At 53.8% G+C, this 141,684-nt stretch overlaps 7 protein-coding genes and 2 long non-coding RNA genes across 24 annotated transcripts; 5 read left to right on the top strand and 4 right to left on the bottom strand.

Annotated features, from left to right (window-relative positions):
* The first annotated feature begins 8,896 nt into the window (after positions 1–8,896).
* LOC144717504 (ras-related protein Rab-28-like) lies at positions 8,897–40,604 on the top strand. 2 transcript variants are annotated; one of them, XM_078592888.1, is made up of 7 exons: positions 8,897–9,345; positions 12,744–12,840; positions 16,451–16,539; positions 18,735–18,864; positions 33,665–33,768; positions 34,334–34,411; positions 37,667–38,206. In XM_078592888.1, the coding sequence occupies exons 1-7, from the start codon at positions 9,268–9,270 to the stop codon at positions 37,775–37,777; spliced, it is 687 nt and encodes a 228-aa protein (XP_078449014.1). In that variant the 5' UTR covers positions 8,897–9,267; the 3' UTR covers positions 37,778–38,206. The 2 variants fall into 2 exon arrangements, with proteins under 2 accessions (XP_078449014.1, XP_078449015.1); XM_078592889.1 differs by lacking the exon at positions 37,667–38,206 and adding an exon at positions 38,220–40,604 and having other exon boundaries at positions 8,911–9,345.
* On the bottom strand, positions 40,573–42,362 carry LOC144717505 (uncharacterized). Its single transcript, XR_013585119.1, has 2 exons — positions 41,587–42,362; positions 40,573–41,536 (listed from the first exon to the last, which is right to left on the bottom strand). It is a non-coding gene; the product is annotated as an uncharacterized LOC144717505 (long non-coding RNA).
* Positions 42,363–45,436: 3,074 nt separating this feature from the next.
* LOC144717503 (mitoferrin-1-like) lies at positions 45,437–67,467 on the bottom strand. Of its 6 annotated transcripts, none has more exons than XM_078592882.1 (5): positions 67,195–67,467; positions 55,672–55,888; positions 54,194–54,250; positions 51,664–51,831; positions 45,437–49,550 (listed from the first exon to the last, which is right to left on the bottom strand). In XM_078592882.1, exons 1-5 carry the CDS (start codon positions 67,348–67,350, stop codon positions 48,601–48,603), a joined length of 1,548 nt encoding a protein of 515 aa, XP_078449008.1. In that variant the 5' UTR covers positions 67,351–67,467; the 3' UTR covers positions 45,437–48,600. The 6 variants fall into 6 exon arrangements, with proteins under 6 accessions (XP_078449008.1, XP_078449007.1, XP_078449012.1 ...); XM_078592881.1 differs by lacking the exon at positions 67,195–67,467 and adding an exon at positions 60,550–65,125; XM_078592886.1 differs by lacking the exon at positions 67,195–67,467 and adding an exon at positions 59,398–60,493.
* Positions 67,468–67,636: 169 nt separating this feature from the next.
* On the top strand, positions 67,637–73,355 carry LOC144717506 (uncharacterized). The gene is made up of 2 exons (XR_013585120.1): positions 67,637–70,667; positions 70,824–73,355. It is a non-coding gene; the product is annotated as an uncharacterized LOC144717506 (long non-coding RNA).
* Positions 73,356–79,442: 6,087 nt separating this feature from the next.
* ENTPD4 (ectonucleoside triphosphate diphosphohydrolase 4) lies at positions 79,443–92,185 on the top strand. 4 transcript variants are annotated; one of them, XM_078592875.1, is made up of 13 exons: positions 79,443–79,531; positions 83,831–83,941; positions 84,252–84,527; positions 85,278–85,483; positions 85,670–85,820; positions 86,281–86,384; positions 86,484–86,552; positions 87,245–87,399; positions 88,246–88,439; positions 89,274–89,637; positions 90,020–90,105; positions 90,539–90,700; positions 90,859–92,185. In XM_078592875.1, exons 2-13 carry the CDS (start codon positions 83,928–83,930, stop codon positions 91,097–91,099), a joined length of 2,022 nt encoding a protein of 673 aa, XP_078449001.1. In that variant the 5' UTR covers positions 79,443–79,531; positions 83,831–83,927; the 3' UTR covers positions 91,100–92,185. The 4 variants fall into 4 exon arrangements, with proteins under 4 accessions (XP_078449001.1, XP_078449002.1, XP_078449000.1 ...); XM_078592876.1 differs by lacking the exon at positions 79,443–79,531 and adding an exon at positions 79,669–80,065 and having other exon boundaries at positions 83,831–83,935; XM_078592874.1 differs by lacking the exon at positions 79,443–79,531 and adding an exon at positions 79,669–80,065.
* Positions 92,186–92,936: 751 nt separating this feature from the next.
* On the bottom strand, positions 92,937–100,227 carry LOC144717501 (V-type proton ATPase subunit e 1). Its single transcript, XM_078592880.1, has 4 exons — positions 100,032–100,227; positions 98,509–98,556; positions 94,146–94,254; positions 92,937–93,750 (listed from the first exon to the last, which is right to left on the bottom strand). The coding sequence occupies exons 1-3, from the start codon at positions 100,133–100,135 to the stop codon at positions 94,161–94,163; spliced, it is 246 nt and encodes an 81-aa protein (XP_078449006.1). The 5' UTR covers positions 100,136–100,227; the 3' UTR covers positions 92,937–93,750; positions 94,146–94,160.
* A 1,845-nt stretch (positions 100,228–102,072) lies between these two features.
* On the bottom strand, positions 102,073–106,616 carry LOC144717500 (large ribosomal subunit protein uL24-like). 2 transcript variants are annotated; one of them, XM_078592878.1, is made up of 4 exons: positions 106,482–106,616; positions 104,676–104,860; positions 103,402–103,542; positions 102,073–102,282 (listed from the first exon to the last, which is right to left on the bottom strand). In XM_078592878.1, the coding sequence occupies exons 2-4, from the start codon at positions 104,841–104,843 to the stop codon at positions 102,154–102,156; spliced, it is 438 nt and encodes a 145-aa protein (XP_078449004.1). In that variant the 5' UTR covers positions 104,844–104,860; positions 106,482–106,616; the 3' UTR covers positions 102,073–102,153. The 2 variants fall into 2 exon arrangements, with proteins under 2 accessions (XP_078449004.1, XP_078449005.1); XM_078592879.1 differs by having other exon boundaries at positions 104,676–104,857; positions 106,482–106,592.
* A 1,010-nt stretch (positions 106,617–107,626) lies between these two features.
* On the top strand, positions 107,627–119,608 carry ACADSB (acyl-CoA dehydrogenase short/branched chain). Of its 6 annotated transcripts, none has more exons than XM_078592872.1 (12): positions 107,627–107,723; positions 109,214–109,388; positions 109,578–109,678; positions 109,871–110,077; positions 110,187–110,357; positions 110,735–110,860; positions 111,138–111,230; positions 111,327–111,416; positions 111,839–111,976; positions 112,494–112,593; positions 112,780–112,846; positions 116,134–119,608. In XM_078592872.1, the coding sequence occupies exons 1-11, from the start codon at positions 107,688–107,690 to the stop codon at positions 112,842–112,844; spliced, it is 1,302 nt and encodes a 433-aa protein (XP_078448998.1). In that variant the 5' UTR covers positions 107,627–107,687; the 3' UTR covers positions 112,845–112,846; positions 116,134–119,608. The 6 variants fall into 6 exon arrangements, with proteins under 6 accessions (XP_078448998.1, XP_078448996.1, XP_078448997.1 ...); XM_078592870.1 differs by having other exon boundaries at positions 116,125–119,608; XM_078592871.1 differs by lacking the exon at positions 116,134–119,608 and adding an exon at positions 113,989–115,795.
* A 9,786-nt stretch (positions 119,609–129,394) lies between these two features.
* Positions 129,395–134,576, top strand: LOC144717993 (neuronal vesicle trafficking-associated protein 1-like). The gene is made up of 4 exons (XM_078593850.1): positions 129,395–129,578; positions 129,724–129,831; positions 130,663–130,773; positions 134,011–134,576. Exons 1-4 carry the CDS (start codon positions 129,429–129,431, stop codon positions 134,188–134,190), a joined length of 549 nt encoding a protein of 182 aa, XP_078449976.1. The 5' UTR covers positions 129,395–129,428; the 3' UTR covers positions 134,191–134,576.
* The last annotated feature ends 7,108 nt before the right edge of the window (positions 134,577–141,684 follow it).

The raw sequence follows: 141,684 nt of genomic DNA, 5'->3' as shown, positions 1-141,684 counted from the left end.
CCGCTTGGTGCAGAGCTTCGCGGTTCGACTCCGGGCAGGAGTATTCATCAGGCCGCCCTGATTAATACTGCGGTCTATGTACTAACAATAAAATACGCTTAACTGTACAAAAACTCAACACACACACATATATATGCAATAGGCGACGTTTCGGACAGTAGACCCTCTTCATCGCACGTAAGATGATGGCTTCACAATTTAACATTTAAGATCCAGTGACGAAACGGCGTCACGGTCCAAGTAGTGAAACATGACACTGTAAATTAATCACTCAATCGGGATCAGTACACACAGCAATACACGCAGCAGTACTCACAGCATTAGCACACACAGCATTAGCACACACAGCATTAGCACACACAGCATTAGCACACACAGCAGTGCACACACAGCAATACACACAGCATTAGCACACACAGCATTAGCACACACAGCATTAGCACACACAGCAGTGCACACACAGCATTAGCACACACAGCATTAGCACACACAGCATTAGCACACACAGCATTAGCACACACAGCATTAGCACACACAGCAGTGCACACACAGCATTAGCACACACAGCATTAGCACACACAGCATTAGCACACACAGCATTAGCACACACAGCAGTGCACACACAGCAATACACACAGCAATACACACAGCAGTACACACAGCAGTACACACAGCAGTACACACAGCAGTACACACAGTATCAGTACACACAGTATCAGCACACACAGTATCAGTGCATACCGCACATACAGCAGCATACGCAGTAGTACAGAACTGCACACACATAAGCACACAACAGCTACAGAAACGATAGCGCCCACACCACGGATGCTCATGATGTGATGTTATTTATCTTGATCATAAATTAACGATGCTGTTAGTCGATGCTGTTAGTCGATGCTGTTAGTCGATGCTGTTAGTCGATGCTGTTAGTCGATGCTGTTAGTCGATGCGTGATTTCACCCAGAGCGCCCGATAAACGTGGTGGAGCGTTGGTGCGAAATAATCTGAAAACCAAATAAATAACTCCACCTCGGGCTTTCTTACAGATAAATAAAAATACATTTATATTTAGCACTTCAACCTATCGGGCTTCCACACGCAACACTGGGTTTCGCCTGCCTGGGCGCATCAGAAGAGCCGGGTCTATTATATATTTATATATATATGTGCGTGTGTCTAGGGCGGAGCGGTGGCGCGGTGATTAGCGCGCTGCACTACGAACCCGGCGATCCGAGTTCGATTCCCACTCACGACCAGTAATTGGTCCGAGGGATCCGCGAGGTCGACTCAACCTGTAATGAGTATAGTACCTGATGCGGTGTGTGAACATTCCCACTGGGGAGAGAAAGGCGGCCGCGCGTAGCGACACCAACCCAGAGTGTGCACCCTATTCAGGCCGTGCGGGGTGCACGTTGCTAAATAACTAAACAATCGCTACGGTGCATACACATTCCGAACCGGTAATATATTCTGGAAACGGTTACCAGTTTAACCGGTTATCGTTTAAAACCCGAACATTTTTCACCGTAGCGTCCCGATGATAACATTTCGTCATATGATGAAATCGTTCACGTGTGTATGAATATTTTCGAGGGCAGCCCGTCCTACAAAGGGGGTGAATTTCCCTTTGAAAATTCCACTTAAAACTCAATCGCTGCGTCCTGGAAGCGACTTACGATTTTGTGTTTAAATCTCATTTCTGAATTGGGCAGTGAGCGTTGTTCCCCGACTCGAGTGAGCGGAGAATGCTCGGCCAGTCGTTACACCGCTCGCACAACGCGCGTGCTGTGTCGGGTGGTGCAGGGTCTTGACGACACAAACGTGGCCAGATCGTGACGTGGCCTTACCCGAAAATCACGTGTGCATCAAGGATTGACAAGCTGATTTTGATTTGTCCTGTCCGAGAGAAGGAATCGTTGTAAGGATGGACGAATACCCCTGATCGATCCCATCACGGTCAGTCAGAACGAACGGCACTTACTCCAACCACATGATCATTGGACAACTAACGCTTGTATAATATATATGCAGTGTACGAACGTGTATGTGTGCCTAGTAAATATGTCTGTGTACACCCTGTGTATATATAGAGTGTGTGTGTATGTGTGCCTAGTAAATATGTCTGTGTACACCCTGTGTATATATAGAGTGTGTGTGTATGTGTGCCTAGTAAATATGTCTATGTGTACACCCTGTGTATATATAGAGTGTGTGTGTAGTATATGTCTGTGTGTGTGTGTATACCCTGTATATATAGTGTTTGTGTGTGTAGTAAATGTCTATGTGTGTGTGTACTGTAGTGTATGTCTATGTGGGGAGAGAGGGAGCGGTGGCGCAGCGGTTAGCGCATTGCACTACGAATCGGGCGAACTAGGTTCGATTCAGCACCAACTAGGTCGACTCAGCCTTAAATTAGTGTTGTGGTGTGTCGAGAGACAAAGGCGGCCGGGAGTGGTTCTGACGAAAACTCGTGCCAGCCTTAATAGGTGCTCACAAATAGCACTTGCCCCCAACCGTCTGCCAAGGCTATACGGGGGTCTTTGTGTGCAGTACTTTTACATGCAAATTAGTCCTTCCAAACTCGGCGTGGTTGTGCGGTTAATTTATTACAATCATACCGGATTGTAAGACGCACTTCGTTCCCCCGCTGCGTTATGATGCGACCAGGGGTGCGTCTTATCCTCCGGTGGGTGTGTGGCCTGATTCGCGAACGTTGAGTGACGCCGGGAACAAGTTTGGGGTGCGTCTTACTTTCCGGAGCGTCTTATACTCCGGAGAAGGCGGTAAATAACCACGTGTCGGTACAACGTCTGACCCCTCAGGGAAATCCGTCTTGTGAAATGCGTGCGATGTTCAATGACAATGCGGCATATACAGTATATAGACACGCGCGTTCGTGACGGCTGCCGATACTCTTGCTGCTGCTCATTATAACTCTGCGATCATTGAGACAACCACTCTATTTTACACTCAACACATAGAGCAACACAACATCAACACATACAGCAACACAACATCGTATACAACATCGCAAGTACTCTTTGTTTTTTTCTTTCGGTAAAGTCACGTAGGTAAAAAACTAAATAAAATACATTAAAATGAAAACAACTAAATTAAAACAAATCACGGCGTTTCGAAGGCAACACAAGCCTCCGTCATCAGGTGGCTGCTCCAGCAAAATTGCTGTCGCGTATGAAGAGAGCTACTTCTGAGACGCAAGTGCCATCGTGAACAATCTAAATGATCACCAAACAGACTCCACGCCTCCTCCTCCTCCGCATATAACCGTGATTATTGTATACATCCCATCAGCCGTATGGCCCTTCCTTCTGGACGTGCGTCTCAGCAGCAGCAGCAGCAGCATTGGTTCAACACAAACAACAACTCCGACATCCAGTGTCTCCTCATCAGCAGTGCTCAGGCTTGCTTCAAATGCATGCGTCGTTTCTGTAATCATTGTTGCATTTTGAGTGCTAAGATTACATATATACACAGACACAGTGTGAAAGCTAACGTGTATTTATTTGTTTTGTAAATATAAATACTTTAAAGGTGCGAGTCGGTGTAACTGTATCTGACATACAGAGCTGGGTGAGTGACCGGCGTGAATTCTCATGATGTTCTAAATGAAATATTTTTTTTAAAACATTTCACCAGGTAAGGCCCACTGAGCTACAAATGATATGTCAACGAAGTGGCTTATGATATGTAAGTGTATAGCAGTGGTGTTGAGTCTCGAGGGGCGAGGGCGCCTCGTGGGTGATGAGAATCCTCGCGGTGTTGGAGACGCGCGAGGGCGCGGAGTGGATTCTTTGCTCTTCGCGCTAAACACACAAACACACACCACACGCATTGGTGAACCAAGTGCATCGCCTCCCGTGGAGTGTGAGGCTACAGCCGATAGAAAGCTAGCGAGACCACACGTGTACACACACACACACACGTGTACACACACACACACACGTGTACACCCACACACACACGTGTACACACACACACGTGTACACACACACACGTGTACACACACACACACGTGTACACACACACACATGTAATGTGCGCCAGAGCGGTGGAGCACTGGCTAGCGAGCTGGTGCTGTGTACCCGGTGCACGGAGTTCAACTCCCCGCCACTGATGGCGACATCCGTGGTGAGTGCGATGAAAAGCGGCCCTGCTGGGCACCCACCTGGTGGAGTTTGGTCAAAACCCTCCCTGCCGCGAGCCACGCGGCGTGGGGAGCCCTCCATGCAGCAGTGGATTGGGGGACTGTGACGCCCGACTACTGCACGCACGTGTGTTTGTGGGTGTACGCGCACGTACACACCAGTACACACACACTCTGGATGTGTGTGTGTACGTGTGTGTGATGGCACTACAAGGCAGGTTATTGTGACAAACTGTCAGCTTTACATAAACCCGTTTGGCGTTCCGTCATGTTAATAGCGCAGACACACACACATATATATATACACACACACGCCGATATATCTATATACGAAGGCAAAGGTCCCCCCTATTATCGCCTTACCAGACTCTAGGGACAAGTGCTGATAGCGAGTACCTATGAAGGCCGGCACGGCACACGAGGGGGTTGGTGGCCAACACCACGACCGGCTGCCATGTCTCTCTAGTGGCGATGTTTACACATCGCGCCAGGTACTCATTTGAGGCTGAGTCGACCTAGGAGAGGCCCAGAACGGGTTCAGATACTTGTCACGGGGTCTCCGTGCGTCGCGAATCGAACTCGGTTCGGAGGTGCTTAGCGCGCTAACCGCTGCACTACCGCTACACAGACACACAGACACACACACAGACACACACAGACACCCAGACACACAGACACCCAGACACACAGACCCACACATACACACAGACACACACAGACACCCAGACACACAGACACCCAAACACAGACACACACAGACACACAGACACACACATACACACGCACACATACACACAGACAAAGATAAAAGATCTTTGTCTGTGTGTGAAGCGCTACCAACCAGTCGTGGGCCTCCCCTAGGTCGACTCAGCCTCAAATGAGTACCTGGTGTGGTACGTTCACGTTGCCACTAGGGAGACAAAGGCGGTAGGGCGTGATACTGGCCACCCACCTCCGTCGTGTGCCGTGCCGGCCCTCATAGCTACTCGCTATCAGCACTAGCCCCAGGTGTATGATCAGGATATACGGGGATCTTTGTATTTGTTATGACTGTATGTTCTCCCCCAATAACAACATACAATCTACACATAATGTAACGGGCGTTGGCCAACACATCCCAATGCTGAAAACTTAACTGCAAAACGTCACACGCAGCAGCAGCAGCATCGCCTCCCTCCTGTGGGAACGTGGCAGAACCCTCCCCAATGATAATACGTCTTGGGACTCAGGGAGGCTTTCCTGGATGAACAATCGCGATTCTACGACACGGGTGTGATCCCATTGATAGCCGAATGGACTTCGCAAAGGAGATGCAAATACAAAGGATGTACAAATAATCACAGGAATGTGTATACTGCATTGCACACGTGATTTGTAAACCATCGGCAGTAAACCGGTAAATGTCTTCAGAATCGATGGTCAGGAGCCGATTGTCGTGTCCAGGGCACCGATCGGGACGAGACTTCGTGCCCGCGATTCGGAGTTGCGTTTATTGCGCTCGGTGTTTCTCCATGGGCGGCAAATCGGTAACCGGTTTTTCTCACCGGTATTTAATGCGAATACCGGTAATGCAAAAAGACAGTTGTAACCACACCACTAATTGAACACTGGGTTTATTTTTCATCGTCAACCATAATTCAGTGCTGAATTGATCAAACTCGATCCGTCGCATGGGTGTCCTCGTGGAGCCATCAGCCACAATGCGACGTCGCCCGGCCAATGCGCAGCACACCTCGCTAAGTGGAGAAGTAGAGACACAAGGGGCAGACAGAATCTCACATTGACATCGAAAACAATCCACAGACTGTAGCCACGTACGCCAGACCATGGCCACACGGTAACCCACTGAGGACTGCGCTCCTGCGACGAAGCGACACGAACTCTGTGCAGAAGGATTCTCGCGGTGGCCACGAGCAGACCTCGACATCGGTGCTGAGCTCGTGACCCACACTGCCGTGCGCAGGGATAGAAGAGCCACATGCAGGCAGACTCACGCACACAGCACGCACATGCAGGCAGACACACACACACACAGCACGCACATACACATGCAGGCAGACTCACGCACACAGCACGCACATGCAGGCAGACACACACACACACAGCACGCACATACACATGCAGGCAGACTCACGCACACAGCACGCACATGCAGGCAGACACACACACACACAGCACGCACATACACATGCAGGCAGACTCACGCACACAGCACGCACATACACATGCAGGCAGACTCACACACACAGCACGCACATACACATGCAGGCAGACACACACACAGCACGCACATACACATGCAGGCAGACTCACGCACACAGCACGCACATGCAGGCAGACACACACACACAGCACGCACATACACATGCAGGCAGACACACACACAGCACGCACATACACATGCAGGCAGACACACACAGCACGCACATGCAGGCAGACACACACACACACAGCACGCACATACACATGCAGGCAGACTCACGCACACAGCACGCACATGCAGGCAGACACACACACACACAGCACGCACATACACATGCAGGCAGACACACACACAGCACGCACATACACATGCAGGCAGACTCACGCACACAGCACGCACATGCAGGCAGACACACACACACACAGCACGCACATACACATGCAGGCAGACACACACACAGCACGCACATACACATGCAGGCAGACACACACACACAGCACGCACATACACATGCAGGCAGACTCACGCACACAGCACGCACATGCAGGCAGACACACACACACAGCACGCACATACACATGCAGGCAGACACACACAGCACGCACATACACATGCAGGCAGACACACACACAGCACGCACATACACATGCAGGCAGACTCACGCACACAGCACGCACATGCAGGCAGACACACACACAGCACGCACATACACATGCAGGCAGACTCCCGCACACAGCACGCACATGCAGGCAGACACACACACAGCACGCACATACACATGCAGGCAGACTCACGCACACAGCACGCACATGCAGGCAGACACACACACAGTCTGCCTGCACGCACACACGCATGCAGGCAGACACACGCTCACGCACACAGCACGCACAGGCAGGCAAGCACACACGCAGGCGGGCTCGCAGGCAGGGAGCACGCACACACGTCCGCAGCACGCACGCAGGCACGTGTCCACACAAAGCAGCTATTATCTAGGAAAATAAACAACTCGGTGAGATTATTTATCTTCCAGCAAAACCAGTTAACGACGTCGTTACGAGCGTGCAAGGTAATTACCCCGCGGCGCCTCGCTGTGTAACCAAGAGGGACTATGTCAATGTGTCTGTGTGAAGTATCTGTGTTCTGCCCCTGTTCTGCACGGGTTTATTCCAGGTTCTCCGGTCTAAACAAATGAACGCACACACAATGTAAGTGGCTTTGTCCAAAAACATCCCGAAAATCGTAGCCAAAGCATCTTATACCACGAGCACCATACATCCACGCCACCATCGTCTTTCACCTCGGTCAGATCCGGCAAATGCTGCACGGGAGACACACAGCGGCCTTCACGAGCTGCCCTGCACCGTCTCCCACCATCCTTATAAAGGGAGGATCGCAGAGCGTGGATGCTGCCGCCTTCCCGCTCGTCTGTGGTTCCTCCTCCTCCCGTGACGGCACGTTACGAGTTGACAGCATCACTATTCATATCACTAACTGCTCTTAGACTCACGTGGAGTTCCATAGAATCATAGAGACCCATGGACTCACACAGACCTACATTCCATCTTTATAGAGGATGCAATGCAGTGTACAGATATATAATTGCGTAACGTTTTCATGGGGAAAGTATGTTAAAGACTGAAATCGCATGATACATAAATAAAATATTATGTTGATATCAGTTAAGATAATTTGTTGTGTTTTGAAAAGTAACCATAGTTATAGGACGGCGTTAACACATCACTTGGGTGTTAACACCGCACTTTACATAAACACAGCAATTTCAACACAACCACAGCAACTTTAACACAACAACTTTAGCACAACACACAGAATCTGCAATACAAAATACACCAACTGGAACACAAACATCCACCCGAAACACGCCTCCGATTAGCACGGTTGGCTACGTACGGCGCGAAAGAAGTTCAACAGGACAAATAAACCACGGCCACAGCTAACATTCTTTATTGTTACTTCGTAAAAACATTGACAACTTAGCAGCCCAACGCACATGATTGTTATCTTACCCCCCCCCCCGACTACCGCCTCTGTCCTCCCAGCAGCAGCATACATAAGAACGCGTCTCATGTGCGACCCTCTCCTTCCTATTATGTCGCATATGTGTGTTGAACTTCCTTCGCACCGTACGTAGCCAACTGCGCTGATCGGACGTGCGGGGAAGGACAACAAACTAAACAAAACAAAGCAGTTCTCAAGAAATCACCCGCGACTCTCGGCGCACTCCCCACGAGTCCTCGTGGGACGGCACCCGATCATCGCGCGTCAAGTTCGATCGGCAATCCGCGGGTCACCTGCGAGTTGACCCCGCGGGTGACGGAGTCCGCGAGCCGCACGTCACCGCGGATAAGAGGAGCTCGTCCCGACACTGGCTCACGACTACAGCCGGGAGCCGGCCGGTGGGGGCGGGTCGCGTTGTGGTGGGGGGAAGTGTGGGCACTCCCCGCCGGTCACAACACGCCGAGGCCAGCGGTGAAGAGTAGGCCAAGGTACCCCGAGTCGAGAGAGGAGCTCCGGAGGGGAGGCCCGCGGGCTTCCTGAGCGCCGCCGTCGCCTGGCGACCGCCATCAAAGCCGAGCGCCCTCGAAATCTGTTGCCATGGCGACCCGGGCAGAGGCAGCGGCTCCCGTCGCGCCGCACGCCCCGGCAACAGCCGCGCCACGCGCCGAGCGGCCCGCGCCCTCAACAGAAACACACAACCAGCAACAACGACGACGACGACCACACAGACACAGAGACACAGAGACTCGAGAGAGAGAGATTCACGAGTTCCGCGCACTGTAAAGCGTCCCCGTCGTGTCCGTGAGGCCGCTCGCGGTCGGAGTCGCCCCAGCGCCGCGGTTGCTAAGGGCCCGACTCTCGCGACTCGACCCGAGCCATGTCCGACTCGGAGGAGGAGGCGCAGCAGGACAAGCAGCTCAAGATCGTCATCTTGGGAGACGGCGCCTCTGGAAAGGTGAAGTATGACCCCCCCCCCCCCCCCACGGCTCTCACTCGCCACTCGATCCTGACCGAGGGAACGCCTTCCCCGGGCTCTTACGGGATAGGCTCTCCTAGGATAGAAGGCTTCCCGGGGAGGGTGCGAGTCGCCCGGCGAATAATCTAGCCGAGCGCTCCCAAGTGCGCTACGGCCTACGCGTGGTCAAATGTGTTTGTTTGTTGTATCATTAATGTTAGCTTTGTGACGAATTAATATACTGCAGATATCGTGGTAATAGATGAGCTTGAGGTGAATACGACGATTGTATTCGCTTCACAGAGTCAATTACAAAATCGCGACACTTTGCTACGTATGGTTGAGTCTGTGCGTTCGCAGCCCTTCACAGGCGGACTTTAACGCTCATCATCATCATCACTCTTATTGAACTTAACACCAAACTATCATCAGCCATGGCCAATGCACTGCTGGATGAAGGCCTCCCACAGACGCTGCCTCTCACGATCCTGCGACTTAACAATCCAACCAGCAGCTGCGCACGATCTGAGTTCTTCGTTCCATCTCCTCGCAAGGACCACCATCGTGAATCTAACACCGTGGTGAAGTATGGCTAAACAACTGCCGCCCCCATGCTGGATGCACCTAAGCAACCAATGTGTCAACAAACAATACTTAGTGTTTGCTCGTGCACCGCTGCCAACGCGGTATCACCAATACATGTGTTTAAGTATCCGTTATGTAAGTCTCGTGGGTGTAGCTCACTACAGTAGGATACGGGATGAGAGTACAGTATAATCAAGGGCTCATATCGGAGCAGAAATTCACATTTGTCAATAACATCGTGGCCCGAACAGTAAATTCACAGGACGCGACGTTTCGGGCAATTGCCCTTCATGGTCAAAATTAAAATGACGAGAAACCCTATTATAACAGAGTAATTGTGCAGGCCGCAAAACCAGAAGTCCCAAACAACACATAAATATGTAAGGAATATTTTGCACAGAAGCAGTGTGCTGTCTGTGTGTTGGTTGAACCTCACGGCCCTTCAGAGTGCAGACACGTGCAACGAAGAAAGGTTGTTGCCCGCGTGTGTTGAGTTGTTTTTTTAATGACTGGCCTTGTGCGCATGCAGCACTGCCAGCGCAGTATCGCAGCAACGTGTTTAATTTATCATAGCAGACACTCGTCTATTCTTGTTCATGATGGCTGTGTGTCCAGGAGCTCGATGCCAATGTGGAGGTGTGCGTGCCACGACGAGAGGGATTCAGCAGAGAGAGAGTTCGTGTCGTTTTGCTGTTCCTCCTCCGTTGAAGGAGCGCAGACGAAAGTGGTTTACTATGTGGTCCATAGTCTGGCTTGCATGGCCACAATCGCACTCCTGTGGTTTGTCTTTAACATAGCAGAACATGATATGCATAAATGTGCTTGATGGCGACACGACCAGTGGTAGTGCGTTCACTGCTTGTTGCAGAGGTTCGCAGTTCGAATCCGACAGGCAGCCCTGGTTATCACTGTGGCGGTGTATTAACAATGACATAATATTCACCGTCTGCTTCCCAGCGGACGTTAAACATCCAGTGAAGTCATTTGAAGAGAGGAGACCGTTACGTGTCCGCGCCACGGTCCAAATTTGCCAAATTAGAAAAATGACATCGCAAATAACTGAATTGGGCTCAGCAACATCGCCCCCTACTGTGAAACTACTGCAGACTGTGCCTGTGCAACACAGCGCCTTTGTGATAGCATTGTGCTATGAGAATACTGCGAATGTCAAATGTATACAATAATAATTTGTTCACAGTCTAAAGCACTAATGTTGCCTTCTGGGCTCAGATAAAAGTTTCAGGCACTGTTATATAAACAGGAGCCGCTTTATAATAGAAATCCGAGGCACAAAGGAGTTGGAATAGAGACATTGGGGATTGTTGCCTCAGCACTGCAGATATTGTGTCAGAATAAAAGTCCCACATGAAAAGTTGAGTGAAAAAATTTAAGTGAATTTCCCCTTGCGTCCCATCTCAGTCACTATACCCTAAAGTAAGGCAATCTTTCACTTAAGCTGTTTTATACAACTGTCCAAGGCTTTTGGGGTCCAATAATATTGAAAGCAGCGTTGCGGAGTTACACAAGACCTTGGGTGTGTGGCCAGATTCATACCACACCACGAGTAAAGCTGTGGAGTTGATGGTGTGAAGTTGGTGAAGTTAATGTGTGTGATGTTGATGGTATTCATTTGATGTTCTGAAGTTGATGGCATGAAGTTGAGTGTGAATATGTCACTGTGAAGTTGATGTTATGAAGCTGACTATCTGAAGCAGATAGTGTGCAGCTGATTAGACAGCCAAAGCTCCCATCAGCCACCCCACCCACGAGCACCCCCTCCACCGCCACCGTTCGCCCGTCAGCAAAGCCTAATTGAGTTCTGGGTGAGTAGCTCTAACGAGGAGGGACTTTGTAGTTTCTCGGTTGTGGCTTAATTGGCACTGGCGATGAGTGGCGGCGGTGGCGGTAGGGAACCCTGCTGCCCAGCTGTGCCAAACCACATGTGAAGAGACGCAGTTATTGATCTTGATCCACTTTGCGTACGATCAAATGAAATCGGGAGCAATTCACTTAAGCGCACGACGGTTACTGGAATTAAGGGTGGAATTTGACTGAAGATGAGCTCTGGGATTGAGCTGCAGTGTCCCTGGCAGGTGCAGACGGAAACGTGTTTAATAAAACTCGGACAGAGTAAATTTTGCGCATGAATTAAACACAGGTAAAGGTGCAACCCTGAAATTGCCTGCTCTTGTCACTGCTGGCAGTAGCGCCTCCACTAGTGGGAGCTCTAGAGAGCGCCCTTTAGAAGAGGTTATTAGTCCTTGGCTTCTAAGCTGGCCAACACGTCTCGGGAAAGGTGGGAGTACCCACACTTTGCCCCACCCCACGCGCCCTGCCGAGCAGAGACGAACCGCAGTGGTACTCGGACTTTGTGCCACTGGGTGGACAGAGGCGGTGGCGAAGGATTTACGAATTTTCCCGCATTGGTTCAATTGGCACGCTGGGAGGTGGAGGGATGAGGTGTAGTGAAACGGCATCAGATTTGAATGTGTTGTGGTATTTTTATTTTTAGTAAGTGCTGTTAGCGACTACCTATTCGGGTCACCACGGCACACGGGGGGCGGGGGGGGTTGGCAACCACACGCCCAGCCGCTTTTGTCTCCCCAATGCTGATGTTTATACACTGTGCCAGCTACTGATTTAAGGCTGAGTCGACTAAGGGGAGGCCCTGGAGCATCACTCATGTTGACCGTGAGGCGAAATTGAACTTCGGGTCGCCGGGTTCCCAGTGCGGTGCGCTAACCGGGTCGCCGGGTTCCCAGTGCGGTGCGCTAACCACTGCGCCACCGCTCCCCCCCACCGTGCACTCGCAGACGTCTCTGGCGACGCGCTTCGCCCAGGAGGCGTTTGGCAAGCAGTACAAGCAGACGGTGGGGCTCGACTTCTTCCTGAAGCGCATCACCCTGCCTGGTGAGGCCAGGACCCTGCCCTGCACCACACGCCGCCAACGCCACCCCGACCCTCTTGCTGGGCGTCTCCGTCTAAACTCGCGGGCGTCGTGGACACGGCGCACACACCGCGGCGGCCTGCCAGGTGCGGCCAGTGCCGTGCCGTGCGTGGCCGGTGGTCTCGGTGGTCTCGGTGGGGAGGAGGGCTGGGGTGGGGGAGGAGGTTCTGTAATTGGAACGTAACAGCATACAATGGCAGCACTGTTCTGTTTTACCGCGCGCAACAATGGGTGAGCGTGAAAGATACAGAGCCAAACACTTGGCGCGGGCTGAGTGAAGGAGGTGGGAGTTGAGGTGGTAGGAGTAGGGCTTGAGCTTGGTGGTGGTGGTGGGGGGGGAGGTTTGTTTTGGTTTGTTTAATATTGTAAGAAAATATTTCTTTAGTGCCTGAAGTGGACAGGTGCTTCACAATGCGGCCGCGAGAGAGGGAGAGAGAGACGCACAAAACGCGATATTTGCCAGGGCATTCCGTGCGTCGAGTGCCGTCTGTAACAATGCTTACGATCGCAAGTGGATTACGATTGCAATCGTGAAACTGATACTCGCACACGCACCCGCTCGCTCACGCTGCCTGAAGGGCACAAGGCAGTCGGAGAATACCCTGCAGGGCCGCGGGGGGCGGCGCAGCGGTGACACGCGGGCCGCCTCCCAGCACGAAGAACCAGGGTTCGACTCCCGACTCGGACGCCCCTCCCTTTGGGGAGTTTGCATGTTCTCCTCCTCTTCTGCAAGTGCGAGTGAGTGTATGTGTGTGCCGTGTCAGCCTCTAAAAGGCGCTCGCCAACAGCACTTGCCCCAACAGTCTTGTTAAGGCTATACAGGGGACCTTTGACTTTGTGTTTTGCAGACCTAATCTCCCAGTCGATTCACAGTTGGGGTAGATGCTGCTCTGTGTAATTCCCATTCAGTAATTTGCAGGTCATTTTCACATTTGGACCGCGAAGCCAGCCACACAATGGCCTGCTCTTGAGCCTTTTGGCGTCATCTGGTCCAACCCATATGAGACTAGGCTCTAAGGAAAGCTGTCTCGGGTGTGGACCAATCAACTTCAAGGACAGTGCACATTATCAGAGTTATGTTCTTTTGTTTGTATTATGACTGCAGGTATTGCGGTCTTTGCAAACATGACTCCTTGTAAAAAGGTGTCAGTTTTGTTGCCAGATAGAAGGGTAAAGAACCAATTATCGGCACGGGATGTTTAATATCCGCCGTGAATCAGACAGCGCATTGTATCTTACGGCCACCGAGTCAGTGTTGGTGAGGCGTGTGGAGGTTGTTGTAGGAAGTTTCAAGTTGATTTTGTGTGACCAGGGTGAGAACTCAAGGGACCGGCGTAGAGTCTCGTTTGCAAGAGTGACCTGGGTCACCAACACGACAGAATAAAAAAACAAAGTGTACAGCAATGCAGTACAGCAATAGGAACAAAAACACTGTCAAACGAGGAATACAATTTTTTGCAAAACATGAATCAAAGTTCAATCAACAGTAAATATGATATTTCCTGCAGTGCAAATCGACTCGGGAAGATCAGGTCCAGGTTCATCACTGCGCAAATCACAAAACATAGAAACATTAAACAGATATGGGTGACTTGTACTAACATATACACAAACAAGGATATATGATGTTAAAAGCAATTGCAAGTGAAGTAATTATAAATAATCGACAGCCTAGCATCAAGTTGTGATTGAGGTGGGAGAGGAATCCACGACATTCATGAAGCAGAGGAAGTTCCTCGACAGCAGTGTCCCTCGCCCTTCCCACCGGCCTCGGCAGCAAGCAACTCACCTGTAACTAGGCGACGCAGATTCCCCCGATCGCCTTAACAGGCTGTGAGTGCTGTTAGCGAGCACAAAGGGGTGTCCTGGGCAGCGCCACGCCCGGTCGCCTTTGTCTCCCCAATGCCGATGCTTGCATACCACAACAGGCACTTATTTTAGACTGAGTCTACCTAGGGGAAGGCCCAGGACTGGTTCAGATATTTGCCATTGCAGTGTGCTAACCACCGCACCACCGCTCCCCACACATATACAGACACATGGTAACCTTCAATCAACAGTGCAGATTTGAGAGAAGCCTTTTTGTCAGAACTCAATGGAGGAGAAGGTGGTGGTGGCAGAGGAGAAGAAGAAGGCGGAGGTCGAGGAGAGGGAGAATGAGGTAGACGATGAGGGAGACTCAGAAAGGAGGAAGATGAGGAGGTTGATGATGAAGGGGAGGAGGTAGAGAAGGAGGCAGTGCTGTAAACATGTTTGCTAAAGGAACACCTCCGAATGTATTTCCCATGAATTTAATCGCGTGCTCATCTGTAGCGGGTTCCACTCAGATGGAGATGCTCAGCGAAGCGGCCAGGCAGGAATGTAAACTCAGCGCCTTGCCGTGCCGCTTCAGACGCATTCCACGGCGACAGGTCCCAGTGCGACGGCGCTCCTCATATCCGCCGGCAAGTTTGCGGCGCTAAAACGGCAAATCCCTTTATCTGAGAATTTCCGTGATAATTTCGTTAGCGAGATGGCGTTGTTTCTGATAGTCGCCCTCCTCCTCCACGCCGGGGCGTCTCGGGGCGCTTCAAGCACGAGAAGCGACTCACGTCGTCGCATCTCGTCTCCTAAATCAGATAGGGCACCCCCAGTGGCAGCTGTCCCTGTATGGCGTCATGTGAGTCGGTCACCAGCCTGCGAGCGGACATTAGTCTGCCAGCAGGGGGCAATGATTGCTACTGAGTGTGTAATCACAATTGAGTACTCTGCAATATAATTTGAGAAAGTTGATTTGTTTGAGTTCGATGGGAAAGTGCGAGGCTCAGTGGGGAGCGGCATTGCGTGGCACCCGGTGCCGTCACGCTCGTTGGGTCGGAGACGCATTCCACTGCTTCGTGATGCTAATGACTTTAAGATCTGAAAAATATTAGAAAATGTCCTGAGAAATCGCGCATCTGAAAATGTTTAATCCAATGTACATCCCTGGTAAACTCGGATAATCAAATTCATTTGCCGCAGTCCTGCGAGGCGACTTCATCCTAGCCATGAACACGTGCGGATAACAGTAACTGCTCCCAGTGGCAGACAACACAGATCATGGGGTGATTCTCCTTGCGGCACAATTCATCTCATTATCCACACTAAACCACGGACAATTTAGCTCCTGCGATGACCACTTCCACGAATTGTCATCATCAGCCATGGTCTATCCACTGCACACTTTTTGTTCCATCGTCTCTTTGTCGCTGTCCAGGTGTCCGATCCGTACGTCATAGCGAGCGACACAGACCCATTGAAAACCCACTTCTTCGAGCACTTTGCTGTGTTGCTTTTTATTTTCAAGTTCGGTTTTTCTGCAGCCGAATGCGGAAAATATTCCCACATTCCCAACGCGACTCCCATAACTCGTCAAAAGTGACGGACATCAAAGATGTTGTGGATTGAATAGAAGTTGCGCTTAACTTGAGTAGTGGAAAGGAGGATTTCACTGTGATGCGTGGAAGCACTGCTCCTTGCTCACACTTGTCTTCCCTTCGACTCCCACCCCTTTCTTGCCCCCCCCCAACCCCGCACCACCCTGGGCTCCCCTAGGGAACGTGAGCGTCACGCTGCAGGTGTGGGACATCGGGGGGCAGACTCTGGGGGGCAAGATGCTCGACAAGTACATCTACGGAGCGCACGTACGTACAGCAGAGACAAATATCCCCCGTGTAGCCTGAACGCACTGTTGGAGCGAGGGCTGTTAGCGAGCACCTATGAAGGCCAGCACCACGCTGTACCATGCCCGGCCGCCTTTGTCTCCCCAGTGCTGATGTGTACACACTTCACCAGGAACTCATTTAAGACTGAGTCCACCTAGGGGAGGCGCAGGACCAATTCAAATGTTTTCCACTATTATTGGTCGTGAGCAGGAATCGAACTCGGGTGGCCGGGTTCATTGCACAGCATGCTCACCACTACCACACCCATGTTGTACACATGTACACATGCGTGGGTACACATACGCACATATACACGTGCAAACACAGCTACACACACAAATGTACGCACAAACACCTAGATGTGCAAAGACAAAGAGACCCCGCCGCTGGGGTGAGTGATAGTCCTCTGCTGGTAGTTGTCATCGCGCGTGTGACTACGGGACGCGCCACGCGTCAACGTCCCGACACCTCCGCTGGCAGCGGTGTCGTGGCAGAGAGGGGGGCAGAGCACAGGGAGGGGGGTGGGGGCGTGCGTGTGCCAGAGTGTATGCGCGTGCGAGAGAGTGTGTCTTTGTTTGAGCATGTGAGCGAGAGAGCGCGTGTGTGTGAGCGTGTGTAGGTTTGCGTTTGATTGGGTGTGTGTTTGTTTCTGTGTGTGAGGAGCTTTGTGAGTGCGTGTGAGTGTGCGATTGAGAGTGAATGTGAGTCGGTGTTTGTGATTGTGTGAATAGGAGTGAATGTGAGAATAGGTGAGGGAGGGGTTGTGAGAGTGTCAGTGTGTCAGGGTGTAAGAGTGTGTAAGCGTGTGTAAGCATGTTTGTGTGGTGGGGAACGGTGGAAAAGTAGTTCAGCACATTGTGCTACAAAGCCAGCGGCCCGAGTTTGATTCCTGCTCTCACGGCCAACATTCATGACCAGTATTGAAATCGGTCCTGGGTCTTCCGTAGTTCAACAGCCTTAAATGAGTACTTGGTTTGGTGTGTAAACATCAACACTGGGAAGACAAAGGCGCCCTGGTGTGGTGTCGAACACCCACCCCCTCTCGTCTGCCACGCCAGCTTTCCAAGGTGCTCATTAAGAGCACTTGTCCCAACGGCCTGTTAAGGCTACATTGGGGGATCTTTGTCTTTGTGTGAGTGGTAACCGCGCAGCGACCCGGGTTTGGCGGTGGCAGACCAGAACGGGTTGTTGTATGCTGGCTGGGGCCCATGTGGGTGTGTGTGAGTAGGTGTGGAGGCGAGGGTGCGTGCATTTATGTGTGCAAGAGTATGTGTTTGAGAGAGTGTGTGCAAGAATGTGTATGCGAGTAAGTGTGTGTGTGTGCACGTATGAAAGGTGAGTTTGTGACAGGGTGCGTGTTTGAGTGTGTGCGCACACGTGAGCGTGTGCCAGTGTGTATGCGTATGTGTGAGTGTCTGAGTGTGTGCATAAACGAGTGTGTCTGTGCATAATGGCATAGTTATTCCCACTCTGCACTAAGAATCCATCCGCCTGGGTTAGATTCCCGAACCTGGATAACATCCAAACCTGCCCTGGGCCTCCCTTAGGCCAACCCAGCCCGAAATACTGACAGTGTAACATGTACGGCCCTTTTGTCTATCTCTTGAGGCCATGTGAGTCACGGGAATTATTTCATCATACTTCACCAGGCTGGTCAATGCGGGTCGGTGGAGTGTGTCGATGTCAGAATTTCGATGTGACGCCAGCATCCCCGTCGTTCCCTCGCTGACCATTGCAGCCGTCAGGGCGGCAGGGGGCTGGTAACACCCGCGCTTCACAGCAAGAGGGGCCTGGGTTCAATTCCTGACACAGGTGCCACTTTTTGAGTGGAGTTTGAATGTTTTCCTCCTGTTCTGCCGAGTGTGAATGCGTGAGTGAGTGTGTGGATTTTGTATGTTCTCCCCTTGTTCTGCATGGGTTTCCTCTGGATTCTCTGGTTTCCTCCTGTCGCAAAAAAATACACATATCCCATTGCTAAGAAGTTAACTGCTAAAAATAAAAAAATTGGGATCACACACAGCACACGGCAGCAACAACATCACCACCTAACTACGGAAGCTTGGCAGGACCCTCCTGAAAGTCCTGAGACTCGGTGAGACTTTCCAGGGTAAATCGCTACGAAACAACAACTTGAATAGTAATAACATTCGCCTGCCAACACGGCTGTGTCACAGGGCGTGCTGCTCGTGTACGACATCACCAACTACCAGAGCTTCGAGGACCTGGAGGACTGGCTGGGCATGGTGCGCAAGGTGAACGAGGAGGCTGAGCGGCAGCCTAACGTCGCCCTGGTCGCCAACAAGAGTGAGGACGCGGTCGCCTACCCGCAAGGGGCGGGAGGTTGGGGGGGATGGGGGGGCCTGGCTAGCCTGGGCTCCAGGGTCGCGTGTTTGTTATCAAGACCACGCTGGTGGAGGAGAGGGGGAGAGGAGAGAGGGACAGAAGGATGAGTGGAGAGAGGAGATGAGGGAAATGGAGATGAGAGAGGGCATGTGGAGTAGAGAGAGGGTGAGCGGATGTAGATCGAGGGGTTGCGTGGGAGTTGCGTTGGGTTTGCGTTGGGGTTTTGTGCGGGTTGGATTGGGATTGAGAGAGGGTTGCATTGGGGTCGGTCACATTGGGGTTGGTTGCGTGGGGTTACGCGGGATTGCGTGGGGTCACGTGAGAGTTGCGTGGGGTTCCGTGCCTCCTGTCAGAGCGTGCCATCTCCTGGGCCGTCTCCCAGGCCCCGCTGTGGCCACCGGCCGTGTGGCCCCTGGGCAGGAGCCGTGCCGCCTGACGGGCCTCGTTGGGCCGATGACCCCGTTGGCTTCTTGTCCCGACTTAGAACGGCGTGAGTGACGCTGCCGCCGTTGACTTGGTGCTCGGGTTGGGGAGCCGAGCGGACAGCTGGGAGCCCCGTGGTCGGGGAGGGGCAAGAGGGGGAGGAGGAGCTGGGGTGGGGGTGGCCCTTGCGTTGGCTCCAAACGCCCCCCCCCCCCCCACGAACGTGGCACCATGATAGTGACATTGGCTCACAGGATGCCAGACTCGCAGCATTCGTATCTGTTGCCTTGTGTTTTAATTAAATTCCTATGCACGTGTGTGTGTGTGTGAAGAACACCGGACGTGTGTAGGCAAGGGTTGGTGGATCACGTGGGGAGCGGTGACGCAGTGGTTAGTGCACTGTGCTACGGAACCCGCTGACTATAGTTCGATTTCCGCTCACGGCCTACATTGGTGACGAATCATCCGAGCTTCATGTATCCTTGAATGAGTACCTGGCGTGGTGTGTGAGCATTAGCACCTGGAAGACAAAGGCAGCAGGGCTGACGTGATGATAGCCACACCACCTCATTGTGTGCCATGTCGGCTTTAATAGGTGCTTGCTAACAGCACTGACCCCTGCAGTCTGTTAAGGAAATAGGGTGAATCTTTGTCCGTTGTGTTTGTGTATAAAGAGGATGGCAGAGCTCCCAGTAGTGACATGAGTTCTAATTCTGCTCAAGGTCAAGTTACTCCTATCTGTGTAGATCACCTCTGCACCATTGCTTCCCACATCCGTACACGCAGCACACACGCAGATTCCCAATGCAGCCTTGACGAGATGAGCGTTGTAGCGAGCGCCTGTGAAGGCCGGCACACGAGAGTGTGGCGTGGCCAACACCACGTCCAGCCAATCTTTGTCTCCTCTGCGCCGATGTCTATAGACCGCACCGGATACTTATTTAAGGCTGAGTTGACCTAGGGGAGGTCCCAATTCTAAGCGCGCATAAGAGGAGCATTACGCTCAGTCTCTGTCCAGTTGGAAACCGAGGGAAATGTCCCCACCTGCTCTACTGCCTTATGTGGGACACACAAAGGTGTGCAGGCGCGGTGCCGGCCACACTAGCTCCTCACGCCTCGTACCGGCCTCAACAGCTGCTCGCTAACAGCACTTACCACCACATCATATGTAGGCTACACAGGCGAGCTTTGTATTTGTGTGTGAGCGTGAATCGTGCGTAACAGTTTGGTAGTGGTGAGAGCTCTGCGCTATGAACCCAACCACGGCTCACGTCAGCGGCGATTATCTTAACCAACCCCGGTTTGGGAGTTTCACAAACGTCTTGGCGATCCACCAACCCTCACCTTACATAGTGCCCGGTTGCAGGTGTGCGGCATAGCCACCAGCGCCACCACAATCCCACGCCTCCCCAGGGGATCGGCCTCGCGGCGTGGCCGTGCTGGCCGTGCCAGGTGCAGGCTGGCGGGCGAGCCAGCAGCTACATTGTCCCGCACGCCGAGGTCGTGCCGCGTGTGGGGAGGGCGTGGGAAGCCGCGCGGAGGTCGCAACACCCCCAACGCCCTCGGATGTTCCACTCCTGCTCCTCCATCGTCACGGTCACTACCGCCCCCAACGCCACCGCTTAGTCATTTGCGGTGCTAATTTTCTAGAATTTGGCCATTTTTAGCCCACGGTGCCGGCACACGACGGCCCACTCATTTCAATTGACGTCACGGGATCTTTACTGGCCACCGTGAGAGAAATGGATGGCGCGTACATCGTGTTTTATGGTCAATAGGCACTGCAGTATTAATTAAGGCAGCCTGCCGGATTCGAACTGCGAACCTCTGCAATTGGGGCGGCGATGCGGTCCAACGGTGGTGCGCTCGCCGCTTATCGCAGAGGTTCTGCAGGCCGCCCTGGTTACTTTGGCAGTGTGTACTAACTGTACAGTGCAGCACTTTACAGTGGACAATTAGAGGTCCCGTGATGTTGTGAGCAAGAGCAGGTCATTGTGTCCCAGCATCACTGTTCAAGTTCGCCAGATTGTAAACTTACACCGCAAATCACTCAATTGGGATCGCACGCAAGGCAGCAACATCGCCCCCGACTGTGAAACTTCTGCAGACCACGTCGATGGCTCGCGCTATGAGCACGATAGCGCCTGCACCGAGTGAACACCTTAGTTACCGTCACGATCGTCTTCACTACCGCTGGGCCGTGTCACCGCCCCGGTTAGCGGGAGAGGTTGCCTCGTGGCCGACAGGGCTGTTAGCGGGCCGCGTCGGACGGAGCGTGGTGAGGCCGTGCCCAAGGGCCAGGCTCGACATCCCTTAATGAGATTTCTCAAATCCACGGCAGACAGACAGCGAGGGAGAGCGAGTTATGCACACAAGCTGTTCCATATGGATCGGAGATCAGGGGGAAAAATTCAACCGGAGAACATGGAAAACATGGAAAATGAGACGTGTGGTTATGATTGTTCACACGTTTGTCTGGCCAGACCCTCCCGAGATCTGTTCAAATAATGGCCACTGATGTTAGCCATGACCGGGAACTGAACTCAAGTGGCCAGGTGCATTTCTCAGTGAGATAACCTACTTGCGCAACTGCTGTCCCCACGATGCACTGTGATCTGACGCATTGGAGGCGAGGGTTGGTGCATCGCGCAAAGATTTGCGAAACTCCCAAACCAGCTTCAGTTAAAATAATCGCCACTGATGTTGGCCGTGAGGAGGAATTGAACTCAGGCTGCCGATGTCCTCATACAGTGCGCTAACCACTATATACAGTCCTCAACACGAAGATAAAAACACCCCCTATAGCCTTAACACACGATTGGGGCAAGTGCTATAAGCAAACACCTACTAAGGCCAGCACTTTGCACAAGGGGTTACTGCTCGCAGGAGCGGCTCGGAGGACAGGACTAGGTGCACCCAGCTCAGCTGTCAGGACAACGAGGAGTCAAGGAGAGGGAGGGGGGGGCCTTACAGCTCCTCTGAGCTGGGGCAGGCAAGGGAGGGGGGCCTGTTGGGGGTGGGGGGCTCTTCTCGCTTGGCGACGGCCCAGGAGGGCGTTGAGGATGTCTGTTTTGTGTCACGTGCACAGACGTGCGCACCTGTGGAGGCCTGGGACCACGGGGACTCATCCCGCCTGCCTTTGCAGCAGGGACGCTGTTTCCCCCGCGCAGCAGGAGTGGCGATTCCTTTGTAGTCTCAAACTAATGAGTGCTGTTTTGGCCGGGATTTGAGTCGCTAGGAAGGCAGAGATTATCTGTTTACTTTTAATATGGCAGCATCATTCTAGCAGATTATAGATTTTCGATCAAAACGCTGTCGACATCGTAACGCGTGCAGAGGAGTCCGCAGGCACGCGGGAGGCTGGCTAGGACCAGAGCCAACAAATGTCCAAGCTCTGTGGTTCTATATTGGGATGTTTGGGCAACTTTGTCGAAGAACAGCCGAGTAACGAGATGGAGATTAACCCACTTGCTGTACCTCTATCGTACTCTGAGCATAATCCAGAAGATTGTGACTTCGATGCCCACGAGCGGGGAGGGAGTCTTGAGGTCGTGTGCGTGATCCACCAACTCTCGCTGCCTCCAGACTTCCGGGTTCAGGCCACCAGCGCCTGCCCTTTGCTGCTGGTGGCTGGCTGATAAGTCATTGCCAGCGTACAGCCGCCCCGCAGAGGATGACATATCCAGTGGAGATTACAATACAGCAAGGAGGTCCCACGCCTGTGTTCATGGCAAAGAGGCGCATTGTCTGCTGATTTATCTTGTTGCGTTTGTTCTCGCCACCAAGCTACTGATGAGTTTGCGTTGTGTTGTAGAGAGGTTTGCGTAAACCAGGCACCCATATCAAACAGAGAGAGGGTCCTTGCCTACAAACATCTGGCAGTTCACCAGCGTTGGTTCAAGTCTGCCTGCTGATGAGACGATGGAAGTCGACGTATTTAACTTGTGTCGATAAAGGTCCACAGGTTTGCTTGCGTTGAACCAATGCTGCTGTAATTATTTACACCCAGAATGTAGGCCGAGTGGCTCATGGGATGCGTAAATAAATACTTTAATTTTTATATGCAGAGACTGATATGGGGGCGGATTTTCTGCTTGTTTCGTTATCTGTTTAATGCGTGAGTGTTCAACAACAGAACATTAAGGCTGTGCGTTGCTGTTCATAATATATTCACTGCCTACAATCACCCAGAATATTGCCAGATGTCTGATCTTGGGAGCTCAGCAGGGTTCAGTCTGGTGAGTACTAGGATGGGATACCAGGTGTTGTAGGCTTGAGCTCCGAGGTGGCTAGAGATTAGTACAGGACTAGATTATTGAATCCATCTGTACGGAGAATTGAATAGTTCCTTGTAAGCATGTTGCATTTTCTCAGGGTTCTTCAGTTTCCTCCCACACGAAGCTGATTCTTAGAGTGGAACTTATCATCCCAGTGTAGCAGCACCCTCCTGAAAAAGAAGCGTCTTGAGACTCGGTGAGGCTTTCTTGGGTAATTAGGTGATGAGGCTTTGAATGGTACAGCAGTCACGCATGCTACAGCGATGTCACTAGAATACTCTTAAAAGTACATTTAAAGTTATTTGCCTAAACTTCAAACGTGTGTTGGACAGAGCTTGGTATGTGTATCTAGGTATGTATATCTAGATATGTGTATCTAGGTATGTATCAGTGCATGAATATGTGACATGATAAGAGCTGTGGAGTTATTTATTTTGGTAATTAGTTAATGAGAGGGATTTCCAGTAAGGACTGGCGGCGCGTTGGGTGTGAATTCTCGACTGCTCGGTGGAGACGGCCACTGTAACCCAACCCACGCGCGCTCGCGCTCATTCCACACGCCCAGCTGTTAGCAAGCGACCGACATCGTCGACCGTTCGCTCGCCCACCCGCTTGCCCGCTTCATGGTTTCCCCGCCCGTTCGCTTGCCCGTTTGCTCGCCCCCCCATCCACTCGCCCCTCCACTCGCCCACCTGCCCGTTCCATCGCTCGTTCGCTCGCCCGCATGTGCCTTCGCCAGCTCATTCGCTCACCCGCTCGTTCACTCGCGTGCCCGTTCCCTCACCCGCTCACTTGCCCACCCGCCTGCCACTCGCTCACTCATTTACAAGCGCTGGGAGCCCATGTCGAGACACGTTTGTGGCACCCGTATTTTTTGCTTTCCGCTAAAGCGCTGAGCTAATTTAGCGGTGGTCATCGCGGCCCAATTAAGCGCAGCCTGGCCACTCGAGGCTTCGTGCCGAATGAAGGCCTCAACGGAATACCAGTCAGACGGTGGTCTCGGCAAACAGTGGCCATTTAGGGGGGACCCACGTCCCCCATAATGATGTGACTGACTGTAACTAACACCCGCACGCTCTCGTCTATACCACAGTACGCGGGATAGAGACGGACGGCTGAGCGGTAGAGTGAGTGGCTCACAATCGGAAGGTTGCGAGTTCACATCCTGGTTGGGGGAGCAGTTGAATTCAGCTCATTGTCCTTTCGGGGTCGATAAATTGAGTACCACTTTGTGGGGAAACCAATATTGCCTGTCCTATTCCATGTTCCGATGTCCCTGTCATATAAACATGGAATTTCCACCTCTGGCTCTGCAGAGTTGTATACAGGAGATGAGCACCAATGCCTCGATGCTCATTTGAGCTTCTGGTTAAATTGATTAAAACTTTGTTTTAATCAATTTAACCAGAAATTTAACCAGAAGCGTTTCTCTCAGAGGACCACCTTGGTCCCACGAGCCAAGTGAGCGTTTGTCAACATGGCGTGATTGGCCGATTGAGACGTGGACTCGTCAATTAACAACGCAGCGGAGCGCAGCGGCGGGCGTCACTGTCGCGCCGACACTGCGGCTGCCAATCCCCTGCGGCAAAACGTTACCTCCGTGCGGGTCACGATAACCGCCGTCCCCCCTCCCCTCGAGCATCGCGCGTGTAAGTCGAGCCGCACGCGTACGAAAAAAACAAACGAGAGAGGCGGCGTGGACAACATAATCACAATAACGAATAAAAACGACACCAGAATGGGACAATGGCGCCACGGGTTTGCGTTTGCGTCTTCCGTGCCGTGCCGAGTGCCGCACGCGCAGCGCAAACACGGCGAGCGGCCCGCCGCGGCAATTAGGAGGATCTCAAGTGAGGCTCAAGTGAGGCTCGCCAACAATGGAGGGTAAACTTTAATTACGTGCGCGGCACGAACGCGATCGCCGTAACACTTAGACAGGTGCTGCCCCCGCCGCCTCTCCTGTGGATGTGTCCCTCACCCCGGGGCGGGGAGAGGGAGCGGTCGCAACGGGACCTACGAGCGCACGGAAGCGATTCCCGACGGGCGCCTCTCAGCGTGCGGCTTGTAATGATCTGCCCTGTTCTGCTTTGGTTCCTCCGGCCCTCCTCCCATAGCTAAACAAGCACCATGCAATGTAGCCGGCATTGGCCAAGCCACGTCCTGTTAATGATGAAAAATTCCCTGCAAATTACACAATTGAGATGACACACAGCAGCAACTTCACACTCGATAGCAAATATTTGGCAGGGCCCTCCTGAACAAGAGTGTTGAGACTCAGTGAGGCTCTCCTCGGTGACTACTCGCAACAAGAGTAATCATTGAGAGGACGAGTCACGATCAACAAGACGGTGCTGGTCACAATGAGCCCTACAAAATAAAGACAAAGATCTCCCTATAGCCTGTACAGACTGGAGGGACAAGTGCTGTTGTCCATCACTTATTAAGGTCAGCACGGCGCACCTAGAACAGTGCAGCGTGGCCAGCACCAAGCCCGGCCACCTTCATCTCCCCATTACTCATGTTCACAATCCGCACCTGGTACTCATTTAAGGCTGAGTCGACCTAGGGGAGCCTCTGGACGGATTCAGATATAATGCTGGCCATGAACGGGAATTAAGCTCGGGTCGCCAGTTGCACAGCGCAGTGTGCTAGCCTTTGTGCCACCGCCCCCCCCCCCCCCCATTGGTTTCCCAGGTCCCGTCGTGTCCCCGGCGGTGGTACCGGCCAGGCGTCATTATGGCCACATTGGGGCCATCCAACTCCATTATTCCTTAAGCCATTGGTCCCAAAATGTTATTGTTCGGTACCACCCAGGGGGACAAATGCTATCAGTGATTTTCTTGAAGCATTCAACCTCCAGGTGACGAATATGTACGATAGCAAAGTCGGCGTAATAGCTGTTTGTAAAATAAACACGTCAATTAATTAGGGTATCGTGGTATGTTTAATATAGAATTTCGGTTTGGAAAATACAAGCTTTTTGCTCACAGTGAGCGACACTGCCCGTGGTGGACACTGCCCGTGGTGGACACTGCCCGTGGTGGACACTGCCCGTGGTGGATAGCAACAGCATCCTACCGCCTGTGCTACAACCCCGGGCAGGCGTCTCCATGGCCATGCGTTTGTAGACGATTAATTGGGACGGCACGCGGCATTTTCCCGTAAACTTCGCGCCGCCGCCGCCACCCATCATTTCCCGTCCTCTCCTCTCTCCCTACCACCCCCCCCCCCCCTTCGAGTCCCTGACACTCTCCAGAATCCCACCCATCCCCAGGGGGCGGAGGGGGGGGTGCTGTAAGGGGGCCGCGCGGGGTCACGTCGGGATGGGGGAGTTTGCTTCCTCCACTCCCTCCCGTCCTCCCACCACCGACCACGCCGAGGCGTTAACTCTCCCTGGAAGGTTTTCTGGGAAAGCGGCCGTTGCGGTGCTGGTGGTGAAACAACCAGTGGTGGTAATGGTGGTGGAGGAGAGAGTTTGAGAGGTGGATGGTGGTGGTGGTGCTGATGGTGGTGGTGCTGATGGTGGTGGTGCGTGTTACGGTGGTGGTGGTGGTGGTGTCGGGATATTGGTGATTGTGATGGGGGTTATGGTGGTGCTGATAGTGTGGAATTTGGTGGTGCTGGTAGGAATGGTAGTGGTTGGTGGTGGAGTCGAGACAGGAAGAGGAGGTGGGTTGTGTTTGTGCAATACGGATCGGGCGATGACGCGATCAAAGGGACGACAACGACGATGACGATGATGACAGCGGTGGTGAGATCCCGGCTCGTGTGCCGCCGCCGGTGAGAGACGGGTGGCCTTGGGGAGCCGGAGTTTCGCGGCACGATTGCCGATTTAGAGCGCGTCCACTTAGGCCCGGCGCCCTGCTCATCGTCACAGCGAGAGGGCGCGCAGAGCCGTGGCTTTAGCTCCGTTTAGCGTCACCTCCACTTAGCGTCTCGCCACCGCGCTCTCCCTCGCTCTCCCTCGCTCTCCCTCGCTCTCTCCAGCTCGTTTATTTATATTCCCCCCTCCCACTCTCTCTCCATCTGAATTGCCGCCGTGCTAATTTGGTAGCGGGCCAAGTTGAAATATTTGTTTTATTTCAACGCCTCAATCGTTCACGACTTAATCATCATCATCGCAGAAAGAGTAACAATATCGTTTATACGAACGTGAGACCTTGCAACGAGAGTAAAATATTAAATGTATGAGAAGGATTATCGCTCCGTTCATTCTCAATCTGCTGCTAACGAGAGGGAGTTGTTTCTGCCGCCCTCCTCCTCACGCCGGGGTGCCTCGGAGCGCTCTTTAAACGTGACGAGCGTCTTACATTGTCGCATCTAATCTCCAACATCACAAAGAGCACCCCCAGTGGTAGCTGCCCCTGTGCGGCATAAGGTGAGTCAACAATCCCAGTTGGGTCGTGTGCGGTGTAATGGGACCGTGCAGTTACTCACTCTGAGCACAGTGGACGGCGCACAGTATTTTACAGTTAACACCACCACAGTAATAACTAGGGCGGCCTGCCGGATATGAACCTCGAAACCTCTGCATCGAGCGTCGAGCGCGCTCCGGCCGGGACATCGGGACGCCCCACCACCCCCGTGCCACCTCGTCGTCGTCACATCGCACCTCACGTGCGGCGCGTCGGTGCGTGATCCACCAACCCTCAAACCCCCCCCCCCACCTTCCTCTTCATCCCTGTCCAGACACGCGCCCCAAATAGTACAGGTGTGGGTACTTGTTGGGGTGATCCCTTAAAGCACCTTCAAACAATCGCCGATGCCACAGACGCAGCCGCGTCTTTAATCGCCTGCGGCGGGGGGACCGCTGTGGGGGAGGGTGGGATGGGGTGGCTGGAGTGGATATGAAATAACTTTAATAAGAGGAGAGAAAAAAAATATACAAGAAACATTTGGCTTTGATCGTCGGACGAGGAGAGAAAGAAACCGGAGTTTCTCTGTCTTCACTGCTTCCCCCACCGCCTCCGCCACTCACGGCTTCCTCCACCGCCTCCTCCTCCGACGCCGCTGCCGCCACTTTGGCAAAGAGGTTCTGATCCAAATTGTAACAAGCTGTTGCAGGGTGTGCGATGGGTGACTTGTTCGCTTGCCTGCTCGCTCACTAATAGCTCACCCCCCATAACCCACTCTCGCCCACCCTCTCCAACAGGTCACTCACCTTCACCGACAGCTCACCCACCCACCCCAGATTACGCACTTACGTTTCTGGCTCTTGAATTGGCTTGTCTGTTTCTAAACCTCTACTCGTGGATCGCTGGGAGCGAGTGTCAGTTTAAGAGCGTTCACCTGGGAGGCAGCGTCGTTAAGGTGCCTTGTTTGCCTGGCCCCACGCTGCATGTGTGCGTCTTTGTGCACGCGGTGGCCCGGTTAAGCGGAAACCATGGCAATCTTCTCTCCTGGCATTTGCGACATGATTACAGCTGTCCCTTGCCCGACGGGCCGCGTCTCTCCGCGTAATCCCTTAATGTAAAATTTTTGCGCAAAAAATATCCCACGTGGCAATTTTACGAAATGCGCGAGTGCTCTGCCTCTCCCGTGCAGAGACGCCCACAGAAAACAGACGCGGCACGGATTTGACAACGTTTCCACGAGCACTTTGCGCGTGTTTAGTCGACGTTGTATTCGGTATTATTGTCACGACGCTGGAGCGCTCAGTCCTGATCTCGCTTCTGCACCGGGTAGAACGTGGAGTGAAGCAGCAGTCGTGGTGATTCACGATCCTGCACTCACCGATTCACTCGAGTCACTCGCTCACCTTCCGCGGTCAGTCGCCCCCTCATCGTTCTACTATCGCGGCTACTACTACTACTACTACCATGCTTACCGCTTCCTGTGAACGTCGCTCGTTCATTCCTCCACCCATGCTGAGGACTCGGTCGACCAGACACTGACTGTTTAACCTCATCCACTCTGTGTCCAACCACCACACTGCAGGTCACAATAACACACCAACCCCCCACTCACTCACTCAGTCATTCACTAACTTACTCTGACACTCACCCACCCGCCTGCTCACCCACTCACCCACCCACTCACCACACTGCAGGTCACAATAACACACCAACCCCCCACTCACTCACTCAGTCATTCACTAATTTACTCTGACACTCACCAACCCGCCTGCTCACCCACTCACCCACCCACTCACCACACTGCAGGTCACCTCACTTCTCTTTGTGCTTCTTCCCTCGCACCGCTCCACTTTGCAGTTCCCTCCTCCCACCGTCTCCTCTCCTGAGCTCTCATAATAACCTCGCTCTGTTCAAGGAATGTGTTCACTCTGTTCCATTACAACTTTGACCATGCTGTTTGCTGCTGGCCGCTTGATGTGTTTGGCCTGTGCTCAGTAAATGCGTTTAAAATATTTAAAAACACTTCTCATGAATTGGTCGATAACACCTTAATATACAGAGGATCACAGAACTCAGGGAGATATGAATTTGGTACCGGCTCGCCGCTTGGTCGCCGACTTTCCCACTCGTCTGTGGTTCCTCCTCGAATGCTGTGCGGCGGCGTTTTATCAGTCGAGGTCATCGTTTTATTATTAAAATATAATAATTTACAAACACATTGGCACAGATCCCCTTTGCCCCAATCAAAGGGATTGGGCCTAACTATTTCCCCAGCACGAGCGCTGTCCCGCACACACGGCGCTGTATGCTACCGGAGCTCCGCGGTGTACGTGCTGGTGAATAGTGCAGCCTACTCAGTCCATGTCTGTCGGGCGGGCGGTCTCGGAACGGCTGTTGAGCAATTTGCCAGAACAAGGGCGATTTGGCGATTTGTGCCAAAGAGGAAAATCGTGCGGCTCAACACAGCCCGGCCGTTGCGCCTGTTTTACCCAAAACGCATTCCCCGTGCGCATGGGGTGGAGGCGGCGGCGGCGGCGGCGGCGGCGGCGTTGGCGGCGAGGGAGAAATTAAAATTCTTGCCGGGGCCACCTGGACGGCGCGGCGGCACGCGTGAGCTCTGTTCTGCGGCGCGCCGCCCGTAATTTGCCCACGGGCGAGGGGAGCGTTACCCGCAGCCCCGCACCGAGGGGAGCGTTACCCGCAGCCCCGCACCGAGGGGAGCGTTACCCGCAGCCCCGCACCGAGGGGAGCGTTACCCGCAGCCCCGCACCGAGGGGAGCGTTACCCGCAGCCCCGCACCGAGGGGAGCGTTACCCGCAGCCCCGCACCGAGGGGAGCGTTACCCGCAGCCCCGCACCGAGGGGAGCGTTACCCGCAGCCCCGCACCGAGGGGAGCGAGCGCCCGTGGGGAGCGGCGCGCCGAGCCACGAACCCGTCGACCTGAGTTCGATTTCCGCTCGTGACCAACGCAGTGGTGATTATCCGAACTGATCCTCGGCCTCCCCGAGGTTGATTCGGCCTCGCAACTGAGGGCACGGTGGCGTGTGTACACATCGCCACTGGGGACACAACAGTGGCTGGGCGCTGCGCCGGCCACGCCACCGCCTCGTGTCGCCGTGCCGGCTTGCCCGCTAAGAGGGTTACAGAAGGGACAGTAGTGTACACTGAGAATGATACCAGAAGCATTGTCTGTCTTCCTACGCAACACCTTACTAACCTGTCTAGTCGGAGGTGATAACGCTCGGGATGGTCTGTAACTCTTTTACTAAAGACACTCTGTCTTCCACTCCGCCACGTGGCCCACACGGGCTCAGAAACGTGGGAAACATAACCACACCCCCTATTAACGCGATTCGTACGAGTAAGATGCCTCCAGGCATACACGTCTCGGTACACCGAGACCACCGACTCGGCACATCTGTGAACCCCGTTTAATCAGCTACAACCCAGGTAGATCCTCACCCATGGATATCAGCGGTGGCGGCTCAGTGTCTCTGAAACGACCATTATGAACCCCTCGATAGAGACAGACAGACGCGCCGACCCAGGGGGGGGGCTTGAACCCCCCACGACCTTGGCGCTGCCGGCTCAGTGCTGGCTCAGTGCTGGCTCAGTGCTGGCTCGGCGGCTCTGACCCCTAAGCCACGAGGCCACTCTGACATGGCGTAGCCCCGGGGCCACCCTGACACGGCGTAGCCCCGGGGCCACCCTGACGCGGCGTAGCCACGGGGCCACCCTGACGCGGCGTAGCCCCGGGGCCACCCTGACGCGGCGTAGCCCCGGGGCCACCCTGACGCGGCGTAGCCCCGGGGCCACCCTGACGCGGCGTAGCCACGGGGCCACCCTGACGCGGCGTAGCCCCGGGGCCACCCTGACGCGGCGTAGCCACGGGGCCACCCTGACGCGGCGTAGCCCCGGGGCCACCCTGACGCGGCGTAGCCCCGGGGCCACCCTGACGCGGCGTAGCCCCGGGGCCACCCTGACGCGGCGTAGCCACGGCGCCACCCTGACGCGGCGTAGCCCCGGGGTCACCCTGACGCGGCGTAGCCGCGGGGCCACCCTGACGCGGCTTAGCCCCGGGGCCACCCTGACGCGGCGTAGCCCCGGGGCCACCCTGACGCGGCGTAGCCCCGGGGCCACCCTGACGCGGCGTAGCCCCGGGGCCACCCTGACGCGGCGTAGCCCCGGGGCCACCCTGACGCGGCGTAGCCCCGGGGCCACCCTGACGCGGCGTAGCCACGGGGCCACCCTGACGCGGCGTAGCCACGGGGCCACCCTGACACGGCGTAGCCACGGGGCAGGGTGCTAAGCTGTGTCCGGGCGGTGGGCGGCGCTCGGGTTAGCGGTGAGCCGTGGGGATGAGAAAGGTTTATCGGACGCAGGGGGGACGGATGTCTGGAGGGGACCCCCACGACCCCTGTTCAACCCCCGACGACTGTCAGGGCACCCACTCCCCTCCCCGCTAAACCCCCCACCCGCCTGCCCCGCCCCGGAGAGATTATCCTTAAACTTGCCGGGGTTCGGAGTTCACGTAAACAGTCGCACTTATTTATTTATGTCACCCACTTAGCACCACCCTGAGCTCAAGGGTTTAGAGAACACGCACGCATGCACGGGTGTGCACCCACATTAACACTCGCAGGCACATGCACACATGGGCAAATACTCACATATTCACACACACAGATGATAGGCAGACACATGCAGGCTGGCGGACATAACGGCAAATACACACACATACACTGCACAAGAACACACATGCACAGGTACATCGCATTATCATCATCACCACCACCACCACCATTGTGACCGCCGTCATGAGTCTCCATGTGAGTCTCTCATGGGGACCAGCCTGGGCCCGTCCACTCGGCACTCCAAGGGAGTCCAACTTTTCTTCAATTATGTTTCTCTCTCAACCGCAGAAGTTTTACCACAGTGATCAATATTGTCATCATCACCATCATCATGGGCGACATCCGATGAATAATCGCTGCCTTGCTCATCCCTCGCTGGGCTATTAACGCCAACCTCGACGAACGAGCAGAGGCCTAACCAGTGGCAGCTTGGCAGGCAGTGGCACCCACCCTCTCCTCCCATCCTCACTGTGAACCCTTCCATAGGAATAACATCTTATAACTTCATCGTCATCAGCAGCCATGGTCAGTCCACTGCTGGATTAAGGCCTCCCCACACCGCCGCCATCGCTCGCAATTGTGCGATGCGACGTCCCAGCTCGCCGTCTGCACGTGAGCCCACGTCACCGGCATCGCTCCATGGACCGGAACGTCGTCAAAACGTTCTTTGTACTACTTTGGGGAGAAATCAAAAGTGGTTACCCTATGGATAGGCTTGCCCATGCTATAGGTTGGCTGCGTATGGTGCGAAAGAAGTTAAACGTCCATTACATTTACTCCTCTGGCTCTGAAGGGCTGTGAACAGGAGATGAGCACCAATGTCTCGATGCTCATTTGAGCAGCAGAAACTCACTCTGACTTTGTTTTAATCAATTTAACCAGAAGTGTTTCTCCCAGTAGACCCCTTCATTGAGACGATCACCTCAGTCCCACGAAGGAGCGTCTGTCAACATCGCATGAGAGACGCACTCATCAATTAACAACTCGTCAGAGCGCAGACGACAATTAACATCATGACGCAACGCCACTCATGCCCTGTCCTCCCACCCCGTGCCCCCGCCCCCCCCCCCAGTCGACCTGGAGCACATGCGCACGGTGAAGGCTGACAAACACTCGCGCTTCTGCCAGGAGAACGGCCTCAGTAGCCACTTCGTGTCAGCCAAAACCGGGGACTCGGTGAGTCTCGCTCGCTTGCTCGTGTGTGTGTACGTGCGTGTGTGTGTACGTGCGTGTGTGCGTATACGCGCATGTGTGTGTGTGCATTCCGTGGGAAGTGGCTCGTGAAGGATGCTGCTGGGCAGCTGGAGACAGTCGCCCTCCAACAACAATGGAGAGCGGAGGAGCGACGCTCACAACAACGAGCGACGTGACGGGCAGATAAACTAGAGTGAGGTAACACAGTGAGGAGCACAGGTGGTGCATCTGCCAGATGTCTCAGTCAGTCAGCCCACGACATCTGGGTCTGTCCTATGAGCTCCTGTCCGTGAGCCTTCACGTGGCCTCAAGGTGCACCGAGCCTGGCACAAGCGCAGCAGTGAAGTCATCACCACTCAGTGGTGCACGGCAGTGGCTGTTGTGTTCCGTGGGGCAGTGAGGCGGCTTTGGTGGTGTGAAGCGGTCGCCTGGTGTGGTTAAGATGCTGTGATTGTGGTGGTTGTGGTGGTGCGAGTGTAAGTGGTTGTGGTGTTTTGGTTGTACCAGTGCAGTTGATGCATCGTGGTCGATGTGGTTGTGGTTGCAGGTGGCCGTGTGTTTCCAGAGAGTAGCGGCCGACACTCTCGGCATCAAACTCAACAAAGCGGAGATGGAACAATCTCAGGTGACCCCGTCCGACCCCATACGACCCTGTGTGACCCCGACCATTTGACTTAGCCCGCCCTTCAGACTGCCTTGTGAACTCACGCGCCCTTAATCGAGCCGGTCACCGATCGCTACGCGCCCATTACTGTGTGCGTGGCGACCAATCATTGCCAGCGATTGTAAAAATCGCACTCATTATATTTTAAGTTATGCAAATTACATTACAATTATATGCGACATTGCGTTTGAATGAAACTATACGAATTAGACAGCAAATGAGAAACAATGCAAGTAAAATAAAATCCTGGATTGAATCATGACCTTGAATCGCGATGGTTCATCGCACCACTGAGCAACGAGGAAGGGAAGTCACATAATCATCATAGTCGGGACTGCCACACTCGCTAACGCACTTACACACTCACACACTTACACACTCACACACTTACACACTCACACACTTACACACTCACACACACACTCACACTCGCTAACGCACTTACACACTCACCCGCTCACTCACCCGCTCACTCACCCACTCACACACTCACTCACACACTCACTCACCCACTCACACACTCACCCACTCACACACTCACTCACCCACTCGCACACTCACACGCACACTCACACACTCACTCACACACTCACTCACACACTCACTCACACACTCACACACTCACACACTCACTCACACACTCACCCACTCACTCACTCACCCGCTCACTCACACACTCGCTAACGCACTCACCCACTCACACACTCACTCACACACTCACCCACTCACCCGCTCACTCACACACTTGCTAACGCACTCACCCACTCACTCACCCACACACACACTCGCTAACGCACTTACCCACTCACACACTCACCCACTCACACACTCACCCACTCACACACTCACACACTCACACACTCACCCGCTCACACATTCACCCGCTCACACACTCGCTAACGCACTCACCCACTCACACACTCACCCGCTGAAGCACTCACCCACTCACGCACTCACACACGCACTCACCCGCTCACTCACCCACACACACACTCACCCGCTCACTCACCCACTCACACACTCACCCGCTAAAGCACTCACCCGCTCACACACTCACTCGCTAACGCACTTACCCACTCACACACTCGCTAACGCACTCACCCACTCACACACACTCACCCACTCACACACTCGCTAACGCACTTACCCACTCACACATTCACCCGCTCACTCACGCACTCACACACTCACTCGCTAACGCACTCACCCACTCACACACGCACCCGCTGAAGCACTCACCCGCTCACGCACTCACACACGCACTCACCCGCTCACTCACCCACTCACACACTCACCCGCTAAAGCACTCACCCGGTCACACACTCACTCGCTAACGCACTTACCCACTCACACACTCGCTAACGCACTTACCCACTCACACATTCACCCGCTCACTCACGCACTCACACACTCACTCGCTAACGCACTCACCCACTCACACACGCACCCGCTGAAGCACTCACCCGCTCACGCACTCACACACGCACTCACCCGCTCACTCACCCACACACACTCACCCGCTCACTCACGCACTCACCCGCTCACACACTCACCCGCTCACTCACCCACTGACGCACTCACCCACTCACCCGCTCATGCACTTACCCACTCACTCACCCGCTCACTCACCCACACATGCACTCACCCGCTCACTCACCCACTCACGCACTTACCCACTCACGCACTCACCCGCTCACTCACCCACTCACACACTTACCCACTCACGCACTCACCCGCTCACTCACCCACTCACACACTTACCCACTCACGCACTCACCCGCTCACTCACCCACTCACACACTTACCCACTCACGCACTCACCCGCTCACTCACCCACTCACGCACTTACCCACTCACGCACTCACCCGCTCACTCACCCACTCACACACTTACCCACTCACGCACTCACCCGCTCACTCACCCACTCACACACTTACCCACTCACCCGCTCAAGCACTCACCCGCTCATGCACTCACTCATGCACTCACTCACTCACCCACTCATGCACTTACCGGCTCACGCACTCAACTACTCACTCACACACTCGCTCGTGTACTTAAGCGCCCAATCATTCACGCACTCCCCACTCACTCACACACTTACCCACTCACTCGCTCACCCACTCGCAAACCCTCTCACCCGCTCACTTACCCACTCACGCACTTACCCACTCACGCACTCACCCGCTCACTCACCCACTCACACACTTACCCACTCACTCGCTCACCCACTCGCAAACCCTCTCACCCGCTCACTTACCCACTCACGCACTTACCCACTCACGCACTCACCCGCTCACTCACCCACTCACACACTTACCCACTCACTCGCTCACCCACTCGCAAACCCTCTCACCCGCTCACTTACCCACTCACGCACTTACCCACTCACGCACTCACCCGCTCACTCACCCACTCACACACTTACCCACTCACTCGCTCACCCACTCGCAAACCCTCTCACCCGCTCACTTACCCACTCACGCACTTACCCACTCACGCACTCACCCGCTCACTCACCCACTCACACACTTACCCACTCACTCGCTCACCCACTCGCAAACCCTCTCACCCACTCACGCATTAAACGGCTCGCTTTGCTTTGCGAGCCGTTTTGTTCGCCCGCTGTGATGCTCGTCGTTTTGTTCTTGAGATTAAATGTCTCAACTCTTTCCTGGCCGCCCCTCCCCGTCTGTCTCTGCTGCCCTCTTTCATTTCGACCTCCTCTCTCTCCTCGTTCCATCGCAACCCTGCCACCCTTCACCTCTGCTCCCTGCCACACGCGCTTGCTGCTCGTGACGACGCGCTTCCCTCCTCGCGGCGTGGATCCTGCACCCATTCCCCATTCCACTGCTCGAGCCGCAGCGGGTCGACCACCTGAATCCCCCTCCACTCCACCAAACTCCTCCACCTGCTCCTCTCATTCACACGCTGCCGCCTGCTGCTCACCTCGCCAACGCAACCGCTATTCCGCGTCTGTCGATCTCACCCTCGCCATAACCCTCACCGTGACCTTCGCCGTGACCCTCACTGTAACTCTCTCCCTTACCGTGACCCCAACCCGAACGCATGGCGCCTGGCTTGACAACTGCCACTCCCATCCCGACCGCGCCTCACCCCCCCGCTCGTCACCATCCACCACATTAACCACCCGGCACCACGCCCGCCACATCCCATCGTCCTCCCCGGCCCCTGCCGGCCCCCCCGGCCCCCCAGGGTGTACTGAAAGCCGAATTGGTCGACTACCGGGAGGCGTCGGGGCTGCGCGAGTACCGCGCGGCGGCGGCGGCGCGCTGCGACAAGAGCTCCGTGTGCAGTGTGCAGTGACGAACAAACTCGCTCGCTCGCTCGCTCACGTATGGGCCACACACCCACACGCGCACACCACAGCCGCTGCTATTGCAGCAACGATGATGTGTGTGTGTAGTGTGTGTATGTATGTATGTTGAACTTCATTCGCACCGTATGTAGCCAACCGTGCTAGTCGTATGATGGTGGTGGTAGTGACGATGACAGTGATGGTGGTAGTGACGATGATTGTGATGATAATGACAATGTCCGTGGTTATGATGAAGATTAGGCGACGGTGACATTGATGATGATGGGGGTGACGATTGTGATAATGATGACAACAGTAATGAAGACTGGTGATTTAGATGATGTCATGAAAATGATTTTACGGCAATGATTATGACGATGTTCAAAATTGTGACAATGATGACTTATGACGGTGAATCATTCTCAACGCTGTTTCTCTGTTTGTTCACAGCGAGTGGTGAAAGCCGACATCATCAAAAGCGCCCCGGACTCCCCCGTGCGGGCCGTGAGCCAGCCCAAGAGCTCTGTGTGCGCCATCCACTAGACTCCACTCGGGGGGGGGGGGGGGGGGGGGGGGGCATCGGTAGGATTGGTGGGAGTAGAGTTGGGTTACGACCAGCTTCATCTCATGGCTAATAAAACCCATGCAGTGTAATCGGCATTGGCCAAACACCCCAATGCTGAAGAACTGCCGGCAAATTACTCAATTGGGATCACACACAGTAGCAACATCGCCCTCCTACTTTAGAAATTTGGCAGGGCCTTCCTGAGCCCGAGTCGTCTCGGTGAGGCTCCCTCGCTGGCCGTGTGGCTGCGGTGACTGAGATTGCGAGAGCCAAATCTAGAACTAGAGCCAGTCCGTTGAGCTGGTTTTCTACGGGCGCCATCGTTCTCATGGCGCGCGCCGATCGTAGCGCAGCAAGGCGCCGCTGTGTTCCACGCGAGGCGCAGCCTGCGCTGGCTCCACAGCAGGGGGGTGATGCTGCTGCTGCTGTGTTATCCTGATTGAGTAATTTGTAAATGTAGTCCATGACGCAGGCAAACAATAGCCCACTCTTACCAACGACGTCACGGGATCTGTAAATGTCGTCTGTAAAGCAGACGGCGCGTAGTATTGTATGGTTAAAGCGCACCACCACCACCAGCACCACCAGCACCAGCAGCAGCACAGCAGTAATAGCTGGGGCAGCCGGAGCCGCGACTAAGACATGGCCACAGCGCCGCTCCTCCCCCCACCAATCTCCGCGGGTGAAGAGAGAGAGATTCTGTCGTCGCCGCAGCGTATTCTCCGGATGGTAACGCATCTCACATTCCCCCCTCGCACTTCAAAGGTTGGAGGTCCATCTTATACCCCAGTAGGTGGGCTGTGCGTGCGCATCAGCATCGGGGAGACAAAGGCGGCTGGGCGTAGTGCAGACCACGCCCCGCACCCTCTTGCGCTGTGCCGGCCTTCGTAGGCGCTCGGTGAAGGCACTTGCCCCAACAGTCTTTGTCACCAGCTCTGTGTAACTTTATTGGCACCCGGCACAAATGTGGTGGGGGTCTCAGCCGGCGCCTTCCAGGTGGTGGCACCGTGAGACCATTCGGGATTCTGACCGCGCGTGGTTATTAATTTGATTGTTCCACATTGACGGTGTTTTAGTGACGTTGTCGGCATGCGGTCAGGGTTCTTGATTCTGTCACCGCGCCGAGTTGGGCGTCGGGTTCCTGGTCGTGAGATTTACCGTGCGAGGCAACTGACCGCCCGGCACCAGCAGTCGACGCATCTAAAATAGTCGCCGCACAACCACGGCCTCTCCACTGCTGGACGAAGGCCTCCCCACGCCGCTCTCGCCCACCTCGTCACGCCGCCGAGGGGTCACTCGGCCTGGCTGGGCCAGGCACCCCGAGCCCCCCCCCCCCCTCCCGGCGTGTCGCCGCAGTCCATGGGCTAGGACCAAAAATTAGAAGCTCTGGGGTCATAAACCCAGTCCTCTCTTCTCATCTCTTGGCGGAAATTCCACATTCCCATGGTGAGGACCAGTATAATCCACGGGACCGTCACTGCTGGAGCTCTGGCAATGTAGTAGGAGGTTTACAGACCCTGAGCGAGTGTGATGGGCTGAGTGGGGCGTTGGCAGGGAGGACGCGGCTTGGCAGCGCACGAGGGACCCCGTCGCTCCCGAGGTCGCCTGCAACTGCTTGCGGTGACGTCGACACACTCGGTTTCCAGCATCCGAGTTGCGGGTGACTACTCTTAACGGGCTGTGCAACTGGTCGCATAGACGTCAACGTACAGTGCGCACGGTTCGGTTGCGTGCAACCGAATTGCATATCGGACCCCTCTGGTGCGACACCGTGGTGACACCACCACGACACCGTGGTGACACCACCACGACACCGTGGTGGTGGTGGTACCACGGTCGTCGCGCCCCGAGTGTCTGTCGAGGTCGCGTGGCACGCAGTGTGCGGCTGCCTGGAGAGAGCAGTCGATGGGAACTCGCGCGGTTCCACGGGGGAGTTGTGGGTGGGCGTGAGAATCTCCACGGAACGGCGAAGAATCGGATCGCTGACTGGGAAGAGTCGCGTGCACACACGCGTCTGTGTGTGTGTGTACACACGCGTGTCTGTGTCTGTACACACACACACGTGTGTCTGTGTGTGTGTGCACACACGCGTCTGTGTGTGTGGTACACACGCGTGTCTGTGTCTGTACACACACACACGTGTGTCTGTGTGTGTGTGCACACGCGTGTGTCTGTGTACTCGAGTTCATGTCAACAGGTAACACGCAAGTGTATATATCTTATAGTTTCGCATTCAAATAAAAGACAATGGACTTGTTTTATTCATGAAACGAAATGCCCAAGGGATTTAATGTCCACTCGGACAATCACAGATACACAATTACACAGCTACACAATTACATAAACAATCACACAGATACACAATTACAAGAACAATTACCCACCCCCATAAGAGTTTTTTTTGGGTTAGATCGCGTAAAAAAACCCAAAAATCCTGCATTATGGACATTTCCACTCGCAGACCAATCTACAGTCCAAGCGTATAGAGAAGAAGTGTTGTGGATTCTCGTGATGGTGCGGGGAGTGGGTCGATGTGGCGGGGGGGGCGTGTGGGGGGGGTTATCGTCTCGCTGGAGTCTCAATCTCCACGCGGACTTGAAAGGCGCTTCCACACAGCGGGTGGTGATGCGGATGCATGGAGTGGACGGACGTTAAACGCCTCGCGGTGATGGGGCAAGTGCTGTGAGCGAATAGCACCTGAATTTGCCAGAACGACGGCCGGGCCGCCTTTAACTCCCGAGCGCTGAAGTATTACACACCGCACCAGGTACTTATTTATGGCTGAGTCGACCTAGGGGAGGCCCAAGACCGGTCACTAATATTGGCCGTGAGCGGGAATCTAACTTGGGTTGCCGGGTTAGTAGCGCAGTTCTTATTAACCACTGCACCAACGCTCCCCACACTCTCTCACACGCACCTGTACACACCTGTACACACACCCATACACCTGTGCACACCCTCTTCACACCTGTACATACCCTCTCGTCACACCTGTGCACACCTTCGTCACACCTGTGTACACACACCCTTTCGTCACACCTGTGCACACCCATACACCTGTACACACCTCTTGTCACACCTGTAGACACACCCTCGTCACACCTGTGCTCACACCCTGTTGTCACACCTGTCTACACACCCCCTCGTCACACCTGTGTACACACACTCTCTTCACACCTGTACACACACACCCTCGTCACACCTGTCTACACACACACTCTCTTCACACCTCTACACACACCCTCGTCACACCTGTACACACACCCTCGTCACACCTGTACACACACACCCTGTTACACCTGTGCTCACACCCCGTCACACCTGTGCTCACACCCTGTCGTCACACCTGTGCTCTCCCAGGTAAATCCATTCGGCCTCGTGAGGCTCGTGGAGGCGAGGGGTTTCTCCGCAAAGGCGCTGCTGAGACGGTCTTTGTCTGTGTTTCTGTCTTTGCGTGTGGGCGGCAGCGTAGTGATGAGCTCGCTGGATGCTCGCGGCCAACACCGGTGACGAGTATCGGTCCTGGGCCTCCCCTAGGTCGATTCAGTCTCAAATGAGTACCTGGTGCGGTGTGTAAACATCACCACGCGGGAGACAAAGGCGGCCGGGCGTGGTACTAGCCCCCCACCCCCTCGTGTGCCGTGCCGGCACTCATCGGTGCTGCTCGCTAACAGCACTTGTCCCAACAGCCTGTTCAGGCTACACGGGGGATCTTTGTCTTGCGGTGTGTTTGCTTTGCCGAATTCGGAGGCAGGTTCTTGACTAAGCGGCGGAGACTCGGAGAGCCGCGGTCACCCCACGTGACCGCAGCGATCACCCCGCCTCCTCGTGCTGCCACAGCTGCCTCTCCACTCGGAACAATGCGCGGACACGACGAGCATTGACTGTCTCACTCATCCCGCCAGCCACGACGCCTCCTCGGAGTGCATCGTATCCGCAGTGTATGTATGTGTGTAGTGTGTGTATGTGTCTGTATATGTGTGTGTGCGTCGTGGTGACGTCACCGCCACTTAGTGGCGAATGGCAATTGTTGTTGTGTGTGTATGTATGTGTGTGTATGTATGTGTGTATGTGTGTATGTATGTGTGTGTATGTGTGTGTATGTGTGTGTATGTGGCCAATTGTCTCGAGACAAAAGAACCAAAGAATAATCAGTGGAATCCATGCTGGGGAACTGCCAGATGTTTGTTTCATGTTCAATTGTCAATGTGGGGTTAACATCCAACACATAGGCAGTGTGCTGGATTACTAACGAACTGGCACGTTTACGTGACAAACTTTACTAATTGGCCGTGTCAGGTGGTGGCGGTGATAACGACACATTCATATTGACGCTCTCGAACCCAAAAACCTCCGAAGTGTCCCAGATATTATTCGGGCCTTTCGGTAAAGCCACGTAGATTTGTTTTCTATCGACGTGCCTTTGCCGAAAGACCCAAATCATATGAATTCCTGCAGTCACGAAAGCTTCAAGTCAAGATGTGTATCCGGAGAGGAGGCCGAGGCCACCGTGTTGTGTAACCCTGCGACGACGACGGCGTCCACGCGCGCGCAGACTTCGTGGCATCGCCTCGACCGCCGGGAGGAGTCGGCGGGCGCGAGCGGCACGACGGCCGAGCCCAGCCACGGAGCGGCAGCCAAGGGGCGGAGCGCGTCCAGGAGGCAGAACCCTTCACGTGGGGAGGGGGGTGTGGGCCTCCCAGCGCCTTCAAACTAAAACGGAAGTATGACATCAAACGCCTCGACGCTGAAGCGCCCCCCCCCCCCGCCTCGAAGGAGCGGGGCCCGGGGCGCCCGTCCCGATTCGCCATCTCCCGGGGACAGGGCATCGTCGCGTCGCAAGGTCGGGAGAGGCGGCGGCGGTTTTGGGGGGCGGCCTTCATCCGGCTGCGGGCTGACCAGTACTGCTGGATGATGAATATTATCACCACAAAGGGGAATCATCAGAACGGTTTTATTTTCCCGGGACAGCCTCTTTGTGGTGAGGGCGCTGCCACTTTGGGATGCTGGGCTCCATGGGAATCGGTCACGAACCAACCCGGCGAGGCGCGCGGTGAATCGAGCTGCGTTCATCCCCCAAGCCCCCACCCCCGGGGAGGGGCTGCTCCCAAAATTGGGCCCCAATCTTCAGACGTCGCGGCTGAGCGCGGCGCGAGGCTTCATCCATCGGGATACCTTCAGACTCAACATCACTACCATCACCAACATCACTACCATCGCCAACATCACTACCACCACGATCAACACATCAGCATAATCACTATCACCGTCATCAGGACCACCAGCCACATCACCACCATTTGCCCGGATTGTTTGTTAAAGGCGACACGGGGGGTGGGGATCGTTGTGTTTGTTCGAGCGCGAGCGAGTGAGTGACGCGAGTGAGTGATGCGAGTGTTTAGGCTGAAGGCGTCAGCGCGAGACGAGAGCGAGTGACGAGGCCTGCATCAACAACAGCAGCAGCAGCATCAGCACGTGGCGATCAGCCAAATACACAGACTCGTACACACACACACGCACACACACTCACGCACACACACTCACGTACACACACTCACGCACAGACACGCACACACACTCACGCACACACACTCACGCACAGACACACACGCACAGACACACTCACGCACACACACTCACGCACACTCACGCACAGACACACACGCACAGACACACACGCACACACACTCACGTACACACACTCACGCACAAAGATCCCCCGTGTAGCCTTAACAGACTGTAGGGGCAAGTGCTGTTAGCGAGCACCTATGAAGGCCAGAACGGTACACGAGGGGGTGGGTGGCCAGCACCACGCCCGACCGCCTTTGTCTCCCCAGTGGCGATGTTTGCACACCGCACCGGGTACTCATTTAAGGCTGAGTCGACCTAGGGGAGGCCCAGGACCCGGTTCAGATAATCGTCACTGGTGTTAGCCGTGTGCGGGAATCGAACCCGGGTCGCCAGGTTCATAGCGCAGCGCGCTAACCGCTACACTACCGCTCCCCATACTCACGCACAGACACACACGCACACACACTCACGTACACTCACGCACAGACACACACGCACACACACTCACGTACACACACTCACGCACAGACACACACACTCACGTACACACACTCACGCACACACACTCACGTACACACACTCACGCACAGACACACACGCACAGACACACACGCACACACACTCACGTACACACACTCACGCACAGACACACACGCACAGACACACACGCACACACACTCACGCACAGACACACACGCACAGACACACACGCACACACACTCACGTACACACACTCACGCACAGACACACTCACGCACAGACTCACTCACGCACAGACACACACACTCACGTACACATACTCACGTACAGACACACGCACAAACACACGTACACACACTCACGTACACACACTCACGCACAGACACACACGCACACACACTCACGTACACACACTCACGCACAGACACACTCACGCACAGACTCACTCACGCACAGACTCACTCACGCACAGAAACACACACTCACGTACACATACTCACGTACAGACACACGCACAAACACACGTACACACACTCACGCAGACACACACGCACAGACGTGAACACAAGTGCACCACCGCAGCCGCCAAGTGGTGGTGACGTCACCACGGCGCTGGTGCCATGCTCGGTGCACTCGGAGGCCACGCGAAGCGTCGGAAGCTCCCTGGCAGTTCACGGGACAGACCCAGGTGCCATTGGCTGAACGCGATGGCTGGCAGGTGCACCACCTGGGTCCCCTCCCGTGCCAACTTGCTGCATTCAGCCGCCCGCTCGATCCGCTGCTGGACGAAGCCGCCGCCACCACCGCCGAGACTTCATCGCAGACCAAGTTCGGGTCCAGCGGCCACCGCGCCCGCCCCCGGCGAGCCGCGCTCCTCCTGAGCAGCATCGCGACGCGACACGCGCCGAGTCCCAGTGACGCCTTGCTGGTGACAGCCGAGCAATGCGGAACTCGCCCTGCGGACTTCACGAACTCAAAGCGCTCCACCGAGCCGGGCGACGCCGCAAGGCGCCTCTCTCCGATGAGCGCACAGCCAGTCGCACGATCACCCTCCGGGTCTCAATCCGTTTATTGGGCCGGGCCACGTCTCTGCCGCAGGTCCCTCCACCACCCGGCACGGCCACACGAACCGAATTGCCGCTCGCAAGGGACGCTCCGCGCGGGGATCCCGGAACTATTCTCACGACCGGCCTCTCCCTCTAAAACCCATTACCACTTCGTCAATACAACGAGCAACGTGGTAAGAGCATCGCTCTGCCAAAACTCAGGTGAGGAGTCCTTTGTAAGTCGTCTCAGCACCCCTGATGAGGAGGGCCACGTCTGCTCGTTGATATTTGGTTTCGAATTTTTTTATTTTAAGTCGCGGGCGGCAGTCGGAGCGTGCCCGGAGCCCGCGAGGAGTCGTCGGGGGCGGGGGGGCGGGGGGGGCACAGCTCGGGACAGCGGCCGCTCCGAGCCGAGCGGCGGCGGCCACGGCAACATCCGCGGCACCCCGCGTCCCCTCGCAGCCCCGCGTCTCTCCAGACGCAATCACCAGACAAGGCCACCATGAAGACTCCGCCAATACAAAGATCCCCCATGTAGCCTTAACAGGCTGTTGGGGCAAGTGCTGTTAGCGAGCAGCGCCTGTGAAGGATGGCACTGCGCACTCGGGGTGGGTGACGACAGCACCACGCCCGGCCGCCTTTGTCTCTCCAGTGCTGATGTTGACACACCGCACCAGATACTACTAATTTAAGGCCGAGTCTACCTGGGGAGGCCCAGAACCAGTTCAGACAATTGCCACTGGTGTTGGACGTGAGCAGGATTCGAACTCGGGTTGTTGGGTTTGTAGCACAGCGTGCTAACCGCCAGACGAGCACTCCCCACACAAAGGCCGTACACAGAGAGACGCACAGAGACACACGCACAGAGACACACACAGAGACACACACAGAGACACACACTGGCACACACACAGAGACACACACACACACTGGCGCACACACAGAGACACACACACTGGCACACACACTGGCACACACACACACTGGCACACACACAGACACACACTGGCACACACACAGAGACACACACAGAGAGACACGCACAGAGACACACACAGAGACACGCACAGAGACACGCACAGAGACACACACAGAGAGACACGCACAGAGACACGCACAGAGACACACACAGAGACACGCACAGAGACACGCACAGAGACACGCACAGAGAGACACGCACAGAGACACGCACAGAGACACACACAGAGAGACACGCACAGAGACACACACAGAGACACACACAGAGACACGCACAGAGACACACACAGAGACACACACAGAGACACACACTGGCACACACACACAGACACACACACACTGGCACACACACAGAGACACACACAGAGACACACACACTGGCTAAGGTGTCAAATCTTACATATTCAAACAAAATGCTCCGAAAACATCGACTTAAAACGCCGAGTGTGTCGTTAAACGCCCTCGCGGTTGTGCGCGTCACAGCTCAGCTCAGCAAACTGAGAGCCCCCCCCTCCCTCTACATTTGTGGTTCTGCGTCCCCGACCCCAGCAGGGTTAGAGGTCAGGGCCAGGGTTAGAGGTCAGGGCCAGGGTTAGAGGTCAGGGCCAGGGTTAGAGGTCAGGGCCAGGGTTAGAGGTCAGGGCCAGGGTTAGAGGTCAGGGCCAGGGTTAGAGGTCAGGGCCAGGGTTAAAGGTCAGGGCCAGGGTTAAAGTCATGATACGGGTCGACCCATGGTTAAAGCTTGGGTCGGCCTCAGTCAGGGGTCAGGGCGTGGAGTCAGGGTCAGGTTTGACTCGTGGCTGTAATCAGAGTCCATGTGCAGGCTACAGTCGGCGTGAGCAGTAGGGCTACTCTGGGGGTTGGGCGAGGGCGAGAGTTCGGGGTGAGGGTGAAGTTTTGATGAGGGTTGGGGTTCGGGTCAGGCCTGCTCCTGTCCGAGCAGGATTTAGGATAACATTTCTGGTGAGGCTCAATTTGTGCGTTGTTGTGTACATTGTGGTTGTTGTGTTTGTTGTGTACGTTGGGTACATTGTTGTGGTTGTTGTTTGTTGTGTACGTTGTTGTGGTTGTTGTGTTTGTTGAGTACATTGTTCCTTGTCGTGTCTGTTGCTGTGTACTTTGTGTACGTTGTGTAAGTTGTGTACGTTATGTGTTATGTAAGTTGTTGTGTACTTTGTATGTTGTGTCCACCATGTGCGCTCATTAAATGAGTTTAGGAAATCACCCCAAACAATAACGACATCATCCTTGAGTACAGCTCCATGACTATCATCATCACTACGGGGTTATAGTAGTGGTAGTTAAGTAGTAGTAGTACATGTGTTTCATTGTGAATAAACATACGAGTCATAGTTGATGTTGGGTTAGGCTACCACTTAATTATCTGGTCACATTTGTGTCATAAGACGCTCCACCACCCGACAGCCAAACAAATGGGAGTGCCGCGTGCCCGAGCGTTGTCACGGCGTGCCGGCCACGTGAACGCTCGCGCACCAAGCAGCTTTGCTTATCAGGGTCAGGCGATCAAGGGTCTCACCACACAAATCTGGCCAGATAGTTGCGTGGCCTCAGCCAAAACTCAATTACGATTTGTAACATTGGCTGAGGAAACCCACGAATTTAGATATTTGGGCTTTTTCAACTTACGCAAAACAAATAATAAAAAGCAGTCTTAAAGTTGTAAGTTTTGGAGGCACGAGCCGACAGCAGCCAGCTCTTCTCTCTTGCAGCGACGCACCCAGGAGGCGCCCCACGGCAGATCCACGAGCACAGCGAGCGGTGCACAGGGCCCCTCGGTCGCAGTCCACTGCCGGGCTAGAGCCGTACTTCACCAGGTTGGTCGGCGTGGGCTGGTGAAGGAGCGGGAGGGAGGTTCATGTAAACCAGTCGCCACTGTCGGGAGCCGTGGGCTGGGAATCGAACTCTGGTCGCCGGGCTCGTAGCGCTACACGCTAACCGCTGTGCCACCGCTCCACCAGGAGACGGTGACAAACATCGCGCACCCGTCACAGCCACCAGAACCACCGCTACCACAGCCACAACCACCAGAACCACCGCTACCACAGCCACAACCGCCCACAAAGTCACCCAGACCCGGCCACGCGCGACGCCGCGATCGCAGCCTCCGGCAGCGACCGCAGGCGGCACGGAGAACCGGTCTGGCCCGGCGACTCCTCGTCGCCCGCGCCGCTCAGTGCTCGCTGAGGGAGTGCTTGAAGAACTCGTAGACCGACCACGCGATGGCGGTGGACGGCATCTGGTAGAGCACGCGCGCCTGCGTGCCGCGGAAGAACGCCGGCAGCCCCCCGTGCCGGTACACGGTGCGAAACGCCATGGCCAGCCCGGTGAGGTAGCGCGGCGGGCGGCAGTGCTGCTGCTGCTGCTGCTGCCGCGCCGCGCTCCCGGCGCGCAACGTCGCGCCCCCCGCGGCGCCGGGAGCTCTCGTCGGCTGCGGCGCCGGGCGCTCCCCGGAGCGGTAGGCGCGGAGCGGCGTCGCTTGCGTCGCCTGCTGCTGCAGGTGTCCGGCGCCTACGCCCAGCAGGGCGCTCAGCCCGGTGCCTCCCGGCGGCGCCGCCGGGACGGCCGGCGCCGGACCTCCGGCCGGGACGGCGGCGGCCGCGGCGGCCGCGGCGGCCGCAGTCCTCGCCGCCAGCGTCGCGAGCGGCTGGCGGGTCGGCCCGGCGGCCGCCGACGGCGCCGGCTGCTGCTGCTGCTGCCGCTTCCCGGCCGCGGCCGCCGCGCCGTAGGCGGCGGCGCGGCAGCCCTCGGCGGCGCTGGCGGCCGACGAGAGGCCGGCGCAGGCCCCGGCTCCGGCCACGCCCATCTCCACGAGCGCCATCTCCTGCGTGTTGAGCAGCGTCTTGCAGACGTCGAGCGGCGTGGTGAGCGCCGCGGCCAGGCCGCCCGCCACGGCCCCCGACGCGACGTGCGAGCCGGGGCTGTAGGCACGCCGCGGGTTCAGGCGCTCCTGGCATGCCTCGTAGGCCACGAAGTGCAGGCTTTGGAAGGGCAGGTTGAGCGCCAGCTGCGTGGGGTAGCTGCGGTAGAAGGCCGCCAGGCCCTCGGAGCGCAGTATGCGGCGCGCGCACTCCAGGGCGCCGCCGTAGGGGGAGTTGTACATCTGCAGACGCTGCTTCACCACTGGGGGGGGGGGGGGTTGGCACGCGGCGTTATGGGAGCCGAGGTCGAGGTGGTTACGTAGTCGCATTTCGAAACGACGTCCACGCCAGGCTTGGTCATGAATACCATGGAGTTGAATTCACGAGTCAACATTTCATTGAGTGCAGAGGGCACGGAGAGGAGTCAAGCCAGGCCTGCCAGGCAGTGGAGGCAGTCACCTGACACATTCTCCCACAAAGACAAAGATCCACTGTGTAGCCTTAACAGACTGTTGGGGCAAGTGCTGTGAGCGAGCAACCTATGAAGGCCGGCACGGCACATGAGGGGATGGGTGGCCAGTACTATGCCCGGCCGCCTTTGTCTCTCCAGTGGCGATGTTTACACACCGCACCAGGATCGGTTCCGATATTCATCAGCGATATTGGCCATAAGCGGGAATCAAACGTTAGGTTGGTAGCTGAGTGCACTAACCACTGCGCCACCAATCTCGACTGACACATTCTCCCACAGATACACACGGAGACGTGCACACACAGATAGGCACGCACAAGTACTCGCACAGACACACAAACAGTTGCTTTCATATATTCTCTCTCTGACATGGGAACACACTGACGCGCTTCCACACTCGCACACAAAGACCACCCGAAAAGCCTCAACAGACATTGGGGCAGGTGCTGTTAGCAAGCACGAGGGGGTGGCCTGCACCAAACCAGCCGCCTTTGTCTCCCCAGTGTGGATGTTTAAACACTGCACCAGGTACTCATTTGAGGCAGAGTCGACCTATGACACAATGACACGCACACTCGCGCACCTCTGCACGATAGCGTGCGGCGTGGCCACGGCACAAAGGGGCGTGAGGAGGAGGTGGGGACGGCAGCAGCAGCCGCCCCACACAAAGCCACGGCCGGCAGGCACACAATGGGCAATGCCGGCACAGCCCCCGCCACTCCGTGTGACCCCGGTGCCCTCTCCCACACCTCGGCACGGGCACCTGGTGGTCCCCTCCCCCCCCTCCGCTAACGAGCTGGGCAAGCGAGAGAGAGAGCGAGCGAGCGGGTGCACTGTGAGGCATCGTCCGAGCGTTTCAAAACACTCGCTCACGGAGCATTCACCAGCACCGCTCAGAGACGAGGAGGGGGCCACGGGGGGGGGGGGGGGGCCCGGGGTGGGGGCGGGGCGGGGGGCAGATGTGTGCGGCTGTGGGCGAGTTAAACAGACGGGAGAGAGAGGGAGAGAGAGGGAGAGAGAGGGTGGGGAAGAGAGGATGGGAATTTGTGGGATGGTGGGAGGTGGGCGATGGGGGGCGACAACGATGATTGTGTTTTTGTGACGCGCGATGAAATCTGGAGAGAGGAGCGAAGAGGAGGAGGAAGTGAGAAGCAAAACAACGGACGAGAGACGCATCCGCCGACGCACGCACACACGCGTAGTTGTGATTGTGCCCACAGACGTGTGTACGTACAGACACATGAAGAACAGCCCGGAGCCCTGGCCTGCTGATGGAATGATAGGCCTTGACCAGGTCAATAAAGCAGAGATGTAGGTTCTGTTAGAATTCCCTACACCTCTGGTGTAGCATACAGACACAGAATATGGTCTAAAACCACATCGGGCGTTCTGAAAGCCTCCACTCAGCGTGCCTGGCAAGGAGATGTTGAATAATCCTGAACAGGACCTCAGACTGAGAAGGAGTTGTTGCAATCAGAGACGACCCCTTCTTAAAAATGGGGACCCACAATGGCATCCTTTCAATCCTGTCGACCAGCCGATTGTAATTCTGTCATGTAGGGCAGCCTGCACACAATCACCATCCTCTGTTAGCAGTCCGCTTGAGAGGTCATCTCTGCCTGGCGCATCGCCTTTTGCACTTTCTAAACAGATGGCACATCAACCAACCACTCACTGGGAGCGGCTACTTCCTTCAGTGATAGCTGTGGTGCTGTCAGTTTTTTGATAGAATTAAAGAGTAATTTGTGATTGCGTGCGACCGAGGCAGTTTCCATCTCTTCAGAAACCCGCGACCACCACTCATCCTTGCAGCACCGCATCGTTCTACCGAACCTCTAAGCAAAGGCTACAACAATCCTCCCTCATTCTCGGACGTGGGATGCTGTAGAGGGTGAGAGCGGACCTGCCACTTTCTCCCAGCTCGCCTGAACACCTCCTCCATCAGCCACGGTCTCTGGGGAGGTCTGGACTGCGCACCCAAAGCAGCCCTTGCAGCTGCAGGAGTCGCGGTCCTGGACATGGCCCATTTCCCTTCGGCATCGGGAGGAGAGGGAGGCGATGCCAAACCCAGCTGCAAACGATGATGACATTCTCGCTTGCAACTTCCATTAGCTAACCGAGACCAGGCGCTTTTTGGGCTTGAATGGGGTCTGAGGTGGACGCTCATCACCGCAGGGGAAAAATGGCAGGCGCGTCTTGCAGATGACAAGCCGATGGTGAGTGGGCAGACCGGTTGCACAAATACGTACACGTGCACATACACATGCGCAACCCCAGACCCATACAAGACACAAACACGGGCAGCGCAAACACAAACAACCAACTCGGACAAATACCCGCACACGCACCACGCACGTGTGCACGCATTCACGCTCAAACACGCGCGCAACAACATACGCCAAACACTTCACTCCACCAGCGAGGGGTGACAAACCCACCCACCCACCCCCTCACCCACCGACCCTCTTAGTGACTCATTCAATAGCTCACCCACTCCCTCACTCAGCTACTCAATCACCCTCTACCTAACTCATCCAACTCACCCCCCCCCCTCACTACTTTAATCCATCTCTTCAATCGCTCCCTCAAATGAGTTCTCTTCATACGAGTAATTGTTTCGCAGATAATTGGTTCCATGAATGGAGATGGTCCTCCCCTCCCCGCAAGCTGGGCAGACGCATGTGGACTTTATTTTAAATAAGCCACACGTGACAGATTCTATCCAATCACAGACGGCTGTGAACAGCAAGTTACCAACTCAAAACTGATGTTTGGGTCTGGCCATGTAATGATGTGGCCACATTTGTGTCATGTAACCCTCCACCACCCGACACAGCCAAACAAACGACGATGTCACGGGGTGTTGTCACGCCGACTGTTGCAGCTCACTTACCGGTAGAGTTGAGGAATAATTCTCACCAACAGATTTAGCGACGAGAATCCAGAAATACCAACAATCAATTACGCATCGTAACAATGGTCACTAAAACTGACGTGTACAGTTAGGAAGTCACTGTCAATAAGACACACGTGACAGATTCCGTCCAATCGCAGGCAGGTATAACCGGCGCGCTACCGTAACAACGCGTTCCACAACGCGCAACGGCAGCGACGGTTTCTCGGCCGCACGGCAATGCCGTTCCTCCCCACCCCGCAAGGACACCGCACGGAGACAAATCACGGCGGACGGCAGTGACGGCGGTGACGAAGATTCAAAGATGACGAGGCCAGACGGAGCCTAACGACCGGCGCGGCCTTGACCTTGCCAGCGGGTCACGCTAACGAGCTCGCCACTCAGCTGCCTGACCTCCCCCCCCCCCGCCCCACGACACGAGCGCTACTTAACGCGTCGCTATTTTGCTTCTCGGCTGTTTGATGAACTCTCTGCCGCGCCGGCGGCCAGCTGTCTCCGCTGCCGATGGGGAAGATGAAAGAATGGTGAAGGAGCGGAAACGTTCCGTCTCTCGACGGCGCCGCCCGCCAGCACCGAGCGCGATGCTGGCGGGCGGCGATCGCGGAGTCCCAGAACTTCACTCACGGAGTCCGAGAACTTCACTCACGGACTCCTCCTCCACTGGAGCCGACGACTTGGCCGACCGGACTCGTGCACGCTCATCAACCACCAGCGCCACCACCAGCGCCACCACATTGCAGGGCACAACAACTCACCCGCTCACTCACCACATTGCAGATCACCTCCCTTCTCTCTCTGATTATTCTCTCGCACTGTTCCACTCCCATCATCATCATCATCGCCGTCTCTTTTCCTCCCAAGCTCTTGTAACAACAACCTTGCTCAATGTAATCGACGCGTTGACTATTATACCATCAACACCTTTGACAGTGCTGTTTGTTGCTGGCCACTTGCCGTTGTCGCCCAATGCCTGGCGACCGTGTTTACTTAAATAAGGAATCTGATGAGAGGGAGGGAGGGAGGAGGAGGAAGCTGGGGAGGCCGTGTTGTGAAACGAGAGCGGAGCGACAGCGTGAGACGTGATGACTCAATGACCGCGGCGGTAGCGGTGGGGGTGGGGTGGTGAATGCGGCAGTGGTGGTGGTGACGGTGGTGGTGACGGTGGTGGTGACGGTGGTGGTGACGGTGGTGGTGACGGTGGTGTTGATGGTAATGGTGGTGGTGACGGTGGTGGTGATGGTAATGGTGGTCGTGACGGTGGTGGTGGTGGTGATGTTGACGTTGGTGGTGGCGGTGAAGGTGGTGGCGACGGTGGTGAAGGTGACCATAGCAGGGCTCGCGGGGGTCCTGTCGATCGTGGAGCTCGGACGCTCGGACAAGAAAACCAACAAAGCCCGCCGATGGTAACGTCAACGTGCGAAAGCGGTGAGGTGCACGCCGGCAGAGATAACTCAGTGGGTCTCTATGCAAGTCGATGTGTCTCTATGCAAGTCAATGAATCTCTGTGCGGCTGCTTTACCTTCGGCTGGGTTCATGGTGGCATCGTGCAGCAGCGTCGCGGCACAGCCTGCAAGACCTGCCAGGGTCAAGGGTCAAGGGGCAGAGGGCACCGGGTTAAATTGCCAGCGTGCAGCAGAAACGAACACAAACACACACACAGAGGCACAGACGTGGATCGACACACGAACACAAAGAGAAACATTCACAGGCAAAATACAGCCACACAAACACAACAACAAAGATCCCCCGTGTAGCCTTAACAGACTTTTGGGGCAAGTGCTGTTAGCGGAGTAGCACCTATGAAGGCCGGTACGGCACGCGAGGAGGTGGGTGGCCAGGCACCACGCCCGGCCGCCCTTGTCTCCCAAGTGGTGATGTTTACTCACCGCACCAGGTACTCATTTGAGGCCGAGTTGACCTAGGGGAGGCCCAGGACCAGTTCAGATAATTGTCACCGGTCTTGACCGTGAGCGGAAATCGAACTCGGTTTGCCAAGTTCGTAGTGCGGCGTGCTAACCGCTGCACTACACACACCCACCCACACACCCACCCACACACCCACCCACATAGCCACACACCCACACACCCACCCACACACCCACCCACCCACACGTTGTATATCGCACACAGCACACGCCTCGAGAGTGAACACCGCAGCCCAACACAGGCGCCGCCGACACGGGGAGGCGAGGCGCGGCCCGGAGCGCGGGGCCACAGCGACCCCTGGTGGCCACTCCCCGCGCCGCCACTCCCCCCCCACCGCCCTCACCTCCTCCGGCGACGCTCTTGGTGCCGCCTGCAACTTGTCCGCGGGGGCTCATTGCTACTGCGCCACCGCTCCGCAATGTCCAGCGCAGTCGGCGGTGTTGGTGCACGAGCACAGCCAACGACTCAACGCGACCCGTGTCAGTAGCAACACCGCTGTGTGTGGGGGGGCTTATAAGCAAAACGAATAAAAGGGCAGCGTTGTGGGCAAGGCCCCCTGCCACTAACGTCGCCTATCACTGCATTGCGTTGAAGGCCACGCACGCGGTGCTGATATTGACACGGAGCGCAGTCGTAACTTGTCTCGAGTGTCTCCATAACCAGAGAGAGCGCCGTGGGCACCACCCCGGCGCAGCGGCGAACTTCAACCCCGAGTGCACAACCGGCCACCGATTCTCAACACCGTTACCGCTTCGCACCAGCTCACACCGGTTTGGCGGTATACACTGGTTAGTAGTTTAGAGCGGTTACCGGTTTACCAGTAAACCAGTTTGAAGCATTTAGCAGTTAACCAGTTAACCATTGACAACCGATTTTTGGCGGGAATGAATGGGCACGGTGGGGCGCCACCTCCCGATGGAGCGGCCTCCTCCTCCTCCCCCTCCTGCTTCTCCTCCTCATCCTGCGTCTCCTCCTCCTCCCCCCTCCCCCTCCTACTTCTCCTCCCCCTCCCGCTCTTCCTCGTGCTCTTCCCCCTTCTCCCCCTTCTCCCTCCCCCCTCCCCCCCCTCACCGTTGGCGAGGTGTGAGTTGCGCCCCCCGCTGAGCGAGGCCTTGACGTGCTCGTAGCAGGCGAAGTAGAGGGCGTGGGCCGGGCCCGCTCCCGCCGCCATGGCGTTGACGCCGCGCACGGGGCGCCACGCGCCCTCGGTGCGCACGATGGTGCGCAGCGCGTGGAACACGTTCCGGTAGGCGGCGCGCGGGTCCGGGAACAGGGACTGCATGCGCGTCTGCACGCTCGCGGAGACGACACGGGGAGACGTGAGGCACGGGGAGACATGAGGCACGGGGAGACGTGAGGCACGGGGAGACGCGGGTTCCTGGAATCATGGCGCAGTGCTCAAACTGCCACTCGCACACGAAGATCCCCCCCCCCCCCGTGTTGCCCGCTCATCAGTCGCACTATTGACAAATCTACAGCAGCTCCTTTTCTGGAATTCCAGGAATTATGATCACCTGAATCCAAGCAACCAATCCTCAGCATGCATCCTTACAAAAAACGGACAGGCAGATTTGAACCGTGAGTCTGTGAACCGAGCGGCGAGGATGCCACGGCTGCACCACGTCGCTGTGGATGGACGACGTCTGGACTTGACCCCGGGGTGGATTCGAACCCAGACGCTCATGACTGGGAGGTTGCCGGCTTAACGGTGGGGAGCAGGGAGGCCAGAGCAGGGGAAAATAAGCGAGCAGGAGGAAGAGGTGGGGGGTGTGAAGCTTCCTTCCTCCACTCATCTCTCAGGGGTCCCGGGTGCAATGGGGAGATTCTCCGAAGTTCCCAGTCACAGGCGCGACAGGCCGAGCGACCATCGCCCACAAACCAGCCTCACCGATTTATCCTGAAAAGTGGTGTTTGTCGGATCCACATTGGAGCGGATCTACAGTGGAGTGGATCTACAGCAGAACGGGTCTATAGTGGAGTGGATCTACAGCAGAACGGGTCTAGAGTGGAGTGGATCTACAGCAGAACGGGTCTAGAGTGGAGTGGGTCTACAGCAGAACGGGTCTATAGTGGAACGGGTCTATAGTGGAGTGGGTCTACAGCAGAACGGGTCTAGAGTGGAGTGGATCTACAGCAGAACGGGTCTAGAGTGGAGTGGATCTACAGCAGAACGGGTCTAGAGTGGAGTGGATCTACAGCAGAACGGGTCTATAGTGGAGTGGGTCTACAGCAGAACGGGTCTAGAGTGGAGTGGATCTACAGCAGAACGGGTCTATAGTGGAACGGGTCTATAGTGGAGTGGATCTACAGCAGAACGGGTCTATAGTGGAACAGGTCTACAGCACAACGGGTCTATAGTGGAACGGGTCTATAGTCGAGTGGATCTGCAGCAGAACGGGTCTATAGTGGAACGAGTCTACAGTGGAGTGGATCTCTGGACCGAGCAGGTTCTCAGGGGAGCGATCATCATCCATGACGCGGCGCATTCCGCACACGCACCCCGCGTGACTCGGCACTGCAAAGTGGACACGACGAGAAGCGGCCCCCCCACTCTGCTCCACACAGCCACTTACACGGGGGGGGGGGGGTACAGGCGAGTTTAACAAGTAGCTGCCTCGTCAGTGGAACCAGCAGCTGCGTCGTCAGTATGAACGGCAGCTAGAAATGTCCCTCATGTTGAGACAATGCGTCTGGTTTTGGTCACTGTATAAACACAAACCGTGCATGTATCACAGTGTTTGTTCTGAGTGCGAGTCTGTCACGCTGGCCACACCACCCCCGTTAGGGTGCAGTTCCGGCTTTCATGTGTTACTCGCTAACAGCACTTGCCTCAACATTCTGTCAAGGCTATACGTGTGATCTTTGTATTTGTATATGCATGTATGTGTGTGTGTGGGTGAGTGGTTGGGTGAGTGGTTGGGTGAGTGGTTGGGTGGGTGTGTGAGTGGTTGGGTGAGTGTGTGAGTGGTTGGGTGAGTGGTGGTGGGTGTCGGTGGTGGTGTGTGTGGGTGTGTGGGTGTGTGTGTGGTTGGGTGAGTGGTGGTGGGTGTCGGTGGGTGTGTGAGTGGTTGGGTGAGTGGTTGGGTGGGTGTCGGTGGGTGTGTGTGTGGTTGGGTGAGTGGTGGTGGGTGTGTGAGTGGTTGGGTGAGTGGTTGGGTGAGTGGTGGTGGGTGTGTGTGTGGTTGGGTGAGTGGTGGTGGGTGTCGGTGGGTGTGTGAGTGGTTGGGTGAGTGGTTGGGTGAGTGGTGGTGGGTGTGTGAGTGGTTGGGTGAGTGGTGGTGGGTGTCGGTGGGTGTGTGAGTGGTTGGGTGAGTGGTGGTGGGTGTGTGAGTGGTTGGGTGAGTGGTTGGGTGAGTGGTGGTGGGTGTGTGAGTGGTTGGGTGAGTGGTTGGGTGGGTGTCGGTGGGTGTGTGAGTGGTTGGGTGAGTGGTGGTGGGTGTCGGTGGGTGTGTGTGTGGTTGGGTGAGTGGTGGTGGGTGTCGGTGGGTGTGTGAGTGGTTGGGTGAGTGGTGGTGGGTGTCGGTGGGTGTGTGAGTGGTTGGGTGAGTGGTGGTGGGTGTCGGTGGTTGTGTGTGTGGTTGGGTGAGTGGTGGTGGGTGTCGGTGGGTGTGTGAGTGCTTGGGTGAGTGGTGGTGGGTGTGTGTGCGTGAGACACTCCAGTAGTGAATGGACCCACTCTGTTCACACCTCCCGTCTCCCGTCTCCCGGCAGATCAAAGAGAGGCCCCTGGGCCATGACGGCACGATTCCAGTCAACTCGCATCGCTCCAGCAGGAACACCAAGGCAAAGATTCTCCCTGTAGCCTTAACAGCACTTGCCCCAAGTGCTGTTAACGAGCTCCTATGAAGGCAGGCACGGTGCACCCAAGAGGGGGAGCGTGGTCAGGACCACGCTCGGCCGCCTTTGTCTCTCCAGGAGTGATGTTTACACACTGCACCAGGTACTCATTAAGGCCTAGGGGAGGCCCAGGACCAGTTCAGAAAATCGTCACCAGCGTTGGCCGTGAGCAAGAATCGAACGTGGATTGCCGGGGGGTTCGTGACGCGGCGTGCTCACCGCTGCGCCCCTGCTCAGGGTGTGCGTACGGTGAGAACAAAGTTCAACATATGCGGGTGCGATGGCGGAACGAGGATGAAGGCATCGCCTCCACAGATAGAAGTGGTCGTGGAGCCCATGGCCAACAATCCGTGGTTTCCTGTGGCTCTTACGAGCATTGAGGCATTGGTGTTATCTCCCGTTCACAGGCCTGCAGAGCCAGTGATGAAAATTCCACATTCCCATGACGGGGGCAAGTCTATCCATAAAACAACCGCTGTGGACTTCCCACTCATTCATTTTACCGACATGCTGAAGATAGAGCACAAGCGTGCGAATGAGATCATCCACATGACGAGGAGTGCGGCTGGGGGTGCAGGACGCTTCAATGCCACAAGGGACAGCGATAGGCGCTGTACATTTGTGTGCTGAACTTCTTTCGCACCATACATTGCCAATCGCGCTATTCGGAGGTGCGAGGGAAGGACAGAAAGATGCCCCGAGATGAGACGATGGATACCGCGGAGATGGAGCGATAACAAAATAAGCTCGTGCGTAGGGCAACTGCTGGGTGGATTGCGTGCGTTCGTGGGAATTGAATTTCACATCGGTGTCGTGTCGTAAGGAGTGGCCCCAACGGTTCAGCGTTGCGCGCACATCGAAGGTTATGGCGCAACACGTCACGCACGCAGCCAGCAGAACGCACCGTCATCATCATCAGCAGCCATGGTCAATCCACTGGTGGACAAAGGCTTCCCCCACCTCTCACGATCCTGCGATGTCACAATCCACCCAGTTCTTGCACACCAACTGATTTCATCGCTCCATCTCCACCACGGTGGCTGTTCCGTATTTTAAACGCGATCCGTTCCTCGGCCGCTGCTCCGTCTTGAGTCTCGCTCGTCGGCCATCATCGTCCCTTGCGGCCGCGATGCATCCCGCTGCCCGAGTCCTACTCGCGTCTCCCAGCGGGAGGATGATAGTTACGTCTCTGCCACGAGTGTGTCCTCTAGTCCACGTGGCCCCTTCTTGCCTCTCAGATGGACTCCGCCCCCTCCCCCGACTAGGATCCGATGCTCCGACCGCGAGCCGCGGCACCGAGTGGACGGGGGAGCGCGAGGCCGCGGCAACGGTAATGCGTCGGCGCGCCGGAGGGCCCTCTCACCAAATCGACGCTCGCAGCAAAAACAACCGGGAGTGCCGCGCCACTCTGCGCGAGGCAGCGGCCGTGACCGCGCTTGTGTTGCCAGTGATTTTAACCGCGTCGCGTGGGATGACGGAGTGAGCGCTCCGGCGGCGTGCGGTGAAACGGCGCCGCCGTAGCGTCTCGCTAACGAGCGACGCCAATCGTCGACACTCTCGCTCGCCACCAACCACACTCGCCACCAATCACACTCACCACTAATCACACTCAAGAGCCATGATGAGGGCGGCAGGGCGGAGTAGTGGACACGCCCGTGCCGCCTCACGGCAAGCAGCGGCGCTGGGATTCAATCCCAACTCGGGTGTTCTCCCCTTTTTCTGCTCAGGTTTTCTCCGGGTTCTCCCGTTGCCCCCCATAGCTAAAAGACACCACACAAGTCAACCCGTATTGGCCAAAGATCTCCAGTGCTGAGAAACTCATGGCAGCAGGGCCCCTGCGTGCGGCCCCTCCACGCGCTTGCGAGAGACGTAATTTTCACGGACGACGCCGACGCCGGCGCCGCGATGTAGCGACTCAACACGGCGAATGAGCCCGTCGTGTGAACGGGGCCCGTCGTGTGAACGGGGCCCGTCCTGTGAACGGGGCCCGTCCTGTGAACGGGGCCCGTCCTGTGAACGGGGCCCGTCGTGTGAACGGGGCCCCTCAGTCGCCGTTCTACGTGGGTGAAGTCGGGCGGAGGCACTCCGGGGCCTCCGCCCGACTTCACCCACGTGGAGCGGCGTCGTTACTCGGGTCGAGGACGCGTCCCGGCAAGTGGGGCCCACAGCGGAGCGGCGCCAGGGAACGGGAACGCGGCTGTGCGGTGCGACGACGGCCACCGCGGAGAGGGAGCCGCTGGGGCGATCGTCACGTCGCAGGGACGCGAGGAGGAATGACGGATTGGGGAGGGAGGAGGCCTTCATCCAGAGTTCAAGAGAAGCCCACGTATTGCGACTCTAAGCATTGTGCAAAGATGCCGGGAGATGTGCAAACGCCAGGGCGCTGCTGCGCGATGCTTATCCTGCCATCTCCGGGCAGGCTGACCGGGCAGGGCGCCCGCACTCGCCGTGCTCGCTCCGCATTGCATGCGGCGGTGGAACAAAATCAGTTAAAGCGCGGAAAGATGCCTCTAGAGGAGAGGAGGGCCACCGCGGAGACGAGCGGGGAAATCATGCTCATGGCGTGTAGAGCAAGAGCTCGGAGCATTGTTGACCATGAATCACGGCGTTGATGATAATGATGAAAGTAAGGGTTGACCCAACAAAGCTCAATGGTGAATCATGTAAAGGGCAGTACCGATCTTCACTGCTGACCCTCAGCCAGTGGTGGAAAATCCACATTCCCAGTACGGAAGCAAGCCCATCCGTACGACTAAAAACTACCGACTTCAAACAAAGCGGTGGTGGGTTTAGAGCCGTCATTTGGCAGAGCGAGCACCGCCATCCACGGCGGTCGCACCAACGCAGTCCAGTGCTGTTAACCGCGTGACCCCGAGGTTCGCTTCCTGGGCACGGCTGTCATCAGTGGCGGGCGATATCGGAGCCGGCCCTGGCTGTGCTGAACGTATTCACGACGCTACTGCTGGGTGGACAAGGCGGTGGGGGTGGGGGAGAGTCCAGTGCGCTGCTGACCGCCACACCACAGGGGCAGTTCAAAAGTAAATTATTATTTTTATTACTTTTGCACGGAAGACTTGAGACGGATGTTCAAGAGGCTCCTGGCTCCATTGGAATGCTGCCGTGGCATACAACAACAAAATGCCCAGTGCCTGCGCACGAGGAGCCAATCTCATCGCTCTATCTCCTCCGCGGTGGACGTCCCGTGTCTCGGACGCGTTCTGTTCCTCGCTCCGCCATTAGTCTAGCCCGTCGCCCATCGTCGTCCCTTCCGGCCGTGACGTCCCCCCCGCAGCCCAATCGTGGCACGGCCTACATGTGTTCTCTAACCCACGCGTGCGCCTCTTTCTGTCCGTACGTACAGGTTAGCCGCCAACAGACACATGGGAGACTGTATCTCAGAGTGTTCCTGAGATACAATCTCACACCCGTCCGGGCGGTTCAGCGGCAGAGCGAGTGGCTCACAATCGGAAGGTTGCAAGTTCACATCCTGATCATGGGTGGGGGTCGACTCCGCTCATCGTTCCTCCTTCTAGGGCCAATAAAACAACTGCCGCTTTCTCGGTAAAGTCAGCAGCCACCGTTCTATGGATAGACTTGCCACCTGCGTGCCAGAGGAATGTGGAATTTCCACCACGGACTCACAGCCGTAAAAGGGTGGGCAACAATTCCTCCCCCCCCCCCCCCCAATGCTTGCGCGAGAGATAAATCACTCGAGACGTTTTCAGCGCTTGTGCTTTCGCTACGTTGTCCCCACCTGAAGAAGGACGCTTGTGTTACGCCCGAAACGTCGTGATGTAATTTTGTTGTTTTCATTTATTTTATTTTTTACCTACGTGACTTTACCAGAAAAACAAAAAAACCACAGAGTATGAAAAGTTTAATAATTCCATGAAAGTTCACGCCTCGGGCATCGAGTCCCACTTCAACACCTCGCTCGTTCGCTCGCTCGCAAAAAGCAATTAGAGGCTCAGCCCGAGTGAAGTTGGCGCCGCCGCAGGGATGGAACGCGGATCTGGGAGCGCGTTTGGGCGACGAGCGTTCCACCGCAGTGTCGCACGAACACGCGGGCGCAGTCGGGGCGGTTTGGTTTCTCCAGGAGGGCGTTCGCATTCGTTGAGGAATGGCAGAGAACACATGTTCTGGAGGGTTGCAGAGAAGCGTGCTGGGACGCACGCGAGGAGAGAGAGGAGCAAGTGGAGAACACGCGCAGGCTGGAGACATCGTCAGGCTGATATTTATCCAGCAGTGGATAGGCCATGATGACGATGATGAAAGCATGGAGAGGTGCACGCGCCGAGTGACATTAACAGACACAAAGTGTCATATGTGGATTGGAGAACACGCGTAGGACATTGAGCAAATACGGTCACTGCATCGCGCGCTTTCAGATGCGCTTATGTGGCCGTCTGGAACGCTCCTCTTTCCGATATTTTAAATCAACTAGATTGACAAACTAATTTCTTTAGAATGACGATAGAGAGAACAATATAGAGGAGCATCATTCGCAAGAGTGACCTGGGTTACCAAAATTGCAACAACAAAAATACAACTCACCAATGAAGCAAAAAATTACCAGAGCAAAAACAACTGTGGATGGTAAAAAGAGACCTTGATTCAGTGAGCTGTGGACCAGAGCGGTGAGTGAAGCAGCGGCGAAGAGCAGAGTCGGGACGATGGAGCTCGGCACGCGGTGGAGACGCGGACACGGACAGAAGGGACAGAGGGAAACGGCTGGAAGCGCTCGGGACGGGGATATGGAGGAGGTGGAGCGCAAGCTGGACAGAGCAGACCGATGAAGAAATCTTGAATGACATCAACAAAAGAAGGAATGGCAGTCGAAGTCACCAGGAGAAGACGAGAAAGTGGACTGGACGCGCTCTGCGAGGACACAGGTTGATGAACGAGGACGTTACGGACGAACGGAAGGGATGAGAACGTGAGGGAGGCCGAGGATTGGGTGGTGGCGGAGCTGAAGGAAGGAGTGTTTGTTGACATTAAGAGGAGGGCAAAGACCAGAGATGGATGGAGAATGCAAGAACTTGTGCATTGCACTCTATTACATAACAAAATGGCTCAGATCTCCCGCTGGAAACTCATGCACAACAGGGGGAAAACATACTAAGTGCACACGCTCACTCACAAAACTCCACACAGAACAGGGCCTAAGTCGGAAATTGAACTCAGGCTCTTCTTGCTGTGAGGCCCGAGCCCCCCCGACAAGCGAGAGGCGCCGTGCACGAGCTGGCACCGTCGCCGGTCCCCCCCGTGGGGGTCCCGTCACGAGCCGTGGCCCGGATGGCTCGCGGAGCCACAGAGGCCTGGCGTAGCGTCCCCACTCACGGTGAATCAGTGTTAGGTTTTGTGTTGTTAAACGCATTTGCTGAGCACAGACCCAACGGCCCCAATCTCTTTGCTGATGACACTGTCATGCTAGTGTCGGATAAAAATACAAAGTTAAACAGATCTCCACAATGATTCAATATCAATTCAAAATCTATTTTCATCACTAAAATTGCTCTTTAATCTCCCAAAAACCCAGATCATGCTCTTTTCTTTAAAAAAAATCCAGTTTCATTTCCTTCACTTATTACAGATATCAGAAACAATATCATTGACCAAACGAAGTGCTTCAAATTCTTGGGATTACTGATTGATTCAAAACTTACGACTTCACATTGATTGCATCTCAAAAGAAAATCTAATCAAGAATAGTTTTTATACAGAAACTAACAATGTTTTCAGATTTGATTGCACCTGCAAGTTGTTGAAACTATCATTCTACCACTTTATGAGTATTGTGAAGCTGCTTACAGCACTGGATAAACCATACAAGACCCAGAATTGTGACATCCACTTAAAATCCAAAATCACATCATTTGATGCTATAATAAATCTACATTGGGCCCTTTTTATCCATAACACCCTCATTAGTAAATCTTCCCTATATCTATCCAATGCATTCACTCCACTGTCAATCCCATTTAACCCAAAACATCCATCTATTTGGCTTTTGATTATCCCTCGAACAAGAACTGGGAAAGGCAACAAGGCCGTTGCCATTGCAAACAGGACAAACGTTTTGGAACAACCTTGTTTCCTCAATTAACATCGTAAACCTTCCTAAAAAATATTCTGGAGCAGAAGATTAGTGCCGGATACAGCCTCAGTTTAAAATGCGATTTGTAACTTTGACCTTACCCGTGTATCCACAGTTCAATTCTTCCGTGCAATGTAAATGAAGGCCTGTGTGTTTGTCTTGGTGTGGTCTGGGACTGTTGTTGTTTGCTGCCTTGCCCCAAGCTTGCATTTGGTGTTAACAAATTAGCAGGAATGTTTGTAGTTATGCAATTTGTACTTCTATACTTTATTTTATTGACTTATATAGTGACTTGGTGACATTTTCTCTATTTTGCAGTCGTATCATCTTTTGTACTGTTTGTTGGGGTATTTCGTTGAACAGCCCCCACTGGACATCTGTGAAAAAGGGCTTCATAGCTCATCGGATTCCTCTTCAAGTATTAAGAAAAATTCGCATTCTGAAATGTTAAGCGACCGGCAACAAATGTCCCTGTTAAAGTTAAAATGGATGGGAGGGTAACGCGTCTCTTGAGCCGAGCCGGGTTATTCTTGAACGAGCTTGGGGGAAAGAGCCGACGATGGGGCGGGATTCCAGAGTGGAGGGCAGAAGCAGAGAAGCAGAGAGACCCGTGGTGCGGCGAGTGGCTTCGCGATTGGGTGAGCGTGTCTTTGTCCACCTAGCCTGGCACAAGCACCGTCATGACGTGACCGCCACTTATGGTCACAGTCGCTGTGGTGGCAATTTAGTTTGCTGAGTCGGTGTTATGCGTGGATTGTTCGTACGTTAGAATTATCTTTGATAATAATTTTAAAAAATCTACTTTGATCATCTTGTACGGCGTGTATTTGCATAATATTCATCGCCACCAACAACAACAACCGGTCACGTGGCTCTGTGGTAGAGCTTGGAGGGGTTGACTCAGCCCATCACCCCCCTCCCTCCGAGGTCTGTAAATGAGCATCACTTTGTCAACGGTGGTTCTTGCCCTTTGGATAGACTCACCCCCGTCATAGAAACGTGGAATTGTTGCCACTGGCTCAGGGCTGTAAAGAGGAGATGATCACGGCCGCAATGCTCATTTGAGGAGATCATCGTTTAGTTTTTTTATACGGCGAGAGGGTGCAACCACCACAACCACCGCAACCACCACAACCACCACCTTCACAGCAACCACCACAACCACCGCAACCACCGCAACCACCACAACCACCACAACCACCACCTTCACAGCAACCACCACAACCACCGCAACCACCGCAATCACCACAACCACCGCAACCACCACAACCACCGCAACCACCGCAACCACCACAACCACCGCAAGCACCGCAACCACCACAACCACCACAACCACCACCTTCACAGCAACCACCACAACCACCACCTTCACAGCAACCACCACAACCACCACCTTCACAGCGACCACCACAAGCGCCACAACCACCACAGCAACCACCACAACCACCACCTTCACAGCAACCACCACAAGCACTACTAAAACGATCGCAACCACCACCACCACTCCCCACCTTCCCCCACAGGCACACCCATATTGACAAGGTCCACTGATCGTCACCTTTGACCACCCTAGCCGAACAGCACAGCTACACAATGCCTACAGCAGCAGCAGCACAGCTACACACACACAGGAGCCTTTGCCTCCATGTGGGCGATGTTTACATATCGCTCCAGGTACTCATTTGAGGCCGAGTCACTCTCGGGGAGGCCGAGGACCGGTTCAGGTAATTGCCACTGGTGTGGACCGTGAGCGGGAATCGAACTCAGACCACTGGGTCCGTAGCGCAGCGCGCTAACCACGACGCTACCGCTCCACTCACAAAGACACATGCATACACTAACACAGACAGAGCTTTCCACACAGCAAAGGATATCACACAAGGACAGATACACACACACACAGGGGCACACGCACAAGGACGGCTACACACAGTGGTAACTGTACAGTGACACACACACAGTGACACACACACAGTGACACACACACAGTGACAGACACACACAGTGACAGACACACACAGTGACATACACACAGTGACACACACACAGTGACACACGCAGTGACACACACACAGTGACACACACACAGTGACAGATACACACACAGTGACAGATACACACAGTGACAGATACACAGTGACACACACACACAGTGATACACAGTGACACACACAGTGAGAGGCACACATAGCTGTACAGTACTGATACACTGTACTCACTGTCTGTCCCCACGTGGGAGACGTCGCGCACGTGACCCCTCCGCTCCGTGACCCCTGGCAATCCCATCCCACGTGACCCCTCCTGACCATCGCCCCCCCCCAACCTCGACCCCCCTCCCCTCACTCATAAGTCCTATCCCAGAACCTCTTTTATATTTCCAAACACGGTTGCGCTATCAGCCAATAGCGTGTCCGCCTCGCAACAGCACGTGAACACGCTCCGCCAATCAACACCACGCTAGGGGGGGCTCGCCTGTTTATCTGAGCTGGGAATTGTAAGAGCGCTCCGCGGCTCCCAAGGCGACCCAAGGTGAACTCCGAGTCGTCCCCAGAGACGCGTGGACTCGCAGTTACCCTGCCTCCCTGCAGTTACCCCGGACTCGGGGTAACTCTTGAGTTGATAGCCGGAGTTTGCGAGTTCGCCGAGTGAGTGCCTCACACCTTGACGCAGTCCACGGGGTACATCACGCAGTGCTCCATCACCCCGGCCAGCGCGCCCGCCACCATGTGCGTGCCCATGGACACGGTCGGCGGCAGCGCCTCGTACTCGATCTCGCCATCCGCGGCGACGGCGGCGGAGTCCTTTTCTTCCTCCATCGTTCCTCGTCCGTCGTCCTCTGCCCGCCTCCCTCCCTCCCCCCGGTGCCGCTGTCGCTCCGCGCGGCGCTCACGCGGGATGCGCTCGCGTCTCTCCTGCTGCTGCGCGGCGCAGACTCCCACTCGCCCCGCCCCCTCCCACGCGCCCCGCCCCCTCCCACGCGCCCCGCCCCCTCCCACGCGCCCCGCCCCCTCCCACGCGCCCCGCCCCCTCCCACGCGCCCCGCCCCCTCCCACGCGCCCCGCCCCCTCCCACGCGCCCCGCCCCCTCCCACGCGCTGGGGGTTCCGCCCACTCGAGGCAACCCTCTGGGGGCTCAGGCCACGCCTGACGCCTTGGCCACGCCCACTTCAGCTCACGTACGAACTTTAAACCCCCCGCCAACTTGGCTTGGCCCAACCCAATGTTCGGTAATACCACTTTTTTCAAATTTTCTTGCTTGGTTTTCACACCTGATGACGATTGCTTGTGTTGGAATCGAAACGTCGTGAGAATTTTATTGTTTTATTATTTATTATTTCCCTTCTACGTGACTTTACCGAAAGAACCAAGAATATGAATACTAGTGTCGCGTATTTCATTGCAAGAATCCCCCCCCAGTGGTCACGTTTACTTCGTTTCGCCCACTCGAGAGTGGTCACCCACGCTTGGCTCCTTTCAATCTTCGATTTCAGAATCACCCGCCCCGCCATGGGGGCACGTCCGGAATGGGACGAGGTCGGGGCTGACACGGGAATAGCAGCTACGTCAGGGAACGATCCTGAGGGGACGTTCACGCAGAGATGGAGCGACTGAATCGGCTCGTGTGCAGGAGCCAAGCGGATCGTTGTATCGCAAATCCGTGAGAGATGGCGACAGCTTGAGTGGGCCTTCATCCAGCAGTGGATTGATCGTCTCGTTTGCCGATATAAAACAATCGATTCGTGAATAAAGTCATGAACACGACAGTAATGGTGGCAGACGCGACACCTAAATCGCTCAGAATCTCAGTGCTGATGACACTCATGTTAAGTCTTGGGTAAATATCCAAACGATGTCAAACAGAATCTCCGAACAAGATCTAAATTCAAATAAATATAAATTGTCATCACTAAAATTGCTCATAAATCCCCAAAAAAAACCAAGATCATGTGGTTTTCTTCAAACAAAAATCCAGTTTCATTCCCTTCATCTATTACGGATATCAGAAACAACATCGTTAAACAAGCGAAGTGCTTCAAATTACTGGGTTTACTGATTGATTCAAAACTTACATTCCAACCCCGTACGGGGCAAATAAGTTCAACATACATGCATACATACTGATCACATTTTAAAGCAAATCAAATAAAAAATAGGCAGTTTATATAGAAACAAACACTGTTTGAATGATCTATTACGCCTGCAAATCGTTGAAACTATCATTCTACAACTGTTTGACTACGGTGATGCTGCTTACAGATCAGCTACTAATGAATCACTAAACAGACTAAACCCGCTTTATCATTCTGCACTTAGATTTGCACTGGATGTACCACACAGAACCCACCATTGTGACCTCTACTTAAAATGCAATCTGACATCAAGAAGAAATTGACATTGGGCCCTGTTCATCCAGAAAGTTACTTTGGAAAATCTTCCCGATACTTCGCTCACTGATTAACCACATTGTCAAATCCAAGAAACCTAGGACGTCAATCTAATTTCCCTTTAAATATTCACAGAACCAAGTTTTGAAACAACTTGTTTCTTCCCTTAACATCGTAAATCTTCCTTCAAAAATATTCTGAAACAGATTAGTGCAGATACAGCCACATTTTAAAATGTGATTGGCAATTTTGACCTTACCCGTGTATCGATAGTTCAATTTCAATGCGCAATGTAATCGAGGGACTACAGTGAGGGAAAAAAGTATTTGATCCCCTGCTGATTTTGTACGTTTGCCCACTGACAAAGAAATGATCAGTCTATAATTTTAATGGTAGGTTTATTTGAACAGTGAGAGACAGAACAACAAAACAATCCAGAGTAATCCAGAAAAACGCATGTCAAAAATGTTATAAATTGATTTGCATTTTAATGAGGAGAATAAGTATTTGACCCGCTCTCAATCAGAAAGATTTCTGGCTCCCAGGTGTCTTTTATACAGGTAACGAGCTGAGATTAGGACCACACTCTTATAGGTATTTTTTTCAAAATTTTCGAAAAAAATTATGCAAGAGCCACAATGCATGTGAATACGAAACGGCGGTCCTTCATAAATAACGCCACGAAGCAGTCCTTCAAGCGCCGCATGCGGCTCCGGAGCTGCGGTGTGAAGCAGGATGATGATGGGGTGGAGGGGGCAGGGAGGGATACGCGGCGGCGGAGGTAGTTGCGGTGGGGATGACGACATCAGGCAGCGTGCGAGACGTCACGTGGTGGGTTTGATCTGGTGAGCAGGGCCGTGTCGAGGCGGGTTTTTGCACGAGCACCTTGTACAAGCACCTTGTCCTGTTTTCTTCAAATGATTTATTTATGGAACTGTAATCTGCTTGCGGGGCTCCAATAAGGCCACACTACTAAAGCGTTCAAAATACAAGGCAACCATTGGCGCCAATAGTGGACATTGTAATTCATAAATAATCAGACAACATGCCACCTCCTTTACATATCTGCCTCTCCACATAAACAAATACAACGTATTCTTTTACACATCCCAATGCGTCTCATTAGCAGCATTGGATTGATACAAACAAAAATCCCACCCGGTTTCTGCTGATGAGACACTGCATGTCAAAACCAGTCCAGCATTTGCTAGTATTAAACCAATACAGTACTACTGAAATGTTGTTTACTCCCAGAAGGCCATCCGATAGAGGCAAAATAAGCAGATTATTATCTGTGTAACAATTTTTTTGCCTGGGTAGTAAGTGTTATTTGTGACCAGTACAGTGATATTTTGAAATTTACCTATTTTCCAGAACATTCCAGATAGATTCAGTGCTGAGTAAATTTGGAGTAACTTCTAGAACATTCAAGAACTTTCCAGTACTATAAATTGTAGTATAAATACAGGGGCCTTTAAGCCCACCAGTTCAGTTTAGTTCCAGCTGTCTAAGTGGATACATATCTGCATTTTTTCTGAGATGGCATCAAGAGGCTACAAGCATCCGGCAGACGCATTTTGCTCTGTCTGCGGCCAATTTATCAAGACAAGAGCAAAAAAAGTACTCTGTGGTAGCATCTTGCTAAGATGTGTGAAGCCTACAAGGCATATTTCGGCATGCCTGTCGGAGATCAAGACAAACCCAGGGCACCTCATTTCACCTGCGAGCAATGCAAAAAAACTCTGGAAGGTAAGATGGACAATTTGTTCAAAATTTTAAAATTGTAAAAGTTTTCAATTCTTAAATGTTTTACAGTTTTAATTATTGAAAAAATATATCATATTTGAAAAATGTTGCGAGAATCGCTTACACATTATCATGGGGGAAATAAATTTATTTTTGTAGGATGGTAGAGGGGAAAAGAGAGCCATGAAGTTCGCTATCCCAAGAATTTGGCGGGAACCCACTAACTACTCAAGCAACTACTTCTGCAAGGTGGACCCTTCCAAACGTCGGACTGGCAAGAATGCACCTGCTATCACGTATCCGGACCTTCCTTCATCCATCGCCCCGGTGCCACACTGTCATTAGCTCCCCGTACCCACTCCTCCGGAGCGAGAGCAGTCGTCTTTAGAAGAGAGCAGCAAGTCAGAGAGCGAGGAAGACGTTGCAGATCCAGATGACAATTTCAGAGGTGGAGCTGAGGAGAGAAACTCATACTACCCCAACCAAAAAGACCTCAACGACTTGATCAGAGATCTTGGTCTCACCAAGTCCAATGCCGCTTTTGACATCTCGGCTCAAGCAGTGGAACTTGTTGGATGAAAGTGTGCAAGTCGCAGATCAGAGGAAGCGTCACCAACCTTTTTGCACTTAATTCTAGATTTGAAGCTTTCGTGACTGCAATGATTCATATTCTTAGTTTTTTTCGGTAAAGTCACGTAGGTAAAAACATTAAAAAGTAAAATAAAATAACATCAATTATAGACACCCATCCATCAGATTCACCATGGAAGTGGAGAAAGACGGTAAACTACCATTCTTGGATATTCTGTTTGAGAGGAGGCCTGACGGATCCTTGGGACATTCTATCTACAGGAAAGCCACCCACATAGATTCCTACTTGAAACCGGATTCCCACCACCACCCATCTCAAAAGAATTCTCTCATCAAAACGCTATACCACAGAGCCCATGGCATTGCTGACCAACACCACCTGGCCGGTGAATTAAGACATGTACATCGGGCCCTCAGGATGAACGGATACTCTGACCGCACTATCCGCCAAGCTGTCTCTCCCACCATACAGAAACAGCCACATGAAACTCCGACCAAAACTATCACGTTGCCATACATAGCAGGCGTGACCAAAAAGATCTCCAAAATTCTAAACAAACATAAGATCCAAGTCCGATTCAGTACAGTGCATAAAATACGTGATTTGATTCCATCTGTGAAGGATGTCGTTCCTGACTTACAGTATCCTGGAGTCTACAAATTGAGTTGCATTTGTGGTGATTGCTACATTGGAGAAACGAAACGTCATGTTTCTGATCGTGTCCGCGAGCACAAGTCAGATCTGAAACACGGCAGAACTGATTCTTCGGCCGTTGCCGATCATTGCTACAACTCGGTGGGCTCTCATGAAATTGTATTTTCCGAGACCAAGGTTCTCTGCAAACCTCCTGGCTACCATCAAAGGTTTGTACACGAAGCCATACAAATATACAAACACAGACATAATTTCAACCGTGATGACGGTTACAAACTGAGTAATCATTGGAAAGATGTGATTAACCATGCAAAAAAGATTTAACTACACTTATTTGCCAATCTTATTTGACAGACAACCATTACTGTTTTACCATGTTTAGTGGTGGCCTTCTTGTTACAGGTTGAGTCACAAACCGCACCTCTCCATAACAAAGGCTCAGCCTTTGTTACGCAGTCTATTCTTAGTCTCAAACCTCACCTTACCATATTAATAAGTATGCGGCCCTTGCCCCACCACCTTCTCCAACCATTATATAAACGCAGTGGTAACTCCTGCAATCTCTCATTTACTTGATACAGCTGTCGTGGCTGTGACGGTACCACCTGAAGACGGAAGCTTGTGTTGCCTCCGAAACGTCGTGATCTTTTTGCACTTCTTCACCTGTTAAGATAGGTTCTGCTTCTGCAAGGTGGTTTTACCAAGTTTCCCTGCTCTCTTTGCCTTTGGGACAGCAGGGACACCAAGGTGCACTACCACAGGCTGGACTGGCCACAGCGGACCGAGTTCTCCGTGGGTAGGAACAACGTCAAGTGGGAGCCACTGGTGGACCCCTGGAAGGTGCTGATGCCACCACTGCACATCAAATTGGGCCTCATGAAACAATTTGTCAGAGCTGTAGATAAGGAGTCGGCAGCCTTCAAGTGCCTTCAAGACTTCTTCCCGAAGCTGTCTGAGGCATAGGTCATGGGACCACAGATAAAGAAGATCCTGGAGTGCAATGAATTCCCCAAGAAGCTCACTAATAAGGAGAAAGCGGCTTGGGACAGCTTTGTCGCAGTGGTTCGTGGCTTCCTGGGCAATCACAAGGTCGAAAACTACGTGGAGCTGGTTGAGACTCTGGTGAAGAACTACGGCACAATGCGCTGTAGGATGTCCCTCAAAGTCCATATCCTTGATGCTCATCTTGATAAATTCAAGGAAAACATGGGAGCGTACTCGGAGGAGCAAGGCGAGCGCTTCCATCAGTATATACTGGACTTTGAACGCCACTACCAAGGACAGTATAACGAGAACGTGATGGGAGACCACATTTGGTGGCTGATTCGTGAAAGTGTACAATATAATCACAGTATAATCGTAAATCTCGAAAAACTACTTACTTCTAAATCTTTTGTAGTCATTTTTGTATTACTTTAGTGTAAATACATGTTAATTTTGATTCATATGTTTTGTTTTCTGACTTTATGTGAACGAAAAGACACAAATTCGCCCTTTTTCTCATTGCAAATAGATCAATATCAAAATATCACTGTCCTGGTCACAAAAGCAAAGTTTGTGGGGAATAATAGCCATTCTCTATACTTTTTAGGCATAAGCAATTACGAAATAACACTTACTACCCAGGAACAAAAATTATGTTATATAGTGTTGAATTCGCCTCCTTTGCATATCCATCTTTCTTCATAACAAAACAAAGCACAACTCTTTTATCACACATCATATTAGCCACACGGCCTTCTGAGAATACATGTCTGAGAATGCATGTCTGAGAATGCATGCCATTCGCAGCATTATTGGTGCAACACAAGCAAAGCTCTGGACCTGTTTCGACATACGGCGCCTCAATGGCAGAGTGCGACGGCTTGGCTCCAGAGCTGCCGCTCGGCCGGGCTCGGCAGACAGCGCGCCCTGGCTGCCGCTGCCCTGGCTGCCGCTGCCCTGGCTGCCGCTGCCCTGGCTGCCGCTGCCCTGGCTGCCGCTGCCCTGGCTGCCGCTGCCCTGGCTGCCGCTGCCCTGGCTGCCGCTGCCCTGGCTGCCGCTGCCCTGGCTGCCGCTGCCCTGGCTGCCGCTGCCCTGGCTGCCGCTGCCCTGGCTGCCGCTGCCCTGGCTGCCGCTGCCCTGGCTGCCGCTGCCTTGGCTGCCGCTGCCCTGGCTGCCGCTGCCCTGGCTGCCGCTGCCCTGGCTGCCGCTGCCCTGGCTGCCGCTGCCCTGGCTGCCGCTGCCCTGGCTGCCGCTGCCCTGGCTGCTGCTGCGCGTTCTAGAGCCGCCTCGCGCGGCCCCCCGCCCGGGAGTCGAGGCGAGGCTCGCCGATGGAGAGGACGGGAGCGGTTGCGTCGGTGGGGTTTAGTTCGTGACGAACCGCTGTCAGAATACGACGGCGATGCGCGTTGAAGAGGCAAAGCAGACGCGTCCGTGTCCCACCTCTGGACCTCCATGTAACCTACAGACGACCATGTTGTTTACACATCTCATCAGCCACACGGCTTCTACTCTGCGAGTGCATCTTATCAGCAGCATTGGTTCGAAACTCCAGACCGGTTTCGCCATTCAGTATTTCATCAGCAGAGTGAGGCTTGTTTGAAGTAATGATGGTGAACTTCTAGATGTTAATTGGCACGGACCCTCTCTGCGAGATATTGATCCGAGTGCGACGAGAAACTCGATCCAACACACAACACAGAATCGTCAGTCGCGTGGTTGTAGAGAATGAGCAACACAATGACGAAGCGGACAATTCGACTCCTTGCCATATTGAACCAACGCTGCTGACATTCTGCACTCCCAGAACGATGGGACGTGTAAAATATGAACATAACACAGCACACAATAAATACCCTGATTCCATTATCTGTCCCCCCGTGGTGTGTGGAGTTGCCGGGTTGGTGGCTCGCGGAGGGATGGGGGAATTGTGCAAGGACGTGAACTGTATGTGTCGGCGATTTGTGCCCCCAGATCTCCTCTCTCGTGATGGAGACACCGAGATGCGGAGTGGCGCCACGCTTAGGCAAGGTGGCGATGCCTTATCCGCGATAAGCAGAGCAGAGAGCAGTTTGAAAACTAATCTCTTAGATTGAAAACTCATTTATTTCAAATTGCGTTTTGTGTTGTTTGTTGTCGTTGGCTACGTACGGCGCGAAAGAAGTTAATTAGCACCAGCGGCACGTGGTTCCTTCTCGACCGCTAAAGAGACACGGCCGAGAGGGTGACAGAGACATTGGCGAGAGACAGAGAGACGGGGATTGGCGATAGAGACACACGGACATGGAAAGAGAGAGGTGTGTGGAAACAGGGACAGAGACACAGAGACATGGAGACACAGAGACATGGGGACACAGAGACACCGAGACATGGAGACACAGAGACACGGAGACACAGCCACTTGAACAGAGAGATGGAGAGACGGGACACGGGTAGAGACAGACACAGAGAAGACGCAATGCAGGACACAGAAACACAAACACCATACACGGATAAAACAAGAACTCTTTTTTAGGGGGGCTCTCCATACGTGTGTGGGGGGGGGGCAGGGTTAGTTCTCAATCGGCTCCCCCGTGACTTCACCCCCAAAATCGGACCTGCACAGAACTAGGCTGTTAAATGTGACGTTGCGTAACCGGTCGCCGATTGAAAAATATCCGGACAAATCGGTTATCATGGCACGACTCTTGGTCACGATGCCAGGAGACTTTCCTCTCGCACCACTGTGGCGCATGATCGTCATCAGCCGTGGTCTATGTACTTCTGGATGAGGGCTCCCCAAGCCGCTGCCACCTCTCATGACCCTGCGACGTAACAATCCACCCAGCGACGCCTCTCCAATTGAATCGCTCCATCTCCACCAGGGTGGCCGTCCCGTATCTCGAACGCGATCCGATCCTCCACCGCCGCTCCGTCGTTAGTCTCGCCCGGCAGCCATCGCCGTGGCCCTGACGAGTTGCTGCTGCTGCTGATGCCCGGGCCCCGCTCGCGTCTCCCGGCGGGCGCGATGATCGTGAGACTGCCCTGCTGCGTGAGTCCTCGAGTCGTCCTCGAGTCCCCACTCCGCTTCCGTCGCTCGAGTTCTGCTCACAAACCGCGTGGTGCGCTCCTCAACTGCGCCGCCTAGCGACGCCACAGGCACACAACAACAACCGCCATTCATCACTCAGTGGCGGTGACGTCACCACGACGCTTGTGCCAGGCCATGTGCACCTTGAGGCCACGTGAAGTGTCGAACGCCCGCTGGCAGGAGGTGACGGGGCAGACCCAGCAGGTGCCACGGGTCGACTGACCGAGATGACCGAGACGACTGGCTGATGCACCACCTGTGCCCCCTACTGTGCCAACTTGCTGTGCTTTAGCCACCCGGCGCTCCGCTCGTTGTTGTGAGCGTCGCTCCTCCGCCCTCCGTTGTTGTTGGAGGGCGACTGCCTCCAACTGCCCAGTAGCGTCCTTCACGAGCCTCCTCCACTGAGGCCGATCTTGACACCGCTGGTACCAGTCATCGGCAAGTCCACTCAGCTCCACGTCCTCCTGTACCACATCACTCCATCTCTTCTCTAGCCCGTGCCGCGCCCGTTTAGCCCCCTCGATCCGGCCGAACAAAAGCTGTTTAGCATGCGGTGGCTGGGCATGCGGGCTACATGACCCAGCCAACGCAGCCTTGCCTGCCGGAGGAGCTCACCGATGGGACTTTGCCCAGATCTTTCAAGGACTTGTGAGCTCCTCACACAATCCAGCCTGGTTAAACCCAGGATGGATCGTAGGCAGGCCAGCCTAAATGTTTCTAACCGGCGAAGATGCTCCATTAGGGGGGTCCACGTTTCGCAAGCGTAGGGAAGGGAGGGAATGACCGTGGCCGAGAAGACCTGAAGCTTCGTGCGGAGCGACAGACCAGGTAGCTTCCACACAGCGTTACGCAACCGATGAAAATATATTGCCGCTCGACTGATTCGGAGTGAGACTTCTGCTGTTAAACTGGAACCGGTCATAAGCACACTGCCCAGGTATGGGAAACTCTCCACTCTCTCCACAACTGCCCCATCACCGATTGGGAGTTGTGTGGGTGCAGTGTCCGATGGTACATCGGACACTCACCATCGGACACTCTGGAGCTGATGGTCAGGCCCCACCACGGACACGCTCACACATCCGTTGAGGCGAGTGTCGTGAGCCAGCACGCACACAACGCACAAGGCGGCCCGTCTTTATCTCCCCAGCGCTGATGTTTACCCACCGCACCGGGTGTGACCGAGAGACAGACGCACAAGGCGAATGGCAGACACACACAAGCGCACACAAATACATATTACGGAAACAAAGATACACACATAGACACAAACAAAGAAAAGAGACAAACACACCACACGTATATACAGACACACAGAGACACAAAGAAACTGACAGACACACACGGACAGAAAAAACAAGGATTCCGACACAAAGATACACAAAGCATGGTACACAGAGAGACGCACACACTCATCATGAATTTGCATGTAGGAGAAGCGAAGAACCCAGAGGTGACGCACACACTCAGAGCTCCACACAGATATATTTAACATTCATTGCTGCACCGCCATAATCTCTGGCCATCTCACAGCACAAGCCTATAACACCTGGTGTTCCCATACATCCTCCCATCCAAGCTGAGCTGCCCAGATCAGACGAGACCGGGCGCATTCGGGGCGAATGGCAACTGCACCTGACTTGAACACACCACACAATGCACTTTCCACAGCTGTCCCTCTACAAACACGTATAAATGTATGTTTAACACATCCCATCAGCACCACGGCCTTCCTTCTGGGAGTGCATTACCCCCAGCAGTATTGCGTCAACACAGGGCAGTGGGTCATCGCCTTTATAAACATCTGGGAGGGCCCCACCATTGGTTCAACACTGATTTAAAACAAATATTCACATCCAAACGGAAAGCCGCGTGCTCGGTGGGATGTGTAAATCATAATTTCGTTCATAATAGAGGGTTTTTGGGTGAAATCGCGTAAATATATAAATGTGTCGTTAAAACCCGCCACAGCCAACTAGTAAGGGTTGTCACGTAAACAGAACGTGGGCAATTCGTCACTAGTACAGCACTAACCGGTGTGTTGGAGAGCCAAGCCACGACATTCACAATCTGAGTACGACGTTTCGCCAGTAATTACAACCAGCTTCATCAGGCGACAGCCCGATTTGTGGAGAAGTCCTCCACCTGTTTCACTCCTTATATCGAGGCGTAGATGTGGTGACCACGCTTCTGCGCTCTTGCACAAAGTGGGGGGGGGGGGGATTGCCGAGTCAACGTACATGATGCACGTGCATTATGCGAGCCCTTTGATCGTGTCCTTCCTGTCTATTATGTGTATTAAAATAGCCCTACCAACGGTTAATCCCTGTTGAAGTATGCTGCCCTTTATAGGCATGTATTTAAAGAATATTATTTGATGATTTGCTTCCACGCAGCACTAAGGCCGACATTCGAACTCGTCGCCCCCACTGATGTCCTCTTCTCCCCCCTCATGTGTGCAGCTACTATAATATCGCGTGTGTAGGTACTGTATACTATATAGGGTGTGTAGGTACTGTATATTATATCGGGTGTGTAGGGACATTATATCGGGTGTGTAGGTACTGTATATATAGGGCGTGTAGGTACTGTATATTATATAGGGTGTGTAGGTACTGTATATTATATCGGGTGTGTAGGTACTGTATATATAGGGCGTGTAGGTACTGTATACTATATAGGGTGTGTAGGTACTGTATATTATATCGGGCGTGTAGGTACTGTATATATAGGGCGTGTAGGTACTGTATACTATATAGGGTGTGTAGGTACTGTATATTATATCGGGTGTGTAGGTACTGTATATATAGGGCGTGTAGGTACTGTATACTATATAGGGTGTGTAGGTACTGTATATTATATCGGGTGTGTAGGTACTGTATATATAGGGCGTGTAGGTACTGTATATTATATCGCGTGTGTAGGTACTGTATACTATATAGGGTGTGTAGGTACTGTATACTATATCGGGTGTATTGGGGGTTACTTGCCTACAAAATACATTTCTTTTTTGGGGGGGGGGGTCGACAATTTCTGGAGAGCTGTTGGATGACATTTTTACCCCCACATCTCGGGGAGGGGATCGACTTTCTATAACTTTTTGGTTCAGGCCTTCTGAAAGGCTCTAATAATAATAGTTGTTGTTGACAGACAAACGGAACGTCTGGCTTTTTTCAACGATTTTACTTAACTTGACTTCTATGTTTGTCGTGGTCAAATCTTGCAATCTAAATGTAGTCTACTTCCTGTTGTCCAATGAATAGAAAATGTTGCACACGTACACCGGAGACAATGCATGCCTGTATCAAAATCGGCATCGATTAATAAATGAATTGGCTCTTTTAAAGCAATTCACATTTTGTATGGACGGCTTATTAATTAAATATTTATTTGTGTACGTAAAAAACGCCGCGGTCCCTAAACTCTGGAATCGCCTCGCCCAAGAAGCAGGCGCCACGCGGTGTCCCAGGCGCGCACGCTCCGTGTCAACGAGTTGCGGAAGTAATCAATTAATTCAAGTAAAAGCGTTGATGTGGATCAGGCACCGCATCATTGACGCACTTCTCGACCGTGAGTTAAACGAAGTTGTTAATAAAAACGTTGCTTAAAAAAAACGTTTTAAAGGAGTTTTTTGTATTTAATAGATGTCAAGTTCAGCATCGGTGCAGCAGCGAAGCGAGTTTCCCCACCGCAGCCGGTCGCCTCCCAGTGTTCCCAGCGACACGTGGCCACACGGTCGTGAAGTGTCGCGAAGTGGTCGTGCTGAGCGCCGTGAGCTCCTTTACGGCATCCCGGCTAAGAGGAGGTGGGGGAGGCCGACTCCTCGTTTCTTCGACCTCCTCCTCCTGCTGCTGCTGCTCTGCTTCCTCCTCCTGCTGCTGCTCTGCTTCCTCCTGCTGCTGCTGCTCTGCTTCCTCCTCCTGCTGCTGCTCTGCTTCCTCCTGCTGCTGCTGCTCTGCTTCCTCCTCCTGCTCTTCCTCCTGCTGCTCCTTAACGACGCCGGCCAGCGAGGCTGCGTGCGTCGTGTTGGTCAGTGGCCGTCGCCTGGGCGTGCGGCAGGAGGAGGCGGCGGCGGCGGCGGCGAGGAGGAGGCGCTGCCGCAGGGTGAGTGGCGACCGCGGGCCGCGCGGGGCGACCACCGCGGAGGCGGCGGATAAATGAGCGGAGTTGCTCGCCTGCGCACTTCGGTACTGTACACACACTGTACGTGCAGTATGTGTACAGTACGCGCACTGTACGCGGCTGCGTGTGTGTGCAGTTGGGTTACTTTCCGAGCGCGTCTCGTGTGGACATGGCTGTGTGTACCCTCCGTGTGTACCCCGTGCCGTGTGTACATGGCGTGTGTAGTACCGCGTGGACATGACGTGTGTAGTACCGTGTGTAGTACCGTGTGTAGTGGCGTGTGTACATGGCGTGTGTAGTACCGTGTGTACATGGCGTGTGTAGTACCGTGTGTACATGGCGTGTGTAGTACCGCGTGGACATGACGTGTGTAGTACCGCGTGGACATGGCGTGTGTAGTACCGTGTGTACATGGCGTGTGTAGTACCGTGTGTACATGGCGTGTGTAGTACCGTGTGTACATGGCGTGTGTAGTACCGTGTGTACATGGCGTGTGTAGTACCGTGTGGACATGGCGTGTGTAGTACCGTGTGGACATGGCGTGTGTAGTACCGTGTGGACATGGCGTGTGTACATGGCGTGTGTAGTACCGTGTGGACATGGCGTGTGGACATGGCGTGTGTAGTACCGTGTGAACATGGCGTGTGTACATGGCGTGTGTAGTACCGTGTGGACATGGCGTGTGTACATGGCGTGTGTAGTACCGTGTGGACATGACGTGTGTACATGGCTGTGTGTACCCCGTGCCGTGTGGACATGGCTGTGTGTATGCGCATTCGACCAGCTCGAAAGTGAACGGCGCAGCGCTGCAATAGCCCGCTCGACGCCACTGCTGGCGGCGGTCGGGCCCGCACTGCTCGACTGAGCTCTGGCGGTGCTTGGCCTCCTCTTCCCTACTGACCCAGACGCGGAGCCAGAGGGGTTCATGTCCGGGTATCGGCGATCATGGGTCGACTGTACTCGTGTGTGCACTGTACACACTGCACTTGGTTACACGTGTCGCCAAGTACAGTACTATGTAATGTGTGCTTGTACTGTATCTTTGAATGAATACCCAGCGCGCCATGTAGCAAACATTAGCAGTGGGGAGACAAAGGCGGCCAGCCAGGATATTGCTAAAAAACACTTGCCCTCGATCGTCCGCGTCGCCTACACGGGGGACCTTTCCCGTGTGTGCGTGTGCTGTGTGTACGCTGTGTGTACGCTGTGTGTGTACGCTGTGTGTGTACGCTGTGTTTGTGCGTGTGCTGTGTGTACGCTGTGTGTACGCTGTGTGTACGCTGTGTGTGTGCGTGTGCTGTGTGTACGCTGTGTGTGTGCTGTGTGTGCGTGTGCTGTGTGTACGCTGTGTGTGTGCGTGTGCTGTGTGTACGCTGTGTGTGTGCGTGTGCTGTGTGTACGCTGTGTGTACGCTGTGTGTACGCTGTGTGTGTGCGTGTGCTGTGTGTACGCTGTGTGTGTACGCTGTGTGTGTACGCTGTGTGTGTACGCTGTGTGTGTGCGTGTGCTGTGTGTACGCTGTGTGTACGCTGTGTGTACGCTGTGTGTACACTGTGTGTGTACGCTGTGTGTGTACGCTGTGTTTGTGCGTGTGCTGTGTGTACGCTGTGTGTACGCTGTGTGTACGCTGTGTGTACGCTGTGTGTGTGCGTGTGCTGTGTGTACGCTGTGTGTACGCTGTGTGTGTACGCTGTGTGTGTACGCTGTGTGTGTGCGTGTGCTGTGTGTACGCTGTGTGTGTACGCTGTGTGTACGCTGTGTGTGTGCGTGTGCTGTGTGTACGCTGTGTGTACGCTGTGTGTACGCTGTGTGTGTGCGTGTGCTGTGTGTACGCTGTGTGTACGCTGTGTGTGTGCGTGTGCTGTGTGTACGCTGTGTGTACGCTGTGTGTGTGCGTGTGCTGTGTGTACGCTGTGTGTACGCTGTGTGTGTGCGTGTGCTGTGTGTACGCTGTGTGTACGCTGTGTGTGTGCGTGTGCTGTGTGTACGCTGTGTGTACGCTGTGTGTGTGCGTGTGCTGTGTGTACGCTGTGTGTACGCTGTGTGTGTACGCTGTGTTTGTGCGTGTGCTGTGTGTACGCTGTGTGTACGCTGTGTGTGTACGCTGTGTTTGTGCGTGTGCTGTGTGTACGCTGTGTGTACGCTGTGTGTGTACGCTGTGTGTGTGCGTGTGCTGTGTGTACGCTGTGTGTACGCTGTGTGTGTGCGTGTGCTGTGTGTACGCTGTGTGTACGCTGTGTGTGTGCGTGTGCTGTGTGTACGCTGTGTGTACGCTGTGTGTGTGCGTGTGCTGTGTGTACGCTGTGTGTGTGCGTGTGCTGTGTGTACGCTGTGTGTACGCTGTGTGTGTGCGTGTGCTGTGTGTACGCTGTGTGTACGCTGTGTGTGTACGCTGTGTTTGTGCGTGTGCTGTGTGTACGCTGTGTGTACGCTGTGTGTACGCTGTGTGTACGCTGTGTGTGTACGCTGTGTGTACGCTGTGTGTGTGCGTGTGCTGTGTGTACGCTGTGTGTACGCTGTGTGTGTACGCTGTGTTTGTGCGTGTGCTGTGTGTACGCTGTGTGTGTGCGTGTGCTGTGTGTACGCTGTGTGTACGCTGTGTGTGTACGCTGTGTTTGTGCGTGTGCTGTGTGTACGCTGTGTGTGTACGCTGTGTGTGTGCGTGTGCTGTGTGTACGCTGTGTGTGTACGCTGTGTGTGTACGCTGTGTGTACGCTGTGTGTGTACGCTGTGTGTGTGCGTGTGCTGTGTGTACGCTGTGTGTGTGTGCGTGTGCTGTGTGTACGCTGTGTGTGTACGCTGTGTGTGTACGCTGTGTGTACGCTGTGTGTGTACGCTGTGTGTGTGCGTGTGCTGTGTGTACGCTGTGTGTGTACGCTGTGTGTGTGCGTGTGCTGTGTGTACGCTGTGTGTACGCTGTGTGTGTACGCTGTGTGTGTGCTGTGTGCGCTGTTGACTTTGCGCTGTAATCGAGTGACGCGGTGGGAAACCGCGCAGCTGGAGGTGCGGTGACGCGTGGCCGTGATGCCGCTCAGAGGCGTGGTGGTGGTGGCCTTTCGAGTTGTGATGCCGCTCAGAGGCGTGGTGGTGGTGGTGGCCTTTCGAGTTGTGACGCCGCTCAGAGGCGTGGTGGTGGTGGTGGTGGCCTTTCGAGTTGTGACGCCGCTCAGAGGCGTGGTGGTGGTGGTGGTGGCCTTTCGAGTTGTGACGCCGCTCAGAGGCGTGGTGGCCTTTCGAGTTGTGACGCTGTCCAGAGGCGCGGTGCTGGCTGGTGGATTTATTGGTGGAGTTCGTGTCACAATATTGGTGACGCTGGGAAGGATGCTGATGATGATATTAATGCTGATATTGTGATGATGTTTTTGTGATGTTATTCATGAGGGTGATGTTAATCATGACAGTTATGACTATTTAATTGATGCTAGTGGTGGTAATGATATTTTCAATAGGGTTCTGGTTATATTAATTGATATTGTTGGCTATGTTGTTAATAATGATGATTATGATGCTGTCAAAGACATTACAACAGCTACTACGTATATCCTGCACGGCATCCACCCCACAGCCTACTCCTGCAAGACTTTAGTGATAATGACGATGATGTTGGTGTTATCTCGGAGACGGATATGGTGTCACGCATGATGACAGGATTGTACTGATGGTAGCGATAGAAAATATGTTGATGAGAATAAGGCTGCTGGTGATGATGGGGTGAGTAATGCTGATGGTGATGATGTTGGTCTGTAGTCAGACGCGGTGGCGATGCCGTGGGGAGGCCCAGGCGGTGCGCAGTGATGAGCCACAGGCTACACGGCGAGTCTTGCTGGGGGGGAGCAGCTGATTGATGGCCAGGTGCTGGTACGCGTGGACGCACGCACTTGTACACAATACACAACACCGTGCACGCATACACACAACACATCACACACAACTCATTATACATACACCCCATTGCACATGCACACATCAAAATGATACAAAACCTGTTACGTGCACAACTAATTATACACCAACAACAAAGACATTACACACACAACCCATTACACACAGCACCCGCACCCCCCCCCCCAAGCAGGATTTTAACTCGCAACCTCACGTCTCCTTCCTCCTCACTCCATCCACACTCATCCCCCCCCCTCCTCATTCCTCCACCTTCTCGCTCCCTCAGGCTCTTCTCATGGTGCCGGCTGCCGGCCTCGTGGCACTTCAGCTGCGCCGCGTGCGCCGCCGCCGCCGCCGTTCCGCGAGCACCACCGGGCGCCGCCGCCGCCATCTCCTCGTGCTGCCTGGGAGCGGGGGGGGCAGGCGGGGCGCCCCCCGCGCCACGCAGGCTGCTGGCGCTGCTGCTGGCGCTGGCCACTTTGGTGCTGCTGTGCGGCCTCTACGTGCTGGGGGCGGCGCACTCGGCCGGCGCGCAGCGCACGGGGAGCCGTGCCCTTGAGAGGTGGGAGCCGGGGGAGGGGGGGATCAACGGGCACACGCGGTACCAGAGTCCGTGCTGCGCTCGAGTAGCCGGCTGAATGGCCGCCGGCTGTCTGAACAGCATCGCGACGCACGTGCCGTCGTATTAACGACAACCGGCACCCGGCCACTCGAGCGCTCGCTGGAGTGGCTGGCGGTACGAGTGGTGGGTGAGTGGCTGCATGAGCGGTCTCGCGAGTGGCTGGGCGAGTGGCTGGGTGAGTGGTGTCGCTGTTGTGTGACGTGGCAGCTGCTGCCAGTGCCACGTCGCCGTGCGGAGTTTGGCACGGCGCTCGCGATCGCTCTCCGCCCGGGCAGTAAAAGCGTTTGTGAAATATTAAAGAGAAGGCGGCGGAGGAGATTGTGGTAATATAATGGAGGGTCTGGGGAGGGTGTGTGCCGTGAAGTAATGGAAAGTTATCTATTACCATCACGAGCATTGATGAGACACTCGATGTAGAAACCAGTCCAGAATTTGGTTGTGTTGAACCAATGCTACTAAGGTGCACTCCCAGAAGGAACCGCCATGTGGCTGATGGGATGTGGTGGTAACGTTGACAGTGGTGGTGATATTGGAGGTAGTGGTTATGGTGATGGTTATGCAGACGCCGCCGGTGGTGAAAGTGATGACGGTGGTGACAACGGCGGCGGTCACCGGTGGTGGCGGTCACCGGTGGTGGCGGTCACCGGTGGTGGTCACCGATGGTGGTCACCGTGGTGATGGTGCGTGCAGGTTCCTGGAGCACATGCTGCAGGCGGAGGCCACGGACACGCTGGACGCGGCGCTGTCGTACGGCGTGGTGGTGGACTGCGGTAGCAGCGGCACGCGTGTCTTCGTGTACGTGTGGCCGCCGCACAATGGCAACCCGCACGACCTACTCGACATCCGGCAGATGCGAGACCGCAGTCGCAACCCCGTGGTGAAGAAGATCAAGCCCGGTGAGTGCCCGGCAGCACCGGGTCGGCCACGTTGGGGTCATTGTCGGCATCGGCACGGTCCGTTCATTGTCCTCTTTCATATTCTGCGCTCGCCCCACCGGTGTTGTGCTGCATTGTGCCTTGCTGTTTGCCTTGCTGTGTGCTATGTTGTATGCTATGTTGTGCTGTCGTGCCGTGCTGTGGTAGGGATCTCCACGCTGGCTCCTAGCCCCGAGAAGGCGAGCGACTACATCCGGCCGCTGCTCAGCTTTGCGGCGTCGCACATCCCCCTGGGCAAGCACAGGGAGACGCCGCTCTACATCCTGTGCACTGCCGGCATGAGGTTGCTGCCCGACAGGTGATGCCTGCTGCTGCTACTGCGGCGTGCGTGTCTGCGTGTGTCTTGTGTGTGTGGGGAGCGGTAGGCAAGGTGGTTCGCGAACTGCACGATGAACCCGAGTTCCATTCATGCCCAACATCGACTCACTGCCAGTAGCGAGCCTTTGACACTTCACTCAAGGGCCTCAAAATGCACCTAGCCCGGTACAAGTGCTGTGGTGACGTCACCACCATTTAGTGGTGAATGGCGGCTGTTATTTTAGTTTGTGGGTGTACGTGTCTCTTGTACATGCACACTCGACCGTGTCTTCGGGATTGTGAGTGGCGTTTCCAATGCCATTCAAAGTAGACTATTCCATTACTAGAAGAGTGGACTGTACCATTAGTGAATAGCAGTGTACCTTTATTGGAGGTGAGTGGACTGTGTCACGAAGAGTGTGGTGGACCGTACCACTGTGTCTCACTGTCTGTCTCTGCAGTCTGCAGGAGGCAATCCTGGAGGACCTGCGCACCGACATCCCGCTCGAGTTTGACTTCCTCTTCTCCGACTCGCACGTCGAGGTCATCTCGGGCAAGCAGGAGGGTGAGGTCACTGGCTCACGCATCTCATGCAGTGGTGCCAACCCAGTTGGTTGTATGTGCGCGAGTTATTGTGGTATGTGTGTGCGCGTGTGCGTCCCAGGTGTATACGCGTGGATTGGCATCAACTTTGTTCTGGATCGCTTCAATCACGTGGAGGAAGAGGAGGAGGGTGAGGATTTGCCCGGCGTCATCGCTATCGGTCGTCGTCATCATTCCTAACATTCTTTACCAACACCGGAATCATCGTCAGTTGTTCGTAGGCGACGCGGCCCGGTGGTGGCGTGCTCGCCGCTCGTTGCGGAGGTTTGCGGTGAGGCTGTGGCAGGCTGCCCTGGTTAACACTGCAGTATTAACCGTATAAATACTGTGCGCTGTCTGCTTCACAATAGATGTTACAGATCCCGTTATGTTATCCGAACCACGATGGGCACTGGCATCCTGGTGAAAATTGACCACATTTGAAAAATTACACCGCAAATAATTTGAATTGGAAAAAAAACACTTGGCAACATTTCCCCCTAACAGACTATTTTGTTCTTGCGTATGGCAAGATGTTAGGGAGCTAAATGCCTGCCAGATTCCCACTTGCAGGCCAGTGCTGCGTACAACTTATGTCAAGTTGGGATAGCTGCCACTGGGGGTCCCCTAGGCTAGACTGCTCCAGGGAAATAGAATGGTTGAGACGAGATCTAAGAAGCGTTGAGATGCGAAAGCCTTCAAGTAAGTGCCCTATATGTGCAAATCCTTGTCTTTGGGTCTCCGTGTTAGTCTATGGGTCTCTATCAATCTGTCGATAGGTCTCTGTGCCTTGTTGTGTCCTCTCACCTCCGTTCCTCTCATTGTGACCTGCGAATGGCCCAGACGAGGGGGAGGAGGCGGTGGGACCCGGCGGGGGGGCCCCCCACGCGGGCGGGGGCAGGAAGCGCACCGTGGGGATCCTGGACATGGGCGGCGCGTCCACGCAGGTCGCGTACGAAGTTCCCAAGAGCGTAAGCTTCGGCAGCGGCGCCGCACAGGTCACTAGCCCTCCTCTTCCTTTCCTTCCTCGTCTCTCCCCCACCACACATGCTCACACGTGCCCCCCCCCCCGCACACACACGCACCACCACTTGCACAAACACTCTCCCACAGCTGCTTACCACCCTCCCCTAACCACTTACTCGCCTACCCTAAGGGTCGCTACCTTTTTCGGTGACCAAACCCAGACATGTTTCTTGGCCTGGGGCTATCATCAACACCGTGCGGCCTCTTGCAATAAAGTCCACGGCAATGCTGGCACCGGCAATGCAGGCACCGGATCTCGGTACAACTGGGTTCGCCACCCCAACACAGACGCCAATTCCTGGAGTGTCCAGTCGGTCAAACCCGGGCAGGTGGCGACCCCCCCCCCCCGCCCCCATCCCATCGCTTACCGGCCACTTGCACGTGCTGCCTCTCCGCTTGCGTGCCACGGCGTTTAGCGGAGGCCTACCCTTATCTTCCTCCTCCCTCCTCATAGTTGCCCCCGTTGCGTAAATTGCTGCGCGAGCAACTCGCTCGCGAGTAACGCCAACCGCACGCGGCTGCGACCGTCTGGTCTCGCGTGGCCGCACAGTCGCCTGCTTGCAGCCAACTCGGTCGGATTCCCGCTCACGGCCAACGTCGGTGACGAATATCCGAAGTGGTTCCTGGGCTGAATGTCGACTTTGAGTACTTTGACAACGGTGGCCAGGAGCGGTGTCGGCCCCACCGCCCCCCCCTCCTCCTCCTCGTGGGTGCACCGTGCCAGTTGTTGCAGGCGCTGCCCCCCAACGGCACTTTCCCCTGCAGGATTGTGAAGGCTACACGGGTGGGGGGGGCACCTTTGTCTGCGCGTGTCTCAGGAGGAGATCGCGAAGTCGTCCCTGGCCGAGTTCAACCTGGGCTGCGACGAACACCACACGCAGCACATCTACCGCGTGTTCGTCACCACCTTCCTGGGCTCGGGTGCCAACGCCGTGCGCCAGCGCTACGAGCAGGCGCTGCTCAACGCGACCGACGCCGCCGCGGCGCTGAACGGCGACAACGGAACCGCGCGGTGAGCAAGGTGGCGTCGCGAGTGTGCGAGCAAGAGGACGCGCAAGTGATTGCGCAGAGTGTGCCCGAGTAGATATAAACGTGTGCAAGTCTACGTTGCGCGTCTGAGCGAGTGAGCACCAGCAGGTGTACGAGTGTGCGAGATGCTCGCACTCATTCCTGACCGGGTGTTTAAACACGCGTGACCGGGTGTTTAAACACGGGCTTCCTTGCCTTGAGTGAACCGGTCGTGCACGGCACGTCCTCCTCGTAGGGCCAAACCGGAATCCCAATGAGGGATTCCGGTTTGGCGTGGTCAAGGGAAGGTGTGGGCCCCCCTTCAGGGAGCGTGGGTGTTGCTGTCACATTGCACTGGGAAGCGTTCAATGAGGCAGCAGTCCGGGTGATCAATGGTCTGGCACCGATTCACTCGCGGTCAGTTTTATAGTTACGACTGCCATTGTGAACGTTCCTGTGAACATCACTCATTGATTCCTCTGCCCATGGCAAAGATTTGGTCTGCCGGACTGTGTTCAACAACCATACTGCAGCTCACAACACGCCCCGCCACCCACTCGCTACGTCACTCACCAACCAACCCACCCACTCACTACGTCACTCACCAACCCACCCACCCGCTCACTACGTCACTCACTAACCCACCCACCCACTCACTACGTCACTCACCAACCCACCCACTCACTACGTCACTCACCAACCCACCCACCCACCCACTCACTACCTCACTCACCAACCCACCCACTCACTACGTCACTCATTAACTCGTCCACCCACTCACCAACCCACCAACCCACCCACCCACTCTTTAACTCGTCCACCCGTCGTGCCGTCCCAGCGCCTCCGCTGTGCGGGCGTCTCCGTCCGTGGCGCTCGTCCCCGCGGTGGGGGGCGCCCCGGCCCCCCCCCTCGTGGACGACCCCTGCCTCCCGGCGGAGGCGGCGGACACGGTGGAGCGGCGAGGGGGGGCCGGGGGGGGCACCCCCCCTCGCCGACTGCTCCTGCGTGGCGCCGGAGACTTTGATGGGTGCCGGGCGGCCGTGCGGCCCTTCCTGACCGGTGCGTTGCGGCCGCCCCTGGACCTGCCGGCTCTTGCCGGCGCCGGGGAGTTCTACGGCTTCTCCGAGTTCTACTACTGCACCGAGGACGTGCTGAGAATCGGCGGGGCCTACGACGCCCGCAGATACGCCAAGGCCGCCGCGGTGAGGGCTCGCGCCGCCACGGCTCGCCGGGCCTCAAGTTTGTCAGTGATAGTGATTTGGCTTGCGATGATGTAACGATTCACTCGTCCGGTCTCATGCTTGTGCTATGCCCTGTGCTATATATTCTATTCGTGAGTCGGCTATGGGTTTTTGTCACCCGTATTTTGATTCGTCATTGATTTTTTTGGTGGGGCTGCCTCATGGCCAAATCTTGTATGCGATGCATGCGCTATGTATAACTGTGCTCTCCGCGCTATGTACTGTGCACGCTTTATGCTGTGCACCTGAGTGTTTCGTGCTGTGCTATTTCCTGCGCACCGCAGCCTGCGCATTGCGTGCTCTGTAAGCTGAACACCGCGTGCTGCGTGTACTCTGCCGGCAGGAGTACTGTGCGACGCGCTGGGGCACGCTGGTGGAGCGCTTTGAGCGCAAACTCTACTCGCCGCACGCCGACACGCACCGCCTCAAGTGAGTGGCATGGAGCCGTGCTCCCGACGCACGCACGAGGGTACACCGACAGTGCACACAGGAACAAGGAGAGACGCACGCTGTGAATTAATCCCCCGTGCCAGACGCAGGAACGCGTGCAGGCTAGAGACGTCGCCGTGACATTGACCGTCGCACACTGGGTGTGGGCATGGGCCGGACGCGTGGGAAGGTGGCGGCAGCCAACGGTGGGACGTGCCGGGAAGGAGACGCAGGATCCAGAGGGATGGTTATGCCTTGGGGAGGCCTTGATCTAGCAGTGAATTGGTCATGGCTGACGGCAGTGATGCGTAGACGAATTAACTGGCGTTGACAGCCGTGTCCACTAGGGGCGCTACGATGGCAAAGTATAAAAGTCATTAGGCGTTCCTCGGCAGAGCGTTGTAACCATCACCACCGCCGCGGCGCGACGCAGGTACCAGTGCTTCAAGTCGGCGTGGGTTTACGAGATGCTGCACTCCGGCCTGGGCTTCCCCGAGAGCTACGCTGGGCTCCGCACCGCGCAGCTAGTCTATGACAAGGAGGTGCAGTGGACGCTGGGAGCCATCCTCTACCGCACACGCTTCTTACCACTCAGGTATGCATGTTGAACTCATTTCGCACTGTACATAGCCGACTGTGCCGCACAGGGACCCGCGGCGAGCACGGGGCACACGGAACTGGGTGCAGTGCAGAGCCTGTGCGTTGAGGGTTTTTATAAACGCGTAATCATCATCGTCGCTCACCACCCCACAGGGACATGAACCAGCAGCAGGGAGTGGGGGAGGGGCCACGTGGGCCCCGCTCTCCATGGCGCCGCTACTCCTCCTTCCTCTACAACCCCCACCTCTTCTCCGCCTGCTTCCTCGTCGTCGCTCTCGCCATCTTGCTGTACCTCCTCCGTCTGCGTCGCATCCACCGCCGCCTGGCGGCCAGCTCCCCTGCCTCGTCCGCCTCCTCTGCGCTACTGTGGATGGAAGAGGGCGGTGCCCCCTGAGTAGGAGCGAGGGGGCTTCTCGGGGTGTCCAGCCTCTGGGGGTCGGGAGGTCGGAGTTGTGGCGGCAGGAAGGCGGCGGCGGTTGCGCCACGACGCTGGCCGGTGTTCGGGATCGTAGAGAATCGTTGGAGATCGCCGTCGTGAGGACATCGAAGCCCGTTCGCCGACGGCCGATTGACGTTGACCACCGTGTGCGGTGCAGGACCCAGACCACTATTCCCACGGACGAGCCCGCACAACCGACCCTGTCTAATTAACTCCTCCCCTCAGAATCTTGTAGCCAGGCATCTGGCACCCACTGCAGAGCTGGTGCAGTTGCACCGCCTGTGCACTCATTAACAGCAACGTTGGATGTACATTCTAGTGGTGCTGTTGGGGCGGCGAGAGACGGCTGGAGAGAGATCTATAGAGAGAAAGCAATCATCCCAATGCTTGGAAGTGCGCTGCTTGTATAATTTATCACGGTGATGTGTGTGTATATTTGCTAGCGTGAAATGAATGCTGCAGAGAATTTCTGCACGTCTGGTTGTAGGTACCTCTCCCATTGTGTGTGTGTGCGTGCGTAGCGGGTTAATGCATTGCGCTACTATCCCGGCAACCCGGGTTCGCTCTCAGCTCGACGCCAACACCGGTGACCTCTTAATCCATCCTCTGCCTCCCCTAGGTCGACTCAGCCTCAAATACATATCTGGTGCAGTGTGTAAACAGCATTGGAGACAAAGGCGGCCAGGCAACTCATTCCAGCACCAAGACATTCAGTGCACTGGCAACCCCGTATAGCCTTAACAGACTGTCGGGGCAAGTGCTGCGAGCGAGTGGTACCTATGAAGGTCGGCACAGCACCAGGGGGTGGATGGAATCAACCACGTCCGGCCGCCTTTGTCTCCCTCGCGGTGATGTTTACACAGCAGGGTTCGTAGTGCAGCGTGCTAACTGCTGCGCCACCGTTCCGCCCCCATGTGCACGGACACACAAGTGGAAGCGACCAGGGTGGTGGGGGGTTGGCTCCCGGACGTTTACTGAGTGGCGAAAGAGCGCGCGGGCGTGAATCTTGCGGACGGAATAAAGCGCACAACCTCCCAACCAGCGGCACTCTCTGGGTGGTTCACAACACCCAACGACATTTACACCGTGAAGTGGCAGCTACTCAAACACGACGCTAGCCTAGGCACAGCACAAACAAATATTCCACACCACTGAAGAACTTGGGACACATTGGCAAGGGTGGTAAGTCGGTCTTATTCACTTTCAGCGCTGGGCAATTTTGATTTAGCGTGTTCACCCCGGGAAGCCTCACCGAGTCTCATGACTTTAGGAAGATCCTGCCAAGTTGAGTAGGGGGTGATGCTCAGGGAGTATGTCAGCATTAGGATGTTTGGCCAACATCAATTACTGTTTTAATTAACAATTGGAGGAAACCCATGCAGAACAAAGGGGGAACATACAATAAACTCAAAGGTACCCGAGTCTAGTCAAACCCAGGCGCTTGCAGCGAGGCACAGTTAGTGGCACCGTGCGTTTAAACATCGACCGTGGCCCTGGATGTTCATGTCACCGATGCCTTCCACCTCCTCCAATGCACCTCAGGAGATGTGCAGCGACCACCACGACATGCCACTATCTGCTCTTAAGACTAGACACCAAATAGAGCTGCTCCAACGTTGATGAATGGTCTTTGAGAATTGCTAATTTCCTCCCACATGCAGAAACACTTATCCTGCTACACCTGGTGTTCCCAGGGATCCGACCCCAAGTACTCGCCAGACTTAAACTCGCTTAGCTTCTGAGATTTGGCAGAATCGGTGAATGGCTTAGGAAGATCCCGCACGCAGGAAAGGAGTGTTTTAAGGTTTATGGTAATGTTGCTCTCAAGCCGATGGTTTGAATCAGACCGCACGGGATGAGACAAGCGAGATGGGAAAAGCATTGCCACAGAAAAAATCATTTAAAAAATCTAACCGTCATTGGGAATGGTGCCGACACGCGACGCGGTGAGACCGAGTGGACGCAGGCCGCCCCATACCAGACCCACCAGTGGCATCGTGGAGAACGCAATTGGGCAGACTGCTTCTCCACCTCTTGTCTTTCTACATAAACACTGCCAACATTTACACATCCATCAGCCAAATAGCCTGCTGAGAGTGTGTATTTTTGATAGCATTGGTTCAATAGGAGCAAAGCTAGAGGGGTTTTGATATTCAGTGTCTCATCAGCAGGGGAGTCTGGCTTGCTTGATGTTTACAGGCAAGGGCCCTCTCTATTAGCGGTGCTCGTTCGATGCACGACTATTTTAAGAAGGCTGCATGCCCACGAGGCCGCGTGGTGGTCGAAGGGACGCGTAAAGAACGCGTCGTTTACAAGGAGGGACGGACGCGAGGAGGTGGTGGCAGCGTCCGCTTCGTTACTCTGCGCCATGGTGATAGGAAGTGAGCGAGGGCGTCCACAATTGTGGGTGCACAGTAGGGGGGCAGGGGCAGCATTAAAATGTACACCAGTCACACAGGGGGGGGGGGGTGGGGGGTTGGGCAGCAGGAGAGAATGGGAGGACAAAATCTCAAATTACACCAAAGATTCAATTCACATTTTTCACCGGATCCGGGAAACCAGGGAGTTGGTGGAACCCGTCTTCAGTAGGTGGTGTCACCGGATTCCTGAGAAACAAGAAGGCAGGGGGGTGAGGACATTTACAGTTATGTGGGGATGGGCTTTGTGTCGTCGCAGGAGCAGCAGTGATCTTTCTGTAAGAGCCATCCTCCTGCTCCTGCTGCCCCTGTATGGCACGGCCACTCAGCACCTGGCAGTGAGCGGGCGTTTGCTGATAGGGGGCGATGACTGCTTCCGTGTGAAATCCCAATTGAGTGTTGTGCGGTGTAATATTTGACTTTAAAACATGTGGACCGTAGTTCTGGCACACAATGACCTCCGCATTTTGGAGCAAGGTATCTTGACGTCCACCGAAGCAGACGGCATGGAACGTCGATGGTGTTTACACCACCCCAGCAACACCTGAACCCACGTGTGTGCGAGTGTCCAAGGAGCCACGTACCGGTGCCATCGCTCCTCAGGGCCACTGGTACTTGAGGTACCAGATGGTTTCATTGGAGAGCTGCGGCCCAAACAGCGGGTTCAACTGAGCCAGGATAGCGATGAGCCAGCTAGAGGGGGAGATGGGTGGGTGGGCCGAGAGAGGGGAAAATAGGTGGGAGAGAAAGGAAGAGGAGAGGGGAGAGAGATAAGGGAGTGAGGTGGGGGGGGAAGAGTGAGGTGGGGGGAGGAGAGTGGAGGAGCGAGAGACATAGTGGAGATGAGAGGGGAAAGAATGGGGGAGAGTGGAGAGAAATCAGGGAGGAAGTGGAGAGGGGGGGAGAGTGGCATTGGTGTCACGAACAACACAACACAGATTAACCGCACATGGCCCCGGCTCGAGACGTTGAGTGGCATTCACCGAGATCAAATGAGCAGAGCCATGAACATCCCTGCACCAGTGGTATTAATTGAACATTCCTATGACTCACAGGGGTTAAGTCAATGTAGAGGACATTCACTGTTGATCTTCCCCACACAGTGGGGGGGGGGGGGGGGAGTTGACCGGGTGACCCAGCTCATCATCCCCCCCCTACCGCTGCCAAAGTCAGAACGCGCAACCTTCCGACTGCAGGCCGTGCGCTCTTCCGGCGAGCCCCCCACCCCCCCCCCCCGTATTAAATAAAAAAAAGAACGACAAATAATCTCCAAACTGAACTGTGGCGGTCTCAACGGGGTCTCCACTTCCCTGGTCCTCCTCCTCTCGTACCCAGGGGCGGTAGTAGGGGCTGGAGCGGGTGGTGGCGATGCAGATCTGATGCCTCCGTTTGTTGTTGTTTGAACGACCCAAAACAAACAGCGTCCCCGTGAGCGATCCTCCTCACCCAACCACCGGCCACAGCCCGGCAGGTCTGGCGTGTACCGGGCGGGCGGCGTGGCGGCCCAGAGGTGACCACGCCGGGTTCTCAACTCGCTACACCTGAGAACCCGGTCATCAGCCGCACGGCCTACATGGTAGTGGATAATTTCACCAGCATTGGTTCAACAAAATAAAGACTTGACCGGTTTCAATATTTACCATCTCATCAGCAGTAAGACTCGTTTGAACCATGATGAATTGCCAAATGTTTGTAGGCAAGGACCATCAAATATCTACTCACCGCAACTCTACACTGCTGTGAAATCCGTAGTTCTCTCACACACCTGCTCCCCACATTCTCTTCCTCCAACTGTAATCCACTCCCTGCTAAACGAATGTCACCACCACCCAAACGCTGGAGGCCGGAACGTCTGTCTCTGTTGTTGTTTTCATACAGGGGTTGTATTTTTTTTGTCTCAATTCTGCGTCCATTAGCGGAGGGTGATCGGGGGGAGACACGGGGCCACGGGGCCACGGGGGTCGCGATGATGAGGACGGAGGACGGAGGGCATCACGGCGACAGGCCACGAGCAGGGGACTCGCGCCAGACTAAACAACCCCCAGGCCATGAACCCAGATATTTGGGGTTTTCAGCGGAGAATCCCGAGCACGATCATTCATGTTTGTGCTCGGCACCGCAACAGGACAGGGAGCACCGCGTGTGAACCGACTGGTAAACTGCACGAGTTCACCGGTAAAACCACGGTTAGCGGTTTGCCACACGTAGGAACGTCTCGAGCAACAAACCGGACGTGTTGAGCTTCTCAACTGAGGAACGAAGCAAGCTGCCGCCAGGGGTGGTGGAATGGTGAACACACAGGTTGCGGGCTCGATTCCATCTCTCCGCACAGCAGTTGAGTCGACAATGGAAGAGTAGGCCAAATCTAGAGCTGCCTCGAGTGGAGGCGCTTTCCGTCAGCAGTGATGTGCTCTGGCAATTGCAGGGCTGCATGTTTACCTTTTATTTGCCCATAGATGATTTACCCTCAGGCCTGCCGCCATGCGGAGTGTACGTACACGCATGCCAGTCAGTGCGTTTGTTACACCACTGGAATCCGTTACCAGTCTCTGACCTTTGGAACGGCCTATTGATTCTGAAAATGGTTATCGGTTACCAATCCTCATGGAGACACAGCTCGTGCTGTTGTTACTTGATAATCTTGCACAAAGTTGCTGTACTGCATTGAATGCACTCCGTAGCGTTAGTATAAAACTGCCTATAACACCAAGCAAATCTCTCGGCGGTTTAAGAGGCCACACCCTGCTGATGAGACTCAGATAAACTGAAATCAGTTTGGAGCATTCCTGCATAAACAAATGCTATAAGAATGTCGATATTGCTGGTTGCTGCAGCCGTACGCATGGTTTTCTCCGGTTCTCCCACATGATGACAAATTCTCATGAAAAGAGATTTGGCCAAGTCTCGAAAACACGACCACAAGACTCGGGAAGGTTTCCTGGGTGAATCTTTGCCCCGATTCCCGGTCTTTGGGCGCCACCCGGTGGCGAAGCTCCGGTACAACACAAGCGACTTGCTGCTGTTCGAATGGCCATTTCTGCTCATCATCTGTTTATAGGGCTTTTCGGAGCCAGTGGTGCAAACCCAACATTTCTATGGCGGGGGCGAGTATATACAACCACTGTTCCCCACACAGTGGTACTCATTCATTTGGCCCCCGGAGGGAAAGATGATGATGGGCCGAGTCGGTCTCAAACAGGATTGGAACTCGCTCCCTTCCGCCTGCTGTTGCTACAGAACTCGGTTCAATGATCACAAAACATTGGCAGGCTTCTAACGACTCGTAGATTTAACTTAATTATGATCACCACCATACATCCTTTGATACGTGCATGATAACAATTCATATTATTTGGTTCTTTCATTAAAGTCACGTAGATATAATATAACATAAAAATTATTTCAAAACTGACGACGTTTCGATCGCAACACAAGCGGTCGTCATCAGGCAGAGAGAAAAAGCGGGAAAGTTTTAAGTAAAATTAAAATAATTATTAGTGATTTACACAGTTTGCACAATTGTACGCAGACCAAGTGAGTAAACGAGGCTGCAAATGAAGCTAATACAACATAAACAATGTGGTGTCTTCGTTCAAGTGCAGTATGTACTTGTTTGGTCTACGAGGATGATGTGCGTATCTATGTGTGTATATTGGACTTTATTCGCACTGTAACCCAAATATAATTCATGAATGAATGAGTGATTTGTGTGTTGCAGAGGTCGGCTGAGCGAGCGCCATCGTCTCCTGACTCCGATCTCTTTGTCCTCTGCTGCCGCCCCAGAGCGGCGGGGTCCAGGTTTGGCGACACAGGCGAGGGGAGACTGGACAGGTCCGGCTAGGGCGGTGTTTACCGAACACAACTAACGCACCCACCCAGCCAGCCTCTCAGCCAGCCGGCAATACGCCAAGCATTACCAACAGCACACACAACAACACACACATACTTACTGGTCGTAAAGGCCAGTCACTAAGACACCAACTGTATCCAACCAGAAGTAAGCCATCTAGTCAACCAGAGTGCCTCAAAGTTACACAACCAGTAAGATAGAAACACATCCAATGAACGACTTAGCCTATCAGCTAGTCACCCAGGCACCGCTATCCACCACTTAGGAGCTCAGCTGCCCCCAGCTCAACGTCACCGCGAGTTGCTTTCCCGCGTTGTGAATGTTCCATCGCTCAGTGACCATGTCGTTTTTACTGCAGCGTTCACAACACCTCCGCGGAGATTGTGCTAAAAGTCCAGCACAGCGCTGGAAAAGGATTTATGCGTGCGGTGTAAAAATGTATCATACTGTAGCACCTCATGCAACAGAAAACTATTACTAACCACTCCATATTCATACAGTGTGGACTAGTCTTACCATATAATTATGGTGTACTTCTGCAGTGCCTGGTATTAATTGTATGTACCCCGAATGGATAATGGGCTGAATTGACCCTCAACCAGAAAATAACTTGTGGATTTTTGATTTTAAGTAGGCCCTCTTCACCATCACGAATGATGGTCTATCCACTGCTGGATGAAGGTGTGCCCATGCTATGGCCATTCCTCATGACCATGTGATGCCACAATCCATCCCGGTCCTGCATAGCTACTGACCTCATAGCCGCGTTTAGCAATGGTCATGCTCTCATTCGTGCTTAATCATTTGGCCGTTATTCCACCACAAGTCTCGTCCACTGACAATTACCCACTTACAGCCATTACCTGCATACAGCCCTTTACGATAGCAGTGTTTAATGAATAGACCTTTCACTACGTATAAATATGCAAGTCAATGACACACACCGACCACCACCCTCAACGTGCCTGATCTTATCAAGTGCCTGGAGATCGGTGTTGTAGGCCCGTACTGCAAGGTGGCCAGGAAGTGGCAGTATAGCAATGGATTAGTAAATCCATCTGTGTGGAGTGGTGAGTGTAGAGTGCTGTGGAACTCACAAGAGGTAGCAGCAAACGGCACATGTCACCAGCATGGTGTTGATAACTCTGTGGAAAGAAGAGCGGAGTCAGGAATAATCATAAGCACACAAATGTATATTTGTCTCTCCACGTATAAAAAACTGTTTTTTACACATCCCATCAGCAAGCCAGGTTCTGGGAGCACACAATTTCAGCACAATCAGTTAAATGCAAGAAAACTGGACCACTTTTAATATTAATTGTCTCATCAGCAGTGTGGCTTTCTTTGAACCAATGCTGAACGCCAGATGTTCAAATGCAAGGACCCTCCTCTGTTCGTTATTGGGTGCGAATTCAACACAAAGCTCGATTACAATCAACACCAACAACTCCCAGCGTCGTTGTTGAGAATATAAAAAACGAAATGATGAAGCAATCCGCCTCCCATATCTGTCCGTCCACATGAAAAAAAACACACTTTTATATATTTAGTTATTTATTCTTCTCCACAACGACCATAATTATTATTTTGGAGTCAGGTTTAATGCAAGAACCACTGCAACACACTTGGGTTCGAATCCCAGCCATGGGTAACATCAGTCACAAGTGGAAATTGAACATGACCCGGGCCACCACTTCGGTCGACTCGGCACTTTATGTTGAACTTCTTTCGCACTCTACGTAGCCAGCCGTGCTGGTCGTATTTGACAAAGCACACAACGGGTAACGCATTCTAGTCGGTCTTAATAGGTTCTCGCTAAAATTATTTTCGCCACTGCTGGTCTAAGAATTATACGCTATACAAATGCCGAAAACACAACCTATTGGAGCAAGCGAGCTGATTAAACACTCCACTCCACTGATGAAACAATGAATATTGAAACCGGTCCAGCGTTTGGCTTGCGTTAAATCAATGCTGCGGCTGCTGCTGCCGCTGATATGGACTCTTTGAAGGCTGCTGAGATATGTAAATAAGAATTTTATGGAGGTGATATGGGAAGGAGGCGAATTCCGTAGCTAATGTCCCGTGCAGGGTTACAGACTGCCGGGCCAAGGCGCTGTTAGCGAGCAGAGCGCCTTACGGCGGTGACCAGTCCAACGTCCTTTGTATCCCCAATGCTCATGTTCACACCACGTACTTAACTCGAATGAGACGTGCGATACTGATAAAACATAGTTTTCATTTGTACTAACGACTACCAGTGTAAGCTTTCACTATTAACGTATACATTTCGATTTAAAGCTTTCGTGACTGCAGGGATTCATCTTCTTGGTTCTTTCGGTAAAGTCACGGAGAATGGAAATAATAAAATAATTAAAATAAAACATAATAAAATAATTATCACGACGTTTCGGCCACAACGCAAGCAGCCGTCCTTATCGTATATCAAACAACTGGTATTTACATTTCAGATGTTATGTACAGAACATATTTGCCCAGTAGGCCTCAAATGTCCATGCGTAGCCTGCGCCCTTGCCTAAGCGGCCGGGGCGGAAACCACCCCGCCTCCTTCCCGGCCGGAGCGACGTGACGACCCGAAAAGGGTTTGCCGAGAACTCACCCTCTGTTGGGCCCCTTGGGGATGAACCAGGGCACGACGAAGCCAATGATGCCCCAGAAGACCGTCATGACGATGATGGGGATGGTGAGGCCGTGGTACCCCATCCTGGCGACACGGCGGCGAGAAGCGACACCGCGAGAGAAGATCGCCCCGTGTCACGTGATGCACGCACGTGCTCTACATTTCCCAGCGCGGATTGGCACGGGGGCGTGGCTGCCTATCCAGTGTATGGAATTAGAGCCGCGTTAATACCCCTGCTCAGCTGATCGTCTCAAGCCATGTCCAGGCGCAGCCCCGCAATTGCCTACCCACGCCACTGCCGGCAGAAGAGTGCCCTACCATAGGGGGCTCTAGAGGGTGCTGGGTCTACTCGACATTTCGTTTTGCCGATCGACTCACGTGAACTGCGCGGTGGTGCTGTCCACACAACCCCCTCGTGCGCCGTGTCGGTCTTAATAGCTGCTCGCCAACACGTGCTCCGAGTCTGTTTTTATACGAGCTGCATGTGGCAGATCTTCAGCAAGCTACTCTGCTGATGAGACGCCGAATGTTAAAAGCGGCCCAGTTTGATTGCAATTCTGATGAAAGTATGCACTCCCAGGTCGTTGGGCTAATAGAATGTGTACACATTTTGCAGGGACAAATGAAAGGCAAATTTCCTATCAATGTATTTTGTTGCTTATATTCCACACGCCGCCGATTATTTTGTATTCGTCACTTGTGTGGACGTGTTCCTTGTTACTCAACTCTCTCGTTGGTATAAATTGAAAACTAATTTCTTTAGAACTGCTTTTTGAGTTTAGTTTGTTGGCCTTCCCCCGCACCTCCGATTAGCAAGGTTAGCTACGTACGGTGTGAAAAGAGTTCTCCATACAGTACTTGTAACATGGGTTCTCGGCGGCTGGTACGCCCTCTTGTGTGTGCGATCAGGAGTGCAATGCTCAATACTCGACGTTCGTGGACTAAAAATCCTCCAAATAGCAGGTTTTGTAAATTACTCAAAAACGCTGTTTCGCTCTTTATTAACTTAATACAAATGCTCACCACATTCCAAATTAATCTCCAAAGTACAAACTTCCGGAAGGGGTGAGCACCCAGTTCTCTCACTGCGTCCGATCACCGTCAAAGTGAAGCAGTCTGGAGAAATGACGAAGTGGTATTTGCTAATTGACCATCACTCTTCTAGTGAGCACCATGGTGACTGCTCCTGGAAACTTCTCTCCTTCGTCCACCCACGTTGACAACTAGCGTCGACTAGACCTTCATTTCAGCTTCGTGTTCAACCATCCAACACATTGCAGGTCACTTATTGCTTCCTTCTACGTACTTGAGAATTCTCCCATCGTCTATTTTCCCAAGCTCTTATAACCTTGCTTAAATTTCGATTTAAAGCTTTCGTGACTGCATGGATTCGTATTCTTGGTTCTTTCGGTAAAGTCACGTAGAAGAGAAATAATAAAACATAAGATAAAACTCCCACGTTTCGGCCACAACACAAGCAGCCGTCCTCGCGTGAAGAACAGGGCTGTCGGAAAGACAGCGTCCTAATGAACACTGCTAAGCTTGGCAGCGTATTTTTAAGCTGTGTAGGCGTACACATTCCACAAGTAGTGACTAATCCCATATCTGCATGTCATCAATATGCTAAATTCCTCTGTTGATATGTAAACTCCTTTGTCAAGGTGCTCTCCTCCGACCCAACTTAAAAATACGCTGCCGAGCTTAGCAGTGTTCATTAGGACGCTGTCTTTCCAACAGCCGTTCTTCACCTGAGGACGGCTGCTTGCGTTGCGGCCGAAACGTCGTGAGAATTTTATCCTGTTTTATTTTAGTTTTATTATTTCCCTTGTATGTGACTTTACCGAAAGAACCAAGAATATGAACCTTGCTTAATTAAATATTACTGTTATCAATAAAAAAATGTCTAACAGTCCTGTTTGTTGCTGCCCCTCACGTTTTTGGGCTAAATACTCAGCAACCAACAGTCGGAGTTGTTCAAACACTCCACCACCCAACACATCCACACAACCAACACAGAGCGTTCTTGTGAAACAACGATGTTTTTATTGTAATTGCCGGGGCAGGCGGGCAAGTGGGGGGAGGAGGAAGAGGTTGGTTGTCCTCACTCCTGCATCTTCTCGATCGTCTCCTCCTTGTACTTCCCCTTGTCCTGGCCCTGCTGCCTGGACTTGCCTTTCTTCTCCAGGATCTTCTTGCGGTCTTTGTCAAGCTTCAGCTTCGTGATCACCACCTGCAGGCCAAGGAGGCGTCACCGCCATGATATTAGTCCTCATGACAACCACAGCCGGCACGATTAGTCGACCAATCGACTAAAAGCACGTGGCAACAATAACCTGCACTAGCAATGATGGATAACCGTGGCATTGGCTACACCGACAATAACGATGTTACCACCACGACAGAAGAGGTGCCATTGATAATTATGGTGGCTGTAGCAATGACAAAGGTAGCAACAATGATCCGTATCAGCGTTGGGTTGGGTCGTGGTGGTAGTCTTATGCTAAAATTCTTGCTGTTCACCCTCTACCATCCAATACCATGGTAACGTTTTCATGCAATTCATACGTAGAAAATGTATTGATCTAATTCTGACTAATAAGGCGCCCTCCTCACACCAGTGGATTAAGACTTTTGGTGGCCGAATTCAACATCAACGTAGGATGACGTTTCAATGAAACCGCTTTCAGCTGCTTCGTCAGGTCGTGAACTTGGAAATTAAGTTAATGATGTAGCAGCTGTGACAACGGTGGTGTCAGTAGCAGTCATGCTGATGTGTGGAGCAGTAGCGTGACGATTATTTGAACTCAGGCTCATTTAAGTACCTAGTGTGATATGTAAACATTGCCACTCGGGATTCAAAGGCAGTCGGCGTGGTGCTGGCCACCCACGCCCTCGTGTGCCGTGCCGACCTTCATATCTAACACTTTCCCCAACAATGTGGTAAAGGCTATACGGGGGACCTTTGTCTTTGGTTATGACAGGAGTGATTCTGATGGTGGTGGCTTTAGGGATAACAATGACAGCAGTTAAGGATGACCAAGACATCGATGAAAACATGGTAATGCAGCAGCAGCGGAAGTCACGGATGCCAGTGGTGGCCGGAGCAATGACAAGGATGCCAGTCGTGATGAAAATGGCAATGATGATGATAGTAGCGACAGTCGCAGTGATGATATAATAATAACCATGGTGGTGGTTGCAATAATGACAATGATGGTGTTGGCAGCAGTGATTATGGTGGCAGCTTATACAATATGGTGATAATGACAAGTTGGAATAGTGACGATTGATGATGACGACTCGGCAATGAAGGCAGTTTCAGCAAGAACGCCTGCACCCTCGCGCCCACCTTGCTGGGATGGATTCCCACGTGCACGCTGGCGCCGTTGGCCTTCTCCCTCTGGATGCGCTCGATGAAGATGATGTACTTCTTCCTGTACACCTGCACCACCTTGCCCACCTGCTGGCCCTTGTAGTGACCGCGCACCACCTGCCCACAGCCACGCACACACACGTGACAAGGATCACTTATGGCCTCTCGTCTTTGTGATTACAAGACGAATAAGAAGACACCACATATCTGTCCCTCCACACATCCCATCAGCTACACAAGATTAGACATCGCAATCATTGCCCCCCTTCCGGCACACGAACTCCCACTTGCACACTGGACCACCTTGCCACACAGGGACAGCTGCCACTGGGGGGGGGGGTCTCCTTTGAATGTTTGAGATGAGATACAAGGTACTTTTTTAAGATCCTGAGGCATTCAAGCACCATATACACGAGACCAGGTGGCTCAGCTGCAGAGCCAGTGGCTCGTAATCAGAGTTGCGAGTTCAAATCCTGCGTTGGGGTTCACTCAGCCAATCGTCCCTCAAATCGGTCGACAAAACAAGTGCCACTTTGTGGGGGAGTCAACAGTGGTTGTCCTATGGGAAGATTCGCCTGCACCAAATCAATGTGGAATTGCATCACTGGCTCAGGGTTGTTAACAGATGCCTGAACATCCTACAACAAACATGTTATAGATCCCTTTCACAATCCATGAAGTCCAGAAGAGAAACACAGGATTAGTGTTAAAAAGTGATTTGGCAAAAAACGGCAGCGCTGGGTAGGACGTGTGCGGGACAAAAGATGGCCGGTTACAGAAATGGGCATTGAAGTGATCTCCACAAGTCTGGCGACTAATGGCCAGATGGTGGGATAATGCAAGGGCAGATCTATGTGTCTCTGTGAATATATGGATCTCTATGCGAGTCAAAGAAGAGTGGTTGGAGACTGCCAGGGCCTCTGCGATTCTCCTGTGTAGCAGCAGGAGCTGCTGGATTTGGCCGAGGTGAAAGGCGTTGCTGGCCAATTTCTTCTTCCTCATCAACAACCACCTCCTCCTCCCCACCTCAACAACTACACCAACACAACCACCATCATCATCCCTCCTGCAACTCTCCTCCCCTCCAGACAAAAGCCACAACACGACCGCATCTGCCACGCTCATGGTGGAGACGAGTGGCAAACAGAGGGAGGTGGTGGGATCATCATCATCATCGGGTTGGTCATGACGATACCTTGAAGCTTGATACACGCAAACTATTGTCATCGTCGCGTTGGGGTCGCACGCACCTGGACCTCGTCGTCCTTGCGGATGGGCATGGAGCGCACGCTGTACTTCTGCCGCAGCTCCTTGGAGAGCGGGGACGACATGATCTTCCTGCGCACGTGCGACGGCGCGTTGAAGTGCCGCTTGCGGTTCTTGCGCCGCGACGACGTCACAAACTTGTTCAGCTTCATGGCGGCTGCTGGTGCTGCTGGAGATTGTGTTCGTGGTGTTGTGGAGGGGAAGGGAGAGGTGCGAGTGGGGAGGTGGTGGTTGTGTTGTTGGTGATGCGTGGTTGTTAGTGGCGAGAGACGAGAATCAGGCAGGGAGGTGGTGGTTGTTATTGTAAAGAGGGAAGTAGAGTAGCAGGGAGGTGGTAGTTTGTTGTGGAAAGGAGTGGCAGGTGGGATGGTGGTTGTGGGAGGTAGAGGTGAGATTGGGAGGTGGTGGTTGTAGCGTCGTTGTTTGGTGTAGTTGTGGAGAGCAGAAAGGATGGAGAGGAGAAAACAGAGGCAACACATTCTGTTAGCTGGTTTTAAGAACAATTTGTTGCAGGATTGTATTTATACGCTTTCATGCTTCTCCAACCCACAGACGAGCGTGAAATATTGTTAAATAACCCTCCCAGGCATGGGGACGCTCTCATCCAGCAGCTTCGTGACAAAGTGCTGTACACGTCACCTACCCAGTAAGCATGTGATGGATGCATCCACCACAAAGCATAACATCACGGTATACAAATGGGTACACTACAGTTTGTCAATCAGCAGGTGGCGTGTCGAGTCCAATGTGGGTACGAGGTCTTCCAAGACGTCCGACCCGCGAGTCGGAAGAGTAGACCAAACACCCTCGAGAGGAAGGCGTCTCTGGCGCTCCTTCGGCCAGTAGAGGCGTGAGCGACCTGCAAGGCTGTGCCTCCAACTTTCACCTCCACGTGGTAAAATTCGACTTGTTTTTAATTGAACTTACCACGTGTATAAAATACACACCACGGCACGAATACACATGGCCACACGCGGCAAGGGCCTGATGCTGGATGACCATGCCCCACGTGTTAAGCAGAACGCGCCGCTACAATTAGAAAACACAACTGACGAGTTTAGCAATCGTCAGGCAGCGGCGGTAGCAAGGCCTCACCAAGTCCTCACTATAATCATGCATGTCCACATTCCCATGGCAAGAGGCGGGTCATACACAGAGGCGATGCTTCTATACACGGCGGACAAACGTGGCGGCACTCGGCTCTTAAAAGTTCTGCCCAAGTGGTGGAAATTTCACATTCTGAGACGGGGCCCAGTTCACCCACTCAACGTGTCGTCTCTCCCTACCACGTTAATGATGGGGTCATGCCGCTCGCGCACAATAGTGCTGGTCTATTAAAATTACGCCACCGCAACATTTAAATACAACCCATTGCCACTACTCAATTATAACAGCATCATCACCCATGGTGTATTCACTGCTGGATGAAGGCATACCCATGCAGTCCCCATCCCGTTCTCCGACCACGCATCTCACTCCCGTAAGTACCTAAATCCCTCCATAGTTCCATCCCTACGGTGATTCCCGTGCTAAACAACCCCTTCAACATTAGCAGCAGCATGAAACACGGTTTCACCGCGCTTAGCGGCCATCGGGTCCAACATCGCGATGGACCGACACCCGCCGCCCGCTCGGGAGCCTCATCCTCTCGCCCCAACGCCACCAAATCCCCTCGAGGAGACAGGCGCTATATCCCCCCGCACTCCTTGGGCCCCCAACGAGAGAGGGGATGCCTCATGGGGTCGATGTTCACGGATTGCTCGCGGCGCCCAGGAACCACGGTCACTTACCGCTCAGCGATGGCGGCCGAAAGGGAGATCGTGATGTCACCAAAAGGCGATTACGTAGGGCGAGAGTGATGACGTCACCGCGCGGAGCAGTGACATGACGTCATCCGCAGTGAAGTAAAAGGTAAGCACAGATGACGTCAATCTATATTTATTTCCGTTTACTATTTTGTCATGAAACTAAAACAGAATCATTATCTCTATATTTGAAGTTTTTGTTCCATACTCTTTGGTTTTTTCGTAGGTAAAAAATATAAAATAAGTGTTTGTGCTTTCGCTTCGTTCCCCCCACCTGAAGAAGGACGCTTGTGTTGCGCCCGAAACGTCGTGATTGAATTTAGTTGTTGTCATTTATTATTTATTTTATATTTTTCACCTACGTGACTTTACCGAAAAACCCAAAGAGTATAGAATCATTATCGTCGTGGTGGAGAGTGATACAGCTAATCTGGCTGTGACGGTCCCACCTGATGACGGAGACTTGTGTTGCCTCCGAAACGTCGTGATTTTTGTTTTTATTTTATTTTACTTTCTACGTGACTTTACCGAAAAAAAACCTAAGAAGAGAGTGTAAGTGCCACATGAATGAGCAGACAACACGCTTCCCTCCCCCAACTGTTCCTGCGCGTGAGCAAGACGAGTTGTCGTCGTTCACCAGCACCGGCTCATGCGCCCCTGGCTCTGCTGATGAGCCACCGAATGTCGGAGCCAGTCCACAGTGAGCTTGAGTCGGGGTGACGTCACGCTATCAACAACTCCCTGAGCCGAGTTCGCGAGCACGGAGTTGAATGGATTCATTCTGAAAAATAATCATGCTTGGCAGGGCGAGTCGCTAAAGAGAGAATACAAACTGAGCGGTGGCCAAGTGCCTCGAATTCACGACTGGAATCCGATGAGCTATGAAGCTCTTTTTCACAGACGTGAAACCTGTCATCACAAGAACATGTTTCATGTGATTATCATAAGGTCGCATAGTGTGAACGATTGCAGCTTCCAAATCGTATTACCCACTGTGCCTCTGTGTATGCTCAATGAAGAAGTGGCGGTGACGTCACCGCAGCGATTGTGCCAGGCTAGGTGCACGCGCGTCATCCAGTGTGGGACGAAGTCACTGATTTAGCTATTGGCTGGGAGCGGTCACGTGATTGGGACGAGGGGGGTGTTGCCGTCTGGACCAATCAGGAGCGAGCTGGCGGTGACGACCCCGACATGGCGGCTGCAGCGGCGGTGGGGTCGATGGCCAAGGCGAGTTCGCTACCTCGCACATCGCGGCCTTTCTCTCGCGTCCATTAAACTCGCGCACGCACACTCACTTGCCTCACCATCGCCTTTCATTTGAAGGCGGTGACATATAAAACACACACTTGTGTTTGTTTGGTGACGTCAAACGCGTCACGGAGTTGACGCGGTTAAGATTCTCAGGTTTCCCTCCGTGAGCGTGGAACCGCAGAACTTGTCGACTCGCAGCCGCGAGAGTTCAGTTCGAGCAGCTGACCGCGAGGCCGAGTCCTCGCCACGTGGTGAGCGAGAGACTGGCGGCCGGGAGAGGAGGCCTTCATCATCCAGCAGTGGATCGACCACGGCTGCCATTTAGCACCTTGCAGCTACTGTATTGACTGCCCCTGCCATGGGAATGTGGAATTTCCTGCTCAACTGGGCGTTGATGCGGTGCTCATGTCATGTTTGCAGCCAGAGCCAGCGGTGGAAGTTCCACATTCCTCTGGCAGGGGCGAGTCTATCTATAGGACAATAGTACCACTTCTCCACAAAGTGGTACTAATTTTATAGACCCAAGAGGGATGGGCTGAGAACTTGCAAACCTTCCGCCGTGTTGCCGCTGTTCTGTCTGCATCGCTGGTCCTGTCTGTGCTGTTGTACAAAGTCAGCCGGTAATGAACGAAAAGAAAGTGTATGACTCTATTATACACAGTCCTGGTGTCCATTTGTTACGTGCTTTCTATGGGTGTAATGTATTATGTGTTTGCATCTTAAGGGGTTTGAAATGTTTTAATTGTAAAAAATATCAACCCCGCGGGCCACACACGAACATGCTCCCTACACTGATTCACACCACCACCACCGCTAACAGCAACAACGACCTCTGTGTCGCAACTCCAGAAACATTCTCGCCAATGAATCGCACTTCTCGCCAATGGCTGCGATCCATGGGGCCCTTGTCCAGAACAAATCCCAGCAGCACCGAGTTTGTATTTCCCTCCCGGGCCCCTGCGGGGTCCACTCCCGACCTCTCATTTGTGAACCGGCCCAAAGCGGCGATCTCAGTCTGACACCATAAATGAGCAGACAATCCACCTCCAACGTCCAATGTTGCTCGACACAAAAGTATGTTGTACACATCCCATCAGCCACACATGAGATTGAAGTGCATCATTTCAGCAGCTTTGGTTCAATAGGACAACTTTGGATGGGTTTTGACAGCATAGTCAGATTTGCTTAAACAAATGCAGGTGAACTACCCATAGACTCGCACGGAACTGGGATTAATCCAGGATCTCAAGTGTAGCAAGTTGATGGTCTCAGCCCGGCCACTGATGACTCGTCCGAAACCCATCGACTCATGGATACCCATCTAATCGCATGCATCGTTAAACTCAAATAGCTGTAATTAATCTGTACACTACCGTGTAATTAGTTAATTGCGCACAGAAAGTGTTTTTAATCAATTAATGAACACGTGTCTACCCATCGTAAATCTCTCTCCCGCGGTGGTGTAGGCGTGCGTGGGGTGGCTGGGCAGGGCGGCAGTGTGGCGCAGTGGCGGCGCCCGTGTCCGCTGCTGCAGGGCCCTATCGTCCGGAGCACCACACCCGCACCATGACGGCGCGGCCACTCTTGTGCAGGGCCCGCTGCAGAGCCTGAATGAGGAGGAGGCCATGATGAGAGATGCGGGTGAGACCCCGCAGACATCATCCAGGGTTCTATTTCTCCTCCTGAGCTCACGGACCCATCGTGGGGAACCTTTGTGGTAGGGTTGCCACCGGTCCAGGTTTTACCCGGAGATAGGGCAATCCTACCACTTGCTCGCCGGCTCACTCGCCCACACGCTCACCCACTCGCATATCTCCCATGTCTCCCCAGTTGCCAAGTTTGCTCGGGATAAGTTGGCGCCCATCGTGGCGGAGATGGATCGCGCGTCTGTCATGCACCAGGGGGTCATCGACGGCCTCTTTGAGCAGGGGGTATGGCTCACACATTCGCACTCGGGGGTACACACACGGGGAATACACGTACACAAACGGGATACGCACTCATCGATACCGTGTTCAACCACCACGCTGCAGGTCACAACGCTTCTATTTCTGCTTCTTCCCTCGCACTGCTCCCCACGCACACTGACACACACGTGTATCTTGCGTGTGCGTGGCTCTTAGCTGATGGGTATTGAGATCGACGTGGCGCTGGGTGGCGCGGGCTCAACGTTCTTCGCGTCGGTGCTGGCCGTGGAGGAGCTGGCGAGGGTCGACCCCTCGGTCGCCGTGCTGTGCGACATCCAGAACACGCTCATCAACACCATGGTGCGCAAGCTGGGGACGACCGAGCAGCAGGGACACTACCTCCCCCGGCTCGCCCGCGACACGGTGAGAGAGATGCTGACGCTGTGAGTGAGCGCGCGATTGTGAGACGCGGCGGGTGAGAGAGACGTGGTCAGCGAGAGCGCACGTGAGAACTCCTCAACCCGGCTCGCAGGTTGGGAGCTTCTGCCTGTCGGAGGAGGGCTCGGGCAGCGATGCATTTGCGATGAAGACGCGGGCGGAGAAACGCGGAGATCACTTCCTCCTCAACGGCACCAAGATGTGGATCAGCAACGCGGAGCACGCGGGGCTCTTCCTCGTCATGGCCAACGCCGCGCCAGAGAGGGTTCGGTGCAAAGACAAAGACACGCACACACATACACGCACGCACACACATACACACACACACATGCACCCACATACAACAAAGACAAAGATCCCCCATATAGTAATTAACAGACTTGGGCCAAGTGCTGTAAGTGAATGCCTATGTCGGCGAGGAGGTAGGTGGCCAGCAAACACCCAGCCACGTGTATCTCCCTAGTGGCGATGTTTATACATCAGCTACCCTGGTGACGTGTATTGTTGTGAATGCCCTGCACGTATTTGCGTGTATATTTGTGTTTGCGCGTTTTCACGTGTGTATTTAAACATCGCCGGTTGTTGTTGTTGTATATGTGTGTGGCGTTGTTTGTGTTCGTACGTTTGTATGACCGCCACTAGGGCTACAAGGGCATCACGTGCTTTATGGTGGAGCGCGGCACGCCGGGCCTGCAGGTCGGCAAGAAAGAGGACAAGCTGGGCATCCGCGCCTCCTCCACCTGCCCTGTGCACTTCGAAAACGTCAAGGTCCGCCGCTGCTTTTTGCTGGCCGCTTGGCGTTTTGGGCCCTTGGGCCTGTGGCCAGCAACTGTGTTTGTTGTTGTTGTCTTTGTGTGTGAATGAGTGCGTGTTTGTTGGTGAGCGTGTCTGCAAGATGAACGTGTTTCACACCGGCAACTGCTGCACTGGCGTCTTACCGCTGCTTCCTATTTGAGGAAATGAGAGAAATCCCATGACACGTACGAGAGGATGATAACTCCTGTACGCCGCCGTCCCTCTCTCCGCCCGTCGCGATGCGACCCAGGTTCCGCTGAGCGCCGTGCTGGGCCAGGAGGGACAAGGGTACAAGTACGCCATCGGTATGCTTAACGAGGGCCGCATCGGCATCGCCGCGCAGGTGAGGGGGTCATGGCGCCGACTCGCGTGAACGCCGTGCGTGGACACGCGTGTGTCGCTGCACGCTAACAACACATGCGGGTGTGCCGTCGCGCAGATGGTGGGGCTCTCCCAGGGCTGCTTCGACCACGCCGTCGCCTACACCAAGCAGCGCAAGCAGTTCGGCCAGCGCATCTACGACTTCCAGGTTCGCTCCCTGGCCGAGCGTGGTACACGCGTGTGGTCCAGTGAGTGTGCGATTAGCTCGCTGCACTACGAATAAGGCATCCTGAGTTTAGTCATGGGCCTCCCCTAGGTCGACTCAGCCTCAAATGAGTACCTGGTGTGATGTGTAAACATCACCACCGGGGAGACAAAGGCGGTCAGGTGTGGTGTTGGCCACCCACTCCCTCGTCTGCCGTGCCGACCTTCATAGGCACTGCTCACTAACAGCACTTGGTCCAGCAGGCTGTTCAGGCTGTACAGGGGTTCTGTGTCTTCGTCATGTGTAAATATGAGTGCGTGTGTAAGTGATTGTGTGTTTCTGTGTGCATGCTGCTGTTGTTGTTGTGCACGAGGTTGAGTGGACGAGCGGGTGATGAGTACGTATCCGTCCCCCCTCCCCCCCAGGGCATGCAGCACCAGATTGCCCACGTGGCGACACAGATCGAAGCGGCACGGCTGCTCACGTACAACGCGGCACGGCTGCGCGAGGCCGGCCTGCCCTTCCTCACGCAGGCCTGCATGGCCAAGTACTTCACCTCTGAGGTGCACACAAAGACATACAGTGATCCCCCATATATCCTTAAACTGCCTGTTGGGACACACACTTGCACACAAACACACACTTGCACACAAACACACACTTGCACACACAAGCACCACACACACACTTGAACACACAAGAACCATGTACGCACAAAGCAAGAGAGTCCCCCATGTAGCCCACGCAGGCTGCACGGGGGACAGCGCTGTTTAGGGAGTACCGTGAAGGCCGACACGGCGCCCCAATCACTCGTTGACGGCAGAACTGGTGCCGACAAATGGTAATCGCACTGCGCTACGAGCCCGGTGACCCGAGGTCGAATCCTGCTCACGACCAACGATGGCGAATATTTTAACCGGTCCACGACCTCCCCAAGGTCGACTCAGCCTTAAATGAGTACACGATGCAGTGTGTAAACATTAGGATTGGGGAGATAAAGGCGGTAGGGCATGGTGTGTCGGCTTTCATAGGTGCTCGTTAACAGCGAAGGTTATACGGGGGATCTTTCTCTCCGTGTAGGTGGCATCTTTGACGACGTCAAAGTGCATGGAGTGGATGGGAGGAGTGGGGTTCACCACCAGCTACCCCATCGAGAAGTACTACCGGGACTGCAAAGTCGGTACGGTCCCACACATCATCCACATCATCCACATCATCTACTCGTCATCAAAAGCAGGATCGCTGTCATGATCATTATTACCAGCATCATCACCATCTTCCAGGAATAAGCACACAATGTCTCGCCTGCTGTTCAAGTTATTTCCTGACCTGCGACTTCTCTCTCCCCATTCCACCTCCTTATTAGGCACCATTTACGAAGGAACCTCCAACATACAGCTCTCCACAATCGCAAAGTTCATGGATCAGTGACCGTGAGCGATGTATATATTGTGTCTTGAAAAATATAAAAAAATCAATGAAAAATGCTAAATGTGTTTTTGTACGAAATTATGCTAATTTAATTAGGCTTGGCTTTGTTGTCTAGGGGTGTATTACCTATTGTGATAATACAATTAAAAATATGTAATTTATGAAAGTATGCAATTATGATAATTAGGCTCGGCTTCGTTGTCTAGGGTTGTTTGTCAATCGTGATAATACAATGAGTCTCGCTTTAACTTTTACTGATTATATTTGAGTGTGTTTATGTCAGGTCTCAGATTTCAGATCTCACCGCAGGATACAGTTCTTATAATTAAGATTATTATGCATCAACTTAGGAAATAATCACTCCGAGTTTTGTGTTAAGCAATTTTAATATCTAAAAACACTCTAATATGCGAACACTTTATGCTCGGAATTGTCAACACAGTACTCCTGGAGATGTCCTACTCATTAATCCGCACAATTAACCCTCAAAGGTTAAGTTTGTTTAAACTGAGCAATGTAACAATAGGCTGACTTCTCAGAGTAGCGAGACCATACACGGCGATAGGAAAGTCCTTTAACAATAATGTGACAATAGTCATACGAGCAGTGATAAAGAAACGTGTGCCCAAGGCAAGAGTAGACATCAATGAATTAATTTAAATCGTCCGCTGGCCGCCGCGCGTCACCCCCGTTTGACACCAGGCACGGTTGATCCTTGTAGACTCCACCTTTGCAGGAGTGTGCTCGGCTTCCGAGTCCTCCGCTCGTGGTTAGTCGTTAGCCGCTGCTGCTGCTGCTGGTCCTGTGCGATGCTCGCTTGGTCGATGCTTGGTGCTCTCCGCCCTTCCTCCAGGTCGATTGCTTGCCGCTGCTCCTCACACTTGTCTAGGTTCCATCTGCGTCGATGTGTGTGTGTCGAAACCTCGGTGCTCTCGCCAGCGCCGACACTCTTTCTCGGTTGCGCGGGTCACGCTCTCTCCACTGCTCTCTCTCTCTTGCAGCTGCTAGATTCGCGCAGGCGTCCTGGGGTGCCTCTCCCGCCCTTCTCCTAGGATGGCTCAATGTAGAATAAACTTTCAGCGATACTCTGTCGGTCAGTGCCGAACTGAGCACTGAACAATACATCGTCCCTCTCCTCTGCCAGACACGACACCCATGGTTGGTTTCGAGGCCCACTCCCGGAGCTTGCCGCAGCAAGGCTGATGTGCGTTGTTTCTGCTCGTTGTTATATTCGAAAATCTCCCACCTCGGCTCGTCGCTTCACAAAGGACCGGAACCCACTTTGATTTCGCTCTCATCCTGTGGGAACAGCTGTTTGTCCCTCGGTGTGTCTGACTGGTTATGTTTGGAATTTTCTGCAGAATATCATTAGCCCCCCCCCCCCCCGCGTACTACACCCCGATCAAATTATAAAAAAAGATATGGTCAAAATGACTCTTAATATAAAATTTGGGAAAAGGCATAAACAGAACAGTGATGAGTGGTAGACGAGTGTAAATTTCAATGTGTGTCCGTATTTCAGAAACTCTTTATCTTCAATTGCTGCTCATCAAGGGAACTCAGCCACCCATCCAATCATTCACTCACTCAAATCCTCGCTCACTCACCCACTCTACCATTAGTACGTTCATAATCACACAATGCTTATTATAGCGCGGGTGCTCTCACGAAGCAAGGCTCTGTTTCCCAGGGGGGGTTCGGCTTACAGTAGTTTCACAGCAGGGGGTGATGTCGCCAAGTCCCTTCTCCCAATTGAGTGATTTGCAGAGACACTTTCATATTTGGCCAATCTGGACCGTGACATAGTCACTCGGTGATCTACTCTTTTCGATTGAGCTCAAGGGATCTTTAACGTCCATTATGAAAAACCCAAACTGAATACGATGCGTCTTTGGTGCAGTCGTTGGTAACCGGGCTGAGACCATCAACTCACTGCACTTGAGAACCCAGTTCCATGGTCGCGACTGTGTGGCTGAAACTCCGGATTCAGGATCTCAGTGGTGTCAGCACTGGGACTCTGACACGGCAACTATGAGTACTCCTAAGCCACTGTCACTCATGTATTTAAGTGTAATTTATATCAATGCTACCTCAGTGAGTTTTACAAACAGGAAAATACATAAAACATGTAAAGAATGGGTTTCATTCACCAAAAAGTACAAGTTGGTCTTTCAGCTGCCGGGGCCTTGATTAATGGCATTCGTGCATGCACAGTGTGGGAGACATGGCTGTGGTTCGCTATTACATGGGCTCATCAGTGAGCCAAGCCCATCCGCTGACTGCCAGGAGGTTGCTGGCCATGAAGCCACGGCCGATACAGGAATCCTCTGGTCAGATGCAGCATAGGTCACGTGTCCGAGCCGTTATTCTTGCCATTCGTTATTGATTTTTGGGTTAGCCCACATAATGCCATGGACTAACTTTCCATCATAAGATCAAACAATAAAAATTCTTACTTCCTGGATCTTGTCCTCAAGGTGCTTGGTGTAGTCATAGTTGGCGTGTTGTTAAATGCACCACGTGACAAGTTAATTTGGTTATGTCGGATGATGGAGGGTCACACGGCACAAATTTGGCCAGATTGTTGCATGGCCTGACCCAGAACTTGAGTCCGGACCCTCACGTTGGCTGTGTCTCGTGCATTATTGCCAATCATTTTAATAAATTGCGGCCTTTTTCAATCGCGAACATTTCTTCTAATGAGTTTTAATTTTTATCAGAGTCACTTGGGTGACGTGAAGACTTGCGATGGGCGCTGTGTCGAGTTTAGTTTCCATTTCCCCGATTGTGGTGGAGTGGTTGAGAAGCGCCGATGCAGGAGCCGCGACTGGGAGTTGCGTTGCTGTGACGTTGCACGCGGCCTCGCTCTATCAAACACGCACACTGCTGCTTGTGTTATGTCCAGCGAAATGTTCTTAAAATAAAGTCACGTGTAAGGTCAACCTCACAAACTGAAGCACGTTTCTTATATTTTTGTTTCAACAGCAACGTCGTCCATGCGTGCTATTCACGCTGTGCTTATAGCGCGAGGCAGTTGTCGGGCGTCAAGGTGTCGCTGTGTTTCACGTGGGACACGGGCCTGCGGTTGTTTCACAGTTGGGGGGATGTTGCCGCTGTGTGATCCTGATTGAATAATTTTAGATATAATTTTTCAAATTTGAACCATGACGCCAGCACACAATGGCCTACTCTTTTCGAATGATATCACGGGATCCTTAAAGTCCATTCAAGCAGATTGCGCATAGTATTTCACGGTTAATACACTCGCCGTATTTACCAGGGCGGCCAGCTGCATCGGAATCGCAAGCCTCTGCAATGAGCGGAGACTGCGCTCCGCCGGTTCTGTTGGCACGGCGCTGACCGCGGGGGGAGGGGGCCCCGTCGCGTTCCGCGGCGCTCCCCACGGCGCCGGCCCCTGGATCCTCGCGTGCGACGAGCTGCGCCGCGAAGCCACGACGCCTCGCGCCTCCCCGCCGGTGACTCCGCAGCTACGCCCGTGCCCTGGGGACGGAGTCTGACCCACGCAAACCGAACCCTCGAACACTGACCGCCCGCGGTGCCTGTGGTGCCCACGGTGCCAATGGGGTGGGCGGTGCCAATGGGGTGTGAGCGGTGCCAATGGGGTGTGGGCGGTGCCAATGGGGTGTGGGCGGTGCTCGCAGTACCCATGGTGGCCACTGGCCACAGCGCCCTCGGGCCGTGAGTTGAGCGCCGTGCGGGAGCCCCGCCCTGCGCAGCCTTCGCACAGACAACGTCCTCGCCTCTTAAACGTCTGGAGGTTTACCGTCATTCGTTCAAGCAAAGGCTGACTCTACTTGCTGATGAGACACTTTATGTTGAAACTGGTCCAGGGTTTGGGTTGTGTTGAACGTGTATTTAGTTTAATTAGGTGAAAACTCAAGAGATGTACTCTCTAGGCCATTGGTTTGCCAGTAGGGAGCGATTCCTGTTGCTGCGCACGATACCAATTGAGTAGTTTGTGTTTAACCAATGGTTCAAGCAAGCCTAACTTTGCTAATGAGACACAGCATGTCGAAGCCCTTTGAGAGTTTTGCTGGTGTTGAACCAGTGTAGCCCATAAGATGCACTTCCTGAAGGCCGTGTTGCTAATGTGATGTGTAACAAATGCTTTATATAAAAAATATATATAAACTGTACTCATACTATAAACACTTATAGTGTTAATTTATGAGACATTAAAAATATGTTTGATTAAAATACCAAAATAAGGTGTAAAATTATTATCTTATTTACAGATATAATTGTTTTGGGCAAATGCTTCTCTTGTCTGACATGGAGAGACAGAGACGCGTACGGAGGAGGCGAGTCGTGCGGTGGCTGCTAGAGGCTGCCCTCGTGTGGACTGCAGAGGTCGCAGACTTTGAAAACCTGAGTTCCCATCCGGGTTTCAGCCGCTGCCCGTGATAAAACCGGTTTCTCATGCCGAGTGGGTTGACGGTCTCGGGCCGTTCACCAGTCACTCACATACAGACCCACAGACTCACACAGGCGCGCTGCGGTGGCGAGATGTTAACGAGCTTCCTTGGTATTCGTGAGGTCGTGGGTTCGACCCCGACGCTTGTATATTTGGAGTTTCATGTTCTCCCCGTGGTCGCGTGGATTTTTTTCCGGGTCCTCCGGGTTTAATCTTCACATTTAGAAGCATCGTTGAGAGTATTTGGCTGATATACATGTCCACAAGATAAGCCACTTAATTGGGCTATTATTTGTGGCCAGGTCGCTTCTTAAAAAGAGATATTTCGCTCAGTTGGCCTTACTTGGTTGAATAAAAAAAATAGTTTAGTTTATAGACCCCATACCTTTTGCTCGGGTGCACCGTGTAAAGGTGCACATTGATTGGGTGCACCGTGTAAAGGCGCACATTGATTGGGTGCACCGTGTAAAGGCGCACATTGATTGGGTGCACCGTGTAAAGGTGCACATTGATTGGGTGCACCGTGTAAAGGTGCACATTGATCGGGTGCACCGTGTCAAGGCACACATTGATTGGGTGCACCGTGTAAAGGTGCACATTGATTGGGTGCACCGTGTAAAGGTGCACATTGATTGGGTGCACCGTGTAAAGGTGCACATTGATTGGGTGCACCGTGTCAAGGCGCACATTGATTGGGTGCACCGTGTAAAGGTGCACATTGATTGGGTGCACCGTGTCAAGGCGCACATTGATTGGGTGCACCGTGTAAAGGCGCACATTGATTGGGTGCACCGTGTAAAGGCGCACATTGATTGGGTGCACCGTGTAAAGGCGCACATTGATTGGGTGCACCGTGTTAAGGCGCACATTGATTGGGTGCACCGTGTAAAGGTGCACATTGATTGGGTGCACCGTGTAAAGGCGCACATTGATTGGGTGCACCGTGTAAAGGCGCACATTGATTGGGTGCGCTTTCGGAAAAGTTCGCCCCCCCAGTGTGTCTCGCCGCCCGTGCACGCGGGTCACGTGCTCTGCTCTGGATCTCTGCGCGCCTTGTTTTGTAGATCGCCTCATTATCATCAGCATCATTGTGTTCGCATTCAAATCGGGTTCCATGACATTTAATCTCCGAGACCTTTCTCTACCCCATCTTTTTCTTTCTCTACCTGAATATATTAATCCGCAGCATCTTCACAGATTCGCGAATGATGTTGCCAAATCATCATCACTCGCCTTTTGCCCGTCCAAGGACGGGTGTATTGCAGTAAATCTGAAACTTGCAAGCGAAAAGCAGCCCGCGACGTGATATTCATCGCATCCATTCGTGTGCAATTTGTAAGGGCGCGGTGACACAGACCTCTTTGATGTATAAAGGTGATAATCCCTCGTTCATCATCACGACGTCCTTTTTACTTTGATGTCTCAACAGCGTGACGGAGATCACGTGACGTGAGGGTTCTGCCTTTGTAGTGAGGGTTGTGAGTTGACGCCGAGGAGGGGGAGGAGGCGCTTTGCCCCCCCCATGTGGAGTGACGTCACCCGCTAATTATTAATGGGGGGTGTCGATTTGGAGCACGTCACCTGCTCATGATTATTAGTGAGGGGGGGCTGGTCGATGTGGAGTGACGTCACGAGCGTTAAGGACAGACATTCCTGTGTGATTATAGTCGGTACTAGCTGATGATGATGTTGCTGACGATGATGCTGCTGTCAACGCTGTAGGCGCCACAAACGCGGACAGCACAACACTGCTCGTTGAATGATGATCCACACATCATGGGACCTCCACCATCGTCACTATCACGGCTCACGCTGGTAACGGAGTGTGGCATCGCTGGGTCACGCGGGAGGTGGTGACGGTTTGGGGAGGCCTTCATCCAGCAGTGGATGGCTCATGGATATTGCTGATAATGATCATGATGATACTGCTGATGGTGATTATGTGTCTCTGTGTCGCTTGAGATGTCAATGTTAATTGGGTGTCACGTGGTTATATGAAGGGCGACGGCGCAACTGATGATGGTGGTGATGATGATGACGGCCCCTCTATTAATTGATGAAGGTGCCATTGGCATGATGATGACAACGAGACGTTCTATCGGTCTTGTATGATGGTGGCTATAATAATGAAATTATGATGGGGATGTTATTGACACTGATGTCTTTTTATGATAATGTTGCTGTCTATTGAGGATGATAATTGAATGATGAAAAAAATATTGACTGGTATCTGTGATAATGTTGATTTGAATGATCACCATGCTGTCGATGGAGAATAGATTTCGTGACTGTCGCTCCACCATTGTCATTAAAATCATCATCACTCAAAGTAATGATGATCATATCAGTGCTTTCCTAAATAATACCATCATCACGTAGCCTAACCAATGAATGAATTACGAGTTATAACTCTGGCTGCGAAAACCCACGTGTTGAGTCATCAATAAGAGGCATCATCATAATCATCGACATCAATCGGAATCATCCTTATCATAAATATGCACTGTCATCATCTATCATCGTTCACAATCATCACCATTAATCAATAGGCAGCATCATGGGTTCATAACCAATCAACATCATCTCAACCATCTTCATCCTTAATAAACAGCTTCATGATCATTTTAATAATTAAATAGACAGCGTCACAATCATAAACATCACAACCATCATCATTATGATAATAAATCATTAATAATCAACTGACATCATCTTCCATCGACAGCAACATCACTCATTGAACGTTATAATCAATTAATTACCAATGAACATCAACACCATAATTATTTGACATCGTCATCAACGACAACAAGCATCACCATCACTCAACAGACATCATCATCACCATCACTCAATAGACATCATCATCACCATCAATGCATCACCAGGCCACAGACACCGTCATTATTACCATCACTGTCATCGCGCAATGGACATCACCACCACCCCGCCCCCCGCCCCGCTGGGGGTGACTGAACGAGGCGACCCCTCGCCCCCCACGGACGCAGCTGCGGGACTCGCAGCGAACGAATTGGCGCGCGCTGCAGGGCCGCGCGCGCTGTTCGCGAGCACCGATCGTGAAGAAGGCACGCACACCGTGAAGAAGGCACGCACACCGTGAAGAATGCACGCACACCGTGAAGAATGCACGCACCCCGTGAAGAATGCACGTACATCGTGAAGAATGCACGCACACCGTGAAGAATTCACTTGTGCGTGCATTCTTCTGAATTATGAATATGTTACAGATTTAAAATGGTTGTTTACGCGTCCTTACGTTTTTGCAATGTATGTTTGTGTAGCGGTAGTGTAGCGGTTAGCGCGCTGCGCTACGAACCTGCTGACCCGAGTTCGATTCCCGCTCACGGCCAACACCGGTGACGATTATCTGAACCGGCCCTGGGCCTCCCCTAGGTCGACTCAGCGTTAAACGAGTACCTGGTGTGGTATATAAACATCGCCACTGGGGAGAAAAAGGCGGCCGGGCGTGGTGTTGGCCAACCACCCTCTCGTGTGCCGTGCTGGCCTTCATCGGTGCTGCTCGCTAACAGCACTGGCCCCAATAGTCTGTGAAGGCGACACGAGAGATCTTTGTCTTTTTGTGTACGTGTCATTGCGTGTTCGCACACGAGACCCTCCGTCTCAAGGGATATTTGAGGTGAAAGATGTGAAGTGATAACAACATCCCACACCACACACACATATATATACTGTGTGCACTTTACACAGCGATCTCAAGTGCTGTTAGCGAGCACCCAGTGGTGATGTTTTCACACCACACCAGGTACTCATTTGAGGCTGAGTCGACCTAGATGAGGCCCAGGACCGGTTCAGATATTTAGCGCAGCGCGCTACGGCTCCCCACACATCTCTACACACATCTTGCCATATATATACGTGTATATATATATAAATATTAACACGGGTTCTATATTTAACCACGACACGCGCAATGCGCACAGGGAATGAATTGCGCAGGTGCACATGAACGAATGTTCAGATGAGATATACAGTGACCCTTTAAATGTCCTCTCGAATGATTGGTTCATTCAAAATCAACCGAGGGACTCATTCAAAATCAACCCCCTCGCCAATAAATATGCTCACTAAAATCACCCATTCACACGCTCAGTCACCCAGTCACCCATTCATACACTCACTAGGTTACTCACCAATCAATACACCCACCCATTCATACATCCACTCAACAATTAAGACATGTACGCACTCACGCACATATCCACTCACCCAGTCACATGCCTCAGCAGGTCACTCACCAAATACTACATTCACGCATTCACTAATTTCCCCACCAATTCATATATTCACTCACACGGGCACGGCACGGCCCTCCGAGCGGTGTGCATGGGGGTGTGCATGGGGGTGTGCATGGGGGTGTGGATGGGGGTGTGCATGGGGGTGTGCATGGGGGTGTGGATGGGGGTGTGCATGGGGGTGTGGATGGGGGTGTGGATGGGGGTGTGCATGGGGGTGTGGATGGGGGTGTGCATGGGGGTGTGGATGGGGGTGTGGATGGGGGTGTGCATGGGGGTGTGGATGCGAGGGAGAAGACTGCTGATCCCCCCCTCCTCGCTCCCATTCCCTCTCTACCCCTCGAACTCTCTCTTCTATTCTTGCTCCCTCTCGATCGCCCCCACCTCCTCCGTCTCCGACTCCCCGTCTCGACTCTTTCCCTCACCTCTCTCTCCCCCCACGTTGTCCTCTCTCTTCACCCCTCTCCCCTCACCCCTCTCCATCTCTCTCTCCCTCTTCTCCTCCCACCTTCTCTCCACTCTCTCTCCCGCTGCCCACGCGCTTCTGTCTATGAAGTCTAAACCCTCCCTCTCTCTTCCCACCTCTCTCATCCTCTCTGTCCCCCCCCCCTCTCTTGATCTCGCCCGCTCTCTCCCTCCCCCTCACCCTCTCTCTGGGCGCTGCGACTCTGCTTCTGGATCTCTTTCCCCGCGGCTCTCCCCGTCTCCTCGTCGCGGTGAGACGCGCACAGCGCGACATGTATAGCAAACGCACAAACACGCCTAGAACATACGAATAACATGCGTACACCTAGCGTACACACGTATGGACACAGAGCCGCACACCGGCTTAGGAGATGCATACATCAACACCCGCGTGCATGTAGTATACATGCACGCGTGTGTGGCATGCATGCTCGTTCACACACACAACATACGCCCATAGTACGCATACTATATGCATGCACCGAGCGAACGTATAAACGTGCACACCCGCCTATGACGTGCGACACCAATACAGACGCACGCATGTTAATACATGCACGTACACATCGAGATCACATGTGCGCATGTATGCAGACACGCACGCACCTATATCATGCGCAAAGATATGCATACACTCGAACGTAGAGTGTACACCTCACACATGATGACAGATCCATGACAAATTATTATTTATTTTAATACTTCGACGTTTCGGGTGACTGGCCATCCACGTAAAATAGACCAGGGTGCACTCCTCGTTGTTATTATGATTGGACCTGTTATTTTCTGTATAGCAAGACACAACATAATATATTAAAGCAAAGACAAAGGCCGCAACGCCCGGCCAACAGCAGTAACGATTATCAGAACCGGTCCTGGGCGTCCCCTAGGTCGACTCAGCTCTCAAATTTATATCTGGTGCGGTATATAAACATCGCCACTAGGGAGACAAAGGTGGCCGTGCGTTGTGCTGCCCACCGACCGCCTCGTGCGCCGTTCCGATCTCCATAGATGCTCGCTCACAACACTTGTCCCAACAGTCTGTTGAGACTATACGGGGGATCGTTGTCTTGTTGTTTGTATGTATTACCAGTAAACCGGTAACCGTTGTGAGAATGGGTTACCAGATCCGAAGTGAGGAACCGGTAATCGTCGCCAGTGGATTGTGAGTGGGACTCGTGGGCGTGCCCCCCCCCACCACACGGGGGGGGGGGGGGGGTGAGGTCCTTGCGCCATCGTCTCAGCTGCCGCGCCTGGAGATGGAGCCGAAGCGGCCATCTCTGCGCTGCGATCTGTCGCACGTTGGTCGCGAAAGCCTCCGTGCTCATCTGCGCTGCGAGTCCGCGGTGCGCTGCGAACCGCTACCACCGCAGTTGTGTGTCGCATTCACCGTTTAGAAGATGCCGGTGAAGGTTTGCTGGATAACGACAACAACGATGTCTTCTTACTTCGTAAGTCTCAGTCGAGGAGGAGGAGGACACGCTTTGTGTGACGCTCAAGCGAGACATTTCTAGCGAACCTGTAACAGCTGTTCCCCCATTCGGTGGTCGCTAATGTGAAAAAATACGATTTGAGAAATCCAAGTCGGTACCCTGTGCGTGTGTGCGTACACCGCGTGCGTGTGTGCGTACACCGCGTGCGTGCACCGCGTGCGTGTGTGCGTGCACCGCGTGCGTGTGTGCGTGCACCGCGTGCGTGCGTGCACCGCGTGCATGTGTGCGTACACCGCGTGCGTGTGTGCGTGCACCGCGTGCGTGCACCGCGTGCGTGTGTGCGTGCACCGCGTGCGTGCACCGCGTGCGTGCACCGCGTGCGTGCTTATCACGAGCTCCAGTTTGGCGTCTGAGGTCTCGCTCGGAACCAGTCGAGCGGCGTTATCTTTCACCAGCTGCGTGCCGCTGTGTTGAAGCTACCTTGTCTGTCGCTCTAAACGGCGTACTGGATCTTCTCAGCCACGGTTATGCCCTTCCTTCTCTATGCTTGTAAAACGTGGAGCCCTGTAAAGGAACATCTGCGCCGGTTTGAAACATTCATGCTAGCCTGCCTACAATCCATCCTGGGTTTAACCAGACTGGATTGTGTGAGGAGCTTCCAGATCCTTGAAAGATCTGGACAGTTCCATCAGTGAGCTCCTCTGGCAAGCGAGGCTGATTGGCTGGACCATTTAGCCCCATGCCCAGCCACTGCATGCCCAAGCAGCTTCTGTTTGGCCGGATCGAGGGGGTTAAACGGGCGCGGCATGGGCGAGAAAAGATATGAGCTGATGCGGTACAGGGGACGTGGAGCTGAGTGGACTTGCCGATGACCGGTTCCAGCGGTGTCAAGATCGGCCTCTGTGAATGAGGTTCGTGAAGGACGCTTCTGGAAAGTGGGAGGCAGTTGCCCTTCAACAACAGCAGAGGGCAGAGGAGCAATGCTCACAACAATGAGCGGAGCGCCGGGCGTCTAAAACGCAGAAAGTTGGCGCAGTGGGGAGCACAGGTGGTGAATCTGTCAGTCGTCTTGGTCAGTGAACCCTGGGCATCTGGGTCTGTTCCGTGACATCCATGTGTGTGTATGTATACTGTGTGTGCACCGTGTGTGTATGTGTACACTGTGTATATGTACACTGTGTGTGTACATCGTGTGTGTGTGTACACCGTGTGTCTATGTGTACATTGTGTCTGTGTGTACATTGTGTGTGAGTGTACACCGTGTATGTGTGTACATTGTGTGTGTGTACATTGTGTGTGTGTGTACATTGTTTGTGTGTGTGTACACCGTGTGTGTCTACACCGTGTTTGTGTGTATATTGTGTGTGTGTGTACATTGTGTGTGTCTGTGTGTACACCGTGTGTGTGTGCACCGTGTGTGTGTGTCTGTACACAGTGTGTGTGTACACCGTGTTTGTGTATATTGTGTGTGTGTGTGTACATTGTGTGTGTCTGTGTGTACACCGTGTGTGTGTACACCGTGTGTGTGTACACCGTGTGTGTGTACATTGTGTGTGTGTGTGTATACCGTGTGTGTGTACACCGTGTTTGTGTGTACATTGTGTGTGTGTGTGTACATTGTGTGTGTGTGTACATTGTGTGTGTGTGTGTATATTGTGTGTGTGTGTGTACATTGTGTGTGTATATTGTGTGTGTGTGTGCATTGTGTGTGTGTGTGTATATTGTGTGTGTGTACATTGTGTGTGTGTGTGTATATTGTGTGTGTGTGTGTACATTGTGTGTGTATATTGTGTGTGTGTGTACATTGTGTGTGTGTGTGTATATTGTGTCTGTGTGTACATTGTGTGTGTGTGTGTGTACATTGTGTGTGTGTACATTGTGTGTGTGTGTACATTGTGTGTAGATTGTGTGTGTGTGTACATTGTGTGTGTGTACATTGTGTGTACATTGTGTGTGTGTGTGTACATTGTGTGTGTGTGTGTACATTGTGTGTGTGTGTACATTGTGTGTGTCTGTGTGTACACCGTGTGTGTGCACCGTGTGTGTGTGTCTGTACACAGTGTGTGTGTACACCGTGTTTGTGTATATTGTGTGTGTGTGTGTACATTGTGTGTGTCTGTGTGTACACCGTGTGTGTGTACACCGTGTGTGTGTACATTGTGTGTGTGTGTGTATACCGTGTGTGTGTACACCGTGTTTGTGTGTACATTGTGTGTGTGTGTACATTGTGTGTGTGTGTACATTGTGTGTGTGTGTGTATATTGTGTGTGTGTGTACATTGTGTGTGTATATTGTGTGTGTGTGTGCATTGTGTGTGTGTGTGTATATTGTGTGTGTGTACATTGTGTGTGTGTGTGTATATTGTGTGTGTGTGTGTGTACATTGTGTGTGTATATTGTGTGTGTGTGTACATTGTGTGTGTGTGTATATTGTGTCTGTGTGTACATTGTGTGTGTGTGTGTACATTGTGTGTGTGTACATTGTGTGTGTGTGTACATTGTGTGTAGATTGTGTGTGTGTACATTGTGTGTGTGTACATTGTGTGTACATTGTGTGTGTGTGTGTACATTGTGTGTGTGTGTGTACATTGTGTGTGTGTGTACATTGTGTGTACATTGTGTGTGTATATTGTGTGTGTGTGTGCATTGTGTGTGTGTATATTGTGTGTGTGTACATTGTGTGTGTGTGTGTATATTGTGTGTGTGTGTGTGTACATTGTGTGTGTGTATATTGTGTGTGTGTGTACATTGTGTGTGTGTGTATATTGTGTCTGTGTGTACATTGTGTGTGTGTGTGTGTGTACATTGTGTGTGTGTACATTGTGTGTGTGTGTACATTGTGTGTAGATTGTGTGTGTGTGTACATTGTGTGTGTGTACATTGTGTGTACATTGTGTGTGTGTGTGTACATTGTGTGTGTGTGTGTACATTGTGTGTGTGTGTACATTGTGTGTACATTGTGTGTGTGTGTGTACATTGTGTGTACATTGTGTGTGTGTGTGTACATTGTGTGTGTGTACATTGTGTGTACATTGTGTGTGTGTGTGTACATTGTGTGTACATTGTGTGTGTGTGTGTACATTGTGTGTGTGTACATTGTGTGTGTGTACATTATGTGTGTGTGTACATTATGTGTGTACATTGTGTGTGTGTACATTGTGTGTGTGTGTACATTGTGTGTGTACATTGTGTGTGTACATTGTGTGTACATTGTGTGTGTGTACATTGTGTGTACATTGTGTGTGTGTACATTGTGTGTACATTGTGTGTGTGTGTACATTGTGTGTGTGTGTATATTGTGTGTGTGTACATTGTGTGTGTGTACATTGTGTGTGTGTGTACATTGTGTGTGTGTGTACATTGTGTGTGTGTGTGTACATTGTGTTTGTGTGTACATTGTGTGTGTGTACATTGTGTGTGTGTACATTGTGTGTGTGTGTGTACATTGTGTGTGTGTGTACATTGTGTGTGTGTACATTGTGTGTGTGTACATTGTGTGTGTGTGTACATTGTGTGTGTGTGTATTGTGTGTGTACATTGTGTGTGTGTGTGTACATTGTGTGTACAGTGTGTGTGTACATTGTGTGTGTCTGTGTATTCACTGATTGTGGATGCAGCGCGCGTCGCTGCGCATTGTGCTCAGCCCTCCCTCTCCCACAGCTTGCTCCAACACCCATCTCTCTAACACCCATCTCTCTCTAACACATCTCTCTCCAACACATCTCTCTCCAACACATCTCTCTAACACATCTCTCTAACACCCATCTCTCTCCCACCCATCTCTCTCCAACACATCTCTCTCGAACACCCATCTCTCTAACACCCATCTCCCCAACAGATCTCTCTCCCACCCATCTCTCTCCCACCCATCTCTCTCCAACACATCTCTCTCGAACACCCATCTCTCTAACACCCATCTCTCCAACACATCTCTCTCCAACACATCTCTCTCGAACACCCATCTCTCTAACACCCATCTCTCTCCCACCCATCTCTCTCCAACACATCTCTTTCGAACACCCATCTCTCTAACACCCATCTCTCTCCAACACATCTCTCTCCCACCCATCTCTCTCCCACCCATCTCTCTCCCACCCATCTCCCCAACAGATCTCTCTCCCACCCATCTCTCCCACCCATCTCTCTCCCACCCATCTCTCCCACCCATCTCCCCAACACATCTCTCTCCCACCCATCTCTCCCACCCATTTCTCCCACCCATCTCCCCAACACATCTCTCTCCCACCCATCTCCCCAACACATCTCTCTCCCACACATCTCTCTCCCACCAATCTCTCTCCCACCCATCTCTCTCCCACCCATCTCCCCAACACATCTCTCTCCCACACATCTCTCTCCCACCAATCTCTCTCCCACCCATCTCTCTAACACCCATCTCCCCAACACCCATCTCTCTCCCACCCATCTCTCTCCCACCCATCTCTCTAACACCCATCTCTCCAACAGATCTCTCTCCCACCCATCTTTCCCCAACACATCTCTCTCCCACCCATCTCTCTCCCACCCATCTCTCTAACACCCATCTCTCTATCCCACCCATCTCTCTCCCACACATCTCTCCCACCCATCTCTCCCCAACACATCTCTCTCCCACCCATCTCTCTTCCACCCATCTCTCCCACCATCTCTCCCACCCATCTCTCCCCAACACATCTCTCTCCCACCCATCTCTCTCCCACCCATCTCTCCCACCCATCTCTCTAACACCCATCTCCCCAACACATCTCTCTCCCACCCATCTCCCCAACACCCATCTCTCTAACACCCATCTCTCTCCCACCCATCTCTCTCCCACCCATCTCTCTCCCACCCATCTCTCTAACACCCATCTCTCTATCCCACCCATCTCTCTCCCACCCATCTCTCTTCCACCCATCTCTCCCACCCATCTCTCCCACCCATCTCTCCCCAACACATCTCTCTCCCACCCATCTCTCTCCCACCCATCTCTCCCACCCATCTCTCTAACACATCTCCCCAACACATCTCTCATACATCTCCCTACATACATCCCTACACATCTTCCATTCCACGCGTCTACCTCTGCATACATCTCTAATTTCCCTCCATACAGTGCACTCTATCCCGCATCTTGAATCGCCACACCTCCCTCAACACACCTTGCTGCCACATCTCCCTCCCTGTAATATTTCTCCCCCTCCAAATATTTTCTACATTCATCTTTTGTTCTCAGTGTGGATTTGGCCTCCGCCGCGCGTCGCATACAGATCAGCTGGGGTGTAGAAATCCGCGGAAGCACAGATCATATGGGATTTAGAAATCCGAGGGAATGCATACAGATCGGCTGGGATTTAGAAATCTGCAGGAGCGCATACAGAGCAGCTAGGATTTAGAAATCCGCGGAAGCGCATAAAGATCTGCTGGGATTTAGAAATCTGAAGAAGCGTTTACAAACCAGCTGGGATTTTAAAATCCGCGGAAGCACATACAGACCAGCTGGGATTTAGAAATCTGAAGGAGCGTATACAGAGCAGCTGGGATTTAGAAATCCGCGGAAGCGCATACAGATAATCTGGGATTTAGAAATCCGCGGAAACGCGTACAGATCTGCTGGAATTTAGACATCTCCGGAATGTTAAAACTCCACCAAGATTGCGAAATGGACAATGGAGGAGCGGAGAGATACGCATTTGTAGACAGGAGCTGACTGTTCAATCACCTCGAACCCCCCTATCCAACAATGAAACACATCATGATTAGATGCTACTGCATTAGCAAAGGTGCACAAATAACTCAACACACTCCTTGTCAATAACATCGCCCCGTGTGTGCGCGTGGCCTTACAAGAACATTAATAGTCGAGCATCGGCCCTTCTCCATGGCACACTGTCCAGCCCTGTGTGACCGCTGTTGTATAACGACGACCCCGCTGATGTGCATGATGACGATGTGGACAGGATTCACTGCTCCTCCTCCTCGTCGCCACCAGCAGCACCATGGTGCAGCTCGGGAAACCGCGAGTCAAAGAGCCCAAGGAGCCCAAGGGGAGCCAGGAGGGGGGGGGGGCCCCTCCCCAGGGTGGGGGGCCCCCGCCGGGCCTCACCGTCCTCGACGTGGAGCAGCTCGAGCACTCCGTGTGCGAGGAGGTAACGAGGTGGGGGTGTTGATGGGGGTGCTAGAGAAGGAGGTGGGGGAGGTAGACGAAGTAGGGTAGGTGGAGCACGTGGGAGTGGACGTGAAGTAATCGACCATGAGAGCAGGGAGTGACTTTGACTCCCACCCCATCTGCAGAGCCCCGTGAAGACGCGCACGGCGTTCGACCCGGCGCGCGATGGCCGCCTGCACCGTGTCACGGAGCTCACCATCGACATCGGAGAGGCGGCCTCCGACAGATTCAAGGTGTCGCCCTTTAAACTCCCAGTGGGGGGCAAAGTGGGGGGGGGGGGGGACGAGGAGATGATGAGTACAAATAAAGCGGAGCCAACGCTGAGGAGCTGCAGCTGAGAGGGCAGCAGCTGTAACCGAGGGGGGGGGGGGGGGTTGTCCTCTGGCCCCTGCCTCGTACGAGGAGGCTGGCGACAGGAGGTGGCAGGAGAGATGTACCCACGTGGTCAGGAGAGATGTACCCACGTGGTCAGGAGGAGATCGTGGTAGGCGGGACACGTGGGCAGGGGACGAAACGAGCGTTGGAGTGGCACCTCGAGAACAGAGGACTAAGGGTGCCCAGGAGACCTCAGGAGACGTCAGGAGACCTCAGGCCGCCAGGCGGTGGCGAGGGGGGCTCTGACGGGGACTGGCAGCAGCAGCAGCAGGAGGAGGAGGAGGCGATGGCGTCGCGTGCGTGGACCCGCAGAACGCGGCTCTGCGTGGAGAGCAGTCGTGCAGCAGTTCGTGCACTGAACTACCAACCTGGCGAGCCGATTTCGCGTCCCACTTATAAACAATATCATTTGAGAATATTTGAGCTGGTTGTATGTGTGATGAATTTCTTTCGCACCGTACGTAGCCAACCGTGGTAATCGGAGGTGCGGGGGGTTCTGGATCTCCCTTAGGTAGACTCTGCCCCAAATGATTACTGCACCTGGTGCCCTGTGTAAACATCAGCACCGGGCAGACAAAGGCGACCGGGCGTGTTGGCCACCCACTCCTTCGTGTGCCGTGCTCGCGAACAGCCCTTGCCCCATAGTCTGTATGGCCAAGCGGGGAACCTTTGTCTCTGTGCGTGCGCAGGCCACGGTGCTGATCTTCTTCGCGCTCGCGTTTCTCTCCTGCGTCGTGTTCCTCGTCGTCTACAAGGTCTACCGCTACGACCAGGCCTGCCCCGAGGGCTTCATCGTCAAGGTATAAAACCCAGGTGGACGAGGAAAAAGAGGAGGTTCGTAACGGCCGGGACTCTAGAGTGGCAGGGTGATGGTCTCTAGAGTGGCAGGATGATGGTCTCTAGAGTGGCAGGGTGATGGTCTCTAGAGTGGCAGGGTGATGGTCTCCCGGAGCGGCAGGGTGATGGTCTCTAGAGTGGCAGGGTGATGGTCTGTAGAGTGGCAGGGTGATGGTCTCTAGAGTGGCAGGGTGATGGTATCTAGAGCGGCAGGGTGATGGTCTCTAGAGTGGCAGGGTGATGGTCTCTAGAGTGGCAGGGTGATGGTCTCTAGAATGGCAGGGTGATGGTCTCTAGAGTGGCAGGGTGATGGTCTCTAGAGCGGCAGGGTGATGGTCTCTAGAGTGGCAGGGTGATAGTCTGTAGAGTGGCAGGGTGATGGTCTCTAGAGTGGCAGGGTGATGGTCTCTAGAGTGGCAGGGTGATGGTCTCTAGAATGGCAGGGTGATGGTCTCTAGAGTGGCAGGGTGATGGTCTCTAGAGTGGCAGGGTGATGGTCTCTAGAGTGGCAGGGTGATAGTCTGTAGAGTGGCAGGGTGATGGTCTCTCGAGCGGCAGGGTGATGGTCTCTAGAGCGGCAGGGTGATGGTCTCTAAAGCGGCAGGGTGATGGTCTCTAGAGCGGCAGGGTGATGGTCTCTAGAGTGGCAGGGTGATGGTCTCTCGAGCGGCAGGGTGATGGTCTCTAGAGCGGCAGGGTGATGGTCTCTAGAGTGGCAGGGTGATGGTCTCTAGAGTGGCAGGGTGATGGTCTCTAAAGCGGCAGGGTGATGGTCTCTAAAGCGGCAGGGTGATGGTCTCTAAAGCGGCAGGGTGATGGTCTCTAAAGCGGCAGGGTGATGGTCTCTAGAGCGGCAGGGTGATGGTCTCTAAAGCGGCAGGGTGATGGTCTCTAGAGTGGCAGGGTGATGGTCTCTAAAGCGGCAGGGTGATGGTCTCTAAAGCGGCAGGGTGATGGTCTCTAGAGCGGCAGGGTGATGGTCTCTAAAGCGGCAGGGTGATGGTCTCTAGAGTGGCAGGGTGATGGTCTCTAAAGCGGCAGGGTGATGGTCTCTAGAGTGGCAGGGTGATGGTCTCTAGAGCGGCAGGGTGATGGTCTCTAGAGTGGCAGGGTGATGGTCTCTAGAGTGGCAGGGTGATGGTCTCTAGAGTGGCAGGGTGATGGTCTCCAGAGTGGCAGGGTGATGGTCTCTAGAGCGGCAGGGTGATGGTCTCTAGAGTGGCAGGGTGATGGTCTCTAGAGTGGCAGGGTGATGGTCTCTAGAGTGGCAGGGTGATGGTCTCTAGAGTGGCAGGGTGATGGTCTCTAGAGTGGCAGGGTGATGGTCTCTAGAGTGGCAGGGTGATGGTCTCTAGAGTGGCAGGGTGATGGTCTCTAGAGCGGCAGGGTGATGGTCTCTAGAGCGGCAGGGTGATGGTCTCTAGAGTGGCAGGGTGATGGTCTCTAGAGTGGCAGGGCGATGGTCTCTAGAGTGGCAGGGTGATGGTCTCTAGAGCGGCAGGGTGATGGTCTCTAGAGTGGCAGGATGATGGTCTCTAGAGTGGCAGGATGATGGTCTCTAGAGCGGCAGGGTGATGGTCTCTAGAGCGGCAGGATGATGGTCTCTAGAGCGGCAGGATGATGGTCTCTAGAGCGGCAGGGTGATGGTCTCTAGAGCGGCAGGGTGATGGTCTGTAGAGCGGCAGGGTGATGGTCTCTAGAGTGGCAGGGTGATGGTCTCTAGAGTGGCAGGGTGATGGTCTCTAGAGTGGCAGGGTGATGGTCTCTAGAGTGGCAGGGTGATGGTCTGTAGAGCGGCAGGGTGATGGTCTCTAGAGTGGCAGGGTGATGGTTTCTAGAGTGGCAGGGTGATGGTCTCTAGAGTGGAAGGGTGATGGTCTCTAGAGCGGCAGGGTGATGGTCTCTAGAGTGGCAGGGTGATGGTCTCTAGAGTGGCAGGGTGATGGTTTCTAGAGTGGCAGGGCGATGATCTCCAGGAGCGGCAGGGTAATGGTCTCTAGAGTGGCAGGGTGATGGTCTCTAGAGTGGCAGGGTGATGGTCTCTAGAGCGGCAGGGTGATGGTCTCTAGAGTGGCAGGGTGATGGTCTCTAGAGTGGCAGGGTGATGGTCTCTAGAGTGGCAGGGTGATGGTCTCTAGAGTGGCAGGGTGATGGTCTCTAGAGTGGCAGGGTGATGATCTCTAGAGTGGCAGGGTGATGGTCTCCCGGAGCGGCAGGGTGATGATCTCCAGGAGCGGCAGGGCGATTCTGTCTTGCGGCGCTCCCGGTCGTCGCTGGTCATGGTCCTGAGAGCGTCTCTCTCACAATGTTCACAGTGGCCGCGTCAGGGCGCTACGAGATTTAGGAGACGACCCACGCTCAGTAAAACCATCGTCCCATAAATCCTGCACCCCTCCTCTCATTCCCTCCAATGCCATTTCAGCTAATGTGCGCATTCATGTCGCACTCAGGGCAGAGTGATAGCCCAGCGTGCGTGCGTGTGTGGGAAAGGCGACCCAGTGGTTAGCCCATCGCGCTACGAACCCAGCGACCCGAGATCTGTTCCTGACAACAGCCAACATCAGCGACGAATATCTGAACCGGTCCTGGACCTCGCCTCGGTCGAAATGGGTATCTGGTGCAGTGTGCGGTGGGGTAAAGTGTGGGTACACCCAACCCCCCGTGTGCCGTGCCAGCCGTAATAGGTGTTCGCCAACAGAACTTGCCCCAACAGCTTGTGTAGGCGACACGGGATCTCTGTGTGCGTCTCAGCGATCTGTGTCGGCACACGCACAGCGCTGATGTCCGCAGAGGCTGCGGTGTTGATTGGCGCAGGAGGCTCACGCGACGAGCAGCGAGGCATCGGTGCTCGCCTCGCGTTTACAGCCGCGCAGAGCCACTGGTATAAATTCCACATTCCCATGGCCGGAGCACATTTATCCATGGGACAACTGCATTAACCATACATTACTTCAAGCCGTCTGCTTCACTCTCGGTGGATGTTAACGATCCCGTGGCGTCATTCGAAACAGGTTGGCAATTGTGTGCCGGCGTCATGGGCCCAAATTTGCGGGAATTACGCTGCAAGTTCCTCAGTAGGGATGACACCTCGTAGCACACAGGGCCAGCTGCCACTGGGGGTGCTCTTGCAAGGTGTTGTAGATGCCACCCAAGTCTCCTGTCGAGTCTCACCTCTCTCCCCGTGTGTGCCGCGTGTGCAGCACAATCGCTGCGTGCCGGGGGGCGCCGTCCACTCTGGGGGGGGGGCGGGGAGCCTCGACGCTCGCTTCTACTCGCTCGTGGCCCACTCGGCGCATTCCCGCTCCACGCTGCCACGCTCCGTCTCTCCTTGGATCGCGTCGCTCTTCACGCACAGCAGGCAACACAACGGCGCCGGCTAGGAGGGCCCCGCGGGCGGTGGTGATGGTGGCACGGTGGAGCCAGATTCATCCCCCGCATCATCATCCTCATCATCACCAGCACCCCACTCATGCCTGGCTACACTCACTCGATCACCTACTCACTCACCTCCACATCACTCTGCTATAGCTACTACACGTGGACTTCACACATCAATTCCCCCACCATTGTCGAGGACTCGGACGACCAGACTACCACTCGCCCACTGAAACACTCCCTCACCCCTTCGTCACCCACTCATACATTTACTCACCTACTCACTCATCTGCATGTCACTATTTTATCGCTACTACCATATTCTTAGGTTTTTTTGGTAAAGTCACGTAGGTAAAAAATTTAAATTAATAAAAGTAAAATAAAACAAAATCAAAAATTCACGACGTTTCGGAAGCAACACAAGCCTCCGTCTTCAGGTGGAACCGTCACAGCCACGACAGCTGTATCAAGTAAATGAGAGATCACAAGAAATACCACCCCGTATATATAATGGTTGAGGGGGGAAGGGCCAGGAACAGCACACTTTTTATTAATATGGTAAGGTGAGGCTTAAGACTAAGAATAGACTGCATAACAAAGGACTGAGCCTTTGTTATGGAGAGGTGCGGTTTGTAACTAACACCTAGCATACATAACAAAAGTGTGAAAAAAGAAAGCAAGTAAAAACTAAACTGGTAAAACAACAAACTGGCTGTTTATCAATAACCTGTAATAGTTGTCTGTCAAATAAGATGATCCAAATAAGTGTAGTTACATCTTTTTTGCATGGTTAATCACATCTTTCCAATGATTACTCAGTTTGTAACCCTCATCACGGTTGAAATGATGTCTGTGTTTGTATATTTGTATGGCTTTGTGTACAAACCTTTGATGGTAGCCAGGAGGTTTGCAGAGCACCTTGGTCTCGGAAAAGACAATTTCATGACAGCCCACCCACCCACTCACCCACCCACCCACTCACTCACTCACCCACCCACCCACTCACCCACCCACCCACTCACTCACCCACTCACCCACCCACCCACCCACTCACCCACCCACTCACCCACCCACCCACCCACCCACTCACCCACCCACCCACTCACTCACTCACCCACCCACCCACCCACTCACCCACCCACCCACTCACCCACTCACCCACCCACCCACCCACTCACCCACCCACCCACCCACTCACTCACCCACTCACCCACCCACCCACCCACTCACCCACCCACCCACTCACCCACCCACCCACTCACTCGGCAAACTGCAGGCCACCTCGCACTGCTCCACTTTTGAATTCCCTCGACAGTCCTCGACAGTCGTCGTCGTGTCTCTCGCCTCGGCTCCGATCACCATCATAACCGTGCTCAACTCAAGAAACGCGTTCACTATTCTATATTAACCACTCCGATAGTGCTGCTTGTTGCTGGCCGCTTGGCGGGCTGGGCATTGGGGCCCTGTGCTCAGCCACTGTCTGTTTAAACAAAGAGACATACAAACACGAGACTTTAATCCAAGTGAAGTTTGAGGCGGGGGGGGGGTGCTGAAATGAAGGTAGTTATTAACTTGTTTCGTATTTGGGGCTCAACTCCGCTCCTCGTGTTGCGATCTCCGATCCTAGTGGAGATCCCCTACGGCACGCAAACGCGTGTACGTGCTGTGTGTGTAGCGTCACCCAAACTCTGTGTAAGTGTCGTGCGGCTCAACTGGGGTTGTTAAATCGGCGATGTTTTTGTAACCGGTAACCGCGTGCAAAAATGGTGAGAAACCGGTTCGTACCGGTTAGTGAGCGGCACATACAGGGACGACCAGAACGGCAACACGAGCCACGTCCCGTGGGGTTCCGTAGCTGAGACATGAAGGCCGCTGCCACCTCCCGGCGCGGCAGCTGAGACGGTGGAGCAAGCCAGTCACAAGGATGCCCCTGCACCTTGTGACTGAGAGACGGCGGTAGATGTCCCCGCGCCGTGTGCGTGTCTGGGGGTGGTGCCACCACCCCCACCCAGCGCACGCGCCGCCGTCACGAACGCTGCGACATCCCATCGTGGCCGCCCCAGTGCTCGCCGAGCATTCCCACTGGAGCCGGCGATCGGCTCATGACTCTCGATAACTGGTTACCGTTTCTGACGGCGGTTACCGGTTTAGCGGTGAATGTTTACCAACCTCGGCGGTTTCGACTCGGTGGGCTTTGCCGTGCCAAATTTTGATACAAAACTCCCTGCCCCCTCCCTCCCTCCCCGGGCGGCAGCAGCGCCCCCCCCCCGCCCCCCCCCGCCGTGGTCGTCGTAGCTCGTCGCGTCTTTGTGCTGCCCTCATCGCTCGCGCCGTCGTGAAGGTCGCCGTGAAGGTCACGGGATTGCGGGGCAGGCAGCGCGCCTCCTGCACACCGCTGCCCCACGTCGAGTCTTTAGCTACACACGCCACCTGGGGGTGCGCCCTCACCGCTTGCGTCGGACTCAGAAGAGCCGACACGGCGGCTCCTCGCCGATGCACATCGGGCAGTTCACATTCATTGACTTCAGCAAGCCCCTGCTGACATGGGGCAGGTCACAGGCAGTGACTAAGCCTGCCCCTGCTGACATGGGGCAGGTCACAGGCAGTGACTAAGCCTGCCCCTGCTGACATGGGGCAGGTCACAGGCAGTGACTAAGCCTGCCCCTGCTGACATGGGGCAGGTCACAGGCAGTGACTAAGCCTGCCCCTGCTGACATGGGGCAGGTCACAGGCAGTGACTAAGCCTGCCCCTGCTGACATGGGGCAGGTCACAGGCAGTGACTAAGCCTGCCCCTGCTGACATGGGGCAGGTCACAGGCAGTGACTAAGCCTGCCCCTGCTGACATGGGGCAGGTCACAGGCAGTGACTAAGCCTGCCCCTGCTGACATGGGGCAGGTCACAGGCAGTGACTAAGCCTGCCCCTGCTGACATGGGGCAGGTCACAGGCAGTGACTAAGCCTGCCCCTGCTGACATGGGGCAGTTCACAGGCAGTGACTAAGCCTGCCCCTGCTGACATGGGGCAGGTCACAGGCATTGACTAAGCCTGCCCCTGCTGACATGGGGCAGTTCACAGGCAGTGACTAAGCCTGCCCCTGCTGACATGGGGCAGGTCACAGGCAGTGACTAAGCCTGCCCCTGCTGACATGGGGCAGGTCACAGGCATTGACTAAGCCTGCCCCTGCTGACATGGGGCAGGTCACAGGCAGTGACTAAGCCTGCCCCTGCTGACATGGGGCAGGTCACAGGCAGTGACTAAGCCTGCCCCTGCTGACATGGGGCAGTTCACAGGCAGTGACTAAGCCTGCCCCTGCTGACATGGGGCAGGTCACAGGCAGTGACTAAGCCTGCCCCTGCTGACATGGGGCAGGTCACAGGCATTGACTAAGCCTGCCCCTGCTGACATGGGGCAGGTCACAGGCAGTGACTAAGCCTGCCCCTGCTGACATGGGGCAGGTCACAGGCAGTGACTAAGCCTGCCCCTGCTGACATGGGGCAGTTCACAGGCAGTGACTAAGCCTGCCCCTGCTGACATGGGGCAGTTCACATGCAGTGACTAAGCCTGCCCCTGCTGACATGGGGCAGTTCACATGCAGTGACTAAGCCTGCCCCTGCTGACATGGGGCAGGTCACAGGCAGTGACTAAGCCTGCCTCTGCTGACGAGACACCGAATGTAGAAACCGGTCGAGTTTTGCTTGAGTTGGACTGATGCTGTTGATGTGATCATCCAGAAGGGAGGCGACGACACGACCGTGTGGCTGATGGGATGCGTTTAGAAATGTCCTTGTGCTTTGTATCCCTGTGGAGGGACGGATATGTGGAGCATGAGGCGTGTTGTCCGCTTGCTTGCTGTGTACTCGCGTTGTGTGTAGTTCGCGACTTAAGTAAAGATCGCACATCCACTCTTATCTTTACAATACATTATCGTTGATTCATCACACGCGCTCGACTCTTGAGTGTTTCCTAACGACTGCTGGCTCTGCCGGTTCGATTCACGGCTTGTGTGGGAAGTCAACAGTGGATGGCCCCTGGAGAGACTCGCCCCCGCACGCCTCAAGAACGTGGAATTTCCACCACTCACTCTGCAGGGCTGTAAACAGAAGATGAGCACCAATATTCATTCGAGCAGAGAAGCAGTTTAAATTATTTTATCTCGATATTTTTCACAAAGCTGCTAGGCCAGCTTGGGCATTATTATCGGCGTAATGCACTACCACGAGAGTACAGCGTAGGATATCCATAGCAACCCTGCATCATCATTGTGCCCTGTATTCCGAGAGGAGAAGGAGCGGTGGGATTCGCTCACGAGCGAGTGGCGAGGTGCAGGGGCCCAGGACGGGACCCTCGGAGCGAGCTCTCCCGACACGAGTCGTCGTTTGTGTGACTCCAGCGATGCCGCCGCTGTCCCCTCTGTGCGCCATTGGTCACGTGAGGATGGAAGTGGAGGAAATGTTCAGAGGCGCGGGGCCAAACAAACCCAGCTCCTCCATCAAGTCTATAAGAGGACGGTCCCCGCGTGGCCGACGCAGGGAATTGGGGAAAGTGCTTTCAACGCGAGATGGTGGTGTGGTCTAAACAACACCCGGCTGCCTTTGTCTCCCCACATGCCGCACAAGATACTCGTTTTAGGGCTGGGTCCATCGAGTAGAGGCCGAGGGCCAGTTCAGATATCCTTGCTGATGTTGGCCATGGGCGGGAATCGAACTCGAGCCGCCAGGTTCGTAGCATAGCACGCTAACCACTGTACCACCGCTCTCCATACGTCCTTAAAAGAGACGGACACACATCCACACTAACACACATTCACACACATCCACACTAACAAGATAAAGACAGATATCCCCCTATAGCCTCAAGATACATTTGGGGCAAGTGCTGTTCGCGAGTACCTATGAAGGCAGGTGGCCAACACCACCTTCGGCCGCCTTTGTGTCCTCAGTGGTGATGTTTACGCATCGCACCAGGTACTTATTTCAGGTTGAGTCAACATCGGGAGGCCTGCTTCAAATAATCATCACTGATGTTAACCGTGAGCGGGTGTGTAGCTCAGCGCGCTAACCCCATACTACCGCTCCCCCATCCACACGAACACACATCCACACGAACACATCCACACTAACACACACTAACACCTCCACACTAACACATCCACACTAACACATCCACACTAACACATCCACACTAACACACACTAACACCTCCACACTAACACATCCACACTATCACATCCACACTAACACATCCACACTAACACATCCACACTATCACATCCACACTAACACATCCACACTAACACATCCACACTAACACATCCACACTAACACATCCACACTAACACATCCACACTATCACATCCACACTAACACATCCACACTAACACATCCACACTAACACATCCACACTAACACATCCACACTAACACATCCACACTAACACATCCACACTAACACATCCACACTAACACATCCACACTAACACATCCACACTATCACATCCACACTAACACATCCACACTAACACACCCACACTAACACATCCACACTAACACATCCACACTAACACATCCACACTAACACATCCACACTAACACACACTAACACCTCCACACTAACACATCCACACTAACACATCCACACTAACACATCCACACTAACACATCCACACTAACACATCCACACTAACACATCCACACTAACACACATCCACACGAACACACATCCACACGAACACATCCACACTAACACATCCACACTAACACATCCACACTAACACATCCACACTAACACATCCACACTAACACATCCACACTAACACATCCACACTAACACATCCACACTAACACATCCACACTCACACATCCACACTAACACATCCACACTAACACATCCACACTAACACATCCACACTAACACATCCACACTAACACATCCACACTAACACATCCACACTAACACACACTAACACCTCCACACTAACACATCCACACTAACACATCCACACTCACACATCCACACTAACACATCCACACTAACACATCCACACTAACACATCCACACTAACACATCCACACTAACACATCCACACTAACACACATCCACACGAACACACATCCACACTAACACATCCACACTAACACACACTAACACCTCCACACTAACACATCCACACTAACACATCCACACTCACACATCCACACTCACACATCCACACTAACACATCCACACTAACACATCCACACTAACACACACTAACACCTCCACACTAACACATCCACACTAACACATCCACACTAACACATCCACACTCACACATCCACACTAACACATCCACACTAACACATCCACACTAACACATCCACACTAACACACACTAACACCTCCACACTAACACATCCACACTAACACATCCACACTAACACACACTAACACCTCCACACTAACACATCCACACTAACACATCCACACTCACACCTCCACACTAACACATCCACACTAACATACTGCAAAGTCGCAATGACAAGTTTGGCCTCCACTCAATGTCGCCCCCTTCAGCCCCCACCGCCCTCCCACCTCCCGACCAACTGCCTCCAATTCCCAAGATTCAGGCTCCACTCGCGACGCCCTCTCGCTCCCAGGAGCAATTAAACTCGAAAGGAGCCACGAATTGTGACCTCTAAATGCTTCAAATGAGGCAGGCAATTGGGCAGGCGGCGTGACCCCAACTCGGGGTCACGGGAACTGTGACCCCGCCCCCCTCCGTGTATAACATATACACGCAGTGTACACCTTTGTTCAACATAGACTCCCCAACTAGCCCTACCACTAACCCTACCACTAACCCTACCACTAGCCCTAACTCTACCACTAGCCCTACCACTAACCCTACCACTAGCCCTACCACTAACCCTACCACTAACCCTACAACTAACCCTACCACTAGCCCTACCACTAACCCTACCACTAACCCTACCACTAGCCCTACCACTAACCCTACCACTAACCCTACCACTAGCCCTAACCCTACCACTAGCCCTACCACTAACCCTACCACTAACCCTACCACTAGCCCTACCACTAACCCTACCACTAGCCCTAACTCTACCACTAGCCCTACCACTAGCCCTACCACTAGCCCTACCACTACCCCTACCACTAGCCCTAACCCTACCACTAGCCCTACCACTAACCCTACCACTAGCCCTACCACTAGCCCTACCACTAACCCTACCACTAACCCTACCACTAGCCCTACCACTAGCCCTACCACTAACCCTAACCCTACCACTAGCCCTACCACTAGCCCTACCACTAGCCCTAACCCTACCACTAGCCCTACCACTAGCCCTACCACTAGCCCTACCACTAGCACTACCACTAGCCCTACCACTAGCCCTACCACTAGCCCTACCACTAACCCTACCACTAGCACTACCACTAGCCCTACCGCTAGCCCTACCACTAGCCCTACCACTATCCCTACCACTACCACTAGCCCTATCA

Source organism: Lampetra planeri, chromosome 4 (assembly GCF_965212315.1).
Source record: "Lampetra planeri chromosome 4, kcLamPlan1.2.h2, whole genome shotgun sequence".
Lineage (NCBI taxonomy): Eukaryota > Metazoa > Chordata > Hyperoartia > Petromyzontiformes > Petromyzontidae > Lampetra > Lampetra planeri.
Note: the sequence above shows the minus strand (reverse complement) of the source record. Positions and strands in the feature narration are given on the sequence as shown.

Excerpts from the sequence above, each read along its gene's own strand:
- LOC144717503 (XM_078592881.1), bottom strand. The coding sequence starts at position 60,741 with ATGAAGGCCTCCTCCCTCCCCAATCCGTCATTCCTCCTCGCGTCCCTG. Across the intron at positions 54,251-55,671 it reads CAACTCACACCTCGCCAACG|GTCTTGCAGGCTGTGCCGCG; the intron begins GTGAGGGGGGGG and ends TGACCCTGGCAG. Across the intron at positions 49,551-51,663 it reads GAGCTGGGAGAAAGTGGCAG|TGGTGAAGCAGCGTCTGCAG; the intron begins GTCCGCTCTCAC and ends CCCCCCCCCCAG.
- LOC144717504 (XM_078592888.1), top strand. The coding sequence starts at position 9,268 with ATGTCCGACTCGGAGGAGGAGGCGCAGCAGGACAAGCAGCTCAAGATC. Across the intron at positions 33,769-34,333 it reads CAGCCAAAACCGGGGACTCG|GTGGCCGTGTGTTTCCAGAG; the intron begins GTGAGTCTCGCT and ends TTGTGGTTGCAG. Across the intron at positions 34,412-37,666 it reads CGGAGATGGAACAATCTCAG|GGTGTACTGAAAGCCGAATT; the intron begins GTGACCCCGTCC and ends CCGGCCCCCCAG.
- LOC144717501 (XM_078592880.1), bottom strand. The coding sequence starts at position 100,135 with ATGGGGTACCACGGCCTCACCATCCCCATCATCGTCATGACGGTCTTC. Across the intron at positions 98,557-100,031 it reads CCCAAGGGGCCCAACAGAGG|AGTTATCAACACCATGCTGG; the intron begins GTGAGTTCTCGG and ends TTCTTTCCACAG. Across the intron at positions 94,255-98,508 it reads GCCGTTTGCTGCTACCTCTT|CTGGCTCATCGCTATCCTGG; the intron begins GTGAGTTCCACA and ends CTCCCCCTCTAG.
- ACADSB (XM_078592872.1), top strand. The coding sequence starts at position 107,688 with ATGGCGGCTGCAGCGGCGGTGGGGTCGATGGCCAAG. Across the intron at positions 107,724-109,213 it reads CGGTGGGGTCGATGGCCAAG|GCGTGCGTGGGGTGGCTGGG; the intron begins GCGAGTTCGCTA and ends GCGGTGGTGTAG. Across the intron at positions 109,389-109,577 it reads GGCCATGATGAGAGATGCGG|TTGCCAAGTTTGCTCGGGAT; the intron begins GTGAGACCCCGC and ends ATGTCTCCCCAG.
- LOC144717500 (XM_078592878.1), bottom strand. The coding sequence starts at position 104,843 with ATGAAGCTGAACAAGTTTGTGACGTCGTCGCGGCGCAAGAACCGCAAG. Across the intron at positions 103,543-104,675 it reads GCAAGGACGACGAGGTCCAG|GTGGTGCGCGGTCACTACAA; the intron begins GTGCGTGCGACC and ends GGCTGTGGGCAG. Across the intron at positions 102,283-103,401 it reads TGGGAATCCATCCCAGCAAG|GTGGTGATCACGAAGCTGAA; the intron begins GTGGGCGCGAGG and ends CTTGGCCTGCAG.
- ENTPD4 (XM_078592875.1), top strand. Across the intron at positions 86,553-87,244 it reads CGTGGAGGAAGAGGAGGAGG|ACGAGGGGGAGGAGGCGGTG; the intron begins GTGAGGATTTGC and ends CGAATGGCCCAG. Across the intron at positions 89,638-90,019 it reads GATACGCCAAGGCCGCCGCG|GAGTACTGTGCGACGCGCTG; the intron begins GTGAGGGCTCGC and ends CTCTGCCGGCAG.
- LOC144717993 (XM_078593850.1), top strand. The coding sequence starts at position 129,429 with ATGGTGCAGCTCGGGAAACCGCGAGTCAAAGAGCCCAAGGAGCCCAAG. Across the intron at positions 129,579-129,723 it reads AGCACTCCGTGTGCGAGGAG|AGCCCCGTGAAGACGCGCAC; the intron begins GTAACGAGGTGG and ends CCCCATCTGCAG. Across the intron at positions 129,832-130,662 it reads CGGCCTCCGACAGATTCAAG|GCCACGGTGCTGATCTTCTT; the intron begins GTGTCGCCCTTT and ends GTGCGTGCGCAG.